Genomic DNA, 114,537 nt, shown 5'->3' on the forward strand with positions numbered 1-114,537 from the left:
ATATAACCTAAAACTATATATTACCACACTACTTAGAAAGGATTAATACAGTACTACATGTGAAAAATGCAGATTAAAAGATTGGTTTTTGGCAAATACTAAAATAAATATCGATTCTGTTATATTGATTAGTAGTGCTGTATTAACATTTTAATGGTATGGCAAATCTAGTTTTGTAGTTAAAAGATAGCTTTTTTGGCTAAAATAGAAACTATGTATGTGGGATATTTTTTAAGAAAGGAATGAGATACTCCATCGTGATTGCAGCCACAAGACACCTAAATCTTCCAAAGAAAGAATTTATGGCTTCCTTATCAGGAGAAACTAACTTCTTCATGCCTCGCTCAGGCCTAAAGACGCCATCAAGATTTGACACTAACCAGACAGAGCTCTTTGTTTTAAATAAAATGTATACATGTATGAAGTGTGTGAATATGCAACAGGCTATTGCTTTGAAGAGTTGTTTCTTTGTTCACAAGGCATGCTTTTTAGTGGCTTAGTGCCCTAAAAGCACCTGGGCGCCTGTAGCTCTTTGTTTTTATTGCCTCATATTGTCCTAATCGTAATTGTCCAAATTTTTATTTCTCTAACTGTATTACTATTTTTATAACCATTTTATTACTATTAAACTTTTAAAATTTTAAACACAAGTGTTTGGCATTCTTCACACTACAAAATAACTTTCCAACATAATACATACAGTATTCAAGTTAATATTTTTGAAGAGCCAATCATATAATATGCATTTTTCACAATAGAAATAAAATAGTTATAAAAGCAGTATCCCGGGCACTGGGACCTCCCGTGCATTGACCCCCCCCTGCACCTAGCACCGGGACAGGGACCAAACCCCCCCTCGAACCCCGGGACCCCCTGGCAGCACCACCCCTGTGCACCAGGACAGGGACCGGGCCCCCCTTGAGCACTGGGCCCCCCCCCCCCCCCGAGCACCGGGCCCAGACCCCCCTTTGTGCCCCCCCACCCATCACGGGGGTTCCACCCCCTCCCCTTTGACCCCTGGAGCCACGGGACCCCTGGGAACAGCGCCAGGACCGGGGGGGCCCAGGGATGTGAGAAATGGATTCCTAAAGGATTCCCAAAACTTGGCAGAAAGCTCACACAGCCTTGGACATGTCGGGGCAAACTCTGAGATTTTATTGTGCCAGCAAGCAGCTGCAAGGAATTATCAATAATCAATATCAGTATTGAGCACCAGAGCAAAATGCTCGTGGTCAATAGGAACCTGCAAAAGCCAACAGAGAAATGCAAAAGCCAACAGAGAAATGCAAAAAAACAATAGAGAAATGCAAAAACCAATAGAGAAATGCAAAAGCATTCTGAGTGTTAGAAATGAGAAGCTTGACTCAGCCAGTATATCAAGCAGCAATTCAATTCATTAATTTATTAATTAATATGGTAACGTATGAGCAAAGCCAGCGCTGGGTACAGCGGTGGGGGTTTTCCCCTCCAACTGCACACTGATTGCTGGGCCTGCTGGTATTCATTGATCATCTTCATGCAGATTCATAAGCTTTTCTCAGCAGATTCTATTTCCAATTTTTGACATCACAATTCTTTACTTCAGGATCGTCAATCTATGATGGTGATGTTTGGTTCCTTTCCAATTTCTGTACTCTATTGTGATCTGCTCCAGGTTTCAATATCCCGGGATGGACATCCCAGGATGTGTGTCCCACATGGTGGGGTCCATCTTCCTGATGTGGGTTCTATTTTCTAGGACCATTAATCCCTGATAGTGATGTCCAGCTTCCCTTTTCGAAATCATTAATAAGTGACATTGATGTCCATCTTCCTTCTCCAGGATATTTTCACCGTTTCATTAGGAGCTTGGGACAGGTTCACTTCCCTCTTTTGTTTGAATCCTTTATACATTCTAAAGCTACAGTTTAAAATCCTTAATACAGAGCAACATTCTGAAGTTATAATTCAAAGGTCTTATTACAAAACAGCTTAAGACTTACAAATGCTAATTGCAAACAAAAGATTGGCTCCAAAGCCTTCTTCCATGCTTTTCTCGGTTGTTTATTAGAACTCATTTTTATAACTGTCCCATGGCCGTGTTCCACACATTTCACAATTACAATTACAAAGGTACCTTGCTTTACCAGACACGAAACACAACTTTGTATTTCACATTCTGCCTTTTCCTTTTCCCTTCTCCCTGTGCCTAACTCTCCTTGTCCTTCCTGCCTCAGGCACTGAGCTGCAGACAGAGACCAGGGAGAACAAATCCCTGCCACAGAACCTCGTGGAAGAGGCCATTTGGAACGGCTCCACGGCGCAGGAATCCAGCGGGGAGGAAAAGCCCCAGAGATCCCACACGAGGAGAGGCTGCAAAACCAGCCCAGGGAGCTGTGAGGAGGTAAAACCCTCCCTGTGCCAGGAAGGGTGTGGGGAAGGTGAGAAGAGCTTCAGGCAGAGCTCAGCCTATTCCTGGCGCCTCCAAAGACGGCAGTGCCGGATTCAGAGACCCATGGGGATGCAGAGATCCCCCTGCAGATCTGTGGGGATGCAGAGAACCCCCTGCAGATCCATGGGTGTAATATATGATTTAAAATAAATTCGTGCTCAGGACTAAAAAAAATACAGTATCTTTTTAAATGGAATCAAGTGTCGGAAAGAACAATATACACAAGATTAATTCCTGCCTCAAAGGATGGTTATTCTGAAGGATTATTCCATCTAGAAGACGAGCATTGAACCGATAAGATGAATATTCATCGCCAGAACAAGATATTTGAGAGGATTACAGTCTAAGAAGATTTCAGCAATCAGAGTATTGGAAAAACTCTGCGCAAGAAAAGAACATGCATTAATATGTGGAAGGGGGCAGGACCGAACCAGAGGGAACCCGGAATCCTGCTATGTCTGAAAACAATACAAAAAAACCTGCGGAATCAGCACCTTGTGAACTGCCAGGGGTATGGAGCTGCAGAGCCTGAACCCAGTTCCGATCGCCTGGCTTGACACTGTTTTGCTTGTGTCTTTTCCAATTTTTACTTGGATTTGATTTAATAAATTCCTCGAATAATTAAATTGGCTGATTCATTTATAACAATGGGGCTGCAGAGATCCCCCTGCAGATCCATGGCGATGCAGAGATCCCCCTGCAGCCCCTGGAGGAGCCAGGCTGGAGCACGGGGATGCCTGAGAGGAGGCTGTGAGCCCGTGGGCAGAGGGGCCCCCGCTGGAGCAGCCTGTCCTGGAAGGACTGAGCCCGTGGCACAGTGACCCACGCTGCAGCACTTGGAGGGGGGCTGTGCCCCAGGGGATGGACTCCGCTCGCAGAAGTTCCTGGACAAGTCTCCGGTGGGAGAGAGCACAGGGTGCAGCAGGGGAACGACTCCTGTCCCTGAGCAGAGGGAGAAGGCACGGGGGATGAACTGAGCATGGCCCCATTCCCTGTCTGCTGCCCTGCCGGGGGAGGAGGTGCAGCTGGAAGGAGGGAGGCCTGGGGGAAAGCTGGATCCAAGGCTCTTCCTTGACTTCTCATTATCCTGCTCGGAGGTTTTGGAGTTTTCTGCCAGAAATCGCTCCCCTGCCCCACTCACCCCCAGGGCTTTGGGCGGTTTTCCCTTTTTGGGGGAAATCCAAGCGATGCACTGATGCTCCTAATTAGGGGCAGAAGAAGTGAGGCTCGTGGGCTTGCAGCAGAGGCGGAGGCAGCGAAGGCGCAGGGCCGGGAAAGCCGTGTCGGGAGGTGCGGAGAAGTTTGTTTGTGTTTCCGCTGGATGCCGGCCCGGGCCCGGGCCCGTTCCAGGGCTGTTCCTCAGCTGCGGCTTTGCCCTCGCCCAGCCCGGGGGGCCCTGAGAGCGCGGGGCGAGGCGGTGCCGTGTGCAGAGCCCGCCCCTCGCTGCGATTGGCCGGCTGTGCCGTCAGTCGTGGTTGTGGCGCGCTGATTGGTGAGAGCGGGGCGAAGCACGGCCCCGCTGGCGGCCTGAGGGCGGCCCTGGCTGGGCAGCGGCGCCATTGGCGGAGCGTCTGTGCGGGCCCGGGAGCGGCGGCAGCGGCCGGAGGCCGGGGAGGCGGCATTGGCGGAGCTGGGAGGCGGCCCCGGCGCAGGTGGGAGCCGCGCTGGGTTCTGCGGGGGCTCGGGGCTCGCTGCGGGCGGAGGGGGCGGCAGAGGGCTGCGGCGGCTTGGAGAAGTGTTGCATCCTGGGTTTGGGTTCAGATTAGGGATTCTGATCTTTGTTAAGTTTGCCGGTTCTGTGTACCCTCCTGCATCCCCCGGGTTTCCCCCCCTTTGCAGTAACTAGCTCCAGGCTGCCTGCCATTGGAGTTTCCCCTGGTCAGTCTTGTAACCACTCCCTGCCAACTCTTGAGAATTCCGTGCCCGTCACCCCATTCCCACGATCCCACTTGCCCCGAAGCCCTGTGTCTGCCCCTGCCATGTTCCCATTGGTCGCTGTGGCCACGTCACCGCCACGGTGTCTCTGTTCATTGGGCGGAGAGCTCCCGTCCTCCCCTATCCCTCCCCCTCTATCCTTCCGCAGCTCCCCAGCCTCGCCGCCAGATTCGTCCAAGCGGGCTGGAAGCGGGCTGGAAGCGGGCTGCGTCTTCTCCATCGCGGCTCTCACGGCTAATAAACCATCCAGCCGCCATGCAGACGGATTTGGACAATTCTCTGCCTGTTCGTTTCTTACCTCAAGCTGACGGCAACGCGCGGCCAGCCCACCCCCGGTCGCAGCCGCAGAAGCGCCCGGAAGTAGCGGCAAACGCCGACCCTGATGAGGAGCCGAGGCACCCAAGCTGGGCGCCTGGGAGCCGACCGGGGCCGGGAAAAGAAACGCACAGCCGCAGTCACTGGTAAGGGAGGAGGACCAGAAAACACACTGGGGCCTAACTACTTAAAAGTTTTTAAAAATTGTGGATCCTTTCCCAGAATGACCAAGACTGCCAGTGTTACAGAGTGCATCGAAATGTAGAGTTGACTTTTTAAGTGGTAGCTTCCACAGGCTTTTTAGAACACATATCTGATTGAAAGGATCACTGCCAGGAATTTATATGGCACTATCACTCAGCTGAACTGACAGTGTGATCCTTGCCTCCAGATTAACCCCAAGAATACCCCCAGACAAAACTTGGTCAGATTGGGAGGGGCCATGGACTCAGACAGCAGTAAATTTGGTAAATTTGGTAAATTGGCTTTCCAAAACTCCCATGGAAAGGGGGGTGTCAGTATTTATGAGTACTGACAAATACATTTTCAGGGCTGGCCAGAAGCATTCCTCACCAGAACTGTCAAGGTGACCAGAGTAAATAATACCGCTTTAAGAGTTCCAGTCAAAATATTCCCAGACAAAGGATCACATTTTATTTCCAGAATAGTGCAAGAAACCTATATGGTGGCTTTAAGTAGACAGGTCAAAGAAAATGAAAAGATGTGGCTGGAAACACGAGCAGGGAGCTACATAACATACAGCCTGGGAATTAAGTATACGTTAAGTCTCTTACAGAAAAGACTTTGAACCACAGTGGGAAGGACCATTCCAGATGCTTCTCACCACCTTCACCACTATCAAGATTAAGTAGCAGAATGACTGGATCCACCACGCTCGAATGAAGCAGGCCCCAGAAGCCCCTTGGAAATTGACACCAAGAGACAGTGAACTGAGACTAACACTTATTTGTGCAAAATGAGTGTATTGCGGGGGGTAGTTTGTAATTTTATTTATAGAATTGCTTTGTGTATAATTGAAATTGAAGTCCTAGAATACCTCTACCCAAAAAAATACTGAAGGGCCTTGGTCCCAGGTTGTAATCACTACACTGGATCTATGAGAGAGCTGGCCACTGCAGCAGGTGGACTGGCAAACTTAAAAAAACCCCTACAGTTATCCCTAAAAGGCTGGGGTCCAAGATCACAAGTTCATAGTAGGAGCGCTTGCTATGGTTCAAGATAACGTGTCTTTAGCTTTCAGTTTTATACAAGCACAGTTTTGGATGCAGCCAACAGCAGCTTTGATCATACGGGAGGGGACGAAAGTAATTTTCCAGCTGAAATTCGAAGGATTGTCTGGGATAATGCTATTGATTGTAATAGAAAGTCCTGGTGGACTATGGTAAATTTTCGGATTATATAAAGAAATCTCAGAAGCATCTGTGACCTATGATCTTGCTTCTAATGTGGCCACTGCCTTTGTACTTACAGTAAGTAATGCCACTTTTTATGTTATCCACCCCATCAGCGCACTAGGATTAAATAATGAAAAATGGCACTCTACCCCCCAGAACATAGGCCGTGGGCACAAAAGGTGAATGAAAAGTGGCTAACAGTAAACTTAGAATCTTGTGCTACTGGGGAACAACTAGGATACATTTGTGAAAGCAATACTATTGGTGCTCAAGATGCGTGTTGTGGCAAGCGCATTTCTCTCTCTCTCAGGATTTTTCATAGAGGTGCACAGAGAAAAAGAAAGAGAAAACAATTTCTATTTCTGCTCCTTGCTTTCCTCGTGTGGAATGTGCTTGGAGAATTATTTACCTGGGGTGATTGCTTGGATTCTGTTGAGGATTGTTTGAGCCTGGTGGCCAATCATGTCCACCTGTGTCTGGACTCTCGAGAACAGGGTCACAAGTTGTGAGTAGTTCAATATGATAGTTAGAGAAAGTAGGTATGTCATTTTAGTATCTTCCTTTATATAGTATATTGATGTATTATAGCACAGTTATAATAAAGAAATCATTCAGCCTTCTGAACTGAGTCAGACATCATCATTCTTCCCATTGGGTTTGCCTGCATTTTACAGTAATGTGTCTTGACACTAAACAAAGTATCTGCCACTTTGAGATTCATCCAGTCACTGATCAGAAAAGAGTGCTTGTATATACTAGTAAAGATTGTGCACGCCTGGGAACTCCTTGTGCTATTGCAATTGTGCCTAGTAGGTCAAAGGTACATAGTAAAGCATTAAGGACACTTATTAACGTAAGGATTTGCATTAAGTAAAAGAATTTACTTCTCATCTTATGGAAAGGGGGAATGAGACAGAGTGAAAATTTAACAGGGTAGAAATCCATTAGGATTTAGGTGAAATGTGCCGCTTTAAGCTTGCTAACATAAGTAAAACATGCTGTTTAGTCTGGTAACTGCAGCACTAACAAAACTGCCCCAGCTGAGGAGAAAGAATGCAAATTTCCAAGCTAAAGACATAGGAAAGACTCCTCGGACCTTGAAACAGGCAGTGCAGTGACCCAGGAGTTCTTTCTGTACTTTCTGACAAAAAACTAGGTACAAGTATGTAACTAGCTGTGAGCATAACGTGAAATCAGCAGAATGAATACATGAACCTATTGTGAAATTCTAGGAATATATAAATTAGTAAGGGGTAATGAACAAGGATTGGGAGTCCTCAGGGGCGTGCATGTCCTTTGAAGGGAAACAATCCCTACGTGGGCCCAGCGCTGTAATAAACATACCGTCCCTACAAATCTTTATTGGAATTGTGGGTTCTTGATTTTTCACTGCAATTCAGTGGGGACCTTGATCTTTCACCTCCAGAATGCCCTGCACCACTACCGTGTCCCCTCCCTGGGCTACCGCCCTGTCCCCTCCTTTGGCTGTGCCCTGGCCAACCTCGGGGACACCCCAGGGACCACCTGGGCCTGTGTGAGAGCCCTGGCCAGCGCCTGGTGGCGTGTGCTGGACAGGCTCATGGACAGCTGGGCCCGGGTGGCCAAGGAGGCCACCAAGCTCCACGATGCCTGCAGGGATGCACCCACCAGGAGGGAGCAGCGGCTGGAGCTGTACCTGTGGCTGCTGGGGGACTTGGTGGCTGCGTGTGATGAAGCCACCGCATTCCCCTGGGAACTGCAGCACCGACTCGGGGAAATAGAGTTAGCCCTGGAGGGGAACAACGGAAGTGTCCCCTGATTTCCATGTGGCCTTGGTGGTCACGGTGGCCGTGGCCAAGCAGCTGTGGGAGGCCAGTGCCCACCTGGCTATGTGTCACCTGACTGTGGACACTTGGGGACATCAACACCCTCTTCTTCAGTCCCTCTCCTGGCCACGGTGGCCGCACAGTGCCAAAGAGCCATCAAGGACATCCCGAGGCTGCTGTGGACAGAGCAACATCACCACTGGGCTGCCATGGGGCTGGTGTCACCTCTGCAGAGACCTGGGGACATTCTGAGGACACTTTGGGAGCACTTGGGGACACTTTGGGAAGGCGTGTGGCGACGCTGGTGGGGGTGGGGGGGGGTGAATGAGCCTCCCCTCAGTGCCTTGCAGGACACCAGGCTGTGATTTGGGGGCCGGGGGGGTCCCCAGGCAGCCCCCACTGCTGAGCACTGACCCTGCCCCCAGGGGGCGCTGGGACCCCCCAAAAACCACAACTGCACCCCTTCAGTGCCCCCAACCCCACCTCGAGCACTGACCCACCCTCACCGGGCACTGGGACGAGTGGAGACCCCCCCGCCTCGGTTTTCTGGTGGTCAAGATGACCCGAAGACTGTGAAAAGTCCTTTTCTCCCAGCCCATGCAGCCAAAGAAGGAGTCGAGATGCACAGCTTTGCTTCTCAAGGTCATTTATTTTCTCTTCTCGATAACATGCTTTGTCCGCTCTGCTGAGCTCTGTCTAGCAGGTCGGTCTGTGGCAGTCTCCCTGCCTCAGGGCGGTGTTTGCCTTTTACACTAAAAACGACCTATACTATGTTTACAATAACATGCCAATATCTATCATTTACATGGGACAGTGTGACTCTACCTTCAACCAATAGAAAAGTGTCACCATCACAGCAACACATGGAGGGCGAGAAGAAGGTCAGGCCCAAATCCCTCCATCTTGTCCCCTTGAACCCCTTATTTTAAAACCCTAAAATTCTATTTTTTCACCCTGTGTTAATTCACCTACCACACTACTCAAACCCTTGTAGCTTGTAATTCCTCATACAAAGTTGGCAATTTTCTCCAGGGGCTAAAACCAAAACCACAGGTGCTCTTGACACCGTGCCAAGATCTCAGAGCCCCCTGCCAGGGGCTGGAGCCATCCAGGGCAGCCAGAGGGATGTGCTGGATTCCGACACCCCCCAGTCACTGAGCAACAGGACCCCCACTGTGCACAGCCCCCCCCATCTTGAGCACCAGGACAGGGACCAGATGCCCCCTCTTGCACTGACCCCCCCCAGAGCACCAGGCCCAGACCCCCCTTTGTGACACCCATCCATCACGGGGGTTACGCCCCCTCCCATTTGACCCCACAAAGCTGCGAGACCCCCGGGAACAGTGCCGAGACCAAGGGGGACCAGGGAGACAAAGCGCTGGAGGGGCACAGGGGCATCCCGAGCACTGGGGGGAGCCCTTGGGGCTTGGTCCTGTACCCCACCCCGTTATCAGCCAGGACCCCCTGTTATCACCAGGGTCCCCCCCAGTTTACCAGGACCCCCCCATTCACTGCCTCCCACCCTTCACCAACCCCCCAAAGCGCTGGGACCCCCCCGAGCCATGAGCCCAACCCAGTCCACCAGAATTCCACTCACGTCTCCTCCCCCATCCATGGGAACCCCCCCAAATCACAGCAGCACAAGGAGAAGAAGCCAACACCTTCCCTCCACCCAATGGGAATCACCAGGACCACGGATCAGCAGGGCTCTGCCCAACGGGGGTCACTGGGGATCATCCAGCCCGGAGCCTCCCATGGGGGATGGAGCTGGAGCAGCGCACGAAGCTCTTCCCTCACTCTCCTCCCTCACTCCAAGCTCTTCTCTCACTCGGGGCACTCACAGGGCTTCCCTTAGTGGTGCCTCCGTTGGTGTTTCATCAAGGTTGAGCTCTGTGAGAAGCTCTTCCCACATTCCCCACACTCGTAGGGCCTCTCCCCGGTGTGGATGCGCTGGTGCCTGGTGAGGCTGGAGTTGTGCTTGAAGCCCTTCCCACAGTTGGGGCAGCGGAAGGGCCTCTCCTCTGTGTGAATCCGCTTATGTTTGAGGAGATCGGAGCTGGTCTGAAACCTCTTCCCACACTGGGGACACTCGTAGGGCCTCTCCCCAGAGTGGATGCGCTGGTGTTTTCTCAGGGCAGAGCGGCACCAAAAGCTCTTCCCACATTCCAAGCACTCGTAGGGCTGTTCCCCAGTGTGGATCACCTGGTGCCGGAGTAGCGCAGAGCTCTCTCTGAAGCTCTTCCCACAATCCCGACACTCGTAGGGCCGTTCTCCAGTGTGGATCCTCTGGTGCTGGATCAGGTCAGAGCTATCTCTGAATCTCTTCCCGCACTCCCCACACTCGTAGGGCCGTTCCCCAGTGTGGATCAGCTGGTGCCGGATCAGGGTGGAGCTCCGGCTGAAACCCTGCCCACACTCCTCACACTGGTAGGGCCGTTCCCCAGTGTGGATCACCTGGTGCTGGATCAGGTGGGAGCTCCGGCTGAAACCCTTCCCACACTCCCCACACTCGTAGGGCCGTTCCCCAGTGTGGATCCTCTGGTGCTCAATCAGGTGGGAGCTCCGGCTGAAGCCCTGCCCACATTCCAAGCACTTGTGGGGCTTCTCCCTGCCATGAGCCTTCTCCACCAGCTCCGAGCTCTGGCTGGATCTCCGGCCGCCTTCCTGGCTCAGGGGGGCTCTTTCCTCCCCACAGCTCCCTGGGCTGGGTTTGCAGCCCCTCCTCCTGCAGGATCTCTGGGGCTTTTCCTCCTTCTCCATCAAGCCACGCCCTGGGAATGACAAATCCTGGTTTGGGGAAAAAACAAGAGGAGAGCACCTTGGACTAGAGGTTCCTCCTTGCCCAAGTTCATCTCGGGAATCTTGTGTCTGTAAGAACCTCCAAAACACCAAGATTCAGCCCAGAAATCCTGCAAACTTCAAGACACAGATCAAAAACTCCCCAAACATCACAAGTCAGCAAAAACCTCCTCCAAAAGATAAAGATTCAGCTGCAAAAAAACCAAAACCAAAGCACCAACATTTAGCCCAAGAAAGCTCAGAAACACCAAGATTCACCCCTGTGAAAATCGTGGATCCGCCTCCACAGTCACCGGCTGCAAGTGGGGGGAGCAGCGCTCCTGGGGCTGGGGGGAGGCTGCAGATACAGGGAGGGATGGAACCTTGTGCTGCTTCCTGTTCCTGCTCCTCCTCCTGTGACTCTACTCTTCCTCAGCTATTCCTCCTGCACAATCCTGCCTTCTCCTGCCACGTGCATCCTCTTGACCATTTTGTTCATCAACCCTGCTTCTCCTTCCCTTCTCCTCCTCCCCCAGGCCCAGCACCCACTGCCGGCTCCCTCTTCCCCCCAAACCCACAGCATCCCAGCGCAGGGGCAGGGATGGAGCTGGGGCAGGTCGGGCTGGGGCAGCACTGGGCTCTCGGCCGCCTCCGCCCGCACTCGGTCCCCACTGCAGCCGCTCCCGCCAGGACAGCGCGGGGGGGCCCGGCCTTGGCGCTGCCCCACTCCCATCTCCCCAAATTCCCCTCGCGGGGGGCGCTGGGGCCGAGGGGGGGGCGCAGGTGGGGTCCAGGTGGGGAAGGCTGGGAGCTGCGAGTCTGCCTGGCAACTGGTGAGTCATCAGCGCCGCGCGCTCCGATTGGCTGAGCTCTGCCTGAGGGCTGGGGCTGCAGCAAAGAGGAGACACCCTGCTCCAGGGGGGATCTCCCGCAAACGGGGGACCTCCATGAAAGGAACAAGAGGAAAGTGTCTTTACAAACAGATGCTGTCAATCTGCTCGGAGATAGGGCCAGGGACCTGTACATAAGGAAGTGACAGGAGAAGCCATCGGTTTCAGAAAATGGTATCGATGACACAGACTGCTGCTCAGCCAAGGTCCTGCTCAATTCATGAACTTCCAGAAGAACAACAAAGACTTAACACAGCCATGAATATCGTTTGCTATACAATAGTGGGGTGCATATGAAGGGGGTATGTAGCAGGTGGATTAGGAAGTCTGTAGCTCTCAAGTACTTCAGCCAGTGAGGAAAGGGAGAGGGAGATGTGGCCAGGAGAATTAGGATGAAAAGGAGGCTGTGTCCTCCAAAAATGGGAGAAGATCCCATGGGGAATGTCCCATGACCTCTCCCATTTTTAGGAATGAAATTACTTTTACAGGACTCCTCTGTCTGCTTTCTGGACAGAAACCTCTGCTGATGTCAGTTTTTCCACACACTCTGGGGCTCATCCAGAATTCCTTCCACCGTCCGGGCTGGCGGGCAGGGAGTGCAGCTGAAGGTGCCTCACCCACTTTGGATGATCGGCTCCCTTGGCTGGCGGCGGCACCAGGGATTGACTGGGGACCTGGCAGTGACCAGGAGACAGACGAGTGACACATCAAGGGGGTCTGTGAAGAGGCAGCAGGGAGAGAGCACTGAAAATCTCATCCGTGAGTGCACTGGGATCTTTGGGGAGTGAACATGGCAGGGTACCCAGGGAGGAGAGAAAAGGGAAAGCCAGGGAGGGGTCCTGGGCAAAGGGATGATGATCCCAAAATATCTCTGAAGGGTCCGTGGGGGGAATGTTGAGGTAGTTTGCACATTCTCCCAGAGGTAATTAAGGACATGGACACCCAGGGGGGCAATAAGGGAAGTGGAGAAGGGATTTGGACAACAGGGGATGGATGGTGTTGGTGTGCTGGGAAGGGATCGGGTGAAGGGGAGTGTGCAGCAATATGGTGAAGACAAGAAGCAGCAGGAAGAATCTACGTGGTAAGAAAAAGGATGATGGAAAAGAGAAGGAAGAGAAAAATACTGAGGATTGGGATGTTTTTCAGCACTGTTTTATGCTCAGAATTTGCCAGCTGACCAGATCTTTTCCATCTGCAGTTTCCAGGAGAGGAAAAGGAGGTCAGGATGACAGGGGGTGTCTCTGCATTGGGCAGCAGCAGCACCGGACACAGACCTGCGGGACTGGGAGCACGGGCTGGGGGCCTGTGGGGAGCTGCGGGGCCGGGGTGGGGGTGTGTGGCAGCCGGGGCTCAGCGCCGGGCGCTGCCTGACCCCACCAGCCCCGGGCAGGGCCGGCACTGGCCCCCGGCCCCCAGGAGGCTGCGGGACGCCCCAGCCGCTGCCCGGCCCCGGGGAGCTGCCGGCCCTGCCCGCCGGGGGGGCCGCCTTTGGACACTGCGGCAGGACAGGGACCGGCTCTGCCATACGGGCTCTGGAGGGGACCCTGAGCACAAGCAGGAAAACAAAGGAACATCTGGGAAATGCAGATTGTACATGCAAGGATCAGGATTTTCTATTAAGCATTTGGTTTGGGTCACTGGAAAATGAATGATTTTGCAAAAAGCTCAGCAGCTCTCAGAGGATGAGCACCCACAGGCACTGAGCGGGGCTGCAGGAGTGGCAGAAGGAGGCCCTGGAGCACTTGGGCACAAAGGCACAGCAGCTGAATGCAAGAAGGGATGAGCAAAAGCCCAGGCTGAAGGCAAAGGCCATGGCACAGTTCCTACAGCCCCTCAGGGATCAACCCCAGGGCCCAAGGGGGCCCCAGCACCCAGGGGATGGGGTCGGCCACAAGCACCTGGCAAAGGCATTGCCCTCCTGGGCAGGGGAGAGCCCACCCAAACAGCCCCTGGCAAGGACTCAGGGCTCCAGCTGCAGGGCACAGGAACACTGGAAGCAGAGGCAGCAGCACCCTCAGGAGGAGCAAGTCCACTCCTTGATGGACATGGATTGTCAGGGGTGTCACAGCTCCCATCACACCAGGGACCCACCACACTGGAGCCCTTGAGAACATTCAGGCTGGGTCTGCATCGAGAGGAGGCCTCTCCTGATGGACACAGGGGCCTCTCCATCCACTCTCAATCTGAGCCCTTAAGGGGGGAAATTGCTAGAAATGTCTTGGCTTATTCAGGGGATAAGAGGGAAAGAGGAGTGGCTTTATTCAACCACTCTTAGCAGATATGGGGAAGGGTTTGAAATGCAAGAATTTTTATTTGCTCTCAGTTGTGATTATAGTTTACAGGGAGAGGATTTGATTGCTAAACTGGGAATGTAAATATTCTAAAAGGTGATAGAGAGGCTAGTTCTCTTGTACGTTTTTGTCACATGTCTGGCCAGGCCTATGCTGAAGTGAACCCAGAAGTGTGGGTAGCCTCAGGGAAATGGGGAATATTAGATATGGAGCCTCTTCAAAGTACTTTGAAGCAACAGGACAAGTGGTGTCTAGAAGCAACACCCTATTCCAAGGGAGGGAAGTATGAAAAATGCATATTATACGATTGGCTCCTTGCAAATATTAAAATGAATACTATATGTGTTATGTTGGAAAGTTATGCTGTAGTAATCTCTTTTAAGTAGTGCTCTCTTAATCACTTTTAAGTAGTGTGCTACATACAGTTTTTAGCCTAGAGCATAATATTAAAATAGAAACTATGTGATGTAAAATACTTTTTGTAACTAGCTCAAGGAATGGAAAAGATAATCAAGAAATTCTTTGCATTACTCTCTCTGGATAGAGATCACAGCAACAGACACCAAGATCCCCAGAGAAGAATTATTGCCTCCTTTTCGGAAAAGCTCAGACTTTGAGGAACCAAGAAGGTTGATTTACAAGATTGGGGGGGGGGGGAGCTAAAATTAAGCAGAAACACCCCGGTTTGAAAGGAATGTTTGAATCATGTATGAGCTATATGAATATGCAATAGGCTATTGCTTTAAGGGGTAATCCTGTGTTAGCAAGGTGTGCTATTTGGCAGAGTGCCAGGCACCAGGACTCCATAATTGTTTACTTTTATTGTCTCTTATTCTCCTGATTGTTATGACTATTTTCATTACTATTAAACATCTGAAATTTTAACAAATGTGAATGGCGTTTTTCACAGGAAGGAAGGGGAATTAGACACAGCGCAGGACAAACTGGTGGAGCTGTGTGTGCTTTTAAGAGCCTGGCACTGAAATGCCCTGAGCAGGAAGGCTTCAATATCTTCTGGTGACACCATGTCAGCTAAAAGGGAGGCAAAAGCAATTCTGACTTCTTCAGCAACCACTGGATCACTTATTAAGGTATTTCTAAAAGAAATAATTCCAAGAGAAGGGATTGTGGAAGCAATAGAATCAGACAGTAGAACTTCTTTTACAGGAAAAAAATTCTTCAGGGGATTATGGCAGCTTTAGGAATACAACGGGACCTCCATAACCCCTGGCACCCCCAGAGCTCAGGTTGAGTAGAAAGAATGAATGGGAAAAGAAACACCTTTGGAAGCTGGGGAGAGAAACCAAGATGCCATGGGTACAGCTTTTGCCATTGGCTTTGGCAAGAAGAAGAGCCAGACCCAGGGCCGATATTCAATTGTCTCCCTTGCAATTCATCTTGGGAATTCCTTACCCTGGTAATTCTCCACCTAGTGCAGGCTGGACATAAGGGATGTACAGTTAAAGCAGTCTGTGGGCAGAATCCTGTCTCCTGTGAAATCTCTGCCACAGGAAGCTGGGCTGGCACAGAGACTGCCTTGGCACTTTGCTGTTCCCAACATCCAAGCAGGACATCGGGCCCTGCCTAAGGACTGCAAAGCAGCACCACTGGTGGCCAAGTGGCCCTGAGGCCAGAAACAGCTGCCAGCACAGCTGAACCCGGGGGACCCCTCAGCCTCGGCTCCAGGGCTCTGAAGCCCCGGAGATTTGCACTTCCCACCTGCAGCAGGAGGATGGGAGGCCCCCACTGAGCCTGCACTGAAGGCAGCGCAGCAGCAGCCAGGCCTCCACAGCGGGGCAAGGCCCTGGGCCTGCCCACACATCCTCTGCTCAAATCCTCCGCCTGCCCACCCTCCTTTGGCATCTCCAGACACCGGGGCCAATCCTTGCTGCCACTGCTGCAGCTTCAGTGCTTTCTGTGCCTGCACTGCCGCAGCTGCTGGGGAACACAACGGCACAATTCCACTCTGGCTCTCACTTACACTCACACACTGCGCTGCCTGCCATTGCATCCATGGAAAACACACCAGGGCATCGACTTGAACCTTTTCAACATTTTATTTCTCTACTCAGGATTGCTTTGCCTTGGCCTCGGGGAAAGAAATGTTAAAGGTTTTCTTTAAGGGATGTTCCACCACTCAATGGAGATGAGTTGAACAGCTCAACACTCTGGGAATGGCCCAAAAGATACCCACAAAGATAACGACCAGCAGCAAAACAGCAACGCCCAGCAGCAAACAGCAACCAACACCTACCCCAGACACTGCCCCCGGCACAGCTGGAGACACCTGCTCTGCAAAAGGCTGAGAAGGAAATCCAGCAGTTCCCACCTAATTAACATCAGAGGCAAAGAAATCCGGGTCCAATCGGAACCCAAATACTAAAAACTGCACAACTTGAAACTATAGAACATTAAACCACAGGGTTTAGATTGGTTCAGACTGTATCAAGTTTGGGGAAAATCTAGTAAAACCCACGTGTCACGCAATTAATTTCTCTGCACAGCCGGGCTATGTGGGGATGGAATGATTTCTGTTGCACACCCTGGCCAGAATCAAGTAATGCCTTGACTCTAACACGAAACATATTGGAGGAGTTTTTCTTTTTCCTGCAGTTTCAGTGCAAAGTTTATAGCATTCAAATATTTTTTGTAATAATCCTACTTCAATATTGCCGGTTAGGTTTGGGTCAGGGATGGGAGAATGAGTTTTTACTCCAAGGAGAAATAGAAAAAACTTAATTGCCTCGGATTTTTTTTGTGTATGTTTTTGTGAGAGATAACAAAATTTTGCTCTGGGTTTTCCGACGTTCACCTTTAGGCTGCATTTTGCAAAACTAGAAGAGATTTAAAGGTGACTCTTTACCTCATAAACAGTAAAAAGATGATTTGGACGAAAAAATAAAAGCAGCAGGTTGGGGGGGGTGGCACATGTGAGGCTGCTGAAGGCTGCTCTGGAAGAGAAGCTGCATTCCAGGCAGCCAGCGGAGGAGCTTTAGAAATGCAAATTAACACTGCTGGGGCAAAGTGCGGACAATGTACCCGGCTCTTCTTGCCTGGGGCAAGAATTGGGCTGATTCCCTCTGCCCCTCACCCCAAGCTCTGCCTGCTTGCACAGATGCAATTGGCACAGCTGAAGGCAGAGCCCATGGTCAGGATCTCTGACTCTGCAACAGAAATGGGTGAAGCTGCAAAAGGAAACAGCAAATGGAGAATGTTGTGAAAACTTCACTAAAATAAGGGGGGATCATGCCTGTGCCCACTCCAACATGTGCTGTCACTGTCTATGCTATACAGGGTGTATCAGAGCACTGGGGAACTTTTTTGCTCTAACAAGTTCAGGGAAATCAGTTGAAATTCAAGTATTTGATTATGTAATTAGAAAAAAGCGGTCAATTAATGCAGCCCCGGCTGGAGGTAGCGCCCTAAAAAGGGGAAAAGATGAATGGCCACCTGACCTAACCCTACAACCAAAGAGGACCCGGGAAGAACAAAACAGAGTCAATGAGTGAATCTGCCTGGAGACAGGGCCAGGGACTTGTAGATAAGGAAGTAATGGGAGAAACCATCAGTTCCAATAAATGTTACAAATTGACCCAGACTGCTGCTCAAAGTCCCGCAAAATTCCTCAACTTCGAGAAGAACAAGGACTTAACAGAGCCATGAATATCGGCTGTTATACACAAGGAGGGTGCACATTAACGAGGACATGCAGCAGGCACATCAGGAAGACTGAACCTTCCAAGTCCCTCAGCCAGTGGGCAAAGGCAGAGGGAGATGCGGCCGGGAAAAGGAGCATAAAAAAGGAGGCTGCGTACTGCAACAACGGCAGAGATCGCACGGCAAATGCCCCACGGCCTCTCCCTCTGCTCAGCAATAAAGTCACTTTTACAGGACTCCTCGGTCTCCTCTGGGCACAGAAACCTCCGGCGACGTGAATTTCCCCGCACGCTCCCGGCGACGGGGCAGCCACCTCTGTCCTACCCACAGCAAGCGGGACGAGGCAGCGCTGCTCCGGCAGCGGCTCCTGCCCAGGCAGCGGCGGGAAGGAGAGCGCGGGCAGCCGCTCCCGCAGCGCCCTCGGCCCAGGGCCACCACGGGCCGGACACGGCACAAGCAAGCCGCCGCAGCCCCCTGCCGCCCCCTCCGCCCGCAGCGAGCCCCGAGCCCCCGCAGAACCCAGCGCGGCTCCCACCTGCGCCGGGGCCGCCTCCCAGCTCCGCCAATGCCGCCTCCCCGGCCTCCGGCCGCTGCCGCCGCTCCCGGGCCCGCACAGACGCTCCGCCAATGGCGCCGCTGCCCAGCCAGGGCCGCCCTCAGGCCGCCAGCGGGGCCGTGCTTCGCCCCGCTCTCACCAATCAGCGCGCCACAACCACGACTGACGGCACAGCCGGCCAATCGCAGCGAGGGGCGGGCTCTGCACACGGCACCGCCTCGCCCCGCGCTCTCAGGGCCCCCGGGCTGGGCAAGGGCAAAGCCGCAGCTGAGGAACAGCCCTGGAACGGGCCCGGGCCCGGGCCGGCATCCAGCGGAAACACAAACAAACTTCTCCGCACCTCCCGACACGGCTTTCCCGGCCCTGCGCCTTCGCTGCCTCCGCCTCTGCGGCAAGCCCACGAGCCTCTCTTCTCCTACCCCTAATTAGGAGCATCAGTGCAGCGCTTTGATTTCCCCCTAAAGGGAAAACCACCCCAAACCCCTTCGGCTGAGTGCGGGAGTGGAGATATTTCTGGCAGAAAACGACAAAAATGGTTTTTTTCCCCGGGCTGGTAAGAACCAACCGAACTGTGGTGGCACCCCCCAGCAGCGCCTCTCTGCCGCCCCAGCTGAAGCCCTCGCTGGCTGCTCCAGGCTCCATGGGCACACTGGGAGCTCTGGGAAGGGGCCCCGGCTCGGGGGGCAGCCCCACGGCCCCCACGGCAGCTCCAAGGCTCCTCCGGCCGGGATGGAACGTGGCGTGGGGAGCAGGGGAAGGGACGGGGCTGCCGGCAGCACAAGGCAGCCAAGGGAACACGAGGGACACCGGGGGCACTTCACAAACATTTAATGCAAAAGAGAAAATCCTAGGAAAGACAAAAGCAACAGCAACACGAGGCCACACGAGGCATGTCCCACTGTAGTGGGGTGACGCTGGCCCGATGCCAGGCACCCACCAAAGCCACTCTCTCACTGCCCTCCAAGCCTGGACAGAGCAGATAAAATTTAACCAGGGGTTCAGGAGTTGAGCTAAGGACCAGTAAATATCCCTCATCCAACACCGTCACTGTTTCTCCTTCTTTTCCTACTCCTGCTCTTCCTGCTCCTCCTTTTCCTCTTTCCCTCCTCCTCCTCCTTCCTAATCCCACCACCTCCCCAGTTCCTGCCTCTCTATATTTAGAGTGGAGAACCTTGTTTGTTTTTAGAATGAGAACAAAGATCCCAGATGGAACACGGCTTGCTGGTTGTAGTCAGAACTATCAGTGCCTAAAGGTCATGTTTCCTTTGCTTTGGTCCCGACCTTGTTCCTCCTCAGTGTTCAGGCTGGGCTATCGGGTGTCCTTGTTTGCTGCATTTTCAGAGTTCCTCTTGGATCTTTGGGCCATAGGCTGTGCCTGGGAGGGTTCTTTGTGCTCCTTTGTGACACAGGAGAACCTCCCAGGCGGTTTCCGTGTGAGCTGCTGCTGTGATGTCAAAGGAAAACTGCCACGTCCCCGTGGTGTTCCCGTTGCTGTGGGACACAGAGGCCTCAGTGTCCAGAGTGGCTGTGGGCACTGCTCGTTGCCGGAGGATCCTCCTGCCCGAGGCATTCTCAGCAGCCAGCCCACCCCTGACGGGTCTCCTTCTGTGCTTGCAGGGCTACAGTCAGCAGACGTGTGCAGCGCAGCCAAAATGATCCAGCACGTGGTTGCTGCAGTTTGCACGCTGTACTTTGTGGCTTATTTGGGGTATTTTTTAACCCACTTGGCATGTAAGTCGAGGTTTCCCCTCAGTGCTGTGGCTTTGGGCTTGCTGTGTGCTTTCTGTTCTTCCTCTGGACTTGAGTTGACTTTGTAACCAAATTGCCATGAAGACACCATTGGTTTGGGAGAGCTCCTGCCAGCAGCTGCAGCTGAAAAAGGGGGTGTCTGCAGCCAGCGGGGCGTGCACAGCATTTGCAATGAGCCCTGGGGGGTTCTGTTCCCTCAAGCGGGGAGTCTGTGGCAGCAGAGCCTGGAACTCCCTCCGTTTGCTGGTGCAGCCAAAAACTGACCCAGCCCAGTATTTTGTGCTGTTCTCTTGCTGTGTGAAGGGACTGTGGCTCCTGGAGGGACGCTGTGAAAGCAAAATGCTCTCTCGGGGTTGCCTTGCTCCGTGGCATTTCCCACCACAGGCATATTTTTTCCTGACAGCATCTGGTTCATGTTCCCTCTTCCCTTGCAGGGCACCTCATGTGTGGATCCCGAGCAGCTCCTCCTTCAGTGAGTGGGGAAGGAACCTTTGGTGTTTGGAATTGTGCAGCAAGTTGTGAGCTCGGCATGTGGCAGCCGAGTGCCAGCCTGGGAGGCTGAAGGAAAGTTCCTGTCAGTGTCCTTGCGGCAGCAAAGGGGTCCCTGGCAGTTTTCTCCTTTTCTGCTGAAGAGCTTTAGAAGAGCTGCAGGTCTGGTTTTTCAGGCAGAGGATTGCTCGCTGGCTTTAGCCATCATGGAATATCGAATTCCCAACAATAAGTGGCAATGTTTGTTGTAGTGTACAGCTACGCAAACGGAGCAAAAAGGCTTTGTGAATTTGAAATGGGAGTTTCTGTTTCCTAAACCTAAAGCTGGAGTTTCTATTCTGTATTTTTACGTGTATTCCTCCTTCCCCCTGGAGTTATTCCCACTGGATTTTACCTATAATGTATTCATACTGGGCATTGTTCTATTGGTTTCACCTTATCACTTATTTTCCCCTATATAACCTGTAACTCAATCCCAAACCATTGTCACTTGTATGTGCGGCGTTCGAGCAAATACAGCGTACTTTGGACTGCACAACAAGTGTCCAATCTCTTGAGTCTCTTTATCCCGGTCTTGATCGCTCTAAATAGCTCTGCCTGTATCAAACGAACCCACAAAGGTGTTTGTCACTTCTCTCCGGCTGCTCCCGGAAGCGCCTGGCCAGCGCCCTGGGAAAGAGGAGCCAGGCGAAAACAAGGAAGTCAGAGAGAAAAGAAGCAACAATGTTGACTTTAGCCCATTGTTAGTTTGAACAGCTCCAATCCCAATTTCTGGTTAGTGCAGCTGGATGTGCAGCTGAGGATAAAGAAGGTGATAACTGAGACAGAACTTCCCGTCCCTCACGCTGCCGTCTGTCCACAGGGCACAAAAGCAGCACCAGCACCTCCTCTGGCTCCCTCTGCTTCCAAAGAGGAGGCCAAAGAGGAGGAAGACAGCAGTGAGCTTCCTGCTGTTCTGGGGGACGATGGTGAACTTCCCTCAGTGCCGGGAGATGAGGGTGAACTTCCCACTGTTCTGGGAGACGAGGGCGAACATCCCGCGGTGTGGGAATACAACGGCGAGGCTCCCACGGTGGGGGACAAGGACAGTGGACATCTCCCAGCGTGGGACGAGGACGGTGGATGGCCCCTGGTGTGGGACGAGGATGGCCAGGCTCACATGGTGTAGGACGAGGATGATGGACATCTCCTGGCATTGGACGAGGACAGAGGACATCCTTTGGCTTGGGAAGAGGAGGGTGAACTTCTCCCAGCATGGGAAGTGGACAGTGAACATCCCCTGGCTTGGAAAGATGATGGCGAACCTGCAGCGTTTTGGGAAGAGGATGGAGAACCTCCCTGTGCTTAGGAAGAGGACACTGAACCTCCCTCGGCTGTGGGATCCTGGGCTGAACATTCTGCCAGCAGCACAGCCCTGCAGCCAGAGGGGAGAGGGGAATGGTGCCTGCTGCAGCTGAGTACGTCTGCTCTGTTCCTGTGTGCCAGAGCAGGCTGCTGTGTGTGTGTCTCGGCATCAGCTGCACCCAGTGTTGCTCTGCAGCTGAATGTCCCAGGGCCATTGATTGTCCTTCCCCCGCTGAGACCAAGGGGCTGACGGCCCCAGGGAGGGGGGCTGCATTCTGGCTCTGCTGCAAGGCGGGGTCTCACTCTGGGAGGGAGCGTCTTCCACGTGGTTTCTTTCAGGGAACAGCGTGAGCCTGGCGGAACCTGCCGAGAAATACCTGGAAGTGGAGCAGATTGGCCAAGGGTAAGTGCACGGCAGTTACTTCTGCACAAGGAGGCCCAGGTGTTGTGCTGGTGCAGGATCTAGTGAGAAGTCAGGAGAGCTCCAAGCACCTCCAGACACTGGGGTACCATCCTGCTGTCTCTCAGTCCTGATCAGAATTGATAACTGTGCTCAGAAGGCATCATCAAAGCCCCTGAGGCTGGCAGTGTCCTGCCTGCAGCAAGGAGCAGGACCTGGAAGATCTTCTGTCCCTGGTACTATGTTGCCTAAAAGAGCCACTCACCATGTGGTGATTGTCAGAAAACAGAAGACTTCTTTCAAATATTTTGTTTCAAAAATATACACTGGTCATGATTTTCAATCTAATGGTTTAGAAACAGAAACCAGAGATGAACAAGTAAGTGTTCTACTCTAGCACAGGTAGTAGAGCCCATGCATTCAGTAACAGACACAGAGCTGATGCACTCTGGGGGAAAATACATCACCTGCCTGATGGCAGGGCCCTTGTGGATCCTGCAGGTCTTAGGCAGGAAATGGAAAAGGATGAAATGCATTCTTTTCCTGTTCTTTAGACACCCATTGCTCACCTTGAGCTTTGAACTAAATCAGTTCAGCGTGGACATTTGGGATTTGCTCCAGCCCAATTCCTTTGTGTTGGGTCTCAGTTTTCTCTTGCACACCTTGCATGGCAGAGGGCTGGTGGCTGCTGTGCTGTTGTTGGAAGGGTTGATGCACCCAGGTGTTTGTGAATGCTGCAGGCAGCAGAGATCTCCTGTCTGGGCTGGCTTTCACTGCCAGGGCCTAAAGCGCTGCCTCTTTCTTCTCTGCTGTTTTGTCTCCAGGGCTTTCAGAACCGTTTCTAAAGGACACGACAGGGCCACTGGAGGAGAGGTCAGTGTCAACATGCCCAGCACGTCTGGCCCAGCGCGTTTCCAGGGCTTTCCCCTCTGCTGGGAGCTGTGGCTGCAGCTTTGGGGGCCAGCAGAGCTTTCCTGCACAGGCTGCTCCTCTGAAGGCAGAGCAGTGTCAGCCTGCAGAGCACAGCTGGGACAGACTTGGTCCTTCTGAAGTGCCCAAAGGAATGCAAGGAGGGCAGCGGTGTCTGTCAGAGCAGGACATGCTGGCTTGGTCTTCCTATCTAAAAGTGTGAATGCATCAGTGCTGGAGACTGAGGCCCAATTTATCTTTCCTAATTAGAGAAAGATCCTGCTTGGCCTCAATTTGGGGTTTTAGTTCCACTTCAGCTGTTCACAGAGAGAGAGGCAGAGATATGAGAAGATGGATGTCCAGAGCAAAGCTCTCTCCTAAACCCTGCAGTTGTGTTTGGCTCTGGGGTCAGTGACAGCCTGTGACAGGGATCACCTGAGCAATGGATGTGTGTGTTTGCTTTGTTGTGCAATCCCAACCAGAGCAGTTGCATCTGAAATCACGACCAAATCCCATAGAATTGCTAAAGGGTTCCCGGCTGCTCTGCACCATTTTCACAGAACCAGAATTACCTCCTGCTTGCAAAATGTGTTTGAATAATAATGAGAGTGTTGAGGACATTTGAGAAGACTGTAGGTGCAGAGAATGTTGTTAGAGCTTGGAGGCTGACAGCTTCGTGTTTGCTGCGGCCTCCTGCCACAGACTCCTCCAGTTAAAGGTCTGCAATGTCCCTTCAGGTGGCCATAAAGAAAATGAGGCTCAGAGTGCAGAACAGGGAACGAGCTGTGAATGAGCTCCTGCTCCTGAAGGACAAGAAGAACCCCAACATTGTCAACTCTTTGGACAGGTGAGTGCTTCAGGCCTTATCCCATGCACCGGCCCTGCCTTAACCTTTCCTGGCATCTGTAGTCTGTAGCCTGTTTTGAAAATGCCTGACCCTGCCATATCCTCCCAAAACAACAGCCTGGCAGTTTGTTCCCTCCATGTGCTTTTGTTGCTTTGGTTTGGTTTTCCTTCAAGTTGATCCTGTTTTCTGTGTCTTACAACAAGTGCTGATAAACCACAGCAGAAATTATTTCCCTTGCCTTCTTCTTCCCAGCCCTTTTCCATTGCTGCAGGATGCCAGGCAGACCAGGTTCTTGTTTCCAGAAATGCCTCATTTGCCCATTTGTCACTGGCCTTGCCTGTTTCTGAAGGGACTTTCTGAAAGGTTTTCTGACCCCTTTTGTCCCAAGTGCTGCACGGCCTCCTCCCCTGGATAACCCTGGGAGTTGTGTTGCCTTGTTCTGGAGGGAATGGTGGAACTGATGAGTTCAGAAGCTGAACCAGCTGGGGGCCAGTGTTGTGGTTCCACATTGATCTGGGCTGTTGCGAAACTGCATTTTTCACCCGCTTGCCATCTAAGGCCTCTCCTTTCTCACAGGTGTCTCCTCCTTTAGACTGTGCAGATTCCAAGGGCTGTGCAGCCTGGCAGGAATGTCTCTCCATCTGATCCTGTCCTCATTGACAAGAGACCTGGAAAAAATGCTCCACTCCAGGCTTTTCCATGGGGGAACTGAGCACTGCACATTGGTCTCCATGCCATTGTTTTCCAGCTTCCTTCTTGACGGAGATCTCTGGTGATGGAATACATGGATGGAGGAACTTTGCAGGTCATTGTCAGACAGACACGCATGGCTGAAGGAGAGATGGTAGCTGTCAATCAGGAGGTGAGGGATCCTGCTTGTGACTGCTGTGCCTTGGACACGATGGTCCTTCCCAACAGGGCGTCAGAACAGGAGTGGCTCCATGCTCAGGGCTTTGTTTCTCTGTTGTTTTTATGAGCTGGAGAAGAAAGAGTCTCTGCAGTGAACGGCCTGCCAGCAGCACTGCACTTCTACTCTGTTCTTGTTCTCTTTCCTGCTGTTGTGGTTCTCTCTGTCTGTTTTGGATTTGATTTGCTGTTCTCAGCCTTGCCTTGAACCGTTTGCCTGGAGCTTGTCTGCAGTGCACTCCTGGCCTGTCACAGCAAAGGTGCTGCTGGCAGAATCCGAAACTGTCCTTTCTTGTGTGATATATTCTGGCCATTGGTTTTTACCCTTGTGTTTCTTGTTCTCTCTCAGTGTCTGCAGGGCCTGGATTTCCTCCATGCGAACCGGGTGATCCACAGAGATCTGAAGAGCTCCAACATCCTTCTGGGAATGGACGGCTCTGTCAAGCTGGGTGGGTGTTCCTGGCCAGGCACGGCGCTCCCGGGCTGCGGCTGTGGGGCTGCTTCCCAGTGACGGCCAGAGCCCCACAAGGGCTGCTGGGGGCACTGCCCGGCCCCTGCTGCCAGCTGAGAGCGGCTGCCCCTGCAGAGAGCTCAGGAGAGGAGCAGGCTGTCAGGAGTGCCTTTGCTCTGGGTATGGCCCTTCCAGAGGGGCAGGAGTTGGAATCTAAAGCTTCAAGGGAATCAGTAAAAGCCACTGCACGAAAGCTGAGGGTTTCTTTAAGGGTCCAGTTCCATCTGTCCTTGGCTACAGCCCTGAGGACTTTTCCAGCTGACTTCACTACTGCATTCTCAGACTGAGAGTGGGGAGTCTTTGTGCTTGGTTTCCTCATTCCAGCTGCCTTTGACAGTGTTTGTTTCTGTCCTCAGCTGATTTTGGCCTCTACGCTCTGCTCAGCCCTGAGCAGGACCAGCGCAGGTCCATGGTGGGCACTGCTCACTGGATGGCCCCAGAAGTTGTCACCAGTTCTCCTTATGGCCCCAAGGTGGACATCTGGTCCTTTGGCATTGTGACCATCGAGATGGTGGAAGGAGAACCTCCTTACTTCAAGGAAACGAGGGCCATGGTAAGAGGCAAATTCTGCAGTGGTTGCAGAGGCCTGTGAGCACAGGGTGACCCTGCACTGGGAGCAGCAGCTGGAGGCTTCTGCCCATGGGGAAGGGAATTCCCAGAGGACTCGAGCCTCAGCACAGATGATTGTTCTGCAGTGTCCAGCAACATTTTGCTTTGGGATTTACATTGTTGCCACTCTTCTGGCTGTGAGGATGACCTGAAAATGTGAAGCAAGTGCATCAGCTCTTTACAATGGCTGTGGCAGCACCAGGGTTTGGGTTTTTTGGTTGGCATAGAAAAATCAGCTCTGAGCAGCATCTCTGCCAGGGAGGAGAGTGCCCCTGGAGCTGGGACTGGGAACCTGGGCTCGATGTCAGCACTTGTGGGTGTGCAGGAAGCTGGCAGAGCGCTGAGTTTGCTTTTTCCTGCAGGCCCGTGCTCTGATCCAGCAGAACGGGACCCCGCAGCTGCAGGAGCCCAGGCGCCTGTTGGCTCTGCTGTGGGACTTCCTCGAGTGCAGCCTGGAGCCGGACGAGGAGCGGCGCTGGTCTGCCCAGGAGCTGCTGCAGGTGAATGCCAAGTGGCTGCAGGGGAAGCAGCAGCGCCAGGGAGGGGTTTTCTTGTGGGGCCCCCTCCGAGAGTCTCCAGTCTCGCTGCTTTCCACATGCAAAGCAAGCAGAATCCTTGCCTGGTTTGGCTTGGCAGGGTCCTTTCGAAGTCGTCTTCACCTGGTGCCCCACAACGAGCAGGACCATCTTCAAGCAGGTCAGGTGGCTCAGAGAGCCCTGCCTGACCTGAGCTTGGAAGTTTCCAGGGAGGAGGCACCTCCCACATCTCTGGGCACCTTCTCTCAGTGCTTCCCCACTCTCCTGGTTAAAAAATTCTGCCTTAGAGCTAATCTGAGCCTGCTTCCCTCTCCTGAGTTTCAGACCATTTCCCTTTGTCCTGTTGCAACAGAGCTTGTGAGGAAGTTGACTCTGGAAAGTAACGGTTCATTTCTTTCTTTTTTATCCTTTGGGCAGCGCCCATTTTTATCATCAGCCAAGCCTCTCTCCACCCTGACCCCTCTGATCACTGCAGCAAAGCAACTGAGGGAGCAGCGGAGGAGATGAAGAACTGGAGGACAGCTTTTAGTTACAGTAGTTAGGACAACTAGTTAGTCATGGTAGTTAGCACTGCTACTTCGTTATGGTAGTTAGGACAGCCTGTTTGTTATGGCTCTTATGACAGCCTGTTTGGTATGGCAGTTTTTTGAATAAAAATTCTCTTAAAACTCACCTCCCTTGAGGTGTCCCTTCCTTCTCCCTCTGTGACTCAGCTGCCCAGAGCAATGTGAGAGGAGAGCGGGCCCAGCCTTGCTCAGAGTTGAGCCCCAGCGGAGCCCTGGCAGAGCCCAGAGCAGCCTCGGCATCTGCAGAGTCAGTGAGACAGTGAAAATTTAACAGGGTAGAAATCCATTTGGATTTAGGTGAAATGTGCCACTTTGAGCTTGCTAACATAAGTAAAATATGCTGTTAATCTCGTAACTGCAGCACTAGCAAAACTGCCCCAGCTGTGGAGAAAGAATGCAAATTTCCAAGCTGAAGAGATAAGAGATAAGAAAGACTCCTCGGACCTTGAAACAGACAGGGCAGAGTGACCCAGGAGTTCTTTCTGTACTTTCTGACAAAAACTGAGTACAAGTCTAGGTAGCTGTAACTGTAACACGAAATCAGCAGAATGAATATGCTTGAATCTGTTGTGAAATTCTATGAATATGTAAATTAGTTAGGCATAATAAACAAGGATCGGGAGTCCTCAGGGGCATGCATGTCCTTTGAAGGGGAAAGATCTCTCACATGCAGCCAGCGCTGTAATAAACATACCATCCCTACAAATCTTTATTAGAATTGTGAGGTCTTGATTTTTCACCGCAATTCATTTGGCGAGCCAGGCAGGAGGGTTTCTGTCCTCACAGGGGGAGAGGGGAGAACGGACCTCCTTGGCATGCCCCGGGGAATTTCCCTGGAGGGAGCTCTGCTCTGCCTCGGCTTGCTACCTGCGGGGACAGACAACGACCTGCTGGTGTGCGGATAAACGGTATGTATCGAAAGGGCCCCGGGAGAGAGAGACAGGTCTGCTGATCAGTCACTCAAGAGATGTCTGAGTGCCCAGCCTCGTTCCTGTGCCTGCAGGCAGCCCAGCTGATAGAGCAGCTGGAAATGGGTTCATTTGCTGATAGAGTGGCTGGACTGGAGACGGGTTCATTGTTCGATAGAGTAACCACTAGCGACTCTGGGGGTGAGTCGAATGGACCCAAAGTTTGTGTGCTTGTGTCTGGACATTGTGTGGTTAATGTGCTCTTAATCGTGTGAGTGCCTGGTGTATAAAGAGAGTGAACGAGCGAGCCAGTGAGTGTACCCGCGGTGCGGGGGGAAGTTCTACCCACGTCTGAAGCGGCCGAGTGAGGCCCGAGGCGCCGGCTGGGATAAGCTGTGGGGGAAGGGAGTGCCCCGCGGAGAAGTGGAACAAGTGGGGAAACGTGGGTGAGGACGTTTACTGTGTTTAAAGGTGGTGATTTGTGTAGACTGTGCACATTTTAACCATGGCTAGACGAACCTGGGGGATTTCTCTGCCCCAGTGGTTCGGACTTGATTCCTGGAATTTTACTGTGTGCTGTTATTCTGATTGTGCCCAGAGTGTGTGGGGACCAGAGGAAGCTGATGTGGAGAGGTGCTGAAGTGTTGTATGCTGTGTTGTGTTGAGAAAAGTGGGCACTTTAAGAGATACCACCTTTCCCAGTGAGTTGGTGTGGTTCTTCCCCCGCATTGTGGTAGTTTGATTCTCGGGATTGTAGGGTTGTGTTTCTGGAGATCTTAGGATTTTGTTTGCAACAAGGGGCTAGTACTGCTGTTCTATGCCCCAAGTGTAAATTGAAGGTTCCAGATGAAGCCGATTCAGAACCTAAGATCTTAAAGCTTATGTGTGGAGGATCACATCTGATACCTGCCACCTGGAGGTGTGTGTGTGAGAAAAACTGAGAAAAGACTGTGAGGCTTGGCTGGAAACAAAATAGTATAAGGAATGAGAACTAACCAGAGCAAAGAGGTTCCTGAACTAGCCCCTTTGATGGGGGGCTCACTGGGAGAGAGCCACCAGTAGGGGCGGCTTGGAAAATAAAAGTATTTATATTGCAATTAATGCCGTTTTAAGACGGGAAAGCAAATAAGGTGAGGTTTTGTATGCTGATATGTTTTTCACTTTAAAGAATCACCCAGAATGGCAGAGTAACTGTGGGTCAGAGTTCCCACTGGTGTTAGCTCTTGAAAAAGAAAACAGAGCAAAGAGAAGGCAAATCAGGCGTTGCTGTTCAGCGTGCCGTATAAGGCAGCGATGTATGAAATCAGACAAAGCTTATCATCCTGAAACACAAAAACTAAATACATGATTTGTTAAAGGCTCCTCCTAAGGTAATGGAGGAGGACCAGGACCTCCCCAAAAGGGAAGAGGACTCAGGCTCCGAAGGTATACCCACTCAAACCCATCCCCCTCCTGACAGTCCAATCTCATCCAGAACTAGGAGGTAACAGACCCCTCTGCGAGAGGCAGTGGGTCCAGAAAAATGGAAAAGGGTGGAATTTTGGTTGATACAGGGGCCATATTCAGTTAAAATAAAGCTTTAGTTCCTGTGTAGAATGATTATGTTGTACTGTGGGGAACAACTGGCCAGTCTGAGAAGGCATACTTTTGCAAACCTTTAAAGTAACAATGGGGTATTTACAAGTTTTTATATATGCCCAATTCGCTAAACATTCTAGAATGAGGAGGTTATTCTGAAGGTAAATGATCAAAGGTACATAGAGGTGTTAAGTTTAACATTAACAGCCATTGAAAATAAGGAGGAAATTAGTGAAGAGATATTAGGACAAGTATTTTCAGGGCTATGGGCCTCTGATGTACCAGGGAGTGCGAAGAACACCCCTCATAGTAATCAAGCTTAAGGAAGGGACAAAACCAGTGAGAATTAAGCAGCACCCCCTGAAAAAGAAGATAAGGAAGAAATCAGCCCAATCACTGATAGTACAGGATTTGAGGGCTGTCAATGAGATAACAAAGGATTTATATCCTGTGGCAGCAAATCCATATACCTTACTAACTTGTTTAACACCTGAACTGACCTGGTTTACTGTTTTAGATCTGAAAGATGCTTTCTTTTGCCTCCCTATCCATGAAGCCAGCCAGAAAATTTTTGCATTTGAATAGAAAAACCCAAAAAGCGGGTGCAAAACCTAGCTCACATGGCCCATGTTCCTCAAGGCTTCAAAATTACCCCACTCTGTTTGGAGAACAACTTGCAAAGATCCAGAATCTTGGGAAACTCCACAGGAAGAAGGAAGAAGCCTCTCAAATTTCCTAGAACTCCAAGGATACAGAGTATTAAAGAAAAAGGCACGGGCATGGCAGGGTGGTGCCAGCTGTGGGTTTATAATTACAGACTGTTTGTCAGATAGAGATCTCCAGTGGACAAAGGAAGCCACACGGGCCTTTCACCAGCTAAAAAGTGCCCTCATGTCAGCTCCAGCTTTAGGACTTCCACATGTAAGTAAACTATTCTCTCTATTCTCCCATGTGGCTCAGGACTTGAATTCATACTGGAGGGCAGTTGCTTACTTTTCCAAGCAACTAGGTGCAATGCCAAAGGATGGCCAGGTTGCCTCAGAGCTGCAGCAGCAGTCGTGCTGAATGTACAAGAAGCACGCAAGTTTACCCTGGGACAGAAATTGACTCCACTAGTGTCCCACACAGTGCCCGCAGTACTGGAAGTAAAGGGCAGCACCAGCTCTCACCACAGAGGTTCCTGAAGTACCAGGCCATCATGGTAGAACAAGATGATATAGAGAGAGTGGTAACTAACATTGTCAGTCCAGCTTCTTTTCTCAGTGGAAATCAAGGAGAAGCAGTACACCACAACTGCTTGGAGACTACTGAAGTTACTTACTCCAGCCACCCAGACTTAAAGGCCACTCCTTTGGACGATGCAGAGACCTGGTTCACTGACAGGAGTAGCTACGTTGCCAGTGGAAAGTGACCTGATGGATATGCAGTCACTACCTGCAGAGAGGTAATGGAATCTGGACCCTTACCAACAGGCACCGCTGCGCAGAAGGTTGAGATTATTGCACTGCCCCATGCCTTGGAAATGGCAAAAGGAAAGAGAATAAACAGACTCTAGACATGCATTCGGAGTTGTGCAGGCACATGGAGCTGTCTAGAGAGAGAGAGGGGAGTGAAAGAACATCAAACATGCACAAGAGATAATCCGGCTGCTGGAAGTGTGCATATTAAAGCACACCAGAGAGTGAGCTCAGAATTGGGAAAAAGAAATGAGCTGGTGGATGGAAAGGCAAAGAAAGCAGCAAAAGGTGAGGTAATTATGGACAGATTTCCCTTAAAGGTAAACCAGAATATAATAATAATACTAATCAAAAGGGACATATAACCAACAGGGGTGGGCTACCATTGAAAGGGAGCTGGTAATCCCTTCCCATACGTGTAGTCACTAGTAAGGGAGGAGCACCAGAAAACACACTGGGGCCTAACTACTTAAAAGCTTTTATAAAGTCTGGCTCCTTTCCCAGAATGACCAAGGCTGCCAGTGCTGCGGTGTGGTTTTTGCTTTAAGTTAGTGTTTGCCCACTATTCTCCTCCCTAATCTCCCCTCCCGAGTTACCAATCTCCCCAAGCCCCTCCCTAACTTCTTCCCTCCCAAGTTGTCAATCCTCCCTATCCCTATCCTTATCCCTATCCCTATCCCTATCCCTATCCCTATCCCTATCCCTATCCCTATCCCTATCCCTATCCCTATCCCTTTTTCCAGAGTGTTCCTTGTCTATCTTGTAGTATTCGATACCCCATTTGTTGCTTTGTATTATCCCCCTCCCCTGCTCTCCCTGATAGGTTTATAGAATGTTAGTCCTGCCCTAGATTCCTCCCCTGCCATGCCCTCATTGGTTGGTTGCCCTATACTGTAGCAGAATTTCTGAGAGAGAGAAGACACGATTCATATTTAGAGTGAAGGTTGAGCTACCCCAGCCTAGGCCTCAGATACGGGCCTTGGTGAAGCCTTGAAGCCTCACCAACTGACGCAGTTAGAATTAGCCTGTGGCGCAGTTAGAAATTATGTTAAGGTGTAACTACAGTGTAATGGCCTTTCTGGGTGTGAATTAGTATAGGTCTGCAGTGTGAAACTTTAACCACCTTAAGAGAAAGACAAACAATGTTTGCTTGTCAATGAGAGTGTGCTCACAATTGTAAACTATTTTGAAGTGTATATAAACTGCCATGTTATAAACAATAAAGGGAGAACGTATGATTAACCACATTGGTTTGGATCTGTGTTGGTCCTGTCCAGCTTTCCCGAGTTTATATAAAGTCCCTGCTTCATTTGGCGCCAGTGAACAGGGACTAGTAGACTCCGATGAGTCCCCAAATCGTCTCTATGATGGTGACGGGGAACGGTCTCCAAATCACATGAAGGAGGAGGCGACAGGAGACTCCCAAATTGCTCTTATAGTGACAGGTATCACGATCCCAAATCGCTTTTATAGCAAAAGGGATCGGAATGCTGGAGCATTGAAGACTCCTCACTCCAAATCGTGCTGGTCGCGACGGGAGAAAGGTTTCCAAATCACTTGTTTTGTGACGGGAAACACGGAAGACTCTGGTTCACAGATTGCCTGTGTGGCAGATGTGAACGAGATGGAGCAGGGAGCTTGAGTGGTGTCAACGCTGTGTCAAGCGGAAGCTAAGGGGCACCCCGCACTGGTTGAAAGGTAAGCCGCATGCAAAGAGAATGAAAGTGAACGTGGATAGCGATTTGCAGGCAGCATTGTGGCTCCTTTTGCATATTCTCTCCAAGAGAGGAGAAAAGATAAGAGACTGATTTAGAACAGTTGGCCCTGTGGGGCCAAATAAGGCAAATTATTTGCCCAAATAAGGGCAAATTACAGAAGCCCTCACTCATCTTTAGCGAGACCGAGTGCCAAGAACTAGGGCAGTTGCTTTGGGATTCAGCCGTTGAAGGCAGAAAAGACAAGAAGACAGTATTTGAGTTCGGGGCAGTGTGGAAGAAAGTGTTACATACCTTGCAAAGTATGTCCGCTGAGAAAAAAGGGGCGGAGGCCGCGATTCAGGTGTTTGAAGGGTCCGTGGTGGAGAAGATAGAGGTTCAGCAGCCATCTTGGGTCGAAAAGTTTTTTGATGTTAATCATATGTGTCCAATGTGAGGACAAAGGGTTCCAGTCAGCCACCCTCCATTTGCAGATTTCGGAAGTGGTAAAAGCTGAATCCGCGTGAGAAGTGAGCAGGGAGGGGAAAGAGCCATCGTACAAAAATGTTGTTTCCCCTGAATGTGTTTCCCCATCTTCCTTTCCTACCCCTTCTTCCCCTAACCCGGGGGGGCAGGGGGGAGTCCTCCGCTGCTCAAAGGCGCAGGGCAGCCCCACAAGCATGGGCCGTGCTCCTGGCTCCCCCAGGCTCCCCTGGCACCCCTGCCTTAGTGAAATTGGCCACTTTGCTGAGGAACTGACCCCAAACCTCTTTCCCAATCCCCTTTTCCCTGCTGAAAATCCCGGTTCTAGAGCTGCCCCGCACTGCTCTGTTTCTTTAAACCCCTTCCTTTGTCTCCCTGAGGAGGCCGAGGCCATGTGCTCGATCCCTTTGTCTTCCCAAGATGGAGGGCAGCCACATGGCAGGGCCTCTTCTTCCCACAACCCCTTTCTGTCCTTTGTTCCCTGTATCCCCACCTTTGAACCAGCCCCCACCTGCCTCCCTGTGGGCATGGGCGCCGCCCCCTTGGGAGGTCAGGTTACTCCCTCACCCATTGTTCCCCCTCACGTGGGCATTCCCTCCAGTCCTTTGCAGGTCCTCCATGCTGAGTCATTGACCCCACCCTTTCCCTCGGGGGAGAGACTGCCATCTCCACCCCGCTGCCTGAGGGAGCCAGCCCCCGTCCTGTTCCCCGCACCCTGTCCTCATCTTCCCATGGGTCCCGGAGATCCGGGTGGGAGGGAAGAGGGGGGAGGGAGGAGTGGGGACCCCTATGCCCATCTTCCCATGGGCCCCGGAGAGCCGGGCAGGAGGGAAAAGGAGGGGGGGGGAAGATCGGAGCCCCTGCCTCCACATTCCCATGGTTCCCGGAGACCTGGGAAGGAGGGAAGAGGAGAGAGGGGGGAGCAAGAGCCCCTGACTCTGCAGTCCCATGGTTCCCGGAGACCTGGGAGGGAAGGAAGCAGGGAGAGGGGGAAGCAGAGGTGGGTTTCTGAGCATTTTCCAGATTCCGTGGAACGGGTCGAGGTGGCAGCTGAGAGGCATGTGGAGGGATCAGAAGCCCAGGACAAGTTTGTCCCGGAAGCAGCATCCATGAACACTGACACACAGCTTGAGATCTCTAAAAGGCCCAGAAGCCACGTGGTTGCCTTGGATGCTGTGCCTCCAAAGAACGCTGGTCTGAAGAAACCTCCATCGAGACACCAATGCTTCCACTGCAATCAGAGGGTACATTTTGTCGTTCAATGTCTATTAGGGGAAGGCACCCCTAGGGACAGTGTGAGGCGGGGGAGGGAGACCCCATTCCCCCCAAAAACTGAAAAAACAACGCGCATCTGCCTCGCGTGAAGAAAAAAATAAGGCAGGCCACAGCACCTTAAGGGGAGCTGTGATTTATCAAGTAATTGTGCAGGTGGCAGTTCAAAACATCAGGGTGCCTGTGAGTGCGGCAGATGACCCCACCAATCGGGGGGTTGCATCAAACTGCATGCAATGCAAAAAGAAAAAGGACCCTACAATCTCTTTAAAAAATGCTTTTCCCTAAAGCCCCAGAAAAACTTTCCAGCCACCCCAGTCTGTGTGTGTCCCAAGTCCCCATGTTTGTAATAAAGTTGTCGTCCCAGTTCCCCTATCCCCAGACACCCAGGGAAGAACCACCCCAGCATCATCGCAGCAGGCCCTCTCCATCTGCAAAGCGCAGCCGTTGCAGCAGCTGAGACACCAAGAGCAGAACCTGAGCAAAGAAGCAGTCAGACGAGCAGTGAAGAAGATCAAGCAGCTGTTCTTCTTTTTTATATTTTGAAAAACAGGAAGATGTTGCATCCCGGGTTTGGGTTTAGATGTCTAATCTATGTTAGTTAGCCAAGTTCTATGTATCCTTGTGCATCCCCTGTGTCGTTCCCCCCTCCCTGTGGCGTCTAGCCCCAGGCTGCCTGCCGTTGGGCTTTCCCCCCTGCCACTCCTGTGACCGCTCCCCAGTCTGGCCCCAGGAACCCCATGTCCACCACCCCATCCCTATGATCCCACTCAACCCGAAGCTCAGTGTCTGCCCCTGCGGTGTTCAGGTTGGTCGCTGTCTTGTGTCATTACTGTGGCACCTGCACCGATTGGGCGGAGGGTGTCTGCCCTCCTTATCACATCCCCTATATCATCCCACTCCCTCCTGGGTCCTGGGGCCATTTCCCCCACGTGGCGTGGGAAGCGCGGGTCGCTACCTCCCCACTGCACCTCTCCGCGACAATAAAGCCTTCCCGCCTTCCTCGTGGGTGATTTGGACATTCCTTCCCTCTTTGCCTCGGACCCTCACACAGGGTGACAGAACCCGCCAGACCCTGACTGGTGTGCCAGCAGTAGCACGAGGGAGAGGAGCGGTGGAACCAAGTGTCTGGGGGGAGGCAGCGCCGAAGGGTGCCGGAGCTGCTCTGGACCCGAGAGAAAGCGCAAAGCCGCAGGGAAGGCGCAAGTGCTCCATGTAAGGGAAAAACCTGCCCTGGGTTTGTTATAAAGAACTATGTAGTTGGTGGCTTTTTACATTATGTCTTGACTTCTGCAAAATATTCTTAATCAGAACGATTTTGATACAGCACAGTTTGTAATCACTTTTAATTGCTTTTGCTGTAGTATAATTTATCAGCTTTTTGTGGCCAAGGCCCTGCCCCCTGTGTAGTTCATATCCTCAGAACATCATTCATGGATGATATTTTAGTTTGTGGACAGGGTGGAAAACATACATTATAGTTATGGCTTTTGCAAAATATTGAAGTGGAATATGGAAGCCCCAGAGATCCCACACCAGGAGGGGCTGCGAACCCAGCCTGGGGAGCTGTGAGGAGGTAAAACCCTCCCTGTGCCAGAAAGAGTGTGGGGAATGTGAGAAGAGCTTCAGGCAGAGCTCAGCCTATTCCTGGCGCCTCCAAAGACGGCGGTGCTGTATGCAGAGATCCGTGGGGTTGCAGAGATCCCCATGCAGATCGATGGATGTAATATATGATTTAAAACAAATTCGTGCTCAGGACTACAAAAATACAGTATCTTTTTAAATGGAATCAAGTGAAAGAGCAATGTATACGAGATTAATTCCTGTCTCAAAGGATGGTTAAACTGAAGGATTATTCCGTCTAGAAGATAAGCATTGAACCGATAAGATGAATATACGTCGCCAGAACAAGATATTGGAGAGTATTACTGATGCACTTATGCTCCTAATTAGGGGTAGGAGAAGAGAGGCTCGTGGGCTTGCCGCAGAGGCGGAGGCAGCGAAGGCGCAGGGCCGGGAAAGCCGTGTCGGGAGGTGCGGAGAAGTTTGTTTGTGTTTCCGCTGGATGCCGGCCCGGGCCCGGGCCCGTTCCAGGGCTGTTCCTCAGCTGCGGCTTTGCCCTCGCACAGCCCGGGGGCCCTGAGAGCGCGGGGCGAGGCGGTGCCGTGTGCAGAGCCCGCCCCTCGCTGCGATTGGCCGGCTGTGCCGTCAGTCGTGGTTGTGGCGCGCTGATTGGTGAGAGCGGGGCGAAGCACGGCCCCGCTGGCGGCCTGAGGGCGGCCCTGGCTGGGCAGCGGCGCCATTGGCGGAGCGTCTGTGCGGGCCCGGGAGCGGCGGCAGCGGCCGGAGGCCGGGGAGGCGGCATTGGCGGAGCTGGGAGGCGGCCCCGGCGCAGGTGGGAGCCGCGCTGGGTTCTGCGGGGGTTCGGGGCTCGCTGCGGGCGGAGGGGGCGGCAGGGGGCTGCGGCGGCTTGCTTGTGCCGTGTCCGGCCCGTGGTGGCCCTGGGCCGAGGGCGCTGCGGGAGCGGCTGCCCGCGCTCTCCTTCCCGCCGCTGCCTGGGCAGGAGCCGCTGCCGGAGCAGCGCTGCCTCGTCCCGCTTGCTGTGGGTAGGACAGAGGTGGCTGCCCCGTCGCCGGGAGCGTGCGGGGAAATTCACGTCGCCGGAGGTTTCTGTGCCCAGAGGAGACCGAGGAGTCCTGTAAAAGTGACTTTATTGCTGAGCAGAGGGAGAGGCCGTGGGGCATTTGCCATGCGGTCTCTGCCCTTGTTGTAGTACGCAGCTTCCCTTTTTATGCTCATTTTCCCGGCCGCATCTCCCTCTGCCTTTGCCCACTGGCTGAGGAACTTGGAAGGTTCCGACTTCCCGATGCGCCTGCTGCCTGTCCTCGTTAATGTGCACCCCTCCTTGTGTATAACATTCGATATTCATGGCTCTGTTAAGTCTTAGTTCTTCTCGAAATTGAGGAATTTAGCGTAACTTTGAGCATCTGTCTGTGTCAATTTGTTCCTCCTTGGGCAAGGAGGAACTCCCAGTCCAAGGTGCTCTCCTCTTGTTTTTTCCCCAAACCAGGATTTGTCATTCCCAGGGTGTGGCTGGATGGAGAAGGAGGAAAAGCCCCGGAGATCCTGCAGGAGGAGGGGCTGCAAACCCAGCCCAGGGAGCCGTGGGGAGGAAAGAGCCCCCCTGAGGCAGGAAGGCGGCCGGAGATCCAGCCGGAGCTCGGAGCTGGTGGAGAAGGCTCATGGCAGGGAGAAGCCCCACAAGTGCTTGGAATGTGGGAAAGGTTTCACCTGCAGCTCCAAGCTGATCCAGCACCAGAGGATCTACACTGGGGAACGCCCCTACGAGTGTGGGGAGTGTGGGAAGACCTTCAGCCACAGCTCCACCCTGATCGAGCACCAGAGGATCCACACTGGGGAACAGCCCTACACCAGCTTGGAATGTGGGAGGGGATTCACCCAGAGCTCCAACCTGATCTGGCACCAGGTCATCCACGCTGGGGAATGGCCCTATGAGTGCTTGGAATGTGGGAAGGGTTTCAGCCATGTCTCCACCGTGAGCCAGCACCAGAGGATCCACACTGGGGAACGGCCCTACAAGTGTCCTGAATGTGGGAAGAGCTTCAGCGACAGCTCCAACCTGATGTGACACCAGAGGATCCACACTGGGGAAAAGCCCTTTGAGTGTGGGGAACGTGGGATGAGCTTCAGAGGAAGCTCGGAGCTCGGCCCTGATCCAGCACCGGGTGACCCACACCGGGAAATGGCCCTACATCTGCTTGGAATGTGGGAAGGGATTTGGGCGGAGCTCCAAACTGAGAACACACCAGCGCATCCACACTGGGGAGAGGCCCTACGAGTGTGGGGAATGTGGGAAGAGCTTCTCCACGAGTGCAATGTTGACCAAACACCAACAGAGGCACCCCTAAGGGAAGCCCTGTGAGTGCCCTGAGTGTGGGAAGAGCTTCATGCACTGCTCCAGTTCCATCCCCCATGGAAGGATTCGGGCTGGATGATCCTCAGTGGCCTCCTGTCTTGGTTTGAAAAGACAGGAGTCTGTGAAGGAAGGCAAGGGCCTCCTGTGAAATGGAAAAGGTAAACCCCCTCCCTCCCACAATTTCAAAATAAAAAGGCTCTCAGGCAAAGATATGGGAATGGGAATGACAGTTCTTTACTAGGAAAAAACTAAAAAAAATGTAATTAGTACAAACGAAACTACTGATAGAGTCAGAAACCTGACACCCCGAGGAGTCAGGGTGTTGGTGATAGTCCAGTTAAATGGTGGCTGCTCCTCCTGGAGTGGAAGATGAAATGCGGCTGAAGCGGTGAACCTGTAGAAGGGTGTAGTTTTCTCTGAAGGTCTGGTGATAGAGTAGATGGGCCTGGTCTTCCTCTGGGAATCCAGTGAAGAGGCTGTTCTGATGTCCCAAAAAATGCTGATTTTATGCAGGTAAGGATGCTTGGCTCCTCCCTCTGGGAGGAGCATCTCACAATGGGATGATGTAACTTTCTCAGTCATGCAGTGAGTCATTCAATGTCCCATTAACAGAAGATATCTCCCCGGGGGGGGGGGGGGAGACATTGTTCTTGGAAGAGATAAGAAAACTGCCCAACTTAACAGAAGATACCTGCTCCACCTCCGACAGATGGCAAATAGAATATATGCTTCTCTTACAAGACAGGAGAGGTGCCAATATCTATCATTTTTGTGGGACAGTGTGACTCCACCTTAAACCAATGGAAAAGTGTCACCATCACAGCAAGACATGGAGGGCAAGAGGAAGGAGAAGAAGGTCAGGACACGCCCAAATCCCTCCATCTTGTCCCCTTGAACCCCTTATTTTAGAACCCTAAAATTCTACTTTCACCCTGTGTTAATTCACCTACCACACTACTCAAACCCTTGTAGCTTGTAATTCCTCATACAAAGATGGCAATTTTCTCCAGGGGCTAAAACCAACGCCACAGGTGTTCTTGACACTGTGCCAAGATCTCAGAGCCCCCTGCCAGGGGCTGGAGCCATCCAGGGCAGCCAGAGGGATGTCCTGGATTCCGACACCCCCCCAGTCACAGAGCACCGGGACACCCCCCTGCACTGCCTCACCCCGTTCACTCACCCCCCGCCAAAACGCATGGACCCCCCCAGTCCATGAGCCACCCCCCAGTGCACCAGGATCCCCCACTCACGGCCCCTCCCCCATCCACGAGAACCCAACCAAATCACAGCAGAACAAGGAGAAGAAGCCAACACCTCCCCCCACCCAACGGGGATCACCATGACCATGGATCACCAGGGCTCTGCACAACGAGGGTCACTGGGGATCATCCAGCCCGGAGCCTCCCATGGGGGATGGAGCTGGAGCAGCACACAAAACTCTTCCCTTACTCTCTTCCCTCACTCTTTTCTCTCACTTGGGGCACTCACAGGGCTTCCCTTACTGGTAGCTCCATTGGTGTTGGGTCAAGTTTGAGCTCTGTGAGAAGCTCTTCCCACACTCCCCACACTCTTAGGGCCTCTCCCCGGTGTGGATGCGCCGGTGCTTGGTGAGGTTGCAGTTGCGGTTGAAGCCCTTCCCACAGTCGGGGCAGTGGAAGGGCCTCTCCTCTGTGTGAATCCGCTCATGTTTGAGGAGATCGGAGCTGGTCTTAAATCTCTTCCCACACTGGGGACACTCGTAGGGCCTCTCCCCAGTGTGGATACGCTGGTGTTTTCTCAGGTCTGAGCTCCACCCAAAGCTCTTCCCACATTCCAAGCAGGTGTAGGGCCGTTCCCCGGTGTGGATCACCTGGTGCACGATCAGCTCAGAGTTCCGGCTGAAACCCTTCCCACATTCCAAGCAGCTGTAGGGCCATTCCCCAGTGTGGATCACCTGGTGCCGGATCAGTGCAGAGCTCTCTCTGAAGCTCTTCCCACACTCCCCACAATTGTAGGGCCGTTCCCCAGTGTGGATCCTCTGGTGCTGGATCAGGTTGGAGCTCTGGCTGAAACCCTTCCCACATTCCCCACACTCATAGGGCTTTTCCCCAGTGTGGATCCTCTGGTGCTGTATCAGGTTGGAACTCCAGCTGAAGCTCTTCCCACACTCCCCACACTCGTAGGGCCGTTCCCCAGTGTGGATCCTCTGGTGCCGGGTCAGGTGGGAGCTCCGGCTGAAACCCTGCCCACATTCCAAGCACTTGTGGGGCTTCTCCCTGCCATGAGCCTTCTCCACCAGCTCCGAGCTCTGGCTGGATCTCCGGCCGCCTTCCTGGCTCAGGGGGGCTCTTTCCTCCCCACAGCTCCCTGGGCTGGGTTTGCAGCCCCTCCTCCGGCAGGGTCTCCGGGGCTTTCCCTCCTTCTCCATCCAGCCACGCCCTGGGAATGACAAATCCTGGTTTGGGGAAAAAACAAGAGGAGAGCACCTTGGACTAGAGGTTCCTCCTTGCCCAAGTTCATCTCGGGAATCTTGTGTCTGTAAGAACCTCCAAAACACCAAGATTCAGCCCAGAAATCCTGCAAACTTCAAGACACAGATCAAAAACTCCCCAAACATCACAAGTCAGCAAAAACCTCCTCCAAAAGAAAAAGATTCAGCTGCCCCATAAAACCAAAGCACCAACATTTAGTCCAAGAAAGCTCAGAAACACCAAGATTCACCCCTGTGAAAATCGTGGATCCGCCTCCACAGTCACCGGCTGCACGTGGGGGGAGCGGCGCTCCTAGGGCTGGGGGGAGGCTGCAGATACAGGGAGGGGTGGAACCTGGTGGTGCTTCCTGTTTCTGCTCCTCCTCCTGTGACTCTACTCTTCCTCACACTCCTCTTCCTCCTGCTATTCCTCCTTCTCCTGCACAATCCTGCCTTCTCCTGCCACGTGCATCCTCTTGACCATTTTGTTCCTCAACCCTGCTTCTCCTTCCCTTCTCCTCCTGCCCCCAGGCCCAGCACCCACTGCCGGCTCCCTCTTCCCCCCAAACCCACAGCATCCCAGCGCAGGGGCAGGGATGGAGCCGGGGCAGGTCGGGCTGGGGCAGCGCTGGGCTCTCAGCCGCCTCCGCCCGCACTCGGTCCCCACTGCAGCCGCTCCCGCCAGGACAGCGCGGGGGGGCCTGGCCTTGGCGCTGCCCCACTCCCACCTCCCCAAATTCCTCTCGCGGGGGGTGATGGGGCCGAGGGGGGGGCGCAGGTGGGGTCCAGGTGGGGAAGGCTGGGAGCTGCGAGTCTGCCTGGCAACTGGTGAGTCATCAGCGCCACGCGCTCTAATTGGCTGAGCTCTGCCTGAGGGCTGAGGCTGCAGCAAAGAGGGGACACCCTGCTCCAGGGGGGATCTCCCGCAAACGGGGGACCCCCATGAAAGGAACAAGAGGAAAGTGTCTTTACAAACAGATGCTGTGAATCTGCTCAGAGATATGGCCTGGGACCTGTACATAAGGAAATGACAGGAGAAGCCATCGGTTTCAGAAAATGTTATCAATTGATGACACAGACTGCTGCTCAGCCAAGGTCCTGCTCAATTCATGAACTTCCAGAAGAACAACAAAGACTTAACAGAGCCATGAATATTGTTTGCTATACAGTAGTGGGGTGCATATTAATGGGGGCATGTAGCAGGTGGATTGGGAAGTCTGTAGCTCTCAAGTACTTCAGCCAGTGGGGAAAGGGAGAGGGAGATGTGGCCAGGAGAATTAGGATGAAAAGGAGGCTGTGTCCTCCAAAAATGGGAGAGATCCCATGGGCAATGTCCCACGGCCTCTCCCATTTTTAGGAATGAAAATACTTTTACAGGACTCCTCTGTCTGCTTTCTGGACAGAAACCTCTGCCGATGTCAATTTTTCCGCACACCCTGGGGCTCATCCGGAATTCCTTCCACCGTCCGGAGCGGCAGGCAGGGAGTGCAGCTGAAGGTGCCTCACCCACTTTGGGTGATCGGCTCCCTTGGCTGGCGGCGGCACCGGGGATTGATTGGGGACCTGGCAGTGACCAGGAGACAGACGAGTGACACATCAGGGGGGTCTGTGAAGAGTCAGCAAGGAGAGAGCACTGAAAATCTCATCCGTGAGTGCACTGGGATCTTCGGGGAGTGAACATGGCAGGGCACCCAGGGAGGGCAGAAAAGGGAAAGCCAGGGAGCGGTCCTGGGCAAAGGGATGATGATCCCAAAATGTCTCTGAAGGGCCCCCTGGGAGAATGTTGAGGTAGTTTGCACATTCTCCCAGAGGTAATTAAGGACATGGACACCCAGGGGGGCAATAAGGGAAGTGGAGAAGGGATTTGGACAACAGGAGATGGATGGTGTTGGTGTCCTGGGAAGGGATCGGGTGAAGGGGAGTGTGCAGCAATATGGTGAAGGCAAGAAGCAGCAGGAGCAATCTATGTGGTTAGAAAAAGGATGATGGAAAAGAGGAGGAGGAGAAAAATACTGAAGATTGGCATGTTTTTCAGCAGGGCCTGAAAATTTGCCAGCTGATACTTTGAATTCCCAGTTTCTAGGACAGGAAAAGAAGGAGGTCAGGATGTCAGGGGGTTTCTCTGCGGTGGGCAGCAGCAGCATCGGGCGCAGAGCTGCGGGACCGGGAGCACGGGCTGGGGGCCTGTGGGGAGCTGCGGGGCCGGGCCGGGGCTGTGGGGCAGCCGGGGCTCAGCGCCGGGCGCTGCCTGACCCCACCAGCCCCGGGCAGGGCCGGCAGTGGCCCCCAGCCCCCAGGAGGCTGCGGGACGCCCCAGCCGCTGCCCGGCCCTGGGGAGCTGCCGGCCCTGCCCGCCGGGGGGGCCGCCTTTGGACACTGCGGCAGGACAGGGACTGGCTCTGCGATACAGGCTCTGGAGGGGACCCTGAGCACAAGGAGGAAAACAAAGGAACATCTGGGAAATGCAGATTGTACATGGAAGGATCAGATTTTGTCTTAAAAATTTGGTTTGGGTCGCTGGAGAAAGCAAAGGTTTTGCAGAAAGCTCAGTAGCTGTGCACCAACAGTGTCCTGATTTGACTGCATGATGCTTTTATCCCCAGTCGTCTGTTCTGTTTATGCTGAATAATAAGTTTTGCACCTTTAAGACTTATTCCAAGAGTGAAGGGGGGGAGAGAGAAAGCACAGAGTTTGTTTTCAAGAACTACACTCACTTCTCCACATTCCTGCTGCTGGACTGCGTTGTCTGCAGACAGACGGACAGCGAGACAGAGCTCTCCTTTGCTTTTTAGTTAGTTATAGCTAGCTGGGGCAAAGAACTTCCCTGGACTGTGGGTTTTTCCTTTTTTTTTGGACCTGCTCACACCTGCTCTGGACTGAACACCCAGAAGAGATCAGCAGCAGCTTGCACCTGTGACCCAGCAGGCCGGGCCTGGGCCGCGGCATTTCCAGCACTGGAGGGACTGATAAGAGACTGAGTGACCCGAGCTGCAGCCTGGGGGGGAATTTTCTGAGTTGGTCTCTCTCTTGGAGTGGCAATAAGTTTTATTCTTTAATATTGTTTAGGTTAGCTTGTTTAAAAAAACAGTTTTTTTCCAATTTACTCCAAGGAAGTATTTTTTCCCAAACCAGTTGCGGGGAGGGGCCGATTGATTCTGCCATCTAGAGGAACCCCTTTGGGGGCTCTCTCCCAAATTTGCCCTGAACCAGGACACACAGGCAGCGAGAGGGGCTGCAGGAGTGGCAGAAGAAGGCCCTGGAGCACTTGGGCACAAAGGCACAGCAGCTGAATGCAAGAAGGGATGAGCAAAAGGCCAAGCTGAAGGCAAAGGCCATGGCACAGTTCCTACAGCCCCTCAGGGATCAAGCCCAGGGCCCAAGGGGGCCCCAGCACCCAGGGGATGGGGTCGGCCACAAGCACCTGGCAGAGGCATTGCCCTCCTGGGCAGGGGAGAGCCCACCCAAACAGCCCCCGGGAAGGAGTCAGGGCTGGAAACCAAGATGCCATGGGTACGGCTTTTGCCCTTGGCCAAATTTGGCAAGAAGAAGAGCCAGACCAGGGCCGATATTCAATTGTCTCCCTTGCAATTCATCTTGGGAATTCCTTACCCTGGTAATTCTCCACCTAGTGCAGGCTGGAGATAAGGGATGTACATTTAAAGCAGTCTGTGGCCAGAATCCTGTCTCTTGTGAAATCTCTGCCACAGGAAGCTGGGCTGGCACAGAGCCTGCCTTGGCACTTTGCTGTTCCCAACATCCAAGCAGGACATCGGGCCCTGCCTAAGGACTGCAAAGCAGCACCACTGGTGGCCAAGTGGCGTGGCCCATGCCAAGTGGCCTTGAGGCCAGAAACAGCTGCCAGCACAGCTGAACACGGGGGGACCCGTCAGCCTCGGCTCCAGGGCTCTGAAGCCCCGGAGATTTGCACTTCCCACTTGCAGCAGGAGGATGGGAGGCCCCCACTGAGCCTGCACTGAAGGCAGCACAGCAGCACCCAGGGCTCCACAGCGGGGCAAGGCCCTGGGCCTGCCCACACATCCTCTGCTCAAATCCTCCGCCTGCCCACCCTCCTTTGGCATCTCCAGACACCGGGGCCAACCCTTGCTGCCACTGCTGCCGCTTCAGCGCTTTCTGTGCCTGCACTGCCGCAGCTGCTGGGGAACACAACGGCACAATTCCACTCTGGGTCTCACTTACACTCACACACTGCGCTGCCTGGGATTAGAGTCCGCCATGAGAATGTTTTTTCTTAATAATCCTACTTGCATATTGTCAGTAAGGTTTGGGCCTGGGGTGTGAGACTCAATTTTTATTATTAGCAGAAGAAGTCAAAAAATATATATTGCTTTGTATTCTTTTTGTGCATGTGTTTGTGTGGCCTTTGGAGATTGCAAAACTTTGGCATGGGTTTTTTTGGTGTTCACCTAAAGGCTGCAATTTGAAAAACTACAAGAGCTTTAAAGGTGACCTTTTAACTGATAAACAGTTAATAGAACACTGGTCAGAAAAACCCCAAAAATTAAAAAAAAATCCAAACCCAGGCTTTTGCGGTATGAGTCACCTGATGGTTGCCCTGGAAGAGAAGCTGCATTCCAGGCAGCCAGCTGAGGAGCTTTAGAAATGCAAATTAACACTGCTGGGGCAAAGTGGGGACAACGTTCCTGGGTCTCTTGCCTGGGGCAAGAATTGGGCTGCTTCCCTCTGTCCCTCACCCCAAGCTCTGCCTGCTTGCACAGATGCAATTGGCACAGCTGAAGGCAGAGCCCATGGTGAGGATCTCTGACTCTGCAACAGAAATTCGTGAAGCTGCAAAGGAAAACAGCAAATGGAGAATGTTGTGAAAACTTCACTAAAATAATAGGGGGGATCATCCCTGTGCCCACCCCAACATGTGCTGTCTATGCTATACAGGGTGTATCAGAGCACTGGGGTTTTTGCTCTAACAAGTTCAGTGAAATCAGTTGGAATTCAAGTATTTGATAATGTAATTTTTAAGAAGTGCTCAATTGATGCAGCCCCGGCTTGAGGGAGCGCCCAAAAATGGGGAAAAGATGAACGGCCACCAGAACAAATCCTACCACACCATGGACCAGCCCCTGGGAACCTGAACCAATTCATACCAGGAGACAGAAAACCCATTTATCATTTCAATGGCATCATTCGATTACAAGCTGTCATTGAAATAAGAACCAGACAGCTCCAGCTCCTGACTGCCCAGATGATGACAAAATGGTGAAAAAGATAACAAAGGAAATAGGAGAGCAGTTTATCTATCAGTCCAGGCATGGAAAGGATGGGAATGGGACACGGTTTCGTGGTTCCCTGGCAGACCATGGGTTAAACGAATGCTGTTTCTCCTCTTATGTGCTACAGCAACTCTCATCTTTTTACCATGCTCCACACCTTGGGAGTGCAGCTCATCCAGCAGGTAAGCGAGGGGATGCAGGTGGCAGCCAGGCCTCCTGATCCAGAAACGGCTACAAAAGGACAGGGAATGAGGTCACCGAGAATAATCCCAAAAACCAAAGAGGACCCGGGAAGAATAAAACAGAGTCAATGAGTGAATCTGCCTGGAGATAGGGCCAGGGACTTGTAGATAAGGAAGTAATGAGAAAAAACATCAGTTTCAATAAATGTTACAAATTGACCCAGACAGCTGCTCAAAGTCCCGCTAAATTCCTGAACTTCGAGAAGAACAAAGACTTAACAGAGCCACGAATATCGAATGTTATACACAAGGAGGGGTGCACATTAACGAGGACAGGCAGCAGGCGCATCGGGAAGTCGGAACCTTCCGAATCCTTCAGCCAGTGGGCAAAGGCAGAGGGAGATGCGGCCGGGAAAATGAGCATAAAAAGGAGGCTGCGTACTACAACAATGGGAGAGACCGCATGGCAAATGCCCCACGGCCTCTCCCTCTGCTCAGCAATAAAGTCACTTTTACAGGACTCCTCGGTCTCCTCTGGGCACAGAAACCTCCGGCGACGTGAATTTCCCCGCACGCTCCCGGCGACGGGGCAGCCACCTCTGTCCTACCCACAGCAAGCGGGACGAGGCAGCGCTGCTCCGGCAGCGGCTCCTGCCCAGGCAGCGGCGGGAAGGAGAGCGCGGGCAGCCGCTCCCGCAGCGCCCTCGGCCCAGGGCCACCACGGGCCGGACACGGCACAAGCAAGCCGCCGCAGCCCCCTGCCGCCCCCTCCGCCCGCAGCGAGCCCCGAGCCCCCGCAGAACCCAGCGCGGCTCCCACCTGCGCCGGGGCCGCCTCCCAGCTCCGCCAATGCCGCCTCCCCGGCCTCCGGCCGCTGCCGCCGCTCCCGGGCCCGCACAGACGCTCCGCCAATGGCGCCGCTGCCCAGCCAGGGCCGCCCTCAGGCCGCCAGCGGGGCCGTGCTTCGCCCCGCTCTCACCAATCAGCGCGCCACAACCACGACTGACGGCACAGCCGGCCAATCGCAGCAAGGGGCGGGCTCTGCACACGGCACCGCCTCGCCCCGCGCTCTCAGGGCCCCCCGGGCTGTGCGAGGGCAAAGCCGCAGCTGAGGAACAGCCCTGGAACGGGCCCGGGCCCGGGCCGGCATCCAGCGGAAACACAAACAAACTTCTCCGCACCTCCCGACACGGCTTTCCCGGCCCTGCGCCTTCGCTGCCTCCGCCTCTGCGGCAAGCCCACGAGCCTCACTTCTCCTACCCCTAATTAGGAGCATCAGTGCATCGCTTGGATTTCCCCCCAAAAGGGAAAACTGCCCAAAGCCCTGGGGGTGAGTAGGGGAGGGGAGCAATTTCTGGCAGAAAACTCCAAAACCTCCGAGCAGGATAATGAGAAGTCAAGGAAGAGCCTTGGATCCAGCTTTCCCCCAGGCCTCCCTCCTTCCAGCTGCACCTCCTCCCCCGGCAGGGCAGCAGACAGGGAATGGGGCCATGCTCAGTTCATCCCCCGTGCCTTCTCCCTCTGCTCAGGGACAGGAGTCGTTCCCCTGCTGCACCCTGCGCTCTCTCCCACCGGAGACTTGTCCAGGAACTTCTGCGAGCGGAGTCCATCCCCTGGGGCACAGCCCCCCTCCAAGTGCTGCAGCATGGGTCACTGTGCCACGGGCTCAGTCCTTCCAGGACAGGCTGCTCCAGCGGGGGCCCCTCCGTCCACGGGGTCACAGCCTTCTCTCAGGCATCCCCGTGCTCCAGCCTGGCTCCTCCAGGGGCTGCAGGGGGATCTCTGCATCGCCATGGATCTGCAGGGCGATCTCTGCAGCCCCATTGTTATAAATGAATTTGCCAATTTAATAATTAGAGGAATTTATCTTGTGTACACTGCTCTTTCCCCTCACTTGATTCCATTTAAAAAGATACTGTATGGTTTTTAGTCCTGAGCACGAATTTATTTTAAATCATATATTACACCCATGGATCTGCATGGGGATCTCTGCATCCCCACGGATCTCTGCATCCAGCACCACCGTCTTTGGACGCGCCAGGAATAGGCTGAGCTCTGCCTGAAGCTCTTCTCACATTCCCCACACTCTTTCTGGCACAGGGAGGGTTTTACCTCCTCACAGCTCCCCAGGCTGGGTTCGCAGCCCCTCCTGGTGTGGGATCTCTGGGGCTTCCATATTCCACTTCAATATTTTGCAAAAGCCATAACTATAATGTATGTTTTCCACCCTGTCCACAAACTAAAATATCATCCATGAATGATGTTCTGAGGATATGAACTACACAGGGGGCAGGGCCTTGGCCACAAAAAGCTGACAAATTATACTACAGCAAAAGCAATTAAAAGTGATTACAAACTGTGCTGTATCAAAATCGTTCTGATTAAGAAAATTTTGCAGAAGTCAAGACATAATAGCAAAAGCCACCAACTACATAGTTCTTTATAACAAACCCAGGGCAGGTTTTTTTCCCCTGCATGGAGCACTTGGGCCTTCCCCAGGCCCCTTCTGCCCTCTGGCAGAGCCGGTGGCATTTTCCACCACACACAGTTTGTAACCAAGAGTTGGGTACAGCCGAGAAGGCTCCAAGCGCCTCCTTCCATGCTGACTCTGCAGATGCCGAGGCTGCTCTGGGCTCTGCCAGAGCTCTGCTGGGGCTCAGCTCTGGGCGAGGCTGGGCCCACTCTCCCCTCACATTGCTCCGGGCAGCTGAGTCACAGAGGGAGAAGGAAGGGACACCTCAAGGGAGTTGAGGTTTAAGAGAATTTTTATTCAAAAAACTGCCATACCAAACAGGCTGTCATAAGAGCCATAACAAACAGGCTGTCCTAACTACCATAACCAACTAGCACTGCTAACTACCATAACTAACTAGTTGTCCTAACTAACTACTGTAGCTAAGAGCTGTCCTCCAGTGCTTCATCTCCTCCGCTGCTCCCTCAGTTGCTTGGCTGCGGTGATCAGAGGGGTCAGGGTGGAGAGAGGCTTGGCTGATGATAAAAATGGGTGCTGCCCAAAGGATAAAAAAGAAAGAAATGAACCGTCACTTTCCAGAGTCAACTTCCTCACAGGCTCTGTGACAACAGGACAAAGGGAAATGGTCTGAAACTCAGCAGAGGGAAGCGGGCTCAGATTAGCTCTAAGACAGAATTTTTTAACCAGGAGAGTGGGGAAGCACTGAGAGAAGGTGCCCAGAGATGTGGGAGGTGCCTCCTCCCTGGAAACTTCCAAGCTCAGGTCAGGCAGGGCTCTGAGCCACCTGACCTGCTTGAAGATGGCCCTGCTTGTTGTGGGGCACCAGGTGCAGATGACCTCGAAAGGACCCTGCCAAGCCAAACCAGGCGAGGATTCTGCTTGCTTTGCATGTGGAAAGCAGCGAGACTGGAGACTCTCGGAGGGGGCCCCACAAGAAAACCCCTCCCTGGCGCTGCTGCTTCCCCTGCAGCCGCTTGGCATTCACCTGCAGCAGCTCCTGGGCAGACCAGCGCCGCTCCTCGTCCGGCTCCAGACTGCACTCGAGGAAGTCCCGCAGCAGAGCCGACAGGCGCCTGGGCTCCTGCAGCTGCGGGGTCCCGTTCTGCTGGATCAGAGCACAGGCCTGCAGGAAAAAGCAAATTCAGTGCTCTGTCAGCTTCCTTCACACCCACAAGTGCTCACATCGAGCCTGGGTTCCCAGTCCCAGCTCCAGGGGCACTCTCCTCCCTGGCAGAGATGCTGCTCAGAGCTGATTTTTCTATGCCAACCAAAAAACCCAAACCCTGGTGTTGCCACAGCCCTTGTAAAGAGCTGATGCACTTGCTTCACATTTTCAGGTCATCCTCACAGCCAGAAGAGCGGCAACAACGTAAATCCCAAAGCAAATTGTTGCTGGACACTGCAGAACAATCGTCTGTGCTGAGGCTCGAGTCCTCTGGGAATTCCCTTCCCCATGGGCAGAAGCCTCCAGCTGCTGCTCCCAGTGCAGGGTCACCCTGTGCTCACAGGCCTCTGCAACCACTGCAGAATTTGCCTCTTACCATGGCTCTCGTTTCCTTGAAGTAAGGAGGTTCTCCTTCCACCATCTCGATGGTCACAATGCCAAAGGACCAGATGTCCACCTTGGGGCCATAAGGAGAACTGCTGACAACTTCTGGGGCCATCCAGTGAGCAGTGCCCACCATGGACATGCGCTGGTCCTGCTCAGGGCTGAGCTGAGCGCAGAGACCAAAATCAGCTGAGGACAGAAACAAACACTGTCAAAGGCAGCTGGAATGAGGAAACCAAGCGCAAAGACTCCCCACTCTCAGTCTGAGAATGCAGTACTGAAGTCAGCTGGAAAAGTCCTCAGGGCTGTAGCCAAGAAGAGATGGAACTGGACCCTTAAAGAAACCCTCAGCTTTTGTGCAGTTGCTTTTACTGATTCCCTTGAAGCTTTAGATTCCAATTCCTGCCCCTCTGGAAGGGCCATACCCAGAGCAAAGGCACTCCTGACAGCCTGCTCCTCTCCTGAGCTCTCTGCAGGGGCAGCTGCTCTCAGCTGGCAGCAGGGGCCGGGCAGTGCCCCCAGCAGCCCTTGTGGGGCTCTGGCCATCACTGGGAAGCAGCCCCACAGCCGCAGCCCAGGAGCGCCGTGCCTGGCCAGGAACACCCACCCAGCTTGACAGAGCCATCCATTCCCAGAAGGATGTTGGAGCTCTTCAGATCTCTGTGGATCACCCGGTTCCCATGGAGGAAATACAGGCCCTGCAGACACTGAGAGAGAACAAGAAACACAAGGGTAAAAACCAATGGCCAGAATATATCACACAAGAAAGGACAGTTTCCGATTCTGCCAGCAGCAACTTTGCTGTGACAGGCCAGGAGTGCACTGCAGACAAGCTCCAGGCAAACGGTTCAAGGCAAAGCTGAGAACAGCAAATCAAATCCAAAACAGACAGAGAGGACCACAACAGCAGGAAAGAGAACAAGAACAGAGTAGAAGTGCAGTGCTGCTGGCAGGCCGTTCACTGCAGAGGCTCTTTGTTCTCCAGCTCAGAAAAACAACAGAGAAACAAAGCCCTGAGCATGGAGCCACTCCTGTTCTCACGCCCTGTTGGGAAGGACCATCGTGTCCAAGGCATGGCAGTCACAAGCAGGATCCCTCACCTCCCGACTGACAGCTGCCATCTCTCCTTCAGCCATGCGTGTCTGTCTGACAACGTCCTGCAGAGTTCCTCCATTCATGTATTCCGTCACCAGCCAGAGATCTCTGTCAACAAGGAAGCTGGAAGAGGAAAACAATGGCATGGAGACAATGTGCAGTGCTCAGTTCCCCCATGGAAAAGCCTGGAGTGGAGTTTTGTTTCCAGGCCTCTTGTCAGTGAGGACAGGATCAGATGGAGAGACATTCCTGCCAGGCTGCACAGCCCTTGGAATCTGCACAGTCTAAAGGAGGAGATACCTGTGAGAAAGGAGAGGCCTTAGATGGCAAGCAGGTAAAAAATGCAGTTTCGCAACAGCCCAGATCAATGTGGAACCACAACACTGGCCCCCAGCTGGTTCAGCTTCTGAACTCATGAGTTCCACCATTCCCTCCAGAACAAGGCAACACAACTCCCAGGGTTATCCAGGGGAGGAGGCCGTGCAGCACTTGGGACAAAAGGGGTCAGAAAACCTTTCAGAAAGTCCCTTCAGAAACAGGCAAGGCCAGTGACAAATGGGCAAATGAGGCATTTCTGGAAACAAGAACCTGGTCTTCCTGCCATCTGCAGCAATGGAAAAGGGCTGGGAAGAAGAAGGTAAGGGAAATAATTTCTGCTGGGGTTTATCAGCACTTGTTGTAAGACACAGAAAACAGGGTCAACTTGAAGGAAAACCAAACCAAAGCAACAAAAGCACATGGAGGGAGTGAACTGCCAGGCTGTTGTTTTGGGAAGATATGGCTGGGTCAGGCATTTTCAAAACAGGCTACAGACTCCGGATGCCAGGAAAGGTTAAGGCAGGGCCCGTGCACGGGATAAGGCCTGAAGCACTCACCTGTCCAAAGAGTTGACAATGTTGGGGTTCTTCTTGTCCTTCAGGAGCAGGAGCTCATTCACAGCTCGTTCCCTGTTCTGCCCTCTGAGACTCATTTTCTTTATGGCCACCTGAAGGGACATTGCAGACCTTTAACTGGAGGAGTCATTGGCAGGAGGCCGCAGCAAACACTGAGCGAGTCTTTTTGGAGCGACGGAGCCGGGCTGTGCCAAACTGCCTTGGGATGGGACACCAGAGCTCAGCAAGTGCCATTCCCATTCCCCAGCTCTGCTCGCTGGGGGCTGCTTACAGGACACATGGCCAGAGACATTTGGCCTTGCAAGCTCTGTAGAAATGGCCCCTCAGCTGTCAGCCTCCAAACTCTAACAACATTCTCTGCACCTACAGTCTTCTCAAATGGCCTCAACACTCTCATTATTATTCAAACACATTTTGCAAGCAGGAGGTAATTCTGGTTCTGTGAAAACAGTGCAAAACAGCAGAGAACCTTTTAGCAATTCTATGGGATTTGGTCATGATTTCAGATGCAACTGCTCTGGTTGGGATTGCACAACAAAGCAAACACACACATCCATTGCTCAGGTGATCCCTGTCACAGGCTGTCACTGACCCCAGAGCCAAACACAACTGCAGGGTTTAGGAGAGAGCTTTGCTCTGGACATCCATCTTCTCATTTCTCTCCCTCTCTCTCTTTGAACAGCTGAAGTGGAACTAAAACCCCAAACTGAGGCCAAGCAGGATCTCTCCCTAATTAGGCCTTGAGGTACCCTTTGAAGATGAAAGGCAGAATGGAAAAACGGCTAAATAGTGTTCCTGACTGAGGCTGGGGTGAAGATAAATTTGGCCTCAGTCTCCAGCACTGATGCATTCACACTTTTAGATATGAAGACCAAGCCAGTGTGTTCTGCTCTGACAGACACCGCTGCCCTCCTTGCATTCCTGCTCCTTGCTGCAGGCAGGACACTGGCAGGCTCAGGGGCCTTTGACAGTGCCTTCTGAGCACAGTTATCAGTTCTGATCAGGACTGAGAGACAGCAGGATGGTACCCCAGTGTCTGGAGGTGCTTGGAGCTCTCCTGACTTCTCACTAGATCCTGCACCAGCACAACACCTGGGCCTCCTTGTGCAGAAGTAACTGCCGTGCACTTACCCTTGGCCAATCTGCTCCACTTCCAGGTATTTCTCGGCAGGCTCCACCAGGCTCACACTGTTCCCTGAAAGAAACCACGTGGAAGACGCTCCCTCCCAGAGTGAGACCCCGCCTTGCAGCAGAGCCAGAATGCAGCCCCCCTCCCTGGGGCCGTCAGCCCCTTGGTCTCAGCTGGGGAAGGACAATCAATGGCCCTGGGACATTCAGCTGCAGAGCAACACTGGGTGCAGCTGATGCCGAGACACACACACACAGCAGCCTGCTCTGGCACACAGGAACAGAGCAGACGTACTCAGCTGCATCAGGCACCACTCCCCTCTCCCCTCTGGCTGCAGGGCTGTGCTGCTGTCAGCAAGTTCAGCCCAGGATCCCACAGCCGAGGGAGGTTCAGTATCCTCTTCCCAAGCACAGGGAGGTTCTCCATCCTCTTCCCAAAACACTGCAGGTTCTCCGTCCTCTTCCCAAAACGCTGCAGGTTCGCCCTCATCTTTCCAAGCCAAGGGATGTTCACTGTCCACTTCCCATGCTGGGAGAAGTTCATCCTCCTCTTCCCAAGCCAAAGGATGTCCTCTGTCCTCGTCCCATGCCAGGAGATGTCCGTCGTCCTCATCCCACACCATGGGAGCTTGGCCATCCTCGTCCCACACCAGGGGACATCCACCGTCCTTGTCCCACGCCAGGAGATGTCCACTGTCCTTGTCCCCCACCGCGGGAGCCTCGCCGTTGTATTCCCACACTACGGAATGTTCGCCCTCGTCTCCCAGAACAGCGGGAAGTTCACCCTCATCTCCCGGCACTGAGGGAAGTTCACCATCGTCCCCCAGAACAGCGGGAAGCTCACTGCTGTCTTCCTCCTCTTTGGCCTCCTCTTTGGAAGCAGAGGGAGCCAGAGGAGGTGCTGGTGCTGCTTTTGTGCCCTGTGGACAGAAGGCAGCATGAAGGACAGGAAGTTCTGTCTCAGTTATCACCTTCTTTATCCTCAGCTGCACATCCAGCTGCACTAAGCAGAAATTGGGTTTGGAGCTGTTCAAACTAACAATGGGCTAAAGTCAACATTGCCACTTATTGTTGGGAATTCGATATTCCACCATGGCTAAAGCCAGCAAGCAATGCTCTGCCTGCAAAACCAGACCTGCAGCTCTTCTAAAGCTCTTCGGCAGAAAAGGAGAAAACTGCCAGGGATCCCTTTGCTGCCACAAGGACACTGACAGGAACTTTCCTTCAGCCTCCCAGGCTGGCACTCGGCTGCCACGTGCCTAGCTCACAACTTGCTGCACAATTCCAAACACCAAAGGTTCCTTTCCCACTCACCGAAGGAGGAGCTGCTCGGGATCCACACATGAGGTGCCCTGCAAGGGAAGAGGGAACATGAACCAGATGCTGTCAGGAAAAAATATGCCTGTGGTGGGAAATGCCACGGAGCAAGGCAACCCCGAGAGAGCATTTTGTTTTCACAGTGTCCCTTCAGGAGCCACAGTCCCTTCAGACAGCAAGAGAACAGCACAAAATACTGGGCTGGGTCAGTTCTTGGCTGCACCAGCAAACGGAGGGAGTTCCAGGCTCTGCTGCCACAGACTCCCCGCTTGAGGGAACAGAACCCCCCAGGGCTCATTGCAAATGCTGTGCATGCCCCACTAGCTGCAGACACCCCCTTTTTCAGCTGCAGCTACTGGCAGGAGCTCTCCCAAACCAATGGTGTCTTCATGGCAATTTGGTTACAAAGTCAACTCAGGTCCAGAGGAAGAACAGAAAGCACACAGCAAGCCCAAAGCCACAGCACTGAGGGGAAACCTTGACTTATGTGCCAAGTGGGTTAAAAAATACCCCAAATAAGCCACAGAATGCAGCTTGCAAACTGCAGCAACCACGTGCTGGATCATTTTGGCTGCGCTGCACACGTCTGCAGACTGTAGCCCTGCAAGCACAGAAGGAGACCCGTCAGGGGTGGGCTGGCTGCTGAGAATGCCTCGGGCAGGAGGATCCTCCGGCAACGAGCAGTGCCCACAGCCACTCTGGACACTGAGGCCTCTGTGTCCCACAGCAACGGGAACACCACGGGGACGTGGCAGTGTTCCTGTGACATCACAGCAGCAGCTCACGCAGAAACCGCCTGGGAGGTTCTCCTGTGTCACAAAGGAGCACAAGGAACCCTCCCTGGGCACAGCCTATGGCCCAAAGGATCCAAAAGGAACTCTGAAAATGCAGCAAACAAGGACACCCCATAGCCCAGCCTGAACACTGAGGAGGAACAAGGATGTGACCAGAGCAAGGGAAACATGACCTTTAGGCACTGATAGTTCTGACTAAAACCAGCAAGCCGTGTTCCATCTGGGATCTTTGTTCTCGTTCTAAAAACAAACAAGGTTCTCCACTCTAAATATAGAGAAGGCAGGAACTGGGGAAGTGGTGGGATTAGGAAGGAGGAGGAGGAGGGAGAGAGGAAATGGAGGAGCAGGAAGAACAGGAGCAGGAAAAGGAGGAGAAACAGGAGGTTCCAGTTCCCCCTGTGGCCACAGCAGCCTTGGCCCCGGAACCATCGCCCCCACCTCATCCTGCAGGTGAGCAAGGAGGGGGAGCTCATACCGAATCTATTGGGGGGTCCCTGAGAGGATTTTTTTATTGGGATGTGTTTGGAGCTTGCAGATTGTGGAATTGAGCCCCAAATGTCATCTGGGAGGCCCAAATAAACCCTAGGAGGTTTTTTTCTCTGTGGGTGTGTAGGTTTGGATCTTGCAGGACCCTAAAGCTGAGCCTCTTGGGGGGGATCTTTGGGGGTCCATGTGGCAGTTGCCCAGTGTAATGAACAGTTTCCACGTGTTCCCCAGAGACGGGCAGGGCCTTCTTAGTTCCCATGGCAACACTAAAAAACCCTACTAACTCTAGCTATATACGATATTGAAATGTTAATTAGCTAATTGCTCTGTTTGTTTTCTCTAAACTACCTGGAGAGAACTGGCCTCTCACCCCCCCCCCCCCCCACTGCCCTTCTGGGACTAACATACAAATAAAAACCCTTAGGATCATGGGAGTATTTTTAGGAGATAAAGACGACCCTAAATCAAAAACTGAACACAGTAGAAGGGTCTAGACAAATGCCCTAGCTGAGGAAGAGGGAAACACATCCCCCAAAAAGACTGACTTTTACCCGTCACCATCACCTAAAAAAGAATAGACTAGGTTAGGCTGTGAGAAGCAGGGAGACAGAAAGACAGAGAGTGCTGCCACCAGGGAAGGAGTGGGGACAGCTGTTATTCTGGACTTCAGCAACAGACTCTGCACGTCAGGTCTCGTCGCCCTCTAGCCACTGGTGTGCTACAAGGAAAGAAGAAGGGACAGCTGCTGCTCTAGACTCCAGTGACAGACTCTGCACGCCTCCTTCCTTTCGACCATCTAAGAACTGAGAGCTCACAACTGCGGGGGTGAGCTCTGTGTTGAGCCCCCCCGCTCCAGCTGATATTTTTAATAAAGAGCTGAACATTAATAAAGGCATTAGCCCTGTTCATTTCACCCAGTGTCACCAGGGGGAGGACATTGGTCCTGGGGACCCCCGGCGGAGCAGAGGAGGGGAACCCCTGGGAACCCCAGAGTGGGGAGAGCAGAGGGGGGCGATCCTGGAGCTGGGGGACCCCCGGATGGCTGGAAAGGGGGGGAGCCTGGAGAGGAGGGACCCCTGGGATCCCTGGGATCTCAGGTGTCAGGGGAGAAGGGACACCATGGACCCCTAAAAGCCCCTGGATCATCCTTAAACAGGATGCCACAGAAGGGAGCCACTGGACCCCCATCATCCCAAGGAAAGGAAACCTCTGGAACCCTAAAAAATGGAGAGATCAGCAATAGGGAACTCCTTGGAGAGTTTTTTTTGGGCTGAACCTTGATAGAGTGGAGATTTCCATGGACACAAGACTTCTACTGAGTTCTAGGGATGGACTTGGGCAGGAGGAGAGCCTCTACTCCAAGGCGCTCCCACCTTGGTTTTCCCCAAAGCAGGATTTGTCATTCCCAGGGTGTGGCTGGTTGGAGGAGGAAGAAAAGCCCCGGAGATCCTGCAGGAGGAGGGGCTGCAAACCCAGCCCAGGGAGCTGCAGGGAGGAAAGAGCCCCCCTGAGCCAGGAAGGCGGCTAGAGATTCAGCCAGAGCTCGGAGCTGGTGGAGAAGGCTCATGGCAGGGAGAAACCCCACAAGTGCTTGGAATGTGGGCAGGGTTTCACCTGCAGCTCCACCCTGATGGAACACCAGAACACCCACACTGGGGACAGGCCCTGTGAGTGTGGGGAGTGTGGGAAGAGCTTCAGTGGGACCTCCGACCTCACCAAACACCACAGGATCCTCACTGGGTAACGGCCCTACGAGTGCTTGGAATGTCAGAAGAGCTTCATGTGGAATTCAGAGATCGTCACTCAGCAGCACTTCCACACTAGGGAGAGGCCCTGTGAGTGTCCTGAGTACAGGAAGAGCTTTGTGTGCTGCTCCAGCTCCATCCCCCGTGGGAGGATCCGCGTTGGATCCCCAGTGACCCCCGTTGGGCAGAGCCCAACGTTCTGGGTGATCCCCGTTGGGTGGGGGGAAGGTGTTGGAGAGATTTCTTTCCCCTCTCCTTGTGCTGCTGTGGTTTGGTTGGTAATAAATTCCCTCCCTGTGCCCAGGTCGGGTTGTTGTGCCCGTGCCGGATTTGCTGAGGGATTTCTCCCGCTCCTTGTCCCCAGCCAGGAACCCTCGGTTCCATTTTCTGTCCCTGTGCGGCTGCGGGGGGCAGGGACAAAGTGACTCCGGGGGGTGCCTGGCATCGGGCCAGCGCCACCCCTCGCCACGGGCACCCCTGAGACCCCGCGCACCTGGGCACACATTTCTGGGCACACCTGAGCTCCCACCTGCCCAGCGCCCCAAGGCTCCCCCTCCCTGGAAAAGCCCCACCCGGGGCTGCAGCGTCCCAGAAACCCCTCAGCCAATCAAAACACAGCCAAAACGTACCGCATCCAATGAGAGCGCGAAGGTTTGATGAGTCATCTGTTGTGTGGCAGAGCCTCGGAAATCGGTCCAAAAGTGCTCGGAGCCAATGACAGCGCGGCGCTGCTGGGCCCGCGCTGCTCCGGACTGGTGCTCCCAGCGCAGCGCGGCCGCTTTGGGGCTGGCGGCCCCTGCCCGGCGCTGGCCATGGGGCGAGTGGCGGCAGCTGGGGCCGTACTGGTGGCACTTGTGGTGCTGGGAGCCCCCCGGCTGCCGAGTGTCACTTCATTAACGGCACGGAGAAGGTGAGGTTCGCGATGATCTACAACCGGGAGCAGTACGCACTCTTCGACAGCGACGTGGGGCTGTACGTGGGGGACACCCACGATGGGGAAAAGGTGGCCCGGTACTGGAACAGCGACCCGGCTAGACTGGAGAACAAACGAACTGAGGTGGACTGGTACTGCCGACACAACTACGAGTGTCTTATCGCGTTCATCATGGAGCCCCGAGGTGAGCGTGGGGCAGAGCGCGTCCCCTCGGGCCCTGTTCTGGCAATGACCCTGGAGCCCCTCAAAACCTCCCTGGGAATCGCCCCAGAGCCCTCAGCTTTCCTTGTGCCCATCCCCGGGGCCGCCTGTCCCTGCCACTGACCCCCGTGGCTCTCTCAGTCCGTCCCAGTCTCTCTCATTTCCTCCCGGCTGTCCATCTCAGCCTAGCGTGGTGCTACTGCCTCTCAGCCAATCAGAGCGCGTGTCTCTGATGACTCATCAGTTGCCAGGCAGATCCGCAGCGCCGAGTGCCCCGCTCTGGACTCGACCTCCCAGTGCCGCGCACTTCATTCCCAGTTCCCCCCAGTGCGGCCCCAGTCCCTCCTACTCCTTCCCAGTCCATTCCCAGTCTGTTCCCAGTTCATTCCCAGTTCACTCCTCGACCTCCCAGTGCCCCCCCATCCCTTCCCATTTCTCTCAGTGCCACCCCAGTCCCTCCCAGTCCATTCCAAGTCCCTCCCAGTCCATTTTTCCAGTCACTCTGGAAGCCCACACCACCCCTCCCTTCTCTCTCCCAGTTCCCCCCAGCTGATCCCAGTGTCCCCAAACTCTCCCAGTGCCCATCCCACTGTGTCCATCTCACTGGTGCCCTCGAGCTCCCAGCCCGGCCCCGGCCACCTGCTCTGCTCTGTGATGGATTTCCAGCCTGACCACATCCAGCTGAGGTGGTTCCAGGGCCAGCAGGAGATCAGGGATGGGAAAGTGGGGGCTGGGATGAGGTTGGTTGTGCTGGGAAGAGACTTGGAGGGGTCTGGTTGAATTCTGGTGGGGCTGAGAAGGGACTGGGAGAGGGTTTGGAGGTCATGGGGCGGTCAGGGTAACTGGGAGGGGGTTATGGGATCCTGAGAGGGACAGGAGGGGCTTTGGTGGGTCCTGGGGTGGCTGGGAAGGGATTGGGAGGAGGTTTCAGGTGGTTCTGGATGGCCTGGAAGCAACTGGGAGGGCGCTTGGAAGAGCTTGGGGTGTCTGTGAAAGGTTTTGGGGGTCCTGACCCCTGCAGACCCCCCAGAGATGCCGCCAGACGCCGCCCGCAGCAAGATGCTGACAGGATCAGGGGCTCGGTGTTGGGCTTTGTCTTCCTGGCACTGAGGCTCGGCTTCTACCTTTGTAAGAAGGTGAAGGGGGGTGTCCTGGGGGTTGTGTCCCCCCTCCCCCGGAGCGTGTGTCCTCCCCCCAGGGCCCCCCAGCCCAGCGTCACCCCCTTTTCTCTGCCCACAGAGCTCCTGAGCTGCCGGCAGCCACAGCCCCTCCCCATGGCCTTGGGCCTGGCCAGGACCCCCCACTCCATCCCTGCACTGATTTTGGGGGGGATCATGTGTCCCCCCAGCCCTGCTGTCAATCACAAGAGAACTTGCTAACACTTTATATGGAGTTAAGGGTTATATACTAACACAGTACAGAATCTTGAAAATATGAAAGCTGAAACTTAAGGCATCATTCTCATGGCCTAGATCACCACATGGCCATGGTTGCATTGTGATCATGTCTTGGTCACAATCGTCTCATGCTTATGGTCGTGTCATGGTCACATTCATGGTCATCTCACTGTAATGATCATCTTATGATCATGGTTGTGTCATGGCCATCTCAGAGTGATAGTCATTTCCTGATGACCATCATCTTAAGCTCATGGTTATCTCACTGTAATGGCTATCTCACAGTCATCTCATGATCATGATCACATATGGCCATGATGTGTTGTGATCATCTCATGGTCATCTCTTGGTCACAATCATCAAATGCTCATGGTCATCTCACAGTCATGTTTATCTCATTGTAATGGTCATCCCATGGTCATGGTTGTGTCGTGGTTGCAGTCATGGTCATTGCATGGTCATGGTCATTTTATGATCATCTCATGTTCAACTCATTTGCCACAATCTTGTCATGATCCTCTCTCGAGTGTGGTTGGGTCGTGGCTATCTCATGATCACAGTCATCTCATGGCCCTTGCATGGTCATGGTCATTTCCTGATAGTCATAATCTCATCCTCTCAGTCATCTCATGGACACAATGATCTCATGAGCATGGTCATCTTGTGGTCATCTCTTGGTCACAGTCATCACATGCTCACAGTACTCTCACATTCATGTTCATCTCATTGTAATGGTCATCTCATGATCATGGCTGTGTCATAGTCACAGTCAGGGTCATTGCATGGTCATAGTCATGGTCATCTCATGCTCATTGTTATGGTCATCTCATGATCATGGCTGTGTCATAGTCACAGTCAAGGTCATTGCATGGTCATAGTCATGATCATCTCATGCTCATTGTTATGGTCATCTCATGATCATGATCACATCACGGCCATTTCATGCTCAAGGTCATCTCATGATCACGAACACATCATGCTCATGGTCATCTCATGATCGTCTCATGGTCAACTTATGGCCACACTCATTTCATGGTCATCTCATGGCTGTGGTTGTGTTATGGTCATGGTCATCTCATGGTCACAGCCATTTCCTGATCACCATCATTTGATGGCCATGGTCATCTCATGGTCATATCACAGTTACCTTACGATCATGATCACACATGGCCATGGTGTGTTGTTGTCATCTCATGGTCATCTCTTGGTCACTGTCATGTCATGGTCGTGGTTATCTCACGGTCATGGTCATCACATGGTCATGGTCATCTCATAGTCACAGTCATCTCATGGTGATGATCATTTCCTGATCACCATCATCTCATGGTCATGTTCACAGTCATGGTCATAGTTCTGCCAAGTTCATATCATGGTCATGCTCATCATATGGTCACGGTCATCTCAAGGTCATGGTTGTGTCATGGTCATTGCATGGTCATGGTCATCTCATGGTCACTATCATGTCATGGTCTTGATCCTGTCATGGTTGTGGTTATCTCACGGTCATGGTCATCACATGGTCATGGTCATCTCATGATCACATCATGGTCACCTCATGGTCATGGTCACAATGGTCTCATGGCCATCGTTGTGTTGTGGTCATCTCTTGGTCACAATCATCTCATGCTCATGGTTGTCTCATTGTTATGGTCATCTCATGGTCATTATCATATCATAGCCATGGTCATCTCTTGCTCATCTCATGGTCTTTATGGCCCCATGGCCATAGTTAAGTCATGGTCACCTCATGACCTTGATCACCTCATGGCTGTGTCACGATCATGAAATGGTCATGGTCATCTTGTGGTCAACTCATGTCATGGTCATGGTCATTGTAATTTCCTGAGCACCAACATCTCATGTTCATGGTTGCCTCCTGATCACAATCATCTCATGCTCATGGTCCTCTCATGGTCACAATCTCATGCTCATGGCTGTGTCACAGTCCTCTTATGGTCATGTATTGTAAAATGTAGGCAAACTCAATGGGAAGAAATGATGTCTGACTCCATTTCAGAAGGCTGAATGATTTCTTTATTATAACTATGCTATAATGCATTAATATACTATATAAAGGAAGATACTAAAACTACAGACCTACTTTCTCTAACTATCATATTGAACTACTCACAACTTGTGACCCTGTTCTCGAGAATCCAGACACAGGTGGACCTGGTTGGCCACCAGGCTCAAACAATCCTCACCAGAATCCAATCAAGCAATCACTATCACAGCTTGGAGTCCCGGGGGTCTGTCTGGCCCCCGGGGTAGCAGCCGCCGTAGGTGTCCCGGATGAAGCACAGCCTGTCTGGACCCCCTGGCTAGCTCCGAGCCAATGGCTACTTTGCGAGCACTTGTGGAGTGATTTCAGCTCTTAGTGATTTCAGCTCTGTGCTCGCAAAGTGCCTCGGCAGATGCAGGGATGAAGAGAGGTGAAGGCTGTGTGGAGTTCTGTGGAGATGCCTTTATCGGCAGCTTCTGCAAAGGGTTCCAGTGACAGCTCTTCTGTCTGAACTGGGCAATGGTATGGGTTTATATAGGTTGTTGAGAGATCAGGATTTGTCCTACGGCTGAGGTTGAGGAGAATACGACCTATAGCCTTACAGAGAGGTAACAGGGGTCTGATGTGCGGAAGAGAGACCACTCTGTTCCACTCATCATGACTCTGCATTTCTTATCTTAGGCTAGTGACCGCCATGGAGGCCTTGCAGGGCCTCTGACTGCTACAAATCACCTCAGGTAAACAATTCTCCAAGCACATTCCACATGAGAAAAACAAGGAGCAGAAATAGAAATTGTTTTCTCTTTCTTTCTCTCTGTGCACCTCTATGAAAAATCCTGAGAGAGAGAAAAATGTGCTGCCACAGTCATGATCATCTCATGGACATAGTCACAGTCATGGTCATCACATCATCATGGTCATGGTCATGGTTGTGTCATGGTCACAGTCATTGTCATGGTCATCTCTTGGTCAACTCATGGCTACCATCATATCATGGTCATGTCAGGATCAGAGCTGAGTCATTGTCATGGCCATCTCATGGTCATGGTCATCTCATGGTCATCCCACGGTCATGGTCACTTCATGGTCATGGTCATCTCAGGGTTGTGTCACTCATGGTCACTCTCACAGCCATCTCGTGCTCGTGTCATGGCCATGGTCATGGCCAGGGAAACTCTCTGAGATCCTGAGCCCCGATTTTGGGATACTCAAGGACCACTGAGGACAATGAGGCCTGGTCTGACTCCTCCCCCTATCACACTGCCCCTCCAGGAACCTGATGCAGCCAAACCTTCCTGGGGACACCTCGGACATGAGACATGGAGCAGGAAATAAATCCCAGGGGATGGAGCTGGGTGTGGCTCCTGATGTTCCCATCCTATTCCTGCTGCCCCATCCCAGTTCCTGGTGTCCCCATCCCTGCTCCCAGTGTCTCCATCTCTGTCCCCAGTGACCCCTTTCCCATTCCTGGCTCCCAGAGATGAACTGCCAGACACTGGAGGAGGGAACCCGGATTTATTGCCCCAAGCAGGATAATTTCACACTGAAACTAAAGCATTGCGAATATTTGTGGTTCTTGGCTTTAAAACATTGGTAAACAGGAAACTGATCCCTTAGCAAGAACTGTGAGGTGGGTGGGTGGGAGCATCCGGATGAGCTCTGCTGGCAGCTCTTGACTTTCCCAAGAAGAGGGAAGGAGCCTGTAGAGGATTTTCTTGCAGAACAGGGACATGCTATGCCTTTGCAGGGACTGGACAACCCTGGCCTGCAGATTACAAAGTTACTGTAACAATCTTGGACTATCCTTGAACAAGCAAAATAAGGAAAAATGGACCATTGTACAAGTACAAAGCTAGACACTGTGCAGGATATGAGAACCGCTATGTTGGCAAACCCTGACCAAGTGCTTGCAGCATGACAGCCAATCAACAAGTAACATGTACACGTGATTGCAGCCAGTCAGCCAATGTATGGATATTCTCAGCTCAGTCAGAGAGAAAGGTTTTCTAACCAGGCAAGAGCCTGGGAAGCAGTTGGGAAAGAATGTAAATAATTCTCTAATCTATCTTGTTATTCACATTGTTTATAGATATGTTCTGCCAGTGTGTGTCATTCACTGCCCACCAATGGTGTGGGATATTTTTACTCTACAACCAATGAAATTAGTCTTGATGTTCTCTATATATAGAGCGGTACATTTGAAATAAAGGACAGAATTCATTTTCTTAGGCTTCTGATCTGGAGTTCTCTGTTCCCATCCTGCTCAACGGCATCACCAATGAGTGTTAGATAACTGCCGTGTGAACAAAGCATAGAAGTGTAAGTATGATAAGTTTGTTAATAAAATTTGTAGAACGGCATGTAGCCATATGGGTGTGATTGTCGTTACTCAGCCAGCTCTCCGTGGGACCCTCTTCAGGAGCCGGATCCAGCTCCGTGGATCGCTCAGGTGGTGATTACTGCCAGGATGAGAGAGGGTCATGGTGTCACCCTGTCCCTGTCCTCATTCCACAGGATGGACTTGTCTGGAGTCTTTGGAGAGCAGGAGCTGCTCCAGAATCCATGTGATTCCACCCCAATCCTGCTGCAATCCTACTCCATCCATTCTGCCCCAACCCTGCTCCATCCATCCCACCTCATCCCACCCCAATCCTTCTCTGGAATCCAAACCTGATCCTGCTCCATTCCATCCCACCTGATTCTTGTCTGGAATCCAGCCCTGATCCCACTCCATCACTCCTGCCCCAGTCCTGCTCCATCCATCCTTCCTGATCCCGCTCCAGAATCCAGCCCCAATAGCCCTCTACAATTCCCCCTGATCCCACTCTGGACCCCTGCTGTGATCCAGAATTCTTCCCTGATCCCAGTTCGTCCATCCTGCCCCGATCCCGCTCTGGAATCCTACCCTGATCCTGCTCCATACCTGTGGTCAAGCCATTCCTTCCCATGTCCTTTCCTGCAGAAAGAGAAGATCCATGAAATTCCAGCATGGCTCACACACTGGGATTAACCCCAGGATCCATCCTGGGATCCACAAAAAGGGGATCCAAAACTGGATCCACCACTGGAACTCACCAGCTGCCACGTTGTATCCACTCCTGTCCCTCTTCCCTACGGAAACAAAGTGGGATCAGCATCGGTGGCACAGGATTCCCAGGAACGGTGCCGGGTGGATCCATGCCTCTTCCCAACCCCCATCCCGTGTGTTACCGGATTGGAGCTTCCAGACACCGAATCCAATGAGGACAGTGAGGATGAGGATGGCAGCGATGACGGACACAGTGACCACCACAGTGAGATTTCTGCCAGATGTCGGCTCTGGGAAACGCAGGGTAGTGAGAAAGGGGAGGGGAATCCCCATTTGGGAATTCCAAATTCCCAATTCCCACATTCCAAGCCTCACCCCAAGTGAAGATCCCAGGCTCCAGCATTCCGGGATGATCCACCCTGCACCGGTACTGCTCCCACTCCTCCGGCAGCACCTGGATCCTGGCCCAGGTGTGGAAGGTGCCGTCGCTGTTGGGAACGATCCCGCCCCGCTCCATCCCCTGATCCAAGGTTTCACCCCGCTTCATCCAGTTGACTGCGATGGTGTTGGGGTAGAAACCGTACACGTGGCAGGACAGGATCAGCGTCCCATGTTCTTCTTTTCTGGACACGTGGACATCAGGGGGCTCTGGAATGGGATAATAGTGAGTGACATCCATGGAATTCCCATTGGAATGGGATTGGGGTGAGTTCTACCTATGAAATTCCCACTGCAATGGGATGAGAGTGAGATCTACCAATGGAATTCCATGGAATGGGATGAGAGTGACATCTGCCAATGGAATTCCATGGGAATGGGATGGGGGTGAGCTCTACCCATGGAATTCCCACAGGAATAGGATGGGGATGAGATCTGTCCATGGAATTCCCACAGGAATTACTGTATTCCAAAGTGCTCCATTCCCACAGGAATTATGCTCTCACCTTTGCGCTCCAGCTCTTTCTGCCCGTATCCGACGTATTTCCGGAGCCATTCTGGGCAGACATGCTTCAGGTAATTCGTCAACCTCTCAGCCTCCTGTTCCTGCTCCCAGCGCCTCCTGGTGATCTCAGCAGCGCTGTCGGCCGCCACGAATCTCCCGAATTCCGGGTCAAAGGAGATGAAATCCCGCCCATCATAGCTGTGCCGCTCAGATCCACGGATGCTCCCATCAGACAGGAGGTCGCAGCCACGAACTATCAAATTTGTGTGGAGACCTGGGGGGATTTTACCCACAGAGACCCATGGAATTGTGTTCCAGCCTCAGAAAGCCCCATTCCAGCCCTATGGAGCCCCAGAGTCTGATGGAGACCCACAGAGCCTCATCCCAGCCCCTTGGAGCCCCGCGGATCCACATCCCAAACCCCACGGATCCCAACCCAACCCCACAGTTCCCATCCCAGCCCCATGGATCCACATCCCAACCTGTGGATCACAAAACATCCCATCCCAGCATAATGGATCCCCACTTCAGCCCCTTGGAGCCCTGTGAATCCACACTGGAGACCTATAGATCCCATCCCAGCCCCATGGATCCTCATCCCAACCCTACAGATCCCATTCCAGCCCCACAGATCCCATTCCAAAACCATGGATCCCATCCCAGCCCTACAGTTCCCATCCCAGCCCCACAGTTCCCAACCCAGCCCCATGAATCCAATCCCAGCCCCACAGATCCCCACTCACCCCCGCTCTGGTTGTACCGCTCACGCAATGTCTCCAGGTTCCTGGCATTGACGTGCTGGTTCCTCATAGCAATCTGGGTCACACTATCCCAATATCCCGGCTCGGCTCCATCCTTTATCCACTGTGTCAGTGACTCCGCCCGGCCCCGCTCGCTGTCGTAGCGTGTGAAGGGGATCCCATCCACGAACCCCATTTCCATGAACTCGGGGACCCCCGGGCTGGGCTCTGACACCGCCACTTGCAGGTAATGCAAGGAGTGGAGAACTGCAGGGACACGGAGATTTGGGGGGTTGAGGGGGTCATGGATCAATGAAAGGGGAACTGGGAGAGCTGGGAAGGGGTTTGGGGATCCTGGGGCCAAGGAAAGAGTGTGCAGGGGTGGGAGAGGTGGGATGGACAGGAAAGGGTGTGCAGGGGGGTCCCGGTGTCCAGGAATGGGGGCTCAGGGGGTTCCAGGGTTATGGAAGGGAGGATGCAGAGACTACGAGAGGCAGGACAGGGGTTCCAGGGGATCCCTGTGCCCAGGAAAGGGAGACTAGGGGTCCCCAGTGCCAAGGAAAGAGGGGTCACAAGGTGGGGAGGCCTGGGAATAGGAGGCTTGGGGGTCCTTGATGCAGAGGAAAGGGGGGGCTGGGGGCTGAGAAAAGCAGGAATGGGGGTCCAGGGGGTCTCAGAGACAAGGAAAAGGGAGGTCTGGGAACTGGGGAAGGCAGGATGGATGGGAGAGGAGGTGCAGGGGGGGGGGGATTGGTACTGGATAAGGAGGTGCAGGGGGGTCCCAGTGCCCAGAACTGGAAATTATGGGGGGTCCCAGGGCCCAGAATCCCCCTGGATTCTGGATCCCTGGATCCGCACAGGGGGTGAAGAACTGGGGGCATGCAGAGACTAGGGGTCTGGGGGCATCCAAAGGTCAGGAAGTGGAACCAGGAGAGCCGGGAAGGGTCTAAGGTTCAAGGAAGGGACTGGGAGAGCCAGGATGGGGGATCCAGGGGGTCCCTGTGGCCAAAAAAGGAGATCCAGAGGTCCCTGGTGTTGAGGGAAGGGGGGTCTGGGAGCTGGGAAAGGCAGGAATGGGGGTCTAGGGGGTCCCTGGGTCTCAGGAAAGGGGGGTCTGGGTCTGGGAGAGGCAGGTGGATCCCGGGGATGCAGCTTGGGAGATCGAGGAAACGTGGGGGGATGGGACAGGGGAAAGGGGGAATTCCAGGGAGTTCATCTGGATCCCTCTGGATCCCCGCTGCGACCCCCCTGGAACCACCAGGACCCTCTGGGACCCCATTTCGGGAAGCAGCAGGAGTGGAAAACAGGGGAAACACGGAAAGCTGCGAGATCTGGGGGGTCCAAAGGTCACGGAAAAGGGCACGTCTGGGGTCTGGGAAAAGCGGAATGCCCGAAAAGGGGGAGCAGGGGGGTCCGCGAGCACTGACAGGGGTGCGGGGGTATTCCAGTCCCGGATAAGGGGGTGCAGGGGGATCCCGGTGTCAGGAAACTGAGATTCAGGGGTGTCCCAGTGCCCAGGAATGGGGGTTCAGGGTATTCTCTTCATGGAATTCAGGGTTCAAGTGGGTCCCGGTGCCCGGAAATGGCGGTTCAGGGGAGTCCCGGTGACAGATAAGGGGGTACAGGGCGGTCCCGGTGCCCGGAAATGGGCGCTCAAGGAGGTCCCAGTGCTCAGGAATGGGAGCTCAGTGGATTCTGATGCCCGGGAGTGGCGGTTCAGGGGGGTCCCGCTGCCCGGAAATGGGCGCTCAAGTGGGTCCCGGTGCTCAGGAATGGGGGCTCAGTGGATTCTAATGCCCGGGAGTGGTGGTTCAGGGGGGTTTCCCTGCCCAGGAATGGCAGTCCAGGGTGGTCCCGATGGCAGATAAGGGGGTACAGGGGGGTCCCGGTGCTGGCGAATGGGATTGAGAGGGGTCAGTGGACTAAAAATGGGGGTTCAGGGGAGTTCCCCTGCCCGGTAATAGAAGTTCAGGAGGGTCCCGGAGCCCGGAAATAAAAGTTCAGGGGTTCCCGGTTTCGGGGTTCCCACTCACCTTTCGTCGCGCCCCCCGGGTCCCCCAGAAGCCCCAGGAGCCCCAAGAGCACCCCCAGCCACAGCGCTGGAGCCATGGCGCTGCTCCGCTGCAGCCCCGGCCACAGCCCTGGCCCCGCCCCAGCTCTGGTCCCGCCCCCAGAGCAGCCTCCGGCCCCGCCATTGGTCCCGCTATTTCCTGTTCGCCAATGGCAGCCCGATCTGTCAGTGACATCACCGGTCACCGGGCAGATCCCGGTCTCGCAGGTTGGGACGCGGAAGCGAAAGGGACCGGAGAGGACCGGGGGGGGGCGGGGGTAAGGGACGGGGGAATTCCAGAGAATTCCTCTGGATCTCTGCTGCGAGCGTCCTGGAGCCCTCTGAGAACCACCTGGGACCCCTTGGGACCCCCTTAAAAAAGCGGAGGGAGCAAAGAACTGTGGGGGACACGGAAATTTGGGAGATCTGGGGGTGCAAAGGTGAAGGAAAAGGGCGGGTCTGGGGTCTGGGAAGGGCGGGAGGGCCGGGGAGCGGTGCAGGGGGGTCCCAGTCCCGGATAAGGGGGTGCAGGGAGTCCCCATGCCCAGGAACGGAGGTTCAGGGGGTCCCAGGTCAAGGAAAGGGGGGTGAGGGCAATGGGGGCTCCAGGGGGTCCCTGTGCCCAGGTAAAGGGGGTGCACGGGGTCCCGGTGTTGAGGAAGGTGGTGGGTGGGGGCTGGGGAAGGCGGGAGTGGGGGTCCAGGGGGTGCCGGGCTCAAGGAAAAGCGGGGGCTGGGGTGTCCGAGAGGGGGAGGGCCGGGAAAAGGGGGGGCATGGGGGGGCATTGGTGCAGGATAAGGGGGTGCAGGAGGACCCTCTTCACAAGAATGGGGGGCTCGGGGGGGGGGGGGCTGGTGCAGCGGAATGGCGGTTCAGGGTGTCCCGGTGCCGGATAACGGGATGCAGTGGGGTCCTGTTGCCCAGGAAATGGGTTCAAGGGGGTTCCCTTCCCGGGTTTTGGGGTTCAAGCGGTCCCGGTGTCCAGAAATGGGGGTTCAGGGGGGTTTCCGTACCCGGGAATGGGGGTTCAGGGGGTTCCAGGCTCCAGATAAGGGGTGCAGGGGTTATCGGGGCTGGGGAAGGGGTACAGGGGATCCCGGTGCCCCGAAATGAACGTTCGAGGGGGTCTCTGTGCCCAGGAAGGGGGGTTCGCCCGGAAATGGAAGTGCAGGGGGGTCCCCGAGCCCGGGAATTGCGGTTCAGGGGGCCCCAGTGCCGGGGCAATCCCCGGTTCCCGGGCGGATCCCGGTGCCGCAGCTTGGGGGACGCAAAAGTGACCGGGGCAGCGCGGGGAGGGGGAGGGTACAGAGGAAACCCTGGGAATTTCCTTGAATTCCCCCCAGGACCTACCAGGACCCCCCCGCAGGACCTGCAGGCGGTCGAGAACTGGGGGGACGCAGAGATTGGGGGGTCTGGGGGCGTCCAAGGATCAGGAAGCGGAACCGGGAGAGCCAGGAAGGGTCCAAGGTTCAAGGAAGGGACTGGGAGAAGTGGGATGGGGGATCCAGGAGGTCCCTGTGCCCACCAAAGGGAGTCCCCGGTGTTGAGGGAAGGGGGGTCTGGGAGCTGGGAAAGGCAGGAATGGGGGTCCAGGGGGTCTCTGGGTCACAGAAAGGGGGGTCTGGGAGCTAGGACAGGCGGGCGGATCCCGGGGACGCAGCTTGGGAGACGCGAAAGCGAGACGGGGCAAAGGGGGAATTCCAGGGAATTCATTTGGATCCCTCTGGATCCCCGCTGAGACCCCGGGGGACCCTCTGGGACCCCCTGGGACCCCTTCCAGGAAGCGCCAGGAATGAAGACATGGGGGGATGCAGAAATTTGGGAGATCTGGAGGTCCAAAAGCCGAGGAAAAGGGCGGGTCTGGGGCGGGGTGGCCGGGAATGGGGGTGCAGGGGGTCCCAGAGCACTGGCGGGGGATCCCAGTCCTGGATTTGGGGGGGCAGGGGGGTCCCAGTGCCCAAAAATGGGGGTTCAGGGGGTTCCCGTGCCGGGGAATGCGGGTTCAGGGGGAGTTTCCTTCCCGGAATTCGAGGTTCAAGGGGGTCCCCATGGCCGGAAATAGCGGTTCCGGGGGTGCCGGTGACCAGGAATGGGGTTCGGGGGGATCTCTGTGCCAGATAAGTGGGTACAGGGGGGGTCTCGATGCTGGGAAAGGGGATTGAGGGGGCTCACAGGACATAAAATGGGGGTTCAGGGGGCTTCCCCTGCGCGGGAACGGAGATTTAGGGGGGTCCCGGTGCCCGGAAATGGAAGTTCAGGGGGTCCCGGTGCCCGGGAATTGAAAGTTCAGGGGGCTTCTGGTTTCGGGGGTCCACTCACCTTTCGTCGCGGCCCCCGGGTCCCCCAGGAGCGCCAGGAGCCCCAAGAGCACCCCCAGCCCCAGCGCTGGAGCCATCGCAGCCGTCCCCGATCGCGGCTGTGGTGCAGCTGGAGAGACGCGAAAGCGAAAGTGCCCGAGGGAGTGCGGGGGGAGGGGAAAAGGGGGAATTCCAGGGAATGCACCCGGATCCCCTCGTGGCACCCCTCTGGATCCCTCGGGGATCCATCTGGGACCCTCCGCGGCCGCGCCCTGCGGGACCCCCGGGCCGGGCTGTGCTGAACTCCCGGGCCCTGCGCTCCAGCTCTGTCCGGACCCCGCTGGGTTCGGCCCAAAGCCGGGCCAGCACCGGGAGCAGCGGATCCCATTTTTCCCGCGGGTGCGGGTCCGACCCCCGGCGGAGCGGGACTGGGCGCTGGGAGCTTGATCCCCGATTCCCAATCTCCTTCTGTCTCTCTGCTGTTCCCTCCCTTTCCTTTCGGGGATCATAAATCCCAGAGCGTCTCCAGAGCCCCGTGCCCAGGCCGGGTTTCCCAGCAAAGGGAGGTCTGGGGGTGAGAGGATTCCTGGGCTGGCCGGGAATGGGGGCCCAGGGGTCCCTAGGGTCACGGAAACGGGGGATCCAGGGGCTGGGAGAGGAGGGTACCCGGGAAAGGGGGTTCAGGGGGGTCCCAGTGCCCGGGAAAGGGGTGAGCAGGACAGAATCTGGGAAATGTGGCTGCCAGGAAAGGACCAGGACAGAGAGGGCCAGGCTGGGATGGACTGGGACAGACTGGGAAAAGAACCCACTGGGAGCAGAACGGGGGCACCAGGGATCATACTGGGATATACTGGGACCACACTGAGGGCTACTGGGAGTAACTGGGAACATGCAGGGGACAGTTGAGGTATACTGGGAGAGAATGGGAGTGGTTTGGATCATAGTGGGATTGACTGGAATCATACTGGGAGTGATCAGATCTGTAGCAGGGGTAAAAAAGGAGAAACTGGAATAAAGCAGGAGGCAACTGGGATCATACTGGGAGCATCTGGTCCATGCTGGGGTCATACTGGGATCATAGTGGAGGTGACTGGGATCAAACCAGACTCATACCAGGAGTATCTGGGAGTTACTGGGATTGTACTGGAGGTGACTGGACTTATACTGGGAGCAACTGGGACCACAGTGGGGCCAAATGGCATCGTGTAAGGGGTGACTGGTTTCATGCTGGAAGTGACTGAACTCAGGGGCCACACTGAACTCCTACTGAGAAGGACTGAGAGTGAAGGGAACCAGACAGGGGATGACTGGGAGCACTGGGACCATGTCGGGGGCAACTGGGATCCTACTGGGAGTGATTTGGACCACACCGGGAGTGATCGGGATCACACAGGGGGTGACCGGGAACCACCGGTGAGGCGGCATTGGCGGAGCTGGGAGGCGGCCCCGGCGCAGGTGGGAGCCGCGCTGGGTTCTGCGGGGGCTCGGGGCTCGCTGCGGGCGGAGGGGGCGGCAGGGGGCTGCGGCGGCTTGCTTGTGCCGTGTCCGGCCCGTGGTGGCCCTGGGCCGAGGGCGCTGCGGGAGCGGCTGCCCGCGCTCTCCTTCCCGCCGCTGCCTGGGCAGGAGCCGCTGCCGGAGCAGCGCTGCCTCGTCCCGGTCGCTGTGGGTAGGACAGAGGTGGCTGCCCCGTCCCCGGAGGCTGCGCCGGGGCCGCCTCCCAGCTCCGCCAATGCCGCCTCCCCGGCCTCCGGCCGCTGCCGCCGCTCCCGGGCCCGCACAGACGCTCCGCCAATGGCGCCGCTGCCCAGCCAGGGCCGCCCTCAGGCCGCCAGCGGGGCCGTGCTTCGCCCCGCTCTTACCAATCAGCGCGCCACAACCACGACTGACGGCACAGCCGGCCAATCGCAGCGAGGGGCGGGCTCTGCACGCGGCACGGCCTCGGCTCCCTTTCCCCGAACTCCGGCATTTCCCGGAACCCGCGGCTGAGGAGCGGCCCCGGCGCTGGGCCCGGCCCCGGCAGGAGGCCAAGGAATCGCTGCTGCCCTGAACCGCCGGGAGCTCGGGGTGACCGGGGCCTGAGGGCGCAGGGAGCTGGGGTGAGTCCGGGACCGAGCAGGGACCCACCTACAGCCCCGGCAGGAGCCAGGCCGGAGCGGGGGATGCCTGAGAGAGGCCAAAACCTCTCTGTCACTTCCCTCCTCACCCTGGGCAGGAACAAAACACGTAAGGGAAGGCTCGAGGGCCTCGATAAGGGTGGGGACAGTTCAATCACTGGTGAGGGGCACAACACACTTGACTTGGGGAAGTTAACTGACTTTATTATCAAACATACCAGGGCAAGAGAATGAGAAGTAAAATAATTCCTATGAAAATATCCTCCCCCCACTTCTCCCTCTTTCCCGGGCTTAACTTCATCCTCGATTCCCTCCCTTCTCCCCACCCAGAGGCACAGGGGATCGGGGTCACAGCCAGGTCATGTCACAGCCTCCCCATCAGGGACAGGAATCCTTGTCCTGCTCCAGCCTGGGGTCCCTTCGTTCTTCTCGAAGTTCAGGAATTTAGCGGGACTTTGAGCAGCTGTCTGTGTCAATTAGTAGCATTTTCTGAAACTTATGGTTTCTCCCGTTACTTCCTTCTCTACAAGTCCCTGGCCCTATCTCCAGGCGGATTCACTCCTTGACTCTGTTTTGTTCTTCCCGGGTCCTCTTTGGTTTTGGGATTATTCTCGGTGATCTCATTCCCTGTCCTTTTGTAGCCGTTTCTGGATCAGGAGGCCTGGCTGCCACCTGCATTCCCTCGCTTACCTGCTGGATGAGCTGCACTCCCAAGGTGTGGAGCATGGTAAAAAGATGAGAGTTGCTGTAGCACGTAAGAGGAGAAACAGCATTCGTTTAACCCATGGTCTGCCAGGGAGCCACAAAACCGTGTCCCATTCTCATCCTTTCCATGTTTGGAGCAATACATAAACTGCTCTCCTATTTCCTTTGTTACCTTTTTCACCACTTTTCCTTTGTCATCTCTCTGCCAACAGCCGTTTGAGTCATTTAGTTTTCCACAAACTCCTCCTTTTTCTGTGAACAGATAATCTGATCCCATCCCCTGGTGAAATGTTGTGTTCCTCATTTCAGTGGATTGGTCGGCAGGTGGGTCAGGAGCTGGAGGTGTCTGCTTGGTTCTTATTTCGAGGGCAGCTTGTCATCGAATGATGCCATTGAAATGATAAATGGGTTCTCTGTCTCCTGATATGAATTGGTTCAGGTTCCCAGGGGCTGGTCCATGGTGTGGTAGGATTTGTTCTGGTGGCCCTTCATCTTTTCCCCATTTTTGGGCGCTCCCTCAAGCTGGGGCTGCATCAATTGACTGCTTTTCTCTAATTAAATCATCACATACTTAGATTTCCAACTGATTTCCCTGAACTTGTGGCAGCAGAAAATCCCAGTGCTCTGATACACCGTCCATAACATAGACAGTAACAGCAGTCTATTTTTAGTATTTTTAAGTACAAAAGCAGTGTCTGTCATCCTCTGCAGGGCCCTTGCAAACAAGATGATGGACACAGCTTTGTGTAAAAATTTTGACCTAGGCCTTGAATGAGGCCTTCAACCCAATTCAACAGGCCCAGGCCCCTTTTTAGTTGGCGATGTATCCTACATATTCTTGAATTTTAACATTCACTCTAGGGAGCTGTCAGGCGGGACCACTAGCAATACAAGTTATCAATATGGCATGCTGCAGGCTTATAGCCCAACAGTTACAAACTTAACTCTAGCCATAGGAAACAACTCAACAGTTACAAATGTACAACTTAACTCTAGAAATAAGAAACAGTTTAATGGTTCCAAATTTACCACTTAACTCTAGGGATTGGAAATAACTCAATGGTTACAAATTTACAACCTAACTCTAAAAATAAGAAACAGCTTAATTTGAAAACCGGAAACATTTAAACTCTCATAACTGTGGGAAAAACAACCAACAAGAAAAACAATCTCTCAAAATGTCCAAAGGAAGTCCTCACATTCATATATATACCAAACCTTGATGTCTCTGAATAGATAGAATTCTTAAATAGATTTGTCATTTCAAGAAATTCAGAATCAGAATCACAAGGATGGAAGAGACCTTCAAGAGCATTGAATCTAACCCATTCCCTGACACCTCAACGAAACCATGGCACCAAGTGCCACATCCAGTCTTGTTTCAAACACATCCAGGGATGGTGACTCCACCACCTCCCCGGGCAGACCATTCCAGTACTTTATCACCTTTTGCATGAAAAACTTTTTCCTGATATCTAACCTATATTTCCCTTGACACAGCTTGAGACTGTGACCTCTCCTTCTGTCAGTTGCTGCCTGATTACAACCACCCTTCAGGAAGTTGTAGAGAGTGATAAGGTTGCCTCTGAGTCTCCTTTTCTCCAGGCTAAACAGCCCCAGCTCCCTCAGCTGTTCCTCATAGGGCTTGTGTTCCAAGCCCCTCACTGGCCTTGTTGCCTCCTCTGGACACGCTCAAGCATCTCAACATCCTTCCCAAACTGAGGGCCCGGAAATGGACACAGCACTCGAGGTGCTCTACTGGTGCAGCATTATTAACAGAAGGCACGGTGTAGGCAAACTTTGGGGTATCATTTGGATGCAGTGGAATAGTAAAGAAGCAATCTTTGAGATCCACAATGAAGATATTCCAGTTGGCAGGAATCATTGTGGGAGATGGCATACCTGGCTGTAAGGCTCCCATGCTCTCCATGACTGCATTGATTTTTCTTAAATCCTGGAGCAGCCTCCATTTTCCAGATTTCTTTTTTATAACAAACACAGGGGTGTTCCAAGGGCTTATGGATGGCTGTATGTGCCCTTGAGCCAGTTGTTCCTGCACCAAGGACTTGAGGGCATGTAGCTTCTGTTTCTCGAGGGGCCACTGTGGCACGTACACGGGCTGAGTGGTAAGCCATTTTAAGGCTGGTGTGGGATGTTTCACGCCCTTCAGGACAGTGGCCCCCGTTAAAAATCCGTCGCCCCTTGACTCCTCAAGCAGATAAAACATCCCTTCCCCAAAGGTAGTGGTGCTGCTGTGATGTAAGGTCTAATGGTAGCTGTTTGACCCTCAGGATTTTTTACTAAAACAAGTTTACTGTTCAAACAGCTCTGTGTGATCCCTCCGAGGCCAGCAACAGTGGGTTTTGCAGGCTCAGTGGGCCATGATAAAGGCCAAATACAGGAAGAGATGACAGTGACATCTGCTCCCATATCAATCAGCCCACTGGCTTTTATTTGGGAGGGTCTTGCCCGTGGCATTGTGATGATACATTCCATGTTGAGCCTCTGCTCACCTATAACCTGGGTCCAAAATACCTGGGGTTTTCCTGTTGATCCAAAGCCCTGGTCTCCTCGCACCTTGGGAACTGTATGTGGGATGCAAGACTTAAATGGGATAAGCTGGGCAATTCTGGTTTTCTCAGGGATTGTCACGGGTGGAGTGGGGGTAGAAACCATAGCATATATTTGTCCGGTAAAGTCTGAGTCAATAACATCAGGGTGCACATAGATACCTTGCATTGTAGCACTAGACCTTCCAATTAATAGTGCACTTAATCCTTTCTCAATAGGTCCTCGAGCTTCAAGAGGAATTTTATGCATCTTTGGGTTGCATATGGTTACTGTGTTGGATGTGAATACATCCATTCCAGCTGCTCCTTGAATCCTTCCTGTGTACTGGTCACATAAGCCTGCACAGGAAGGCGAGGAGATGCTTTTGTCTTCACGCGTCCCCTCTTCGCGCTGAGTCTTTCGCTTCCCTGGTCCTTGAGAGAATGTCCGTTAGCATGAAATTTTGATCTACGTTGTTTAGCCATATGACCACGTTTTCCACACCTGTTGCAATTTATGTTTATATTCCTGTGTCCATGAATTATCCCTGTTAAGGTTTACAGGGTTTACAGGAACAATTTGCTTTCAGATGGCCTTGCTGTTTACATCTGCAATATTGAGGTGACACTCTTACAGCAGCCACTATTGAATTGCCTAGTAAAGTCATATTGTGGAAAGGAGAACCTACTTTAGCACAGGCATTTATTAATTAATTTAGTGATGGATTTTCATTGGGTAGTAGTTCCGTGATTTTTCTGCAGTCTTCCTTGGCGTTATCTTTTGCCAACTGTAAAATTAGGTGATTTTGGATCTCTACATTAACAATTTGTTTCTGCATTGCATCTTGCAATCTGTCAATAAACTGCAGATATGGTTCGTTAACTCCCCACTTAATCTTTGAATATGTTTGGGTCGGATTTGCCATATTTGCTACTTTAAATAAAGCTTGTGTACCCAATTATTTTACTTGTGCTAGCACCAGTGGGTGTAGCCTAGCCTGGAGTCGTGGATCACCCACTGGTGGCAGCCCCAGGAGTTGAGAGGTCCCTGCCTCATAACATGGATCTTCATTTGGGAAATCTAGATTTTTTAATTGCTGTTTTTCCGCACTGCTTTTCCATGCTGATTCAAACACCATCTATTGGACAATTGAAAACATTAATTTAGCAAGCTGTTTTATATCAAATGGAGTTACCTTCTCTGTTGTTAAGAAATGTGCCATATTAGCAACAGCAGGTGAACCTAAACCGTGTTTGGTAACGAGCTGGGGCAGCTCAGAAAGAACTGGCCATTGGAAAGGGGTGTATTTGTCTAGAGCAGTTCTGCTGCCTCTTACCAGGGGGAAAACTGCTAATGTCCCATCCTCCGGCTCCCAGCCCCCAGACATAGGCACGTCAATGAGTTCTGCCCCTTCGAAATCCCTGTCTGCAATAGCAGCTTCTGCCAAACAAACACTGGATCGAACAAGGTTTTTGGCAGTAAGGTAAGGGCGGTGCTATCGCGGTATCCCACTGAGGGATGGTGGTTCTGGGTCTCTGCTGGCGTCCCTCGCTGGTGTATCTTCAAGGGCCAGCTCCAGCTCCTGTGAACTTTCGGCAATAGCAGCGGCAATTCGGGGATTCCCGGACTCTCTGCTGCTTCTGGGCATGACATTCGGTTGGGACTTAGGTCTGGGAGGAAGTGGTTCTGGTGCGCTCAGTGTCTTTGCAGGTGCTGTAAAGTGCTTTGTCGCTATGGGAACCGTGTGGTGAGTACAACTAAGCGCTGTCTCAGAATATTTGCTTATGACAGCTGCAGAGCTTGGCTCAGCAGCAGGCAGGGCTTGGTGGCAGTCGTGCACCTGGCAGCAGCAGGAGAGAGCACAGAGAGGTAGCTTTGCTGCAGGCAGAGACACATACAGGGATTTCAACCAGTGCGTCACGGCACAGAGGAGCTGGAATCTTGCAGGGGCCAGGAGCAGCCACCTCTGTTATCTCAGCCAGGGCGGCAGGGCACGGCGAAGCGGTAGCAACCCCTGCTTTGCAGCCATGCACCGTCCCACGGGGCAAGATATGCAGCAGCGACGCACCTCCACACCGCTACCAAGCGCCGCTTCTGGGGTCTTGGCAGGCTCAGCAGGGCATGGTGAAGCAGTGAAGCGCCTGTTGAAAGGGGCTGTGCAGCACAGCGTCTCTCCGCCTTCTGAATCGGTGGCAGCGTGCTCTGCCAACAACGCGTGCTGCTCTTGGGTGGTTCCAGAGGTTTCTGTCAGCACAGCAGAACAAGGGGCACTGGCGTGCGGAGAGGGAGGGTGGCCAGTTGTTTCATAGGTCTCGGCAGCTGCGGCAGGGCATGGAGGGGCTGTCAAGTACCCATTTAACACAGCAGGGCTGCTTGGGGTGGTTGTGCTGATGGCCCCAGAGATGGAGGCAGTCCAATAACAGATCCTGGTCCCGGGGGGTGTCAGGGTGCTCCCCAGGTAGGTCACCCTCGCCTGAGGAGGCTCCAGGGCTCTGCCCGTAGGTGTTCCTGTGTGTTCTACTTTCTACACCCATTCTTTTCCTTCTTGCACCCGGCACAGTGTCTGCCCGCCCCACTGCCTCCCTCGGGTGCCCTGCTTTTGCTGTTCGCCTCGGCGGACGGTGCCAGCTGCGATCCCTCTGCTGCCCTCACTACCTGCTCGCTTTGCAACAATTTTATCACGTTTATTATGAGTCTCCAAGGTTTGATAACAGAAATGGCAGTCATCTCCTGTAGAGGCAGCTGCGAGGATATGTCAGCCAGCCTGCTCCCAAGTTTTTAAATCCAGGGCAGCCCCTTCTGATACGTCCAGTCCATGGCTCTCACACCACATTATTAGGGCTAATAAAGCCTGTTCTTCATATTTTTCAAATCTATTCTTTAGAATGGGAGTCCATACCTTCAGGAGGGAGTCCTCCGGTGTTGAAGCCCATGCTCCTATGCTGGCAGTGTCTTCCACTTATAAAAAAAATAAAAGAAAAAATAAAGGGAGATCCAGACCAATCACGGCTCTATACGCTGTTCTTCGCAGCTCAAAGGCTGCAGGCAACTCTTCCTGGTTGCCCCATGTCTCCCCACTCTGTTGGCGCTAGCTGTTGTGATCACATCGGGGCCCACCAATTGTCACAGTTTTGGAGACAGACCAGTGCCAAGACACACCGAGTTCATGCAGCAACAGTTCACTTTATTCAGATCTTGCTTCCTTATATACCTGAGGAGCTCACAGGGTTGGTCCTCATTGGCTGAGCCAGGTACTTCCTGGTCAGCCAGCCAATAGGAACCTGAGTCCCAGCGGCCTGGACCTGCTCTTACCGGTGGAATAATGTAAGTAAAGTTATTGTGTAGCTGATCACATATTTCTGTTATAAATTTATAATTATTTAAACTTTGAGGCCTACAGGCCAGCTGTAGGCCACCACAGGAACCAGCCCAATTCCTCCCCAGGCAAGAAGATCCTGGTGCGTTGTCCCCACTTTGCCCCAGGAGTGTTAAATTGCATTTTTAAAGCTCCTCTCCTGGCTGCTGGAATGAAGCTTCTCTTCCAGAAGAGTGACTCATATGTGACACCCCTCAAAAGCTGGGTTTGTGTTTTTTAATTTTTTTTTTTTTTTTTAACAGAATTCTATTTATGAGTTAATACCTTTAAAATACCTTTAAAACCTTTAAAGCTCTTCTAGTTTTGCAACTGCAGCCTACAGGTGAACACTATAAAACCCATACCAAAAGTCTGCAGTCGCTAACAGCCACACAAACACATGCATGAAAAGAATCCAAAGCAATAAAGATTTTTTAACTTTTTCAGCTAAGAATAAAACTTAATTCTCACACCCCTTGCCCAAACCTTATTGACAATATAAAAGTAGGATTATTAAGAAAACACATTCTCAGCCAGCCAGCCCAGTGTGTGAGTGTAACTGAGACCCAGAGTGGAATTGTGCCGTTGTCTTCCCCAGCAGCTGCGGCAGTGCAGGCACAGAAAGCACTGAAGGTGCAGCAGTGGCAGCAAGGATTGGCCCCGGTGTCTGGAGATGCCAAAGGAGGGTGGGCAGGCGGAGGATTTGAGCAGAGGATGTGTGGGCAGGCCCAGGGCCTTGCCCCGCTGTGGAGGCCTGGCTGCTGCTGCGCTGCCTTCAGTGCAGGCTCAGTGGGGGCCTCCCATCCTCCTGCTGCAAGTGGGAAGTGCAAATCTCCGGGGCTTCAGAGCCCTGGAGCCGAGGCTGACGGGTCCCCCCGTGTTCAGCTGTGCTGGTGGCTGTTTCTGGCCTCAGGGTCACTTGGCACGGGCCACGCCACTTGGCCACCAGTGGTGCTGCTTTGCAGTCCTTAGGCAGGGCCCGATGTCCTGCTTGGATGTTGGGAACAGCAAAGTGCCAAGGCAGTCTCTGTGCCAGCCCAGCTTCCTGTGGGAGAATATGCCTTGATATCTGATGTAGTGATTGCTGAAGCAGTCAGAATTGCTTTTGCCCTCCTGTTAGCTGACATGCTGTCACCAGAAGATATTGAAGCCTTCCTGCATTTCAGTGCCAGGCTCTTACAAGCACACACAACTCTGCCGGTTGAACTGACCATGGGGCGGTAACCTGTGCTTTGTCTAATTCCCCTTCCTTCCCTCCTCTGGAACAGGGTATTGCTTTTAGACACCACTTGTCCTCGTTGCTTCAAAGTACTTTGGAGAGGCTCCATGTAAAATTTTCCCTCTTTCCCTGGGGCTGCCCACACTTCTGGGTTCACTTCAGCATAGGCCTTGCCAGACATTTGACACAAAGGTACAACAGAACTAGCCTCTGTATCACCTTTTACAATATTAATTTGCTTTCTCAATTTAGCAATCAAATCCCTTCTCAGTAAATTATAATGACCATTAGGAACAAATAAAAATTCTTGCGCTTCAAACCCACCTCCAACATCTTATAATAGTGGTTGAATAAAACCAGACATCTTTCCCACTTATCCCCTGAATAATCCAAGACATTTTTGGCATTTTTCCCCCCTTGTGGGTACGATTCCGAGTGGATTGAGCGGCTCTTGTGTCCATCAGGAGAGGCCTCCTCTTGATCCAGACCCACCCTGAATGTTCTCCAGGGCTCCAGTGTGTGCCCTGATGTAATGGGAGCTGTAACACCCCTGACAATCCATGTCAATCCAGGGGTGGACTTGCTCCTCCTGAGGGTGCTGCTGTCTCTGCTTCCAGTGTCCCTGTGCCCTGCAGCTGGAGCCCTGAGTCCTTCCCAGGGGCTGTTTGGGTGGGCTCTCCCCTGCCCAGGAGGGCAATGCCTTTGCCAGGTGCTTGTGGCCGACCCCATCCCCTGGGTGCTGGGGCCCCCTTGGGCCCTGGGGTTGATCCCTGAGGGGCTGTAGGAACTGTGCCAGGGCCTTTGCCTTCAGCTTGGCCTTTTGCTCATCCCTTCTTGCATTCAGCTGCTGTGCCTTTGTGCCCAAGTGCTCCAGGGCCTTCTTCTGCCACTCCTGCAGCCCCGCTCACTTCCTGTGGGTGCTCATCCTCTGAGAGCTGCTGAGCTTTCTGCAAAATCTTTCCTTTCTCCAGGGACCCAAACCAATCCTTAATAGAAAATCCTGATCCTTGCATGTACACTCTGCATTTCCCAGATGTTCCTTTGTTTTCCTCCTTGTGCTCAGGGTCCCCTCCAGAGCCCGTATGGCAGAGCCGGTCCCTGTCCTGCCGCAGTGTCCAAAGGCGGCCCCCCCGGCGGGCAGGGCCGGCAGCTCCCCGGGGCCGGGCAGCGGCCGGGGCGTCCCGCAGCCTCCTGGGGGCCGGGGGCCAGTGCCGGCCCTGCCCGGGGCTGGTGGGGTCAGGCAGTGCCCGGCGCTGAGCCCCGGCTGCCCCACAGCCCCAGCCCAGCCCCGCAGCTCCCCACAGGCCCCCAGCCCGTGCTCCCGGTCCCGCAGCTCTGCACCCGGTGCTGCTGCTGCCCACCGCAGAGAAACCCCCTGACATCCTGACCTCCTTCTTTTCCTGTCCTAGAAACTGGGAATTCAAAGTATCAGCTGGCAAATTTTGAGGATAAGACCCTGGTGAAAGAAATCCCAATCCTCAGTATTTTTCTCTTCTTCCTCTTTTCCATCATATTTTTTCTTGCCACATAGATTGCTCCTGCTGCTTCTTGCCTTCCCCATATTGCTGCACACTCCCCTTCACCGATCCCTTCCCAGCACACCAACACCATCCATCTCCACTTCCCTTATTGGCCCCTGGGTGTCCATTTCCTTAATTACCTCTGGGGGAATGTGCAAACGACCTCAACATTCTCCCAGGGGATTCTTCAGTGATATTTTGGTATCATCATCCCTTTGGCTAGGACACCTCCCTGGCTTTCCCTTTTCTGCCCTCCCTGGGTGCCCTGCCATGTTCACTCCCCGAAGATCCCAGTGCACTCACGGATGAGATTTTCAGTGCTCTCTCCCTGCTGCCTCTTCACAGACCCCCCTGATGTGTCACTCGTCTGTCTCCTGGTCACTGCCGGGTCCCCAATCAATCCCCGGTGCCGCCGCCAGCCAAGGGAGCCGATCACCCAAAGTGGGTGAGGCACCTTCAGCTGCACTCCCTGCCCACCGCCCCGGACGGTGGAAGGAATTCCGGATGAGCCCCAGGGTGTGTGGAAAAATTGACATCAGCAGAGGGTTCTGTCCAGAACGCAGACAGAGGAGTCCTGTAAAAGTAATTTCATTCCTAAAAATGGGAGTGGCCATGGGACATTGCCCATGGGATCTCTCACACTGTGGGAGGACGCAGCCTCCTTTTCATCGTAATTTTCCCAGCCACATTTCCCTTTCCCTTTCCCCATTGGCTGAAGTACTTGAGAGCTACAGACTTCCCAATCCACCTGCTACATACCCCCATTAATATGCTCCCCACTATCGTATAGCAGACAATATCCATGCTCTGTTAAGTCTTTGTTGTTCTTCTGGAAGTACATGAATTGAGCAGGACCTTGGCTGAGCAGCAGTCTGTGTCATCACTTAATAACATTTTCTGAAACTGATGGCTTCTCCTGTCACTTCCTTATGTACAGGTCCCTGGCCCTATCTCCGAGCAGATTGACAGCATCTGATTGTCAAGACACTTTCCTCTTGTTCCTTTCATGGGGGTCCCCCGTTTGCGGGAGATCCCCCCTGGAGCAGGGTGTCCCCTCTTTGCTGCAGGCCCAGCCCTCAGGCAGAGCTCAGCCAATCAGAGCGCGCGGCGCTGATGACTCACCAGTTGCCAGGCAGACTCGCAGCTCCCAGCCTTCCCCACCTGGACCCCAACTGCGCCCCCCCCCTTGGCCCCAGCGCCCCCCGCGAGGGGAATTTGGGGTGGTGGGAGTGGGGCAGCGCCAAGGCCGGGCCCCCCCGCGCTGTCCTGGCGGGAGCGGCTGCAGTGGGGACCGAGTGCGGGCGGAGGCGGCCGAGAGCCCAGCGCTGCCCCAGCCCGACCTGCCCCAGCTCCATCCCTGCCCCTGCGCTGGGATGCTGTGGGTTTGGGGGGAAGAGGGAGCCGGCAGTGGATGCTGGGCCTGGAGGAGGAGGAGAAGGGAAGGAGAAGCAGGGTTGAGGAACAAAATGGTCAAAGGATGCACGTGGCAGGAGAAGGTGGGATTGTGCAGGAGAAGGAGGAATAGCAGGAGGAAGAGGACTGTGAGGAAGAATAGAGACAAAGGAGGAGGAGGAGGAGCAGAAATGGGAAGCAGCACAAGGTTTCATCCCTCCCCCCTGTATCTGCAGACTCACCTCCAGCCTCAGGAGCATTGCCACCCCACATGCAGCAGGTGACTGGGGAGGGGGAGCCACGATTTTCACGGGGGTGAATCTTGGTGTTTCTGAGTTTATTGGGTTCTCAGTTTTATTGGGTTAAATGTTGGTGCTTTGGTTTTTTTTTTGTGGGGGCTGAATATTTGTATTTTGGAGGGGGTTTTGGCCGAATCTAGATGTTTGGGTAGTTTGTGATCTGTGTCTTCATGTTTGGAGGATTTTTGTACCGAATCTTGGTGTTTTGGAGGTTCTTACAGATACAAGATGCCCAATGACTTCTTGAGATGAACTTGAGCAAGGAGGAACTCCCAGTCCAACATGCTCTGTTCTTGTTTTTTCCCCCAAACCAGGATTTTTCATTCCCAGGGTGTGGCTGAATGGAGGAAGAGGAGAAGCCCTGGAGATCCCGCACGAGGAGGGGCTGCAAACCCAGCCCAGGGAGCTGCGGGGAGGAAAGAGCCCCCCTGAGCCAGGAAGGCGGCCGGAGATCCAGCCGGAGCTTGGAGCTGGTGGAGAAGGCTCATGGCAGGGAGAAGCCACACAAGTGCTTGGAATGTGGGAAGAGCTTCAGACAGAGCTCCCACCTGATCCAGCACCAGGTAATTCACACTGGGAAACGGCCCTTTGAGTGTGGGGAATGTGGGAAGAGCTTCAGAGACAGCTCTGACCTGATCCGGCACCAGAGGATCCACACTGGGGAACGGCCCTACAAGTGTGAGGAATGTGGGATGGATTTCACCCAGAATTCCAGCCTGAGGAAACACCAGAGGATCCACACTGGTGAAAAGCCCTTTGAATGTGGGAAATGTGGGAAGAGCTTCAACCAGTGCTCTAGCCTGATTCAGCACCAGGTGATCCACACTGGGGAACGCCCCTACACCTGCTTGGAATGTGGGAAGAGCTTTGGGTGGATTAGCGCCCTGAGAAAACACCACCAGCGCATCCACAGTGGGGAGAAACCCTATGAGTGTCCCAAGTGTGGGAAGGGATTTCAGATCAGTTCCGATCTCCTCGTACATCAGCGGAGTCACACAGAGGAGAGGCCCTTCCGCTGCCCCGACTGCAGGAAGGGCTTCAGGAAGAACTCTGCCCTCACCATTCATCGGCGCATCCACACCGGGGAGACACCCTACAAGTGTCCTGAGTGTGGGAAGAGCTTCTCCACGGGCTCAACCTTGACCAGACACCAACGGAAGCACCAGTAAGAGAAGGCCTGCAAGTGCCCCAAGTTCTAGAAGAGGTTCATGCACTGCTGCAACTCCATCCCCCATGGGAGGCTCTGGGCTGGATGATCCCCAGTAATCCCCATTGGGCAAAGCCCTGGTGCCCTGGTATGGGGAATAAAACAGAGAGTAAAACAATGGAGCTGATAAAGGGGCCTGATATCTTAGGCCTGATTAAGCAGAAACTGTGGGAGACACAGACACAGATAAAGGCTCCCTGGGCAAGAAGTGACCAAAAACATGTGAAACTTTGTGATAAGATAAAGTTACCTGGTGACGTGATGTCCTGAAGAATGTGTAACCAGTGGTAAATTGTTACCAAAAATAGAGCCCTATATAAGCACCATAGAAGTAAAACCCTATATAAAGGCCTGGTATACTCAATAAAATTGGCTTCTGATCTAAACTCGGATGTCCCCGTCTCTCCGTCACTGATAATTGGTACTCTGTATGAGGAGCAAGAACCAGCCTATCTGCGCTGCTGTTGGCGAGCCCTCCAGAACTGGAAGTGCTGGTGCGAGCGGGCTCAAAAATAATCCCTCCTCGGAGAAGGAGGTGAGCCAGGGGCAACATGGGACAAAGCACATCTAACAAAGAGAGAGGTGTTTTTGAACTAATGCTTGCTTTGCTTGGGAAACATGGCAAATCCTTGCCAAAGCTGGACTTCAAACTCTTGAAATTTATTCTTAAATGGGTGGCTGTTAAGCATCCCAATGTCACTGCTTTCTCTATTTTTACACCTGCTGTTTGGGATGATGTGGGGGTTAAGCTCTTTGATTTAACTACTGTGGGACACGAACCAGCAATGTCTATGCTCCCGTCCTGGAGAATAATTTTTGAGACATTGAAAAAGCAAGAGCAGCCGCAGGCTGTATCCTCTGCGGGTACCGCTAGCCCCCACCCCGCTCTGACTCTCCCTGTCCACTTGAAACTGGGACCCCTAAAACTGAAGAGCAACCGCAGCCATCAACCCCCCCCCCCCCCTCTACCCAGACAAAGGAGGGGAAGGCATCCTGTCCCGCGGTCGTTAACAGCCTGTATTGCTGACCATGGCTCTAGCAGTGAGAAGGAGGGGGACCCCTTCAATCCAGGACCAAGAGATCCAGATACTGAGCCTGGCCTATTCCCTCCTGACCCTCATGAAAAGTGGGTGTGATTAAAGAAAAAAGGCTCTTAAGGAGGGGGATTTTGATATCACAGTGAAAACAGTCGCGGCAGTCAGGCTTCGCGGCTCCAGGGGAAACAACCCGCAGTGGGAACCCCTCGCTTATTTGGAAATTAAGGAACTATGCTGCACAGCTACAGAACACGGGCTGGGGTCTCCCTGTTTTGCTAATCTTATATGGTCTACATTGTCAACACACCTTATGACTCCTCATGATTTAAAGGGACTGGTGAACTTATTATTAACTCCAACTCAGTATGCCATTTTTAATGCTTGTCACAAGCTGCTAGCCCATTGGTGGTGGAGCAAGAGGCAGCAATGCCGCAACCTTCCAGAAGTGTCTCCAGTAATGAAGCTGCTTGGTGCCACAGGCACACACACACACAATCACTCCAGCACACACTTCTCTTGTAGAATCACTGATGACAAAGAAGAAGTGGGAAGGGTTTTTGTGTGGAGTTCCGAGGAGGTTTATTGCAGTCACACATGAAGGGGTCCAGGGACAAAGACAAAAGAACAGTGGAGGGTCCAGGTTTAAATATAGTGGACAAGGGAGGTGGAGCAGAGCATCAGGGCCAATGGGCTGAGGGTTCAGGGCCGTAAAGAGGTGGGACAAGGGGTGACAGCCAATAGGGTAAAGGGGGTGGGACACTACAGCAATATGGGGCCAATGGGTAAGCAGGGAAGGGAGAACATTCTAAGGCATATACATATAAGAAAAAAAGGGTGGAGAGGCCAACGGGCCAACCAGGGAGGTAGAACTGGGGTATATTTACATATACAACAAAGCATGCTGGGAGCAGCTCTGCTCAGTTGCCCTGAACAGGGGAGATTTCTCCAGTTTAGGGTGTGTCCATCCAAGGGACTATAATGGACCTCTGTTCTGTAGGCCCACCAACCTCCACAACTCCCTCTTCTTTATTTAATATAAAGGCATCTCCCAAGGATTTTAAAATTAAATGTTTAAAACAGCTTAATAAGCATAAAACAATAAAAACAATCAGAAGTACCCATAATAAATTCTTTAAGATGGACAGAAGCCATTCTTTAAGGCGCCAATGTCTAAAGAGGTCCTTTTACCAGTCTGGGGCTGTTTCAGCTTTAAGTTCTTGTACTTGGTCCTATATCGTCTGGATTTTGGCATGGATGCCCTCACTGTGGAAGGATAGGTTGAGGCAGCACAGCCTATCAAATTTTTCTTTTGGCTGTGCTACCATACCCGCATCAATGGTTGGTGGTGATGGGAGCATCCAGAAGACCAGGACGACTGAGGCCAGGCAGGCGGTGGCTCTCATTGTGGTGGATGGTGTCAGGGTAGATGCTTTCTGTAAGGTTTAAAAGAGTTATTTTAAAAATTGTCACATTTAGGGGGGACCAAGGTTGGTGCCTTATCTTCCCTTCTCTTCCTCTATCCCCCTTCTTTATTTAATAAGAGAATCAGGAAAGGAGAATAGTAATAAGGTAAAGTAAAATGCGTGGCTGTGGGGAAAATTAAAATAGAGACGGGGAGATGGTAACTGTTGTAACTGGGAACGGTAAGGTAGGTGGGAGAATGTGAATAGAATGTTAGTGAGTGGGGTGTGGGGGGATGTTAGGAGACTGTTAGTAAGGGGAGAGGTGTGACATTTATTTTGTGGTTTTTCCATTGTGGGTGATGTGTCCATGTCCCGCTCTGGTCCTGCTTCTTGTGGGCTGAGGGCTCAGGGCAGTACAGAGGTGGGACAAGGAGTGGCAGCCAATAGGGTAAAGGGGGTGGGACACTGCAGCAATATGGGGCCAATGGATAAGCAGGGAAGGGAGAACATTCTAAGGCATATACATATAAGGAAAAAGGGGTGGAGAGGCCAACGGGCCAACCAGGGAGGTAGAACTGGGGTACATTTGCATGTAAACAAAGCATCCTGGGAGAGGCTCTGTTCAGTTGTCCTGAACAGGGGAGATTTCTCCAACTTAGGGTGTGTCCATCCAAGGGACTATAATGGATCTTTGTTCTGTAGGACCACTGGCTTCCACAGATGCTCAGTGAAAAAAGAGGTTAGAAGCTTTGCTTGTGAAATTTGTGGGGCATGCAAACCAGAATATCACGGCCCTCAAAACTGACCACCTGGCTGGTGAAACAGAGTGAAAATTTAACAGGGTAGAAATCCATTTGGATTTAGGTGAAATGTGCCACTTTGTATTATTAGTAGCTTGCTAGCATAAGTAAAATATGCTGTTTAGTCTGCTAGCTCTGCAGCACTAGTAAAAACTGCCCCAGCTGAGGAGAAAGAATGCAAATTTCCAAGCTGAAGAGATAAGAGAGGCTCCTCGAACTTTGAAACAGACAGGGCAGGGTGACCCAGGAGTTCTTTCTGTACTTTCTGATTAAAAAAAAAAAAAATCTAGCTATAAGGGTAACTAGCTGCAAGTGTAACGCAAAATCAGTAAAATTAATAAGCATGAACCTATTGTGCAACTCTATGCATATTTAAACTAGTAAGGAAGAATTAAAAGGGATCAGGAGTTCTCAGGGGCATGCACGTCCTTTGAAGGGGAATGATCCCCACATGCGTCCAACGCTGCAATAAACATACTGGCTTTACAGCCTTTACAAGTTATGGAGTTTGATCATTTATCCGCAATTCACCAGAGAAGGAGCCCACTCAGAACCTTTTGGGAAAGCCCACATTCCTAGAGAGGCCCTTGAGGGTGTTGTTGAAGCTGTGCATACCACATTTTTAAAGGTTCCTGATGCTGTGACCACCTAAAAAGTATTTACTACTGTAAAGCAAGGACTGGCTGAGCCTTATATGCAATTCATTGGCTTCTTGAAACAAGCTCTTAAAAGACAAATTGAGAATGGCATTGCTAGAGAGATGTTGCTTTTAAAAGTAGTTGCTGAAAATGATAATGAGAATTGTAAAAAACTTCTTAAGTCCTTGCCTAAGGAGGAACCCACCCTGCTGCAAATGATAGAGGCTTGTAACCGCCTGTGTACCTTCAGCACAGGGCTACAGTTACTTGTGAAGCTGTGGGGGCTGGTATAGCTAATGCCTTTGCAGCTTTGAAGATTATGCCATGGGACCTCTGAATGTGCTTTGGGTGCAGGAAATCTGGGATTTGAAAAAGGACTGTTTCAGAAAGGGGGAGGCCAGATCCAAAGCTCCCAGTATTTGACCTCGGTGCTGTAAAGGAAGGCATTATGGTAATCAACGAAGTTCCAAGTCGTGGATTTTGAAGGGCGTCTGATAACAGGAAACAGGAGCAGAAGCGCGGGGTGGCACCGCACAAAGGCACAAATGCTCCAGCCAATGCCTGAGAGTGGACTGCATCAAGCCCCAGCCCAGCCGCCACAAGCAGCCTTTGCCAGACCATTGCCATTTTACAGCCATCCATACCAGGGAGTGCCGGAGTGGACCTGGCAACCTCCATCACAGTAACGTTGCTTGATTCATCTGTTCATTTGCTTCCCACAGGAGTTTTCAGACCACCAGGGCAGCATATGCATGCATTGTTTTTAGGTGAGTCATCCACCACTTTGATGGGACTTTTTGTTCTCCCTGGGGTTGTAGACTGACTCTGATTATGAGATTATGATTGTGGCCTGGACACCCCGACTGCCTTGCACCATTCCCCAAGGAATTTGAATAGCTCAACTGATTTTACTTCCCCCAACCATGAGTGTACCTTTCACAGACTGTCTAAGGTTGGAAATAAGGGGTGTAGTCTATTCCTATCTGATGGGGCAGTTATCTTCTGTTAATTAGGCAGTTTTCTTTATCTCTTCCACAACCAATTCTCCCTCCGGGAAGATATCTTCTGTTAATGGGCCATTGAGTGACACAGCATGACTGATAAAAATGACATCCTCCCATTGTGAGAAGTTCCACCCAGAGGGAGGAGCCAAGTATTCCTAACTGGATATAATCAGAGAATGGGACGACCACAGTCAGCCTTTTACAGTGATTCCCAGAGGAGCAGCTGCCTTTTCCACTGGATTCCCAGAGGAAGACCAGGCCCCTCTACATCACCCCTGGATCTTCCAAGGAAGACTACACCCTTCTACAGGATCACTGCTTCAACAGAACCACATCTGCCTCTCCAGGAGGACTGCAGCCACTATTTCAATTTGACTGCTACCACCACCCTGACCCACAAGGTGTCAGGTCGTATTCTGACTCTGTTACTGTTGCTTTGTATTACTGAATTGTTTATTTTATTTTTATTTTCTTCGCTAATAAAGAACTGTTATTCCTGCTCCCATATCTTTGCCTGAGAGCCCCCTTATTTTCAAAATTATAGCAGTTTGGAGGGAGAGGGTTTACATTTTCCATTTCAGGGGAGACTCCTGCTTTCCTTAGCAGACACCTTTTCAAACCAAGACACAGATGGAATGTGAAAAAGGGGGATTTGGGTCTACTGGAACACCCCAAGTATGCTGGGTACAACCTATATTAGAACAACACCTCACATGCCGGTGTACCCTCATATTAAAAGGACAAAAGATAACACTTGACAGCCTCATAGACACAGGAACTGACATTACAGTTACTCTCAAGCCAAATGGCCTGCACAATGGTCCCTTGCTGAAGTGCCACAGGTACTTTCAGGCATTGGAGGAAGCAGCCATAGCTATCAAAGCCACCACTTGATACAGATCAAAGGCCCGAGGACACCGCGCTTCAGTCAAACCGTTTGTATTACCAGTGCCAATGGTACTATGGGAGAGGGTTGTTCCTTCCCAATGGCTTTAGAATTCCATCAGATTTTTAATGGGGCCCATTGAAGCATGATACTTTAAAACTAACCTGGAAAACAGGTTAGAGAAATCTGGTTTGGGTGGATCAATGGCCCCTACCATTGTAAAAACTGCGGACGTTAAAGGAATTGGTCCAACAACTCCAGAAAGGGCATATTGTCCCTTCTACCAGTCCTGGGAATTCTCCTGTGTTTGTTATCAAAAAAACAAACTGGCAAGTGGCGTTTACTCCACGATCTTAGAAAAAATAATGCAGCTATGGAGGACACAGGGACCTTACAGCCTGGTCTCTCATCTCCTACCGTGACCCCCCCCAAAACTGGTACTTGACTGCTATTGATTTAAAAGGTTGGTTTTTCAATATTCCTTTACATCCTCTTGATGCTCCTAAATGTGCCTTTTCAGTTCCAAGCACAAACATGCAAGCACCCTTACAGCGATATCACTGGATAGTTTTACCTCAGGGCATGAAAAAAACCCATACTATTTGCCAGTGGTATGTTGCTAAGTCCTCAAATCTGTTTGTCAATAAATGTCCAATGTTCTTTTGTACCATTCTATGGATGGTATTCTTGCAGCAGCTGAACAACAGGAAGTCATGGATAAAGCCTTAGCCCTTGTCACCAAAGCTCTAAATCAGGCAAGGCTTTGCATAGCTCCTGAAAAGGTACAAAACCACCCTTCATGGAGGTATTTGGGGTGGCGCATAGGAGTCCATTGAATTTCTCCCCAAGCTCTGCAAATTCAGACAAATATTTGCACCTTACGTGATGTGCAAAAACTTTTGGGAACAATCAACTGGGTGTGCTCCTTGTTAGGGACTTCAAATGCAAAGCTTAGTCCTTTGAATTTAGTTTGAATTGCTAAAAGGTGACTCAGACCTTTTATCACCTAGACAATTTATTTTTCAAGCTCAGCAACGCTACAATGCGTAACTGATGTCATAGTAAACAGACAAGCTGCACGCTGGGCACCTGAGCTGCCTTTCTTTTTAATAATCTTGTGTCCAGAAAAACAGCCCCAGCCTTGCTGTTTCAATGGGACTCCAAGGCACCAGACTCTTTGCTTATCATTGAATGAATTTTTTTACACACCAAATGACCAAAACCACCAGTACCCAACATGAAATGATGGCCCAACTGGTTGTTAAGGCCCAACAGAGACTAATTTCTCTTGCAGGAGTGGAATTTTCCACTATTTTCCTACCTCTTACCACCTCTTATTTGAATTGGATATTTCAGGAATAAGAGGCTCTTCAGATGGCCTCTGCTGAATTCAGTGGACAAATCTCAATACATCCTCCAAAATATAAGCTTTTAACACCTTTATTCCAATCAATAGAAAAACCAAAGAATAGTGAGGTTCCATTTCAAGCCTTAACAGTATTCACAGATGGTTCTGGTCACTCTCAGAAATCAGTGAAGATTTATGAGAGATCAGTGGAGATTTATGGAGAGACCCCTCTTCTAGTGCCTGGAGAGCAGATGTATCCACAGCTGATGGGTCCCCCCAAAGTGTTGAACCTGCTGCTGTTGTCGGAGCTTTTCAAAAATTTTCTGTTCCTTTTAATCTAGTTACAGATTCAGCTTATGTTGCAGGAATTGTGGTGAAAGCAGAAGCATCGGTTTCAAAAGAGGTTGAAAATTCACAACTTTTTAATTGGTTGCAGCACCTTGGTTTTTTCCTTGGAAAATAGAACATCTCCTTACTTTATTATGCATATTTGATCATATACAGACCTTTCCTTATTTTTAGATGAAGGGAACAGGCAAGCTGACCTTTTAACAATGCCTGTACAACAATCTGTTCTACCTAGTAAGATAGAACAGGCTAAATTGAGCCATTCTTTTTTTCACCAAAATGCTGCCACTTTGATTTGGTACTTTGGCATTACTAAAGCCTAAACTTCAGGAATTATTGCTGTTTGTCCAGATTGCCTAAGTTGCTTTTTTCCCTCTGTTGCAGGAGATGTTAATCCCAGAGGGCTTCAGAGCCTTCAAGTGGGGCAGTCAGACGTTACCCATTTTTCTGAATTTGGCCATTTAAAATACATTCATTCCTCTATTGATACGTTTTCTGGTGCTCTTTTTGCATCGACCCATTCAGGGAAAACAGCTAAAGATGTTTCTAGACACTTCACTGCTGCTTTTGCAACTCTTGGTATACCATCTGAAGTCAAGACAATGGCCCAGCTTATACTTCCCGTTGAGTTGCTACCTTTTTGCCTTATGGGGAATTACGCACAAAACAGGTATTCCTCAATTCCCAACAGGCCAATCTGTCACTGAACGGGCTCATGGCTCCCTCAAGCGTCTCTTGGTACAACAGAAAGGGGGGGCCGGAGATGGCACCCCTGCCGAGAGACTGCAGAAAGCCCTTTACGTGTTCAACCTTTTGAAATGTTCTTTGATGGACCCCAACCCACTGATTGTTTGACATTTTAATTGTAATTCACAATTGCAACAAAAGGAAAAAAACCCAGCCTTAGTGAAGGATCCACAATCTGGTAAGATCCTAAGGGCCTTATCCTTAGGTCACCTGGTGTCATCATTGAGTTAGGAACGAGAGTCAGGCGACACATAATCTCACATAGTCTCTCTTCAGGAGACTAATAATAGTTTTATTAGGAGCCCATTTCTTTTTATACACTGCTCTGACACAGGTGGACCTGATTGGTCCTTTAATCAACACACCTCACATGATTGACTAATTAAGGAAACACCCTTTAGTAAACATCTTATAAGAAAACAACTGTTTTCAAAACACCAGCTGCAAGATTGCTTTAATTCTTCCTCTCAGCCTTCTCAAAACTCCCCAGAACAATTCCTGGGAAAGTTTACCTGGCTTTCTCTCTCTGACCAGGCTGGGGTAGAGGTTTTGCAAGTGTGTCCACAGAGAATGGATTCCAGTAAAGAACGCGAAGGCATTTTGAAGATTCTTTGACTGCATCACCTGAAGATTCACCTTGAACACCAACGTCAGAGGAGAACCCTTGTGAACAGGACCTTGCCACCACATCAGCACCTGTTTAACCTCTAATAGACTTATGCCCTTGGGAAAATGGTTAAGATTACCCAGTGGTATCAGGGTTTACAGTGCGGCCACCTGGCAGGTGCTGTCAGGGTGACCACCTTCCCAAGAGTGTCCCCGGGGTCGAGACAATCAGCTCCTTCAGCCCACCAGACACTCAGTGCTAGATGTAGTAATGTAGAAAGCCGAGCCAGGAATGATGAGAGAGCGCTTTGCTTGAGAATCCAACTTGGGTTTATTGGAAGGTAGCTGGAGGGTCCAAAAGAGGAAAGGTAGAGGGTCTGGATAGCAGGATAAGGCAGGGAGGGCAGACAAGGTAGGAACGCAACCACAAGCTGAAGGAACTTGGAGGCAAGAGCCCTGAACAGGGGAGGGACCAGGATATATAACAGAAGGTAGGAGGGGTTCAGTGGCAAACGGGCCAATAGGTTTGGGGACAAGGGGAGGTGCTAAGGTGGGGTGATACGAGTACAACCAATGGGGAAACAAAAAAGGAGTGGCTTTCCAAGAGGACCAATGGGGGATCTGGGGACACAGAACTTTCTAGTCAGGGGGCAGTAAGCTACTGGAGATTGACATTACAATTTTTGCATGAAGGGTGGAAGACCATGGAAGAGGGCTCAAGTGTCTCACTCTAAGTTACACGGCAGTGTCCTCCCAGGGCATCCCTGCCCCATCATCTCCCAAATGGTCTCCTACATTACAGGGCTAGGTCAACTTCTGGGGGATTGGAAACTTGGTGGATGGATAAGAAATTTAGTTAAAATAGGCTTATATGTATTAGGCATTGTATTATGTATTGTTATGCTTATTCCTTGTATTTTACATTGTGTGAAAAAATTAATAGACAAATCACTTTAGAGTGTATTTTTGTTTGAACAGATAGGGGGAGGTATGGGGAATAAAACAGAGAGTACAGTGGAACTGATAAAGGGGCCTGATATCTTAGGCCTAGTCGAGCAGAAATTGGGGGAGAGACAGACATAGAGAAAGTCTCCCTGGGCAAGAAGTGACCAAGAAACATATTGTGAGACATAGTGATAAGATAATGTTACCAGGTAACGTGATGTCATGAAGAATGTGTAACCAATGGGAAAACGTTACCAAAAATAGAGCGCTATGTAAGTACCATACAAGTAAAACCCTGTATAAACACCTGGTACACTCAATAAAATTGGCTTCTGATCTAAACTCAGATGATGAAGTTGGAGCTCCCCCCAAAGCCTTTCCCACACTCCCCACACTTGTAGGGCCGTTTCCCCCCATGTGGATCACCTGGTGCCAGATCAGGTCTGAGCTACGGAGCTCTGGCTGAAGCCCTTCCCACATTCCAAGCATTTGTGGGGCTTCTGCCCGCCATGAGTCATCTCCACCACCTCCGAGTGCCGAATGGATCTCCAGCTGCCTTCCAGGCACATAGGGGATCTTACCTCCTCACAACTCCTGGGGCTGGGTTTCCAGCCCCTCCTTCTGTGGGATCTCCAGGGCTTTTCCTCCCCATTGGATTCCTGTGCCGTGGAGCTGCTCAAAATGGCCTCAAAACAGAGGTTCTGCCCCAGGGATTTGTTCTCCCCGGTCTCCGTCTGCAGCTCAGTGCCTGGGGTAAGCAAAGAAAAGGAGAGGAAGGAATGAGGAAGGAAGAAGGATGGAATGAGAAGAGGAAGGAGGGTGGACAAGGAGAGGATGGGATTTGCCTCCGTGCCAGAGGGAAGAGGAAGGAGATCCCACCAATTCATCCCTGGCAGGATGGCGTCAACATTGGAGTTGTTCTGCAGCCAGGGGCAATGTTGGGCTGGGAGATGGAGCAGAGGAGAGGGGGAAAGGGGCAGTGACTTCCTCCTCACCTGCTCCAGGGTCCCATGCTATCTTCCTTTTCCTCACAGCTTCCACCAGCTCCATCCGAACAGAGTCTGGGATTGACAAATCCTGGCTTGGGGAAAAGCAAGGGGTGAGCACCTTGGTCCTGCTGCCCAAGTCCAGCTCAAGAAGTCACCGCCCTGTTCAGGGTCGGACGGGCCCAGACCCTGCTCATCTCCAGCCTCCCCCACCCCTCCAGGCTGCCGGGATCCCCCAGCTCCGGGATTGGCCCTTGCTGCTCTCCCCACTCCAATGCCACTCAAACCCCAAAACCAATGTCCCCCCAAAAGTGTTACCACTGCCCCAGCTGGTATAGAGAGATCGCCACAGGAACCCTCCACAATTCTCCAAAGGGACATCTGCATCTCACCTTTGGGGCAATGCAAGATCCAAACATCGCCTTCCCTGCAAAAAAAAACTCCCAGAAACCCCCCAATGGATTTGGGGCAAGGTCCCCCTCCCCACTCACCTGTGGGATCTGGGGGTGTCGATGCTGCCAGGGCCAGGGGAGCTGCAGACTCAGCAGGCAGGCAGGAAAACCATGTGGTTCTGCTGTGGCTCTTCCTCCTCCTGTTCCTGCCCCTGCTCCTTCTTTTTCCCATCCTCCTCCTCCTCCTCTCTCCCTCCTCTTCCTATTGCTCCTCCTCCCCGCCCACCCCAGATCCCCCTTTCCCACCCACCTCTCCCCCATGGCTGGAGCACCACCAGCGTTTGGGTGGAGGGAACCCCCCATGAGCCCCCCAGGGATGGGTAGGGGCTTGGGGACCTGCCCAGGGCAGATCCATTCCCCCCCAGAGCCACAGGGAATCACTCCAGGGATCAAGTGATGGGGACACTAAGGGATCCCCATGGAACCGTCCTTTTTCTATCCCATCCCCACCTTTCCCTCCCCACTCCCATCCTTCCCCCAACCCAAAGACCCCTCCCAACTCAGTCTGGGGGGTCCCATACCTCTCCCACTCTGAATCCTCTTTTCCCCTGCTCTTCCACCCCTTCCCCATTGTCCCTCCACCTCCACCTCTCACATCTGGGCTTGGATTTGGGGGATCCAGGCCCCTCCTGCTCAGTCTGGAGAGTCACATCCCCCCTTTCTCTCAATTCAGGCAGCTCCTGGCAGCTTTTTCCTGGGAGGAATCCCTCAGTTTTGGGAATTTTGGAGTGTAGCTTAGGAGTCTGACAGCTCTGTCTGGCTTTCCCCTCCCTGCTGTGGCCCCTCAGCTGCCTGACACCCTGGGGATGCTGGGATTTCCCTCCTGGGGACAAGGATGTTCATCCCCACATGTCACTGACCATGCCCCACCATATCCTCACCCATGGCTGTCTCCCCACCATATTTCCATCCCGGTCATTGTCCTCACATCTCCATCCATGCCTGTCTTCCCCCATGTCCCCATGAATGGCCCTGTTCCCCCTCCACGTCCATGTGTCCCCATGTCACTCTCCATGTCTGTGACCATATCCATGTCTGCGTTCAATGTCTATTTCTACCTCAACATTGGATATTTTAAAGGGATAAAGAGAAATGGAAAAAAAAAAAATCAATGCCAAAAGAAAAGGATTTCCGTGTCCGTGCCAGCTGAGGAGCCACGTGCTTGGGTGGGAAGGAAGAACCTTTTCTGGTGGACTTCTACCCCACTGTCTTCAAAATCTTGCTCTTTTCCCCAGTTTTTCACCATTTGGCCGCAGAGGACACCCTTGGGCAATAGGAAATCAAAATCGTGGAAGCCCTGAAGTTGGAAAGATCTTGACCTGGTTCAGAGCAAATTTGGGAAAGAACCCCCAAAGGGGTTCCTCTAGAAAGCAGATTCAATTGGCTTCTCCCCCAACCAGTTCGGGAAAAATACCTCCTTGGAGAAAAGTGGAAAAAACTGTTTATTAAACAAGAAAACCTGAACAATATTAAACAATAAAAACTTTTGCCGCTCTAAAAGAGAGACAAACTCAGGAAGTCCCTCTGTGGGCTGCAGCTCGGGTCACTCAGTCTCTTATCAGTCCCTTCGCTGCTGGAAATGCCGAGGCCCAGGCCTGGCCCGCTGGGTCACAGGTGTGAGCTGCCGGTGCTCCTCTGGTGTTCAGGCCAGAGCAGGTTTGAGCAGGTCCAAAGAAAGGGGAAAAAAAAAAACAGTCCAGGGAACTTCTCTGTCTCAACTAGCTAAAGCTAACTAAAAGCAAAGGAGAACTCTGTCCCGCTGTCTGTCCATCTGCAGACAACCCAGCCCAGGAACAGGAATGTGGAGGAGTGAGTGCAGTTTCTGAAAACAAACTCCACGCTTCTTCTCTCCCTCCTTCACTCTCGGAACAAGTCTTAAAGTTGCAAAACTTATTATTCAGCATAAACAGAACAGACGACTGGGGATACAAGCATCATACAGTCAGCCCAGGACATACCTCCAAGACCATTCAGTACTCCTTGATGCCACCAGAAGACAGGATTGAATGCAAAAGATTTTATGGGGTTGAAAGCTGACAAATCTGCTCTCCCCAAGGAATTCCCATTGTTGGTCTGCATCCCGATGGATGTTCCTTCCACTGAGTTTATTTAGGTGCCCACAGGGAACCAGGAAGATGTGGAGCCTCCCAGCCAGGTGTCTTTCCAACACAGATGACCAGGACCACAGATCACCAGGGCTCTGCCCAATGAGGGTCACTGGGGATCATTCAATGTGGATCCTCCCATGGGGAATGGAGTTGGGAGGAGTGTACAAAGCTCTTCCCACACTCGGGGCATTCACAGGGCTTCCCTTAGTGGCGCCTCCGTTGATGTTGGGTCAAGTTTGAGCTCGTGGAGAAGCTCTTCCCACACTCCCCACACTCTTAGGGCCTCTCCCCGGTGTGGATGCGCCGGTGCACGGTGAGGTGGGAGTTTCGCTTGAAGCCCTTCCCACAGTCGGGGCAGAGGAAGGGCCTCTCCTCTGTGTGAATCCGCTCATGTTTGAGGAGACTGGAGGTGATCTGAAACCTCTTCCCACACTCAGGACACTTGTAGGGCTTCTCCCCGGTGTGGATGCGCTGGTGTTTTCTCAGGTCAGAGTGCCACCCAAAGCTCTTCCCACGTTCCAAGCAGGTGTAGGGCCGTTCCCCAGTGTGGATCCTCTGGTGCTGAATCAGGGCTGAGCTTCCTCTGAAGCTCTTCCCACATTCCCCACACTTGTAGGGCCTTTCCCCAGTGTGGATCTTTTGGTGTTCCATAAGCTGGGAGTTCAGGCTGAAGCTCTTCCCACAATCCCCACACTCGTAGGGCTTTTCCCCAGTGTGGATCCTCTCGTGTTTCTTCAGGCCAGAGCTGTATCTCAAGCTCTTCCCACATTCCCCACACTCATAGGGCTTTTCCCCAGTGTGGATCCTCTGGTGTTGCATCAGGTGGCCCTTCTGGCTGAAGCTCATCCCACATTTCCCACACGGATAAGGCTGGTCCTTGGTGTGGATTACCTGGTGCTGTATCAGGTGGCCCCTCTGGCTGAAGCTTTTCCCACATTCCCCACACTTGTAGGGCTGTTCCCCAGTGTGGATCCTCTGGTGTTGGATCAGGATGGATGTGGTAAGCACATTTTTCTCTCTCTCAGGATTATTGAGGTGCACAGAGAGAAATGAAAGAGAAAACAATTTCTATTTCTGCTCCTTGTTTTTCTCTTGTGGAATGTGTTTGGAGAATTGTTTACCCAGAGTGAGCGATTGGTTGGATCATGGTGGATTATTTGGGCCTGACAGCCAATCGGATCCACCTGTGTCTGGACTCTGGAGAACAGGGTCACCAGTTGTGAGTTAGTGAGATATGATAGATAGAGAAAGTAGCATGTAGTATTTAGTATCCTCTTTTATATAGCATATGTATTATAACATAATTATAATAAAGAAATCATTCAGCCTTCTGAAATGGAGTTAGACATCATCATTCTTCCCATTGGGTTCGCCGACATCTACAACAGCCTGCCTTCTCAGCAGAAGGCAACAGCTGGGAAGGGATTGGGTGAAGGGGAGTGTGCAGGAATATGGTTAAAGCAAGAAGCAGGAGGAATGTATTTGGTAAGAAAAAGTATGATGGAAAAGGGGAGGAAGATATAAATACTGAGGATCGGGATGTTTTTCAGCAGGGTCTTAGACTCAAAATTTGCCAGCTGATCTAGGTCCTTTCTATGTCTGGTTTCCACAACAGGAAAAGAAGGAGGTCAGGATTTCAGGGTGTTTCTCTGCGGTGGGTAACAAAATTTGCCAGCTGATCTAGGTCCTTTCTATGTCTGGTTTCCACAACAGGAAAAGAAGGAGGTCAGGATTTCAGGGTGTTTCTCTGCGGTGGGTAACAGCAGGACCGGGCTCAGAGGTTCAGGACCAGGAGAGGGGCTGGGGGCCTGTGGGGAGCTGTGGGGCCGGGCCGGGGCTGTGGGGCAGCCGGGGCTCAGTGCCAAGCGCTGCCTGACCCCATGTCATTGGTTGGTGCTGGCGCAGTGCCAGTGCACCCGTGAAAATATGTTTTTCTCAAATGAGTGCTGTGAGATGCAACCAGAAACAGAGCAGAGCTGGCTCAAGCTTAGAAATAAAGGAAGAAACTTTATTAATCTACAACTATAACAAAAGGAACACAGAGAATTCAGAATGAAAACCTTCCAAAACATTCCTCCTCCACCCACCCAATATTCAACAAAACACAGTGAGACAAATCCTTGAACTCTCAGTCACGTTACCACCACTCAGATAATCAATTCTCAGTTCAAGGGAGAGAGGAGTCTCTCTTGTACCATAGTCCTCCACAGGAAACACACTTGAAACCTCCCATGTTCCCATGTCACACATGGCACTGCCCGGAGAAAATCTGCCATCGTGACATCCTCCTTCCATGTACAGTTCTCTCACCACCGTGCATGGACCGAGACTGCTCAGAGAGTTCCTTTAAAAATGCTTTGCCAAGGACCAAGGACAACAGTTTCTCATTTTGAGACAACAGTCCCCCCCATTTTCTCCTCCTCTGGGGAGGGTCTTGAGAACAGAGATCTTCTTCTACCCTGAAGACAGAAGGCACCACCACACCCTCCTCAACTTTTCTCTGTTCACTCCACTCCTGCACATGACATCACTCACTGAAGCAGGTCACTCTCACACCTGCACTCTCTTGGCTCAAGTCATTGCATCCCCCTAAATGCACTGTCTGTGTAGGGGAGAATTGGTTCAGTCTATGGCAATACAAGAAAAGTCCAGCCAAATGCCACTCCATCATCTCCTCCCACCTAGGATTTCTCTCCCATCTCTTCTGACATCTCAGGTCCCAGACTGTCTCTCTTCTCTTTGAAATCAAGGAGGAGTAGTGTTTCTTTGCCCAGGAAATGGTTAAAAGTCTCCGGCTCCCAGGATGACTGAAATCTTGGCTGCCCAGGACTCCCACAGCTGGGCACGTCCTCCCCCCGTCTCTTCCTCTTCCTCGGCACTACTGGCAACATGATACCAAATTTCCAGGTGGCCCAGGCTCTCTCTCTCTCTCCCCACCTCTGTGTGGTGGGGAGGGGGGCAGGGGGGGGAAACATCCATTCCCTTCACCCCCCTTCTCTTTCCGGGGCTCTCTTCACTGACCAGAACAAAAGACAGTGTTCCCCTGGGAGCTCTCTGCTTTTAACCACCTGTGTTCTCAGAGACAGATCCATGTCTTCAGTGGTTACACCAGGTGTCAATATTCAAATCTGACCACTGATTGGCCTGACCACAACTTCCCAAGAAAACTCACTTCCTTATCAACCCATGACACCCCACCATCCCCAGGCAGGGCCGGCAGTGGCCCCCAGCCCCCAGGAGGCTGCGGGACGCCCCGGCCGCTGCCCGGCCCCGGGGAGCTGCCGGCCCTGCCCGCCGGGGGGGCCTCCTTTGGACACTGCGGCAGGACAGGGACCGGCTCTGCCATACGGGCTCTGGAGGGGACTCTGAGCACAAGGAGGAAAACAAAGGAACATCTGGGAAATGCAGAGTGTACATGCAAGGATCAGGATTTTCTATTAAGGATTGGTTTGGGTCACTGGAGAAAGGAAAGATTTTGCAGAAAGCTCAGCAGCTCTCAGAGGATGAGCACCCACAGGAAGCAAGCGGGGCTGCAGGAGTGGCAGAAGAAGGCCCTGGAGCACTTGGGCACAAAGGCACAGCAGCTGAATGCAAGAAGGGATGAGCAAAAGGCCAAGCTGAAGGCAAAGGCCATGGCACAGTTCCTACAGCCCCTCAGGGATCAACCCCAGGGCCCAAGGGGGGGCCCCAGCACCCAGGGGATGGGGTTGGCCACAAGCACCTGGCAGAGGCATTGCCCTCCTGGGCAGGGGAGAGCCCACCCAAACAGCCCCTGGGAAGGACTCAGGGCTCCAGCTGCAGGGCACAGGGACACTGGAAGCAGAGACAGCAGCACCCTCAGGAGGAGCAAGTCCACCCCTGGATTGACATGGATTGTCAGGGGTGTTACAGCTCCCATTACATCAGGGCACCACACTGGAGCCCTGGAGAACATTCAGGGTGGGTCTGGATCAAGAGGAGGCCTCTCCTGATGGACACAAGAGCCGCTCAATCCACTCTGAATCTTACCCACAAGGGGGGAAAAATGCCAAAAATGTCTTGGATTATTCAGGGGATAAGTGGGAAAGAGGAGTGGCTTTATTCAACAGATAACAGGTAGCAGATATGGAGGATAGGTTTGAAACACATGAATTTTTATTTGTTCCTAATGGTCATTATAATTTACTGGGAAGGGATTTGATCGCTAAATTGGGAATGTAAATTAATATTGTAAAAGGTGATACAGAGGCTAGTTCTGTTGCACCTTTTTGTCAAATGTCTGACAAGGCCTATGCTGAAGTGAACCCAGAAGTGTGGGCAGCCCCAAGGAAAGAGGGAAAATTTGATATGGAGCCTCTTCAAAGTATTTTGAAGCAACCTGGACAAGTGGTGTCTAAAAGCAACACCCAAGGGAGGGAAGGAAGGGGAATCAGATGAAGCGCAGGTTACCGCCCCATGGTCAGTTCAACCTGTGGAGCTGTGTGTGCTTGTAAGAGCCTGGCACTGAAATGCCCTGAGCAGGAAGGCTTCAATATCTTCTGGTGACAGCATGTCAGCTAACCAGGTGGCAAAAGCATTTCTGACTGCTTTAGCACCCACTGCAATACATATCAAGATATTTTTGGAACAAGTAATCCCAAGAGAAAGGATTGCGGAAACAACAGACTCAGACAGCAGAACTCATTTTACAGGAAAGATGCTTCAGGGGATTATGGCAGCTTTAGGAATACAATGGGACCTCCATAACCCCTGGCACCCCCAGAGCTCAGGCTGGGTAGAAAGAATGAATGGGGAAAGAAAGAAACACCTTTGGAAGCTAGGGAGAGAAACCAAGATGCCATGGTACACTTTTTGCCATTGGCTTTGGCAAGAAGAAGAGCCAGACCCAGGGCAGATATTCAATTGTCTCCCTTGCAATTCATCTTGCGAATTCCTTACCCTGGTAATTCTCCACCTAGTGCAGGCTGGAGATAAGGGATGTACATTTAAAGCAGTCTATGGCCAGAATCCTGTCTCCTGTGAAATCTCTGCCACAGGAAGCTGGGCTGGCACAGAGACTGCCTTGGCACTTTGCTGTTCCCAACATCCAAGCAGGACATCGGGCCCCGCCTAAGGACTGCAAAGCAGCACCACTGGTGGCCAAGTGGCGTGGCCCGTGCCAAGTGGCCCTGAGGCCAGAAACAGCCGCCAGCACAGCTGAACACGGGGGACCCGTCAGCCTCGGCTCCAGGGCTCTGAAGCCCCGGAGATTTGCACTTCCCACCTGCAGCAGGAGGATGGGAGGCCCCCACTGAGCCTGCACTGAAGGCAGTGCAGCAGCAGCCAGGCCTCCACAGCGGGGCAAGGCCCTGGGCCTGCCCACACATCCTCTGCTCAAATCCTCCGCCTGCCCACCCTCCTTTGGCATCTCTAGACACCGGGGCCAATCCTTGCTGCCACTGCTGCACCTTCAGTGCTTTCTGTGCCTGCACTGCCGCAGCTGCTGGGGAAGACAACAGCACAATTCCACTCTGGGTCTCAGTTACACACACACTGCGCTGCCTAGGATTAGAGTCCACCATGAGAATGTTTTTTCTTAATAATCATACTTTTATATTGTCAGTAAGGTTTTGGCCTGGGGTGTGAGACTCAATTTTTATTATTAGCAGAAGAAATAAAAATTTTTTTTACTGCTTTGGATTCTTTTTGTGCATGTGTTTGTGTGGCCTTTGGAGATTGAAAATTTTGGCATGGGTTTTTTGGTGTTCACCTTTAGGCTGCAATTTGAAAAACTAGAAGAGCTAATAGAACACTGGTCAGAAAACCACGCCCCAAAAATCCAAGCCCTGGCTTTTGCGGTGTGAGTCACCTGATGGCTGCCCTGGAAGAGAAGCTGCATTCCAGGCAGCCAGCAGAGGAGCTTCAGAAATGCAAATTAACACTGCTGGGGCAAAGTGGGGACAATGTACCCAGCTCTTCTTGCCTGGGGCAGGAATTGGGCTGATTCCCTCTGCCCCTCTGCTTGCTTGCACAGATGCAATTTGCACAGTTGAAGGCAGAGCCCATGGTGAGGATCTCTGACTCTGCAACAGAAATGGATTAAAGTGCAAAGGGAAACAGTAAATGGAGAATGTTTTGAAAATTTCACTAAAATAAGGGGGTGGATCATCCCTCTGCCCACTCCAACACGTGCTGTCACTGTCTATGTTATACAGGGCGTATCAGAGCACTGGGGTTTTTGCTCTAACAAGTTCAGGGAAATCAGTTGGAATTCAAGTATTTGATGATTTAATTAGAGAAAAGCAGTCAATTGATGCAGCCCCAGCTTGAGGGAGCGCCCAAAAATGGGGAAAAGATGAAGGGCCACCAGAACAAATCCTACCACACCATGGACCAGCCCCTGGGAACCTGAACCAATTCATATCAGGAGACAGAGAACCCATTTATCATTTCAATGGCATCATTCGATGACAAGCTGCCCTCGAAATAAGAACCAAGCAGACACCTCCAGCTCCTGACCCACCTGCCGACCAATCCACTGAAATGAGGAACACAACATTTCACCAGGGGATGGGATCAGATTATCTGTTCACAGAAAAAGGAGGAGTTTGTTGAAAACTAAATTATTCGAACTGCTGTTGGCAGAGAGATGACAAAGGAAAAGTGGTGAAAAAGGTAACAAAGGAAATAGGAGAGCAGTTTATGTATTGCTCCAAACATGGAAAGGATGAGAATGGGACACGGTTTTGTGGCTCCCTGGCAGACCATGGGTTAAACGAATGCTGTTTCTCCTCTTATGTGCTACAGCAACTCTCATCTTTTTACCATGCTCCACACCTTGGGAGTGCAGCTCATCCAGCAGGTAAGCGAGGGGATGCAGGTGGCAGCCAGGCCTCCTGATCCAGAAACGGCTACAAAAGGACAGGGAATGAGATCACCGAGAATAATCCCAAAACCAAAGAGGACCCGGGAAGAACAAAACAGAGTCAAGGAGTGAATCCGCCTGGAGATAGGGTCAGGGCCCCACGGCCTCTCCCTCTGCTCAGCAATAAAGTCACTTTTACAGGACTCCTCGGTCTCCTCTGGGCACAGAAACCTCCGGCGACGTGAATTTCCCCGCAAGCTCCCGGCGACGGGGCAGCCACCTCTGTCCTACCCACAGCGACCGGGACGAGGCAGCGCTGCTCCGGCAGCGGCTCCTGCCCAGACAGCGGCGGGAAGGAGAGCGCGGGCAGCCGCTCCCGCAGCGCCCTCGGCCCAGGGCCACCACGGGCCGGACACGGCACAAGCAAGCCGCCGCAGCCCTCTGCCGCCCCCTCCGCCCGCAGCGAGCCCCGAGTCCCCGCAGAACCCAGCGCGGCTCCCACCTGCGCCGGGGCCGCCTCCCAGCTCCGCCAATGCCGCCTCCCCGGCCTCCGGCCGCTGCCGCCGCTCCCGGGCCCGCACAGACGCTCCGCCAATGGCGCCGCTGCCCAGCCAGGGCCGCCCTCAGGCCGCCAGCGGGGCCGTGCTTCGCCCCGCTCTCACCAATCAGCGCGCCACAACCACGACTGACGGCACAGCCGGCCAATCGCAGCGAGGGGCAGGCTCTGCACACGGCACCGCCTCGCCCCGCGCTCTCAGGGCCCCCCGGGCTGGGCGAGGGCAAAGCCGCAGCTGAGGAACAGCCCTGGAACGGGCCCGGGCCCGGGCCGGCATCCAGCGCAAACACAAACAAACTTCTCCGCACCTCCCGACACGGCTTTCCCGGCCCTGCGCCTTCGCTGCCTCCGCCTCTGCGGCAAGCCCACGAGCCTCACTTCTCCTACCCCTAATTAGGAGCATCAGTGCATCGCTTGGATTTCCCCCCAAAAGGGAAAACTGCCCAAAGCCCTGGGGGTGAGTAGGGGAGGGGAGCAATTTCTGGCAGAAAACTCCAATACCTCCGAGCAGGAGAATGAGAAATCAAGGAAGAGCCTTGGATCCAGCATTCCCCCCCAGGCCTCCCTCCTTCCAGCTGCACCTCCTCCCCCGGCAGGGCAGGAGACAGGGAATGGGGCCATGCTCAGTTCATCCCCCGTGCCTTCTCCCTCTGCTCAGGGACAGGAGTCGTTCCCCTGCTGCACCCTGCGCTCTCTCCCACCGGAGACTTGTCCAGGAACTTCTCCGAGCGGAGTCCATCCCCTGGGGCACAGCCCCCCTCCAAGTGCTGCAGCGTGGGTCACTGTGCCACGGGCTCAGTCCTTCCAGGACAGGCTGCTCCAGCGGGGGCCCCTCTGCCCACGGGCTCACAGCCTCCTCTCAGGCATCCCCGTGCTCCAGCCTGGCTCCTCCAGGGGCTGCAGGGGGATCTCTGCATCCCCATGGATCTGTGGGGGCATCTCTGCAGCCCCATTGTTATAAATGAATCAGCCAATTTTATAGAGGAATTTATTAAATCAAATCAAAGTAAAAATTGGAAAAGCCACGAGCAAAACAGTGCCTAGCCAGGCGATCGGAGCTGGGTTCAGGCTCTGTAGCTCCATGCCCCTGGCAGTTCAAAAGGTACTGATTCCGCTGTGGTTTTTTTATATTGTTTTCAGACATAGCAGGATTCCAGGTGTGGCGTTTGCTTTTGTTCTCCCTGACTGCACGCAGCTCTTGGGAGCCTGGCTGTGGTGTAGCTTCCACACGCTGCTGGGGTTTTCTGCTGCGGGTCCCCGGACATGGCTACTGTGTCCCGGGCACGTGGGCTGGCCAGCTGCTGTAACCATGTGCTAGGGATCTGGCAAAGAAGTAAGGAATTGTCCATTTACTCCATGCTGGGCTGGAACGGTTTATTGGTCACATGGCGCAGTTAGATGGAAAGATGCAACCGCTCCCAGCACTCACATGGGAGAAAATGGCCTCTGGGTGCTGGTGGGGTAGGATTTTATGGAGGGGCAGGGTGAGAGGATCCACGGCCTCCCGTCCAATGGGGGCAGCTGCCGTGGCGGTGATGCCAGCAACAGCGACCAACCAAGATGGAGCTTGGGCGGTTCCTGGGTCCCAGGGCCAGTAGGGATGCAGCATCAGGGAGATTGGCCGGGAACACTCTGGCAAGGATGGGGAGTGTCCGCCTGAGTGATTGGGGTAAGCTCCAATAGCACGCAGCTAGGAGCAAACAACCGCAGGGAGGGGAAACACGGGGGGTGCGTGGGATTACAGAACTTGGCTTATCTAACATAAATTAAAAACCCTAATCTAAACCTGAACCCCAGGATGCAACATCTCCCCGCTTAATAAAATATAAAAAGAAAGCAGTGGTGTTGATTCAGTCTCTCGCACGGTGGCCTCTTCTCCCAGCTTCTTCTGCTGCTGCAACTGTGGTGACTGCCATGCAGGTGGAGAGGGCCTGGAGATATTGCTGGGGCTGGTCATTCTCAGGGGGTTCTGGGATAGGAAAATCAGGGAAACAACTTTATTATAAACACAGGAACTGGGGGTATAACTGGGCTGAGGTAGCTGTAAGGGAAGTATTGGTTAGGCAGAGGTAGAATCTTTTCCTTCCTTGCAGCGTCTGCGATTGGATGCAACTCCTAGATTGGTGGAATCATAGGCTACATCCACTGGCACCGTATCACTCCAACTCACTGACTGCTCTGCTGTGTAGGGTTTAACATGCCTCCTGGGGATTTACCTGACTCCTGAAGGCGTAGACACGCAGGCGTATCCCCGTCCCCAAGTCAAAAGTGGAAATGGACCCTGGATTTCTTTAGAGTCCCGATCTCTCACTAACACTGGATGCTGCTTCTCTGGCTGGAGCTCCTGACGTTGTGTGAAATGTCTCAGGGCTGGTAGTTCCAGTCTGTCAAAAGAACAGTTCAGGAAATCGATGGTAAACAATGCCTTGCAGAGCCTCTTGTGTGGTGACAGCACTTGCACATCCTTTCGCTGTTTTTGGAGGACTTGCTTCAGCATCTGGTGGGTTCTCTCTATTATGGCCTGGCCAGTGGGGGAGTGGGGAATCCCGGTCTTATGTTGAACCCCCCAATCTTGTAGGAAGTTGCGGAACACCTTGGAAGTATAGGCTGGACCATTATCTGTATTAATCGTGGTTGGGACTCCTAAGATGGCAAAGGCCTGGACAAGATGTTTCCTGACATCTGTGGCCCTTTCCCCTATGAGGGCTGAGGCAAAAGCTGCCCCCGAGAAGGTGTCCATGGTTACATGGACATTCTTGAGCCTACCGAACTCAGGGACCTTGGTGACATCCATTTGCCACACCTCACAACTGCGGAGACCTCTGGGATTCACACCTGCTCCCAGCATTGGTAAAGCTGCCTCCTGACAGTTGGGGCACGAGGCCACAATTTCCCTGGCTTGGTCATGCCGCAGATTAAGCTGGTGTACCAACCCCGGATGGAACTGCTGATAGAACTGCTGATGGCTCAGCCTGGCCTGCTCGACTATACTTGGCTGGCCTCCCAGCTGTACTGGGGCTGCCAGGGCATCTGCTCTGCAGTTTCCCTTGGCAATAAAGCCTGGGAGATCCGTGTGTGATCTCACATGTACCACATAAAAGGGATGCTCACGGTTAGAAACCAGGTGTACTAATTTTGAGAGCAACCCGAAGATGACCTGATTTGGCACCTCTTTTACGATTGCATGTTCAGTTCTAGACACTGCTCCTGCTACATATACCGAATCTGTTACCAAATTAAATGGTTGCTCAGACTTCTCAAAAGCTCTCACTACAGCATCCATCTCAGCCACTTGTGGGGAACCTTCTACTATCTTAATATCTGATTCCCACAGCTGAGTCTCTGGGTCCCTCCAAGTCACCACCGACTTGTGGGACTTCCGTGACCCGTCCGTGAATACTGTTAGGGGTCTGAGGGGTTTTTTGCTCTGTAATTCTTTAGGCAACAATTTGAATTCGGTATTGAACAAATAATGGCCAGGATGTCCGATCTTAATTTGGTCTGAGAAGCTATCTAGAACAAACTGCAAATTCTCATTTTGCCTTAAAAGATGTTCGAAGGTCTCCTTGGTCATCCTCCCCATGGATGTTTTGATGGGGAGATGGATACATGTGGGCCTGCCTGCTCGTGATGGCTTTCTGGACCTTCTCGAGCAGTGCTCTGGTCTCTCGGATCAGGATTCTCGGAGAACCTAAACCCTCACCCCCCTCCCTTTCTGCTAACAATTCAAAGAGGGGGGATAGTTCCCCGTAGTGAGTCCCAGCCATGGCTTGATCCAATTTAATGACCTGCACAGGCGCTGGAGATCATTCAGCATCTTGGAGTTATCATTTATCTGTATCTATTGGGGCCTGATCGTCCGGTTGTTAATTTCCAGGCCCGGTACTTCCAGGGTGGCAGCAACTGTACCTTTGCTTTCTGTAACTCAAATCCAGCTGCCGACAAGGCCCTAACAGTGTCCTCCAGAGCTGCTTGCAGGACCTCGCTGTCAGGGGCACAAATCAGCACATCATCCATGTAATGATAAAAAATACAGGATGTCCACTTGGCACGCATTGGGGATAGAACCCTGGTGACATACCACTGGCATATAGTAGGGGAACATTTGAAACCCTGTGGTAGTACCGTCCAGTGGTAACGCTTCATTGGGGCTTCTCTGTTGATGGAAGGCACAGAGAATGCAAAATGGGGAGCATGAGCTGGATGGAGTGGGATTTGGAAGAAACAATCTTTAATGTCAATCACAGCCAAATTGTAATTCTGGGGTAGCATCAATGGAGATGGCATACCTGGTTGGAGGGAGCCCATATCTTGCACTGCCTCATTAATTTTTCTCAAATTGTGGAGGAGCTGCCACCTGTTTCTCCCCGTTTTTTTAATTATAAACACAGGAGAGTTCCAGGGGCTGTTTGTTTCTACAAGGTGTCCTTTTTCTAACTCCTTGTTAACCAATTTTGTGAGCACCTGCAGCTTTTGCTTACTCAGCAGCCACTGCTCCACCCAGATGGCCTTATCTGTGAGCCATGTTACTTTCTGTGTAACTGAAAGTGGCTGCACCTAAAAATACTGGGGGGGAGGAAATTCCAATTTCGCTCCCCACTGCGACATGGCATCCCTCCCCCATAATGTAAATTTGCAGTTGATCACGAACGGATGTACTGAGTCCAGCAGCCCATTCAGACCCTTAATTTGGATGATGTTTTTAGATTGTCTTGCCAGCTGTGGCCTGCCTAGTCCTAAGACTGGCGTGGCCATGCTTTGCAGCTCCCAGTGTGACAGTCGCTTGTGTGGTGGGATGACTGTCACGTCTGCCCCTGTGTCCAACATCCCCTGTAGGTGTACAGATCGCCCCTCGCATTTGAGTTTGCACCATACAAGGGGTTTGTCCTCTCCCAACTTCCCAGCATAAAAGACTGAGAGTTCCAAGTCATTGCACAGAGCACGAGGAATGGGAATTGCTTGTGCAATTACCTGGCCCTTAGGCAGGAAGAGGGGGGGGTGGACACAGCGTGCTGCGAGATAGAAGAGCCTCGGATTGAGGGTGGATGTTACTGGAGGGACTTCTATCTCCAGCGGAGTGCTCTTTGTGTCCCCCACAACGAGGTACCTGCAGTTTAAGAGATCCTCCTTTTTCCTGGTCTCACAGTGGCAGATGTGCGATAGAAGCTCTGCATCTGCTATGAAAAACTGCCAGTCCTGGGAACGGAAATGAACAGAGTTAGTGAGTCAGAGTCAATAATGCTTCCGGTTGTCACTAGTCGAGAGGCAGCCGCTTATTGATGGTACTAGATGGTGCATTGCGGCTCCTCTTGCATCACCGCGACTCGCCTCATTTTTGTCTGAACGTGCGGGAAATGCGCGTTCATGGGTCAGTTTTTTTGGACCGTGGGGTTCCCATCCCCCCTCCCCCCTCCCGCAACCCTGGGCGGTGCAGTCCCTAGAAGTGGGCATTGAGCCTGGAAGTGTCCCTCCTGATGGCAATGGTAACACCGGCATGTGGATGGAAATCGCTTCAGTGCTGGGTTCCTCGAAGGAGCAGCAGCCGAGGCAACCAGCTTGTCTTTCTTCTTTGGGACCTCCTCCTCATCCATCAGGTGCGCCTTCAGCGTGCATTTCTCGATGATCTGGCTGAGGGTTGGTGGTGGTGAGGCTGGCATTGACATGATGACTCTTTTGCACATGGTGTTGGCATTCATGTGCACCACTTCTAGGACCATTCCTTCCCGGCGTTCAGGTACCTCTATGCGTCTCTCCATGGCTGCCCGGATTCGATCTACAAAATCTAACATAGGCTCCCCCACAGCTTGCTTGACTGCCGTGTAGGGTATCCCCAGATCCCTGGCGGGTATGCCCAGGAACGCACACTCTGCTGCACCCCTGGACATGTCCAACACAGCTGTGGGAATTCCCCGAGCTTGCAGTCACCCCTCACTCCATTCTCCCTCACCCACAAGATGGTCTAGGGTGATTGGTTCTTCCGCAAAATCTAGGCCGTAAAGCCCCTCGTGGATTTTGGGAAGCAGGTCTGCTGCCAGCCTTTTCCACCTCCTCTCCCACGGGTCGTATTCAGATGGGAGAAGCAGGCAGTTAAATAGAAGCTTAAGGTCAGCCGGCACTATAGTTTTAGATGTTAAAGTGGGTTTTAGAATCCCTTTAAAAAAGGGACAAGTTCTGCCGAATTTTTGCAATGTCTTGCAGACCTCCTTGACTGAATCATAGGAAAGAGGTGTCCACGTAGGGTTCTCCCCTCCCCCGGTGTAGGGGACTGGAGTGTGGATCGACTGCTTGATCTCATTGACCAGGCTCCGTTGCACTCGTCTCCACCCCCCCCTCCCCCCACCCTGGGTCTCCGAGGAGCGGGAGGATGCGGGGGCGGGGTGCAAGGGAGAGGACAGACAGGGCGGGGAGAATCCTCCTCCTCGGATAGTGGGGCAGAGGCTACTGAGCCCTCCCAGCTGGGAGAGGGCGGGACTGCTGACACAGCAGGCAGAACATGCAAGGAGGGAATGCCTACGCCTACCCGAGGAGGGACGGGGAAGGGGTGGTAACCTGATGCCTTGAGTGGGCAGTGCCCGCACCCACCGGGAAGCAGGAGGGGGTGAGGTCGTAGGGAACAAAGGGAAGAAAGGGATTGTGGGAAGGAGAGGCCTTGCCATGTGGCCACCCTCCATCTTGGGAAGACAAAGAGATTGACCACGAGACTTTGGCCTCCTCAGGGGACAAAGGAAGGGGTTCAAAGAAACAGAACTGTGCGGGGTAGTGCCGAAACTGGGATTTCCAACTGGGAGAAAGGGATTGGGAAAGGGGTTTAGGGTCGTTGCCTCAGTGAATCGGCCGATTTCGCTAAGGCGGGGATGCTGGGGGGGCTTGGGGGAGCCAGGAGCACGGCCCACATTTGTGGAGCTGCCCTGTGTCTCAGATTAACGGGGTACCTCCCCCCCCCCGCCCACCCGGGCTGGGGAAGAAGGGGTAGGAGAAGGGGATGGGGAAACGGATTCAGGGGGAGTAACAGATTTTCCAGATGGTTCTTTCCTTTCCCCAACCGAGTTTCGCGCAGGGTCTGATTTCACCACATCCGAGATCAACAAATGGAATTTAGGGAAGTAGTCGTCCATGGAGGGGTCCCTACCGATTCCCTCTGCTAGCCTTTTACCCACTTGCTCCCAAAATTCTGTTTTGTGCGCATCCTCAGCAGACAGATGGGGGAAAGCAAAGAACAGCCACCGAACAAACTTCTTAACTAAATTTTTTGGGTAGGGGCCTTTCACCGCAAGGATTTCCTTAACTTGGGCATAAAACTCCTTTTGTTGGGCAGATAGCATGGTCCCCATGCTTCTTCCACCCAACCCACCTCACCCCTGGGGCAGTAAAAAAGAAAAAAAAAGCAAAAAACCGCAGGCGACTCCAGTGGCTGCCGTTCATGCTGCGCTCTGCATGTCCCAACCTCGGGAACACGGTAGGCCCTCCATGTATTAGCTGGACACGTTTCCACGAATAATACTTACCAGACTGAAGTCTCTGCAAAGAAAAGCTGCCACCGGGGTCCGGGAGTCCCGAGAAGTGTCCTTTCTGCTGCCCTCTTGGCCACGAAAGTTTGCACTTCCTGTCCCACTCAGGGCACACTGTCTGCTCCCCCATGGACGATGGAGACTTCACTAACGTACTTTGGAGAGCCCCTGCTCTCGATTTCCGTCCAGCACGGAGCTCTGATCTGCCGCGGACCGCTGCCTGCTCTGGCTTGGCGACAGCACTCCCCCCTTGGCGGCGGTGAGCGACCCCAGGCCAGCAATGGTGGCTCCCGGCGCTGTTCCTGGAGCTTCGCGGTGAACCTCCGTCCACGTGATCAGCTGAGCACTGGCCTTGGACCCGCGTTCGGGCACCAATTGTGGCGTTTGCTTTTGCTCTCCCTGGCTGCATGCAGCTCTTGGGAGCCTGGCTGTGGTGTAGCTTCCACGTGCTGCCGGGGTTTTCTGCCGTGGGTTCCCAGACACGGCTACTGTGTCCCGGGCACGTGGGCTGGCCAGCTGCTGTAACCATGTGCTAGGGATCTGGCAAAGAAGTAAGGAATTGTCCATTTACTCCATGCTGGGCTGGAACGGTTTATTGGTCACATGGCGCAGTTAGATGGAAAGATGCAACCGCTCCCAGCACTCACATGGGAGAAAATAGCCTCTGGGTGCTGGTGGGGTAGGATTTTATGGAGGGGCAGGGTGAGAGGATCCACGGCCTCCCGTCCAATGGGGGCAGCTGCCGTGGCGGTGATGCCAGCAAC

General features: G+C 52.8%; 7 protein-coding genes and 2 pseudogenes across 11 annotated transcripts; 4 read left to right on the forward strand and 5 right to left on the reverse strand.

The window, feature by feature from the left end:
* Window positions 1-9,475: 9,475 nt before the first annotated feature.
* On the reverse strand, window positions 9,476-19,797 carry LOC128801774 (zinc finger protein 239-like). 2 transcript variants are annotated; one of them, XM_053967900.1, is made up of 2 exons: window positions 19,355-19,797; window positions 9,476-10,688 (listed from the first exon to the last, which is right to left on the reverse strand). In XM_053967900.1, the coding sequence occupies exon 2, from the start codon at window positions 10,659-10,661 to the stop codon at window positions 9,753-9,755; it is 909 nt and encodes a 302-aa protein (XP_053823875.1). In that variant the 5' UTR covers window positions 10,662-10,688; window positions 19,355-19,797; the 3' UTR covers window positions 9,476-9,752. The 2 variants fall into 2 exon arrangements, with proteins under 2 accessions (XP_053823875.1, XP_053823874.1); XM_053967899.1 differs by lacking the exon at window positions 19,355-19,797 and adding an exon at window positions 18,053-18,621.
* LOC128801693 (serine/threonine-protein kinase PAK 3-like) lies at window positions 12,614-26,868 on the forward strand. The gene is given in 16 exon segments (XM_053967733.1): window positions 12,614-12,650; window positions 12,824-13,069; window positions 17,778-18,464; window positions 19,691-19,804; window positions 20,257-20,294; window positions 21,174-21,473; window positions 21,660-21,768; window positions 21,995-22,058; window positions 22,880-22,928; window positions 23,702-23,811; window positions 24,560-24,582; window positions 24,585-24,673; window positions 25,067-25,166; window positions 25,585-25,781; window positions 26,200-26,337; window positions 26,474-26,868. Coding segments are annotated over 16 exon segments (2,394 nt in total). The 3' UTR covers window positions 26,567-26,868.
* A 9,775-nt stretch (window positions 26,869-36,643) lies between these two features.
* On the forward strand, window positions 36,644-38,866 carry LOC128801785 (zinc finger protein 239-like; annotated as a pseudogene).
* A 659-nt stretch (window positions 38,867-39,525) lies between these two features.
* Window positions 39,526-47,155, reverse strand: LOC128801776 (zinc finger protein 239-like; annotated as a pseudogene).
* Window positions 47,156-48,892: 1,737 nt separating this feature from the next.
* On the reverse strand, window positions 48,893-58,324 carry LOC128801779 (serine/threonine-protein kinase PAK 3-like). Its single transcript, XM_053967906.1, has 9 exons — window positions 58,255-58,324; window positions 54,598-54,635; window positions 53,287-53,350; window positions 52,138-52,247; window positions 51,268-51,385; window positions 50,775-50,874; window positions 50,160-50,356; window positions 49,604-49,741; window positions 48,893-49,152 (listed from the first exon to the last, which is right to left on the reverse strand). Exons 1-9 carry the CDS (start codon window positions 58,288-58,290, stop codon window positions 49,063-49,065), a joined length of 891 nt encoding a protein of 296 aa, XP_053823881.1. The 5' UTR covers window positions 58,291-58,324; the 3' UTR covers window positions 48,893-49,062.
* Window positions 58,325-58,366: 42 nt separating this feature from the next.
* On the forward strand, window positions 58,367-58,883 carry LOC128801694 (H-2 class II histocompatibility antigen, I-E beta chain-like). Its single transcript, XM_053967734.1, is given in 2 exon segments — window positions 58,367-58,501; window positions 58,504-58,883. Coding segments are annotated over 2 exon segments (444 nt in total). The 5' UTR covers window positions 58,367-58,437.
* A 4,776-nt stretch (window positions 58,884-63,659) lies between these two features.
* LOC128801759 (class I histocompatibility antigen, F10 alpha chain-like) lies at window positions 63,660-71,335 on the reverse strand. Of its 2 annotated transcripts, none has more exons than XM_053967868.1 (8): window positions 71,240-71,335; window positions 66,874-67,137; window positions 66,132-66,404; window positions 65,563-65,835; window positions 65,370-65,477; window positions 65,235-65,270; window positions 65,083-65,115; window positions 63,660-64,618 (listed from the first exon to the last, which is right to left on the reverse strand). In XM_053967868.1, exons 1-8 carry the CDS (start codon window positions 71,313-71,315, stop codon window positions 64,605-64,607), a joined length of 1,077 nt encoding a protein of 358 aa, XP_053823843.1. In that variant the 5' UTR covers window positions 71,316-71,335; the 3' UTR covers window positions 63,660-64,604. The 2 variants fall into 2 exon arrangements, with proteins under 2 accessions (XP_053823843.1, XP_053823842.1); XM_053967867.1 differs by lacking the exon at window positions 71,240-71,335 and adding an exon at window positions 68,904-69,008.
* A 1,858-nt stretch (window positions 71,336-73,193) lies between these two features.
* On the forward strand, window positions 73,194-85,964 carry LOC128801786 (zinc finger protein 239-like). 3 transcript variants are annotated; one of them, XM_053967912.1, is made up of 2 exons: window positions 73,194-73,313; window positions 84,686-85,964. In XM_053967912.1, the coding sequence occupies exon 2, from the start codon at window positions 84,713-84,715 to the stop codon at window positions 85,538-85,540; it is 828 nt and encodes a 275-aa protein (XP_053823887.1). In that variant the 5' UTR covers window positions 73,194-73,313; window positions 84,686-84,712; the 3' UTR covers window positions 85,541-85,964. The 3 variants fall into 3 exon arrangements, with proteins under 3 accessions (XP_053823887.1, XP_053823889.1, XP_053823888.1); XM_053967914.1 differs by having other exon boundaries at window positions 84,702-85,964; XM_053967913.1 differs by having other exon boundaries at window positions 73,246-73,281.
* Window positions 85,965-98,203: 12,239 nt separating this feature from the next.
* LOC128801695 (zinc finger protein 3-like) lies at window positions 98,204-101,206 on the reverse strand. The gene is made up of 2 exons (XM_053967735.1): window positions 101,197-101,206; window positions 98,204-99,950 (listed from the first exon to the last, which is right to left on the reverse strand). The coding sequence occupies exons 1-2, from the start codon at window positions 101,204-101,206 to the stop codon at window positions 99,163-99,165; spliced, it is 798 nt and encodes a 265-aa protein (XP_053823710.1). The 3' UTR covers window positions 98,204-99,162.
* Between the last annotated feature and the right edge of the window lie 13,331 nt (window positions 101,207-114,537).

Source organism: Vidua chalybeata, chromosome 31 (assembly GCF_026979565.1).
Source record: "Vidua chalybeata isolate OUT-0048 chromosome 31, bVidCha1 merged haplotype, whole genome shotgun sequence".
NCBI classification, from domain to species: domain Eukaryota; kingdom Metazoa; phylum Chordata; class Aves; order Passeriformes; family Viduidae; genus Vidua; species Vidua chalybeata.

What these genes read in the sequence shown, in the direction of transcription:
- LOC128801774 (XM_053967900.1), bottom strand. Translation starts at nt 10,661, where the DNA reads ATGGAGAAGGAGGAAAAGCCCCAGAGATCCTGCAGGAGGAGGGGCTGC.
- LOC128801779 (XM_053967906.1), bottom strand. Translation starts at nt 58,290, where the DNA reads ATGACTCATCAAACCTTCGCGCTCTCATTGGATGCG. An exon ending in ATTGTCAACTCTTTGGACAG is followed by an intron (nt 51,386 to 52,137) that starts GTGAGTGCTTCA and finishes TTCCTCTTCCAG; the next exon opens with CTTCCTTGTTGACAGAGATC. An exon ending in TCAAGGAAACGAGAGCCATG is followed by an intron (nt 49,742 to 50,159) that starts GTAAGAGGCAAA and finishes TTTTTCCTGCAG; the next exon opens with GCCTGTGCTCTGATCCAGCA.
- LOC128801759 (XM_053967868.1), bottom strand. Translation starts at nt 71,315, where the DNA reads ATGGCTCCAGCGCTGGGGCTGGGGGTGCTCTTGGGGCTCCTGGCGCTC. An exon ending in GAAAGAGCTGGAGCGCAAAG is followed by an intron (nt 65,836 to 66,131) that starts GTGAGAGCATAA and finishes ATCCCATTCCAG; the next exon opens with AGCCCCCTGATGTCCACGTG. An exon ending in TGTCTGGAAGCTCCAATCCG is followed by an intron (nt 65,271 to 65,369) that starts GTAACACACGGG and finishes TTGTTTCCGTAG; the next exon opens with GGAAGAGGGACAGGAGTGGA.
- LOC128801786 (XM_053967912.1), top strand. Translation starts at nt 84,713, where the DNA reads ATGGAGGAAGAGGAGAAGCCCTGGAGATCCCGCACGAGGAGGGGCTGC.